The sequence below is a fragment of the Lutjanus erythropterus genome, chromosome 21 (assembly GCF_056507025.1).
Source record: "Lutjanus erythropterus isolate fLutEry1 chromosome 21, fLutEry1.hap2, whole genome shotgun sequence".
NCBI lineage: Eukaryota > Metazoa > Chordata > Actinopteri > Lutjaniformes > Lutjanidae > Lutjanus > Lutjanus erythropterus.
The window spans coordinates 29,562,376-29,697,451 of record NC_139337.1 but is presented as its reverse complement, the minus strand read 5'-3'; the positions used below and the strand labels follow the sequence as shown (position 1 = coordinate 29,697,451).

The following is a 135,076-nucleotide window of genomic DNA, read 5'->3' as shown; positions in this document are numbered from 1 at the left end:
CTAGCTTTTTTCCCTTGCTTCCAGTCTTTATGCTAAGCTAACCTAAGCTAATCGTATCCTGGCTTTAGCTCTGTATATCAGACTGGTATCAATGCTGCATGAATGCTGCATTCACATGGATTCAAGCAGAGGAGAGACGGCAAACCAGAGCAGGACGGTAAAATTAGGTGACGCCTGCAGAGAATATCTGAAACGGTGCAGGACGTTGCTGTTCAAAGTTATAATATTTTAACTTTTACTGTCCTCCATGACAAAATTTACAAAAGCATGTTGCGTAGCTTCCTCGCAGAAGGAGAGAACTATTACTATTTATTTGAATAATTACATAAGGTACAGACAAAATAACTTTATTGATTATTATTGATAAGATATACATCACCATAGAAACATGTTATATGCGTTTCATTTTGCCACCCTGCCACCTCCGTCTGACTGTTTTTCTTGATGGTGTTGTCCATCCGCTAACTTCCTGAATTCATGTGAATGCAGCATAAACTCTCAAAAAGAAAAGCAGTAGGCTTAAATACAAACTATTTCTTTAAACAAACATAATGGAAATTGGACGATAAAAGCAGTACTTTGCTTTCTAGTTTATCTTCTTTGTTTCTCTTTGGTGGTGCATCCATCTTTATGTTTTTCCACAGATGCTTAGCGTGTTACATTTCATCGACTAGTTTAACCGCCCGTCAACTTTTCACCCTGACCTGCAGATCACCACGGTCCCTCTGAAGACGAACTCTCCAGCTTTGGCCAGGCCCTCGCCGGCAGCCCACACACTATCGACTCCCTTCATCTTAATTCCTTCCTTAATTTAGAAAACTGGTGGATACGGGCTCGGCGGTGCGATGGTGTGTGTGTTTATGTGTGTGAGTAATGGGTCAGTAACGGGTCAGGAGTGGGCGGGCGCTGCAGGGCTCCAAGTTAATGACGACCGTATCGATTTATCTGCTTTTGAATATCTCTCACATCCGCAGAGATGGATGTTTCTCTTTCTTTTCACTTTTATATGTTGAGGCAAGCAATTTGTCTGTTTACTGTATCGTTAAAGCAATGGAGTGTACAGTACACACAAACAGGGTGAACTCTTTTTGTACAGCAGCCTCGTCATGTACAGAATGATTGTAATTTCCTCGTTTTTTTCTGATAACTTTATTTTTTGTTGACATGTTTTATTTGCTTTAAGGGTCTGATATGAGATTAGGGAGTTCTGCGTGTTTGCTTGAAAAGAAATTGTTGAGTACACTTTATTATTATTATTATTATTATTATTATGACACACCAGTGACACAACATAAGCAAAGAAAGTTTTGGTATTTAGTATATAAAGATTTATATACTGCACCAAAATGTCATATATAAATGCATATATATCCACTTGTTCACTTAAGAAGAGTTGCTAAACTTATTTAATACATATAAACTTAGTAAATCCAGTCACTAAAGGTTTAAAAAAAGTGAATTTTTCCAAGTGAATTGCAAGAATTTTTCCGTAACAGTCTGATTTTACCGCCTTAAATCAAAGTCTCAGATTTCCTCTCTACTCAAAAGTAAATTTATTAAAAAATAAGCAGAAATTGTCATCGATTTTGTTCAAGCTTTTTGTTTATTTATATTTGATTTGATGTCTTACATCAGCTTGATTTCACCAAAGGAAAGTCAAAGATTTTTTTCCCTCTTTACAGAAAAGTAGATTTGGCCATTTAAATCAGACTTAAAGGGATAGTTCAAGTTTTTTAAGTGGGGTTGTTTGAGCTACCTGCCCCAGTTTGGAGAAGCAGCAGGAGTTCTGGTGTAGGAAGCAAAGCAATATACAGCCTGCGTAACGTGTTTCAGCCACTAAAAAAAAATCAATGCCAGTTTAATTGTACGCTACATTCCAGATATTATCACCGTTTTACTTTGCTGTCGGACTGTCTTTTTAGCTGTTGAAAATATCCAAAGATCGTTCTCTTCAAAGCCATCAGACTCCCTTTGCAAAAACACAAATTTTACCTTTTAGAACATGGGAGTTGCTGGTCTACCGCTGCCTCCATTGGTTAGTTTGTTTGTGTTATTGTGTGACTTTTGTGTTTTAAAAGTAAAGTTTGGATTCACTGAAGTCAGACAATAGCGAACAAACTAACAGATTGAGGCAGCGGTAGTCCAGCGACTCCTGTGTTCTGCAAGATAGAATTACTGATTTTGTCAGTGGAGTTTGGTTGGTTTGGAGAGAGCGACATTTGCCTCAAATAACTGAGGTTTCCTGTCAGAAAATGATGTCTGATGGCAAATTAAAGTGGATTTTAAATATAGCGTGCACTTTAACTAATAATGTTTTTGTTTGTTAGGTGGAGCCATTTTGCTACAGACCCCTCCCACAGTAATACATTGTTTAGCTTCCTACACTCGTACCTCATATAACCCCACTTCAAAAAAGCCGAACTGTCTCTTTAAATAGTTTAAATCAAAACAATCATTTTGCAGCTTGAGGGCTTTCTGCACATAAATATTCTATTGTGAAAGCATTCTAGGTACAATAGGGCTACTATTTGTTTTGCAGATGCAGTGAAAGACGTAGTTGGGTTCAGCTGAACTGGTCCATGTGGGACGCGCTGCTGGTTGCTATGAGACTCCACTGAAAGCCCATTTGAAGTGCGGCGCTCCTTCGCTGGAAGGTGAAATATTTTTAGCTCAGAGTCGAGCTCGGCGCTCTGCAGGCTCTAAAAAAGCTTGTTAATTTCACAGCACTTAAGGTTGAAGTGGTTTTCTGCCACCAACCAGGAGATGAAGAAAATCACAGTTAGAATAAAAAGTGCATGAATAAATTTTTTGGGGAAATCTTGATGAAGGCTTAAGACATTACTGCAAATTTATAATAGGGCATACTTTCTAAATTTTATTTGTAGTATGTGCCTGATTAGAAAGTAGTACCAAGAAATCTTTGATGTTATTATAAGAGGTATTATCTGTCACTGTTTTTCAGTGTTTCCATTGGGGGAAGTAAATAAAAGAGTAGAAGAAGAATAAGGAAAAATAAAAGTACTTTGAGTTTCCTGCTGCACACAGTTTTAACCGTTCATCATGCAATAGTGATCTCACAAACACGACACATCGTTAGAGACACTGCAGGTAGTTTTATTTTCTGTATCTACTGGGGCTTTGTGGGATTATGGGACTTTCTCGTTCCTGTGAAAAAAACCCCCGAGACAGATTTCATTGGAACTGAACTCTATTCACTGTGGTTTCTAAGGATTTCAGTCAGACTAACAGGGTTAGAAAGAGGGTAAAAAGAGTTGTTGCTTTTGAATTAAATTTATTTCAAAATCTGGACAGATTAAACCAGCACTGTCTGCACAGCTAGGTGCCAGCAAGTGTGAAAGAAAGTGCAAAGATTAATTATAAATTTGGGTGACCTTTAATACTCCGTCTGTGCAGCCGTTCTGGGGGTTCTCAGCTTGTGAAGTTGATCACTGTAGCACAGAACATGATCACTTCTGTTGAGCAAATATTAGCTCATTAGTTTCATAAATAGTGAACATTCAAAAATTGATGCTGCTGAATCCAAAATTGGTACCGAATCACTTGAACATCAAACATATCGTGTGCAGAACTTCCCATGTTGCAACAACAAGCTTACGTGTTGCATTTAAAGGCAGCACAACGCGACAATCTTCGATATTTCTTATGTTCTTTTATGGTTCTTTAGCTCACAGTCATTTTACATTTGACCTGATGACTGGATGTGGTTGCTAGGCGATTTCTTGCAGCAATATATATCATTGACACTAATCTTGCTGCCCCTGTTAGAAGTGTTTTATCTGGTGACTCCTGTTGCTTTTATCAGCTGCGAATTTAAAGAACGAGTAAGACGCGCTGTTCTGTCACTACACCCCGCTACGCAAACACTGAGGCCTTGCAGCTTCAGCGGCTAACGTTAACTTTGGAGGGAAAAACTCACTTGGGCGACCTCTGGGTATGTAGTCTCTCTAATTACGTGTCTTCACTGTTAGATACTTAAACGGTTTTACAACATTTTTGGAATTATTGATTGTGTATCGTACAGTTGTTAAAGTTATGGTATGAATATGATAATTATTGTACATCTGGTAACACTGACACACTGTTTTTTGGCTGTTATTGGCTGTTGGCCTGGTTTTGAGCTGCCATTGGGCTGGTTTTGTCACACAGATCTGGCAACCCTGGCGCTGCGCCGTGTCTGCACAGAGTAGATCGAATGGACAGGAAGTCACAGAAACACCAGAGAGAATCCACTAAGTTTTCAAAATAAAAGACCCAGTGCAGTCTCTTGATCATAAAAACAAACATGTCCATGGTAGAACACCAAACGGAGGAGAAATCTGACTTACACAACCAGCTTCCACTGAGATGACCTCCAAGTCACTGGGTCATTGTCATGGCAAACAAACCATCTGTTATGAACCTTATTTAACCTTAAACAGTAAAAGAAAAACGTAGCTTCTTTGTTTCAAAGCTTTTGGAGGAATTAAATAGGAAAGTTGGAGTTAACTGTAGCTGAAATAACTGGTTAAATGTGAGATTTCTTGCAGTAAACAGGAACTCAAAGCAGCATTAACAGCCCTAACATGCTCCTGGTGATTATCCACACACCAGGTTCACTCCTGTCATGATTAATGAACCTCTCGTTAGTCCTTTCCCTCTTGCCAATCCATCATGAATGCGATGTAACAGAGGGGGGAGGGTGGAGAAACAAATGCACCTCATTTGTTCTTTTTTTTTTGTTTTTTTTTTCACCCTTACAGTGTCCATACAGTGCTGCTGATATATGAGATTATTGATCTGAAGGCGGTAAAATCCCATCATTATTTCGAAGCAAACACTGTAAAATGCTGTCATGCAGAAAACCAAGGATATATACACAAGGTTATATAGATTACACACCAGCCGTTTGGGTTATTGCTTTTCATATTTTTCCCAGTTAAATTAAAGATTCTCTAGTAAACAATCACTAAGGATAAGACAGAATATTCTTTAACAGAAAGGTCTGTTTCTGTTCATTTGCCTGTGAATCTCCTTCAGATCCTCTGTAATATTGTTTTTTTTTTTTTTAATGAAAAACGTAAACCGTTTTTTACAGAAACCTAAAAGAGTGTCGACTAGAGAAGCGTAGAACGGAGGCTTGTCATTTCTGTGCCTGTGTGTTTGTAAAATGCCGTGAAGTTCCTGTTGTAGTTTCCTGTTTGTGTCAGGTCGACGGCGGCTGGCGACACAAGCAGCAGCAGCTGTTTTTTTTTGGTGAACTATTAAAGCAAACGCTCTGAATCTGAACAATTCCAGCTATCTTTATTTTGTATTAAATGTTCTGTTTTCACTGACCTTTTTTTTCAGCTTTAACATAAACGTCCACTTGTAGAGAAACACTCTGTGACATTTAACTGCTGGGAAAAACACAGATAACCTCCTCTTAAATGTTCCTTTCTCTATTGACTCCGCTAAGAGATAAAAAAGCTCATTTCTTGTAGCCTTATTTATTGAGGGCTCAATATTTCTTGGTTGAGTGAACTTGGCTCTCTTTGTTTACCCTCAGGAACCTCTTTTCTCCTCAAATATTTATTGATATAGTGTGAGGGAGGTAATTAACGCTCCCCGGGGAGCAATTGCAGCCGACTCTGCTGCAGCAAAACACCTCTATTCCTCACAGGCAGCCCGCTAATGATGGCCGCACTCATCACGGTCTGCACAGCCATGACCAGCCGTCTCCATTCGCTCCTAATGATGGCCGCTTCTTTACTTTAATAACCACAGAATAGTTTCTTTTCTTCAAGTGCATCAATTATCCTTGGAAAAGTGTGCACTCGCTGATAGAATTTTCAGGTTTCATTGTGAATCTGAAATTATTATTTTCCAGCATTTGCAAAAAAAAAAAAGGTTTGAAGCCATTCTGCTAATTACTTGATTTCATGCTGTTCTGCATTTGAACAAAAAGATGAATACTGAACCACCTATTATCTGTTTTAGGGCTCAAACTTACAGTCTTTTGAGAGTCTCCCTAAATGCCACAATTATTGACAAAACAGTCTCACCACAAGAGCAGTTTAGAGCCTGTTCTGGAGATTTTCACTGACTTTGCCCAGTTGTTGTGGAGGAATACACTCTCAAATGTCTATTTTTCAAGGATCTGTGTCCATGATGGCATGAAAGCTGGGATTGTAATGTCGTTCTTGACCTTTAAAAGTCATTAGTGGCACAACTGAAAGCCCCAAAACAGCAACTAAATGACTCTTAAGTTGATTTAGGATGTGGATGAAGACAAAATATTACATTCAAGCAACATTTAAGCTCTAATACTGAAGATATGAATGAAATCAAACCCTATTTTTGATACCATTTACTCAATAAACTGCATTTTTATGCAACAGCCAATTGATGTGTTGAAAGCATTGATATATATAAAGGTGGACAACATGACAGCTCTCTGAAATTTAAGCCAAGCATTTCAACTGCCCCCCTGGTGGCTGGTTGCAGTATAGGTCATAAGCTCTGCTCCCTCAGTGTTAACAGATAGGACTTGGGCCAAACTAAAGCATCAAAGTAAATGTTTCTCTAACCTAGTTTCTGTCATTTAAGGTAGCTCTTGCCATGCTGATGTTTGTTCAAGCGTTTATTTTTCTGATAAGTTTGGTTTTAATTAGTTATTTCAGCTATAAATAAAATAAATCCTGATTGACAGCTGAGCTCAGCTTGCAACTGAGTGTGCCGGTTGTGTGGGGGCGACCTCGATATACTGCAGCTCCAACCCTGATCACTGCTGTGCAGACTCTGGCTCATTCTTTATTTACAGTTTATGGTTGACCAAAGCGTGAGGGATTCACAGGAGAAAACTGCATGCATGTAACCCAGCACTATAATTATTTAACAGTCTGACCACTTCAAAGACCACCAGGAACATGATTGTTAAGTCACATAAATTGAGTGACCTTCTAGATACTAGAAAAACAGAGTGCAAAAATTATTGCTGTGTGAAATGGGTAACTGCACAAAAACTGGGTTGCACAACAACATGAAAAAAATATATAAAGAAACAGGATTATTGCACAGTAAACATACGTATTGCACAGTTGTTCTTTTCAGTTGTGTGCAGAAAAGCACATATTCTGTTGCAGGAATAGCTCAGCAAGGTAAGAGGATATGGGACCTGAAGATCTGAGGCTATCTGTCTGAAAGAAAAGATCAAATCCTCACTTTCCACTTTAAAAAAAAATGTCCATGTTTTGATGTTCGTGGTGTGAGTAACAAACAGAGCAATCATCAGCCTGAGAAACAGCTCAACAGTTGAGCAGCTAGCATTTTAGTAGTTGTTAGTGTGAAGAAGATCAACAATGAACAGCTGCTTTTTGCCCAGAAAAGTGGCTCTGGAAGATAAGCTGATGCTTACAAGTCTTAGGTGAGAGGATCAAGTCCTGGCTTCCCCAGCTGACTAACCTGTCTTAAGTTTTCTCCTCAGTAAATCTTCTGGAATACCTTGCTGAGATAATCTGCTTTTCATGTACTGTACCTCAGCAATGTGAACAATAAATACAGCAACTAGACACTGACATCCAGACATGCCTGGACATCCAAGCTGCAAGGATCAAATCCAGGCCATCTTCTAAAGATAGTTTTCCTTCTCGTCTCCTCAAAAATGTAAAGAAAGGCAACAACAAAACAAGACATAACTGTCCCTACTGATAGCTCAGTAAGTAAGCAGACTGTGCAGGTGGTTCTTAACAATCTGAGGTACCCATGAGAGGGGACATGGCCCCCTCGCAACAGTCAGGTATTGAACCCAACAATGCAAGACCACACTTCTACCAGTTGTGGACATTCCCTCTATGCCATGAAGTCCTTCACATGAGGAAATTCTCTGTCAGCGGTCTTAAGCCTTCACTTTGGCCGTTGAACTTCAAAATTCACTGAGGCTCATGAGGATCGAACACATCCTCCAAGTCCTGAGCTGTCCTCTTACAGCCTGAGCTGTTGGATCAGACAGTTGAGCTCTGCTTCTTAGAGGATTTCAGTTTTTCCTTTGGACACCAGCCTTCAAAAGCCATTGAGCTCCTCCCTTAACTCCAGACACTGGCCACAGGTAGGTACCGAACTAGATGCTGCACTGTCACGCTTCTTGCAACCACGGACAATCCCTCTACGTCACCAAGTCCTCCTCACTTTGGGATCTTCTCTCTGAGTGTTTTTAAGCCTTCACTTTGGGAGTCGGCCTTCAGAATTCACCAAGGCTCATAAGGATCAAACACGCAACATCAGAATCTCTAACCTTGAAGCAGTGCTCTTACAACCTGAGCTTTTGGATCAGTTCATTGAAGTCTGTTTCTCAAAAGTTTTTACCTTTTTGTTTTGATTGTGTTGATTCTCAGACGGATCGAACATGCAAACTCCAAGCAGTCCTCTGACAACTTCGCCCACTGAGGTGGACAGTTGAACCCCTGTTTCTAAGAGGTTTCACCTTTTTATTTGGACACTGGCTTTCACAAGGCTCCACTTCCACGGAGATCAGATTGTTGAAGTCTGTTTCCACACAAACCCCACTCAGTTGAGCAACTGGATCAGAGAGTTGGATTTTTACTTTTTCCTTTGGACACCGACCTTAAAACTTCAGTGAGCCTCAGAGGGATCAAACACACAACCTCCAACTTCATAGTCCGGTTCTCAGAGGTTTTCACTTTGTTTGGACACCAGCCTTCAAAATTCATTGATCCTCAGACGGACACACAATCGCCAACCTATTCATTTCAAAACTTGAACCACTGGGACAGAAGTACTGGCTCTGACTTTCTTCTGGACACTGCAAGTTGACAAGTTTTACAATAAAAAGAAAGCAAGTAGAGAGAAGTCTTGTAAATTAGACACGTTTTCTGAGGTATTATTATTTCACAAGTACACCTTCCATTTTCCTTTGGCAGCTTTGAATCACTATTTAACATTATCTGTTGAATGACATTCACACGTTATTAAATTCACTGTCAGTCAAACATTTTATTTTCCTTGAAAACTGTCAGTTAGCGGTTATGTTTCTGTTGCTGCAGTCGTCTCTGGATGGATTACTGCAGGAGATCGGTAACTTGATTTCCCTCCAGGAATAATGTACCTGTGAGAGACACGGTAATTCAGTGACACGCCACATAAACTCTTCCCACACAAGAAAAACAAAAACAGGCAAAACTCTCCTCACATTTACATATTGTTTTCATTCCATTCAGCCGAGAAAACAACATGTGATAGATCTGAAGAATCACACAAACTCTCCAGCAGCCTGTTTGTGAGGAAAAGTTTCAGCTTTGATTTGAGTTTCTTTTTGATAAAACACAAACCCCAACTCTTTATCTACCTGCAGCAGATACCTACAATCTGAGGAATAAAGGTTCTATCAAGAAGCATAACAGGTTATTTGGCTTTTCCACTTGAGAGAACCTTTTTTAATTCCTGATAGAACCTTTTATAAAGGTTGCACGTGGAATCATTTCAAAAAGTTCTACTTAGAAATCAACAAAGAGGATTATATCAAGAGCCATGTGCATTTCAACCACAACCCCCTATCCCCTAACCCCCTAGGTTTTATCTAGAACCTACCCAAGGGGATCTGCCAAGAACCATTTCAGATTCCAAGGATTTTATCTAGAACCCATTCAAGGAGCTCTACTTGGAACCTTTTAATATTCCAAAGCTTTTATCTAGAATGCACCCAGGGGGGTCTACCGAGAACCTTTTTACTGGTCTACTTAGAATCCTTTTACATTATGGTACAAAGAACCCTTGACCCTTCTGCCATAAAGGGTTCTTTGAATGAAAAGGGTTCTTAATGGAACCCGTACCCTTACAAAGTACCCTTGATGAACCCTGTCTTCAAAAAAGCATTCTTCAGAAGCAAATGGTTCTGGTAGAACCTCAGCACTTCCTTTTGAAACCCGTATTTCTAAAAGTGTTGGCTCTCGGCTGTTTGGCTGATCATTTGCATGTTTATTTAAATCATAACTGCCTGCCTCCTCAGTGGAACCCAGAATGAAACGGCAGGTTTGTCACAGGAACGTTCTCCTTGTATCACTATAGAATTACGTACGCGTTCTCCAGGGTGTATCACGGATTGTTGGCATAAGCTTTGGAGACCGTCATCTGTTTAATCCTGGCAGCAGATGAGACTTCTTTTCCTCACGGTGGGAAAAAAAAAAAAGTTATGGTTCCTATTTGTAGGAGGCAGTGTTGGGTGACAGTGTGCAACGGAGTGAGTAAAAGCAATATCAATTTTTCAGAGAACACTCCTACAGTATGTCAGACAGCTGAAAAGTTAAATATTTGAAAGGATTAGAGGACAAAGTTTTACAAAGATGGAGGTGTACAGTATGTTGTAAGAGGAGACAGCGACTCACTGGAGTTACAGTCGTCTACCAACAGGAGCAAAGTGTTCTTAAGGAGAAATCGCTCGTGTGTAAAATAGACTGCAGATATTACAGAATTATTTAACCCTTTAACACTTCACACATGACCTGCTGCAGAGAGGGAGGAAGTGTTCACATCCTTTATTTAAGTAACTCTCATCCAGAAGATGTTAGAGTTTGGGCCTTGTCTCTCCCTTTCCTTGTGTTTCATGTTTCCCCTCCCCCCAGTGTGTCATGTTTGTCTCTGTCTGTGTTGCTGGGCGTGGACTCTTGGTTCCCTCCTTCCTGCTCATCCATCTGATCCTCTGCAGCTGCTCTCCTGCTCACCTGCACCCAATCTCCTAATCAAGACACTGCAGCATATAACCCGGCTCAGACTGCCAGACTCTGTTCAGTCTCCTTGTGGTACAGACATCTAGGCTCTTGCCTGCTAAAGGTTTTGTTAGTGTGTTTGGGGTTTTTTCTGGACCTCTGTAACACCTTTTTCCTGTGCTTCAGATTGTCCATGCCAGCTCTGCCTGAACCAGCCTTGTCTTTGTCGTCTGCCTCCAGCTCCTTTGCCTGCCCTGCTCAGCCCTCTGCAGCCTGAACCCTGTTTGTCTCAGCCAAGCCTTCAGACAACCTTCAAAAAGGAACACATAATAAACTGTCTAAACCTCTCTCTGTCTGTAGGCTGTGCTCGTTTTTTTGGGTCCAATATTGAATGGTTACAACAGGAGAAAGCTGCTGCTGACCGTTGTCAAACCAAAAGTCAACGCGAGTCAGCACTTATTAATATAAATTATTGTCAAGTCATTTCTTATCTAAGAACAACACTTTTACTTAGTTATATGACAGAACAACAAAAGAGAAATGTTTAAGAAATATGCATTTGCACATTTAATTACAAATACTCAAATTACTGTAGTTGAGTAGCTTTTTTGGGTACTTCTACTTTTATGAGTCTGTACTTTTTACTTGTGATGAAGTAAACATTACACTGTGCAATCTGACAGGATCTGCCATCCTGTCAAAAATTAGATTTCAAAAGTTGTTAAAACCACAGATATGACGACTTTATTTTTGTAACTGCGGTCTTGCTATCTACCTAGCATGTTGCCATGTTGGAGCACCATCATTGCCTACATAATATGGTTGGTTGCTTGCTTGATGAACGTGAATCTCTGCTTGTTTTTATATTAATTACTGTACATCATCGACCTCACTGCAGGCGCCACATGAGAACCGATTCAGTGAGAAAATGTTCTTGAACACTTTACGTGTCCGTATGCGTCTGAGCTCTCGTCGATCAAACAAACTGAAATATGACGGCTTGAGAAAAAACGAGCCCCTCCCTCAGCAGGCAAATTCAGGACACAGATGAGGAGGAAAATCAACTCTGCCACTGCAGCGATGGTTCCTTTAAAGTGCAGGTTGTGGGTAATGACAGGTTAATTAGTGCATGTGGCTGCACTTGCATACATGTGACCCTCGTTCTCAGGTTCTCAGGGTAACCGAAGGCACTCATTTGCATTTTGACAGCATCCACCATGCAGGAGAACATTACCAATCAATCCCCCGCTCATGAAATTCAGAAGCTAATCTTTTTCTTGGGGCCAACGCTGATTGAGGGCTCGACTGAGAGTCCTTAATGGAACACTTAAGATTTGTGAACCTGAAGAACCAGACGAATCCTCACAACATTAAGAGGAGACTGAATTTAAAGAACAATTTAAAGAAGTCTTCAGACCTCAAGGTAACTTTATCCTGCTGATCTTAACTCCTACACTCTGAGAAATAAAAGTTCTAACTAGAACCACAAATCATTCTTCGTTGTCCCCATTCAAGAACAGTTTTTACTCAACATAAAGGATTGTATCTAGAACCACTTGTCAGAGGTTTCACACAAAAATCCCCTGAGACATTCTACATTGTCTAATTGTTCCACCAAGAACACTCTCTGGGGGTTCTATCAAGAACCTTTCTACCTTCTAAGCGTGATAACAAGAATCCAATACAGGGGTTCTACATGAATCTGTTTTATATTCCAAAGGTTAACTCTATAACTCATCCAGAACACTTAATTTTAATAAATTTGAGGAACTCCTACTTTTCCCATAAAGCAGCTCAGAACCATCTTTAATTAGATCCTAAACTTCCTAAACACTCACTTCTTTCAAACCCCGACACCTCCAGTTTGTAACACAAGCTCTCTGTTAAAAAATTCAGAAACGTCTCGAGTCTGATCTGAAATAACCCTGATTACAACGTCAGCGTTACTTTCTCTGACTTGACAGTGTTGCTTCAGAGCCAAAAGAGACACCATACCACTGTAGCACTCGATGTGAAATTTAAACTGATCGGATTTGTTTGAATGTATTCAAGCTAATAACCTCGTGGTGAAAACCAAAATTGAAAGAAGGAAAATGCTTCCATACCAGAGAAATATTCTCCTCGCCAGGTTAATCTAAAGTATTCATGATGTTTTGATGCACTGAACTAAAACTGGGTTACTCAGTGATGAGCTCTAAAACAGGATCTGTGTGCAGTTAGTTTAAATCTGCATGAATAGATGAAGGTGCTGTCATGCATCTCAGATACTCTGTGTACGCATGAGTCAAAGCTCCCTGATATGATCTATCTGCTTTACTTCCCGGTCAGGAAATGACGATGGTCACGTCGTTCCTGCTTCTTAATTTCCTCTTTCAGCACGTCTGGCACGCTCCAATCAGCTGCAGACCTTTTGCTCAGACATATTCTCACTGTGGCCTTTGCTATGAACGGGGCAGATGGCCAAACAGATCCTGAACTGCTTCCAATTTTTTTTGAGAGAGAGACAGACTCTGGACATCTGGTGTGAAAAACAAATGCGAAAAGTTGAGGTAGTCTCCTGCAAATTTCTTGGACCCAGTAATGGTCTTTTAGAATTTAATGATTTCTGGAAACAGACATTTATTGCTGAGTTTTTCAAATTTCAAATATCAAATGGTTTCATTTAGTCCCATTATATTTGAGAGAAGGCAAACATCTCTACAGCTTATATCTCCAAAACTCTGCAGCTCACACCAAAAACATCTAGATGGATAAACAGCACTACAGGCCTAGGGAAATCTATGCAACTGTCCCTTTAATTTCATCTCTTATATAGGACACACATGACTCAGGTGTTTGTGGCCGTTTCTCACTAATTGCACAGTAGATTTCACAAGTGTGCATGAAAAGTTCGAGAGGTAACCAAGAGCTCATGGGGGGACAGTAAAAGAAGAAAAATAGGGCTTGTAATTTGAATGGATATACCGGCTCCCTTGTGTTCGTCTCATTTTCTTCACAGAGGATGCCCACGAGGTAACGATGAGGTATAAACAACAGATGGTACGCTTTATCAACGGCGAGCACTCCGCTCCTCCGTTCAGCCCTCGTGCTATTCTTTGAACTTGAGTATTGTTTGCTTTGAGTGGTGCCCGAACCGACTTCCTTCCTCCCCAAGCTGCAGGACCTGCAGCATGTACACGCAGTCATTTCCCATCACCCTCCCTCCTGCTCTGCTCCTGGAAATCCCTCTCTGACGCTGACAATACCCCGATTCCCTCGTGCAATTACACTTCAAGGACTTAATCAGACCGGTTGACACTCGCTGCTTCTTTTTTTTTTTTTTTTTTTGGCCCCAGGATTCTCTTGGTTTTTACCTCTCCGATTGACTCCGCCGCTCTGACTTAATTACTGATTTAATAGACATGGTTTTTCGTTTCCCCTCCTCGTCCGTCTCTGCGTGCCCATCAGTGTCTTCTTATCTTCCAGGAGGGGTGTCGAGGATCAGAGGGATACCCGTTAAGAGAAGGCTTAATTAGGAGTTTAGACAGCCGAGAGCGTTGCTTGTGTAAGAAGTGGCCCTTTTTGTTGGAGAGCTCTGTCAATCTTGGCGGGGATTGTCGGCGTGATGGGGATGGAGATGGAGATGGGGAGGGAAAGGACAAGACGGATGTCGGTTGTGGGTTTTTCTGCAGGCTTCTGTTTAACCCGTCACTTTAGCTTTATCACTGACGGGCCTTCTTATGTAACATTTAACATCAGAGTTTTACCACAAGACCTTCTCCGTTTTCAAAGCACAGCAAGGCAGAAAATTATTCAACAATCTTAATAATTGATTAATCCTTTTGAAGGACTTTATCAAATAAAAATGCAAAATATTTGTAGGTTTCTCCATTGTGAGGATTTTGAGCTTTTCTCTAAAGGAATCATCATCAAAGGCTAAATCCTTTAAGATCTTTAAACACAGACACAAGCAAACGAAAGTGCGCAGAGTTTTCAGATAAACAATGAATAAATTAAAAAAAAAAAAATATTCAACAGATCAATTGATAAACACTAACACTAGGAAGTCATCAACGTCTTACTCCCTTTCCACCAACATGTGACGGGTCCTGTTTCAGCTTGCGTACCTAATTTTGAACCGTTCTGAGCATTTCAACCAAAAGTAAAATTGTTTTGGAACCCTGAAAGTTGGTCCCCTGCTGGAAAAGCAAGCTGGTTTTTGCTAGATAGCAACAAGCCAGAGCTACTTGTTGACTCAGAGATCAGTCTCGAAACGCTTTCCTAATGGAGACTGAGGACAATCTAAAACTAGATAAGAACAAGTTTAAAAGAAAAACTCTATCACTGAACCAATCCAAAGTCTTGGTGACATCAAGTGAAACTCATGTCAGTCCGTCCAGTAGTTGAAATATTTCAGTCTGGATCAAACTGATGGACTGACTGATGAAGGAATCAGCACTGCTATCCACAGAGCCACACAGCTAGCTTAGTGTAAAACAAGTTAAATTGTGCATTAATGTGTGAACAAACCCACACACTCACTTCTTGGAGTCGTTCCACGAGGCTCTTTTGATCCGCAAACCCCGGAGGAGCTGAGTGGCTTGTTTCAGTCTGACCTTTGTGGTTTGGAGAGCAAACCATCAATTGGCGTCAGTCTTTGTGATGGAGCGCTCATCCTTCATGGCTTCAATACCGCGTCTCTGCAGATGACAACAAGCGTAGTAAACAAACAGTAAGCAGTTTGGAGAGAGCGGACTCCAGGACCAGGACCAAGCAGTCATTATTCCCACCCTGACACTTTTCCTCACAAAGTGGTTTGGCAGATTCATCCAGAGAGGTTTATTTATAGATCGTGTTTGACAATCCTGTCAAAGGAGACAAATAGATTAAAAGTAGGGTGATGAAAAGTAGAGACAGAGGACTAGAAAATTGAAACTTGCTTGAAATACATAATCCATCACAGTGAACTCTTTGTTACCCTCATTTTTAAATCAATATCTTATGCAACCATCAGCAAGGATCCTTTCATAAACCTCTTAGTGCCAAAACTGAGCTGCCAAAAAAACGGTCATATTCCCTAATTTTATTAGATTTTTAGCAAATGAAACACAGTGGACAAACTATAAATAAACATGGACCTTGAAGGACAAGGTGAATTTAATCTTTGACTACATTTAAAAGGTTACTGTTTGACATTTGACTCTGAAATGTCAGATGTCAGACTGTCCTTGAACAAACCAACAAAGACTTTACAATAGAGTTCCTGCAACTGATTTTCATAGAATACTGAAAAGAAATATAGAAACTGAAATATAGAAGGGAGCAAATCAATCCAAACACTAGCCTAAATAGAAAACTATTGTATTTTTCCCAAGTTGGACAGTTTTCTTTGTTTTTAACCACACTTGTAGCATGGCTACACTGTAGAACCAAATGTTCGCATTAAATATTGTAATAAGTGTTGGAAACTTAATTTTTTTTAAGTTTAAACTTTACCAAACATGAAATAATTGTTTTTATTCTTAAAATTAATCATTTCTGTCCTGTAAAGAAAAGTTAAGGAAACTCATAATGTTGAGATTTTCGAGTTTTGAATCAAATTCAAACTCAAAACTCTGAGAAAGTTTTGAAACTCTGAATCACAGAGGTCCTTCAGCATACAGGCATGAACGTGCACGAAAAATTTAGGCAGATCGATCCAGCAGAATCTGAGATTAGCTGCGGACAAGCTGAAGGTCCAATGATCACTCACGCACACATGGAAGAGATTATACACCTGGTGGTGATAATTAAGATGGTAAACATTGTAAAGACTATACCTGCTAAGCATCAGCATGTTAACATGGTCACTGTGGTTAGCATTTAGCTAAAAGCACTGTGGTGCCAACTCCATTCTCATGCCTCAAGTTGCCAATCTGAATGTAAACAATGAGCAGCACAGCAGGAAACATGGCCGTCACCTGAGATCATGGAGTTGTAGTTAATGAGCTGTAAAAAAAGATTAAAGCCACCAAAATGAGCCTTGAAGTAATGACAGGTAACTATTTTCACTTCACTTAACCTTCTCTGACAGTCTGTTTTTTTTGTCTGAATCTTGATTTTGACTACGCAGCTGCTGTCCAAGCTGGACTGCTCACTTCCTGTCTGTTGTGTCTCGTCCTCAGCCCATCAAACGGCAGGTAACCTCCCCTGACACAAGACGTCCCAGCCAGCCTTTCATTCCTGGCAGTCCACTCAGAATGGCAGACTCTTTCCCCCACTGCGCCTGTAATCGCTCAAATCGCTGCTCCTCGCTCTGACCTGAACGGCCCTCAGACGAGACCACTTGTCCTCTGCGGTCTCTTCATCCAGACGTCCCACTGGGCTTCAGACGCTTTTCTCCATTTTTCAGTCTGTGTTGATTATCTGTTGATGTGGAGAGAAAAAAATCATCTGGCAAATATCGTCCCTGACAACCGCCATGGATTTTTTTCATCTCAGTTTTCCTGCATTATTTATAAGCTCAAAGAGGTGCCACACTCTTACAAATAAAAGGGTTATACCTAGAACCATCTGGTTTCACCTAGAGCCCCCTATGAGAGGTTCTACAGAGAACCCTTCTATTGTGTAATGGTTCTACCCAGAACCCTCTCTGGTGGTTCTATCCAGAACCATTCCAGGGTGCTAACAAGACTAATCCTGATGGTTCTGCAGGAAACATTTTATATATTCCAAGGTTTTTACCTAGAAGACACTTTGGGGGTTCTATGGAGAACCCTTTTATTTCTTAGGGTTTTATCCAGAACCCACCCTAGTGGTTCTACTGGAAACCTTTTTATATTCCAGGGCTGTTATCTAGAGCCTACTGTGGGGGTTCTACAGAGAACCCCTTTTACATTCAAAGAGTTTTATAGACAAAAACACTCAAGGGGTTCTACTGAACGTTTTCTACGGAAAACCGTTTTTTCCCTAAGGGTTTCTGGGTAGAACCTTTTGGAACTTTTGTAGCCCTTATTTCTCAGAGTGCACATCAGACTTGTTCCTCGTCTGTTCTGAATTCAGGAAAAGCTCTCAGAATCAGTGAAGACAACATTGATCCTCTCAGGTCCCAGGAGAACGTTTAAATGTATTTTTCTCGCAGTGAAACACTTCATCCTCAATTAGATTGTTTCTTAATTAGATTTGTGGCGCAGATTATTCGCCGTCAGTGGTGACAGGGCTGTAAAACGAGCTGATGGCGCGCGGCAGGATCGATGCTGCCGGGAGACGACCTTTGCTGTAGGTGGTAGAAACGAACATTTGCATATTTTTACATCAGGAATGTGGTTCTGGATTTAGTTTGCTCTTCCTCTCCTCCGCCCACGCGCTCTTAACAGCCTCGCGTGTTTTGATAGTTCAAAGAGGCATAAACTGAAATTAATTCCACCGGTGCCAGCCGAGGAGAGCGGAGCGCTTGCTCTCTCCATTTCACTGACATTTTTGCCATTTGGCGTTATATTTCCTCGACTGTCCCATCGCCAGTTTAATTTATTTACCCACTTATTGATTCAGATAGTTCCCAGCGATGCATGGCCCTGTGCAAATTATTGGACTATACTGGAGTATTGACTGTGGAAACCTTTATTGTGCCATCATCACACAGGCCCGCGGGCCAATTTCTGCAAGCAGTGCATTTTTTATGCTCACAATCATAAAGGCAGACAAGCAAAATTATGCACACACACACACACACACACACACACACACACACACACACACACACACACACACACACACACACACAGAGAGAGAAGGCAAACACACACACACCTGCACTTGCTCAGCGTGAGAAAGGCCGCTTTTCTTCGCCGCTCCTGCTCCGCCTTGTCTAATCCATCAGTTGCGGAGAAAGCGCCAGGCCAGCCGTTTTCACTAAATCCCGCCATCGAAGTCATCAACCTGTCCCCACCTCAGGACCCTGAGAAGATTTTAACACCACACACACACTCTTGTCACCTGTGAGGACATTGTTTTGACTTGTTCCCAAGCTTAAAGGGTCAGTTTACTCAAATCACACAAAAAATTAACTTCCTCCTAACGCTGTCTATACTGTAGATCCTTAGCTTGGAGCCGTGTTCATGTGCACATGCACACTGTCTGAACTGTGTGTGTGTAGTATGACAGTGTGCAAACAGCATGTCAGGACCTTAGGAGATTTGGATTATACCAGACAAGCAGTATGGAGGCTTTTTACTTTTTTTTCAAGTTGTTTTGGACAAAAACTGGTCACCATTCACTTACATTGTTTGAGAGATTCTGCAACACTGTTTTCCTGTGAAACTCCAGCAGAGTTTAGCAGACTAACAAAATATAAGCGACCCTCAATCGGCATGAGGGAGAGTAGAAAATGCCTGAATTTAAATTTTTGGATGAACTATCCCTTTTAACAGCTCACAGTGGGCAAGATGCAACTTGCACCGTCGCCAAGTCAACCATCCACACTCACCCCATGGGCTAAAGCCAGTTCACCAAACTTTAAGGTCTTTGGGCTGTTGGATGAAACCATGCAAACATGGAGAACATCCAGACACAGTGTTGTGAAAGGAGGCCAAGCAGCAACCTCGGGTGTAGAAAAATGAAGCCCAAGCAAAGTGCCAAAACCTGTAGTTCCATGAATGGCCACCTGAGGTTGTCTGACAGACTAAAAACGGTTGATTGTTGAATCTCATCTGAGATAGGTTTTTGTTTTCTCCGTCCTGAGCCCGAGTTTATGAGGCAAACATGAGTGAACACAGACCGACGGACATCAGCTGTGCGTAATAAAGCAGATAGCTGAAAGTACAAACAGCAACAGAGGAGACAAACTACTTTTCAAAACATAAAGATTCAGTTAGAAGCTAAAGGTACTGAGAGACACAACACAACTGACACAACATGACCGTGGTCTGACACTGTCCCAGCATGAAAGAGATGTTGAGATCACTTCAATTTTTGGCCAAATCAAAGTAAAATGAATGTAACTGATTGAAGACTTTCTGTGATAAATAGAATAGACTAATCAGTTTTCTAATCAGTGTTCTGAGCTGCAACATGAGCAATGTAAAATGGACTTTAAATAGGTTTATTTGGTGATATTACAAATGTACAGCTCATCAGCTTTTCATTTTTAACGTCTTCCCTCAGTTTATAATCTGCATCGCTCATAAAGAACTTCGTTAGGAAACGAATTGACTAAGGGCCCGTACTTTTTACAGCCGATTTAATCTGAAACTCTAAATATAACCTGCTCCTGACCAGGTGATGAGTTCAGCATCATGGTAACCATGGTGATTTAACCAAGTTAAAAGACGTGACACTGAAAACCTTGACATTAGACTCAACATACCTCGCTAACACATTAATCTCGCTCTGTAGTACAGCCCTCTGATCATGTTCAAATCAGGTTCTGGAAATAATTTCCTGGTTCACCTGCTCATCTCAGTTTTCTGTGCAGAATCGAGTTCTGTTATGAACATCAAAACATGATAAAGACATGAACAGATGTGTCTGAACTCAACAGTTTGTCATTTGTCACCAACTGCAGCAGCAATTTTCAGGGATAAGACATTTTAGTTTTCCATTTATCCATCAAAGACTACTTTTAATGGGATTTGATGGATTTCAGAATTAATTTCTTCTGCTTTTTGAGCTCCCAGGATTAAACATGAGGAGGTACACGCATGCATGTTAATGAAAATAGTCACTACACTGCAGCAAGTATCACAAATATCCAATGTCCAGTTTATAGATTAAATATAAGTGTTTTAAAAAACTCTCAGTAAAAGGGTTAGGTTTATTTTAAAGTGTTACGAGTTAAGTGTGTGAAGTGCCTCTGTTTCTGTTTGTCTGTCTTCGCTCTCAGAGGACAAACGTGAGCAATAGTTTCCACTGGAATGCAGGAAACGTGCATTTATGAGTTTCCTCCTTTAAGAGACAAATCGGAACACGAACACTGATTCAAGACCGACAAAACAAGCCTGTAATTATCCTTTGATTAGATGAACAGGAGAGAACTGTAGATAAAGCTAATAGCCTGCATGCATGCCTTTAAAGATAAGAGAAAATCACCTAAAAAAAACTGACAGATAGCTTTACTTGTTGCTAAAGTAACTTGGCTAACCGTTAACTGTTGTTAGCCATGACCCAGAGGTGCCAAACCCAGCGAGAAAACCACCTCAGCACTGTCGTCTATTCCATCATTGGCTGCTGTAAACGTCAAATAATGTCTGCAACAAGTCAATGACTGGCTGCCTGTTTTTACAGGAAACTGGTAACCAGTAAACACTCAGCCAACTGTTTCATGGGAACTTTAATGCTAACATGCTAGCAAGATTGTAAGTCAGGTAATCTCCTTCCAAGTTCTGGTTTCTACCAAGTCCTGAGGAAAATATCTGTCTCGTTCAGCTGCTAAATGTTCCACTTTGTTCTCGAGCCACTCATTTCCTCTTCAGTCAGCTTGTATGAGCTTCTGTGCTGCTTTCAGTTTCTGTTGAAACTCGACCACAAGGTCTGTGTGAGGATCAGAAAACCAAAACAACAAGCTGAAAATAGAAAAAAGAAAAGCAAAAACACCAAAGCCATGAGTGTTCTCAACCAGGCACAACACTGTGTGTGTGTGTGTGTGTGTGTGTGTGTGTGTGTGTGTGTGTGTGTGTGTGTGTGTGTGTGTGTGTGTGTGTGTGTGTCATCATGGTAAATGTGGTTGTGGAGACACCCACTGTAACAGGAATTACCACAGCGGTTTTCACTACTTTGCCAAGTCATCCATCTCTCTATCAGCTAAGGAGTTCATGGCATGAAAAACGATGAAGACCTCTTCTCTAGAACTTCTACAACTATACAAACTATACTACATACTACACTAGAACCACAAGTTCTTCCAAAACAAGCAGACAGTACCAGGTAACAACACGGCAGAATGCACAACTGACAGTCTGGTGTCTTTCCCCAGCAAATGAGAGACTAAATAATAAATACCAAATATAAAACTACTTTTCATACCTTAGGAAAAAGGAACAATTTCTTTTTGAGAACTTAAAAAAGAAGCTTTCTGTTATATGTGCATAATTTACAGTCCCAACTCCCCCACCCCCACGATGTTGCCCACCCTTAGGATAAACTGTTGTTTTTACTTTTCCTTATTAAATACAGTGCTGTTATTAATTATTAATGTACCAATAATGGCACGACAATGGGGCAAGAAATAATTTCTTATATTTTATACATACAATTCAGTTCATTTGCATTAAAATTAAGTTACTTTGGGAAGTCTGTGATGATTTGTGATTTTCTTATTTATTTTATCTCCTAATGAGCTAATTATGCTAATTATGCAAATTGCTCAACATGAAACTCGTAGCAGCCAAGTTAAATTTAATCCTCTAGGCTCTCTGTTGTCAAACTGTGGTACATGTACCACTGGTGGCAGGCTAGCAAATAAATTCATTTTAAAAAGCATATAATACAATCAAAATTTCAAATGAAAACATAAAATATTAGATAATTTAAATGTAATTTAAAATACCTTTTAATTTCAGCCTACTATGCACGTGCATACATGCATTAATTTGTAATGTAGGTCAGTGTTCCCCAACCCTGGTCCTCAGGGCCCACTGTCCTGCATGTTTTAGATGTTTCCCTGCTCCAACACACCTGATTCACATGATCAGCTCGTCATCAAGCCTCTGCAGAAGCCTGACAACAACCTGATCATTTGAATCAGGTGTGTTGGAGCAGGGAAACATTTAAACATACAGGACAGTGGGCCCCTGATAATCTAGGCGTATAGATGACATTCCTATTGTAAAAGTTTATAGGAAACAGCATTACTGGGTCATAGAAATTTTCAGTAGACTAATTTGGGCCACTTCAGTCAAAAATGTCTGGACAAGCCCCTACACCCTGCAGCCTGTTCTTACAGGAAACACATAAATATACGGAAGCAAACAGCGCTCTGCTTTCCGTTTCATGTTGACATGAACTCTGTAAAACTACAGGAAACCTTCAAAACTCAAATTTTATATATGTAGGAGGGGTGAAGGGTGGACCTAGAGGTGCAGGTCAGTCATAAAATAAAATAAAATCACTGCATGAAAAGAAGATATATACATTTGTGTTTTCACGTCTTGACATTTAGTTTGAAACAGCACCTCAAGATCTCTGTAGAAGCTTATAAATCCATTCATAAGTCTTGGGGAATTCAGCTCGAGATCGTAGACTTATTTATGATTATTCAGTGTTTTTACATGTAAGCAGTGACTACATTTGACCCTGTTTGAGGCTCCACTTTCTACCTGTTCTGATGCCATCGATCTGTTTACGCCTCTCGGCCTTAATGAATGCACCGGGGAGGCTGCAGAGGCGGCATGACGGATTAAAGGAGGTCATACTCAACTCAAAACAAATGTATCTAATCCTGGGAATATGCATCACGCCGCTGTGTGTACGCTGTGACCTGACAGGATGCTTTCTCACAATGCACCGTGATTTCTGTCCACCCAAATCCGCCCTCACCCTGACATCAACCTGACACATCCCAAATAGAGACATGCCTCGGACCAGACTCTCAAGGTTATCCAACCGTGTAAACGGCTGCGCCGCCCTTGAGCAACATCCCTGAGACTCGTGAAGAAGGAAACAAGTTCAGTGTGTTACTATAACTCCGCCTGGGAAGGAAATTGCTTACAAATTGCTTAATGCTCCTTTAAATTGGAAGCATGATGACAAAACCTTGCAGAGGAGTACACAGCGGATCTTTTGTCCTCCCATTTGTCACCGGAGCTCGGTCAGAGAGGCCACGACACAACACGGCTGCTCTCTCCCTGCTTCGTGAGGTTGGAGGGACGAGGAGTCAGAGGTGAAGAGTGATGCTTCGCTCCACTTCTCTCTCTGGGAGAAAGCAGTCTCAGACGGTCAATACAAGGTTATGAGTCCACATGTAGGACTGTAGTTACAGCGTGAGAGCGAGAGAGCGGGCAAAAACTCTGCAGGAAAGTTACCAACAGAAACCAAACTGAAGACGTACGACTGGTGAAAAAGACTTTCTTAGGCGGGATTTATGAAGATATTTCTATGAAGATATAAATTGTCTTATTAGAGACAAGGATGCTATGGTTACAGTCTTCCAATTCTCAGCATGCATCACATGGTCCTAAAAGGAAAAATGTGTTTGCATCAGTGAATGCAAAACTTTTTATTTGATTGAGCTGGTAAAAATTGCGTTGGATAGCTCACCTGGGAGACTTTTGGAACCATTTTTCCAGTTTCTCCCAGTGAATAGTTATGATATTCCACACTTTATAATGATAATCCACACTTTCTTGAGGCTCTGACTGGACTATAACTAAAACAACAAACACTTTAAGATAAAAGAAATTACATTTACTTAGGTCTAATGAACTTATTGTTTAATATTATCAGCTTCTTACAAAATTAAAGTTAGTTATACTCCATAATGATAATTCCATAATGCTCTCAGACCTCCACCTAGCATAAATCCAAAATTCTGGAAATGTGATTAGACTTGATTCCTGATATTAATCAGGTTTAACTAGCTTTGACACAGTTATGCAGTTGCATTGTTATTGTACATGTGACATGATGTACATGTCATGAAACGCCCTGCCTTGTTTGCATTTCTTTAAACCAATCACCATCGTCTTGAACGGCGCCAAGACCAGGATGCAGCGACAGTGCTGCTGCAGAATAGTGTCGAGGGGGAAACTTGTTTTGGTGGAACATTTGCTCATCAGGAGGTTAGCTCTGGCATTAAAATGTCACTGGTAACAGCTGCTAGCTCGTTTTCAGTAGCGTCCCTGGCACTAATTTGGCGGTTTCAGCACGTAGGTTGCAGCTCAGAGGATTTTTTGTAATGGCAGCACTCAACTCGTCTGTCTGCACACCAACAGAGCTTCTCACCACGTCTAACTTGTCAGAACAGCCTTTCATTTTCAGAAAATATTGACTCTACACAACAAAATAAATTTCATGGCAGGTTTATGTGGTCTTTGCATGGAACAAGACAAGAACTACAGCTACATATTAAGCTATTAAGAACACTTAAAAGTACATAAATCATTTTTGAAAGATGTCAGTAGAAAAAGAGAGACAGTGAGGGACTTTCGGTGCATTTATGTGGTTAATAATAAGAAAAATGAGTTCCTGATGGGAAAAATTCATGCAAACACCTTTCCAAGTTGAAAGAACTCAAAGTTTTGACACATGATTTGCTGAGTTGACTTTTGTGCAAAAACATGTTGAACAAAAGCAAATGTTGGGTTGATGCTAAGAAACATTTTATTTATTCACATAATGTATGGCAACTTTTTGCTCATATTTATATATACTTTTAAGCGCTCATGAATGCACCAAAGTCAGAAGACCGACTTTTAAAACTTTGGACTGGGACCATCTGAAGAGCACTTGAATGCACCATTACTATGTGCAAGTTGTATAAGTGTTAGTGAAACACAATGGAAACGTTAATAACCTGCAAAAACATCCTTTGAGTTCCACTGTCACAGAACAGTTTAGATAATTTTCTAACCCTTGTGTGATTTTCACTGTATCAGACAGCGTTCAGTAGATTAACTACCAGGCAGGTAGGATCAGACGGAGGCAGCTGCTCTTCACTCACATGGCTGGATCTCCGTGAAGTGTGTCGATGAGTGATGCACGCTGGCAGCTCCTGTGATGCATCGAGCGCAGGCTGAGCTTTCTCAGAAGTAATCCTGGACTGATGATGACAGCCCTCTCTCTACATCCCTGTCTCTCACCGGCGATGCAGCCTCAGGCGTGCCCTTCGCCTCTCGCCCTTCAAAGCCCCCGGCCGTCCCTCCCTCTCCACCTCAGGATGTGGATGTCGGAGCTTGTCAGGACTGACCTCTGATGCTCCGTGTCGAGGGGGGGAAATGCCCTCTCGACTTCCTGCCTTCCAAGGCCTCGTGGAGATCTCCAGCTGTTTGTGCAACCTTCTCTCCGATATTCAGATCTGCTGTCAATAACGTTATGAAGAATCTAATTAAACACGATGAGATACATTAGCATAAAAATTAAATGAGCCTTCATTTATTCTGCAGATGTGTGAAACAGATGCTCGGCTTCCCGACGAGACTCAAATATTGATTTTTCCAAATGCCAAACACACGTAGGAATCTTGGAAAAATGTGTACACAGTCACACTCCAGATCCTGCTGAGCACTAATTGGACCGACAGCTTTAAAGAAATGTCAGCTGGACTTATGATTATTATTATTATTATGTGAATATTGAATTATGCTGCAACTTTAAGAGCCTCTGACCTCAAAACCTCCCACAAGGAAGCACCAAGCTCTGCACAGAGGGAGAGGGGAGTGACAACAACAACTTAACTGTCAAAACTTGACCTTCAACACAGTTTCGTCACACCCTTCAATGTCTCATACAGATGCAAAGGATACCATTTAGCATCTGCCAGACTCAGCCTACACAAAGACCTCATCCAGTGAAAATCACACTATGCTGTTAGATTGTTTACAACATGAGGGGAGGTGGACTTTAATGCATGCTTAAGGTTGTAAAATAGTTGCAGTTTGATCAGGTTTAGGCAAAGAAAGAATGAATTTAGAAAGAATGCATGTTTAAGGCACTTTGCAACTTTCTCTTTCAGCAGATTAATGTGAAAACAGCCTTCTAGTGTCAAACCCTGCACATTCATCATTCTGCACACTGATGGTCAAATATTAAAGTGAAGAAAAATAAACACATTTCAAGGGTACTGGGACTTAAAACAAACTTGTGCAATTTCTAAACCTGTGAAAATTTGTTGTCAACAGTGACTGGTTGATTACAGTAATGATTTACATCAGTGGTGCCCAACCCTGGTCCTCAGGGACCCCTGTCCTGCATGTTTTAGATGTTTCCCTGCTCCAACACACCTGATTCAAATGATCAGGCTGAGGCTTGATGCAGAGGCTTGATGATGAGCTGATAATTTGAATCAGGTGTGTTGGAGCAGGGAAACATCTAAAACATGCAGGACAGTGGGCCCTGAGGACCAGGGTTGGGCACCACTGATTTACATTGTGTATTAAGGTAAACCAAAATCAAATCTCTGTACAGCACTGAGCGCTGTGGAGAGAGCGAGACTTAAACACTAAAGGCTGCTGAAAGTCATGGATTTTACAGCAACAGAGACCAAAATGACAGAAAAACTGTTTCTCAGGTGCTGTGAATATTGCATGAATATTTTCAAATTCATGTGTTTCTACTGTTATGATTTTTATCATTTAATGCAAAAACATTTTAACATTTTAACTTGGTCCACTTTGCTATGATATCGTGATTCAGTGGACTCTCTCAAAAGTGCATTACACGTGTGTGCGTGCGGGAGCCTCCCCCATCATGATGTGCTTTTCCTGCAGCCTGTGTTTGCACAGCTGGAGCTACATGTGTGCGTGACCTGATGCACAGGGGCTGCATGTCTTCCGCCTGTCTTCAGCCACATGTCAGGTGGTTTTGGCCTCCGGGGACGGACAATCATGTACCACAGAGGGCTGAGAGTGTGCAGGATTTAATTTAAAGCAAGAATCCACCTGCTGATTTAAGTGATTAACACGCCTTCAAGTAGAAATCACCTTCAGTCACATCACCTGCTGAGGTGACTGGTTGGAGTAAAATGTTGGCTCATGGCCCACACAGGATATGATTGCTCTTCACAGGTGGTTTGATTGGTCTAAAGCAGATTAATTCACTTTTTTTTTTTTTTGCATGGACTTAAAAGGTTGAAAATTAGCTCTTACCTTTACTTATTAGGGTTAATTGTTAGCTTTGAGATATGCTACCAAGGCTGTAAGAAATTATTCAATGATGAGATGCAAGATGGTTACAAGTTAAAGACAAAAACATGTTTGTAAAATATGTTTATTTTTTCATGAAATGGAGTATAAAAATAGTGCAAAGATATGTTACAGTCCCTCCAGGATTTCACAGGAAGTGTTTGGGATTCTTGCACCCTTAAATCCCAATTTCACTGCAGCTTTTCTCAAAAACTGCAATGCATGTTGTGATGTTTTCAGGCTTTTCTGCAATGAAATTACAGGCACAAGTGAAAATTGCAAAAGACAGTTACGATTTCTTAATACGTAATTCATTAGAATCAAAGGCAGTTTGTTCCAGGGAGAACAAAACCACACTCAGTGTTCTCAGTAAACTCACCAAAAGTACAAAATCTGCTTTATTTGTAGACGAAGATGAAGAATAACAAAGACAAACCTTCTTCTCTTTTCAGTATTTCTGACAAAATAAAAAATGTGAATTCCAAAAACTAGTGAATAATAAAACAAAACATCGACATTGAGACAAAATGTATGATGTCACATTTGCAGAAAAGCTGCAGAGTTCGGACAACATTGCCAGACCGTGCAGAATTCACAGGGACTGGTTGAACTTGCGTGAATTGTTGCCATTGCAACTTCCTGGAGAGACTGATGTACACAGGGTGTCAAGTTCTTTTATTTTTAAAAAAGGTAGAAAAGGACTACTTTAAAAGACTAACTAAACTTCTGAACTACTTTCCTCAGCTAAAACATGACATTTTAATGTAAAGTATTTGAATTCAACATATTGTGTTACAAATATGCAAATAGTGACTGTCCTCTACTGGCTGAAACACAGCTATTACAATTGAATTTTGCTATTGGCTGATGTGGAGGCAGGAGACTGTATGGTGGCAGCTTCTGTCTCAAACTAGCTGCCCCTCCCTGCCCTTCTAATGGTTGTAAAAACAAAAACAAAACAAAATCTCAGCATTTCTCAAGCATGTGCAATTCAAACGATATGAGGGAAGTGTGAATAATCATTTTGTATATATAACAGCTGTTAAGTGCTGGAAAAGCTTGAAAAGTGCTTGAATTTGACTTTTGTGAAGGTGTATGAACCCTGAAATTGTGATTTTAGTCGACACGTGTAAATCTGATTTCTAAGGACCTCAGAGCAGACAAAGTCTTGGGGATCTCCTGGGATTTCTGGCGCCCCTCTAACGACCCAATGGGAACCAAAGCAAATGATATAGTTGGAAGGCTGTTGTGGATTTTGATTTCGAAACGACAGAATCCAGCACATCCTGTCATACAGACGTGTTTGTTTCACCTCTGCAGATGTACAGTATCTACCTGTGAGGTGTCACATCCTCTCATATATCGCCGTAGTCTGACAAAATGAAGGAGGCTGGTAAACAAACAGTCCTGCTGGGATTTACAGGATTGGCAGCTCAATAAGAACGCCATCACCACGACAACAACCAGTGCTGTAGCCTCGTCCCAGTCCAGCTCTGATTTGACAATCACTTCATCTGAACTCCTCCATCACTTTCCTTCAGCTCCCCTCGCCGCTTTTCTATTTGTGGAGAGTGACATCCATCGCGAGGGTCCCGGGTACCGAACACGCTGTGCGCCAGGTCCAATTTGTCAGATCCAGTTTGTGATATCGTGCTTCACTTTTATTTTTTTTTCCTCGTTTGGTGTTGGGGTTCCTCTCCTGGGACGCAGGAAACTACAGAACAAATTGGTCGCTGCGAGGAGGATGAAAAAGGAAGTCGCCAGGATTGGAAGAGCAGTGGGGGGATTCTTCTTTAAAATTAGCTTCCTGTTTCCAATCAACACCCCCGACCCTCCCACTGCCTCATATCACACACACTCTGAGAAACAAGGGTTCCTCCTGAAGGATTCTACCTGAGGAACCGTATTTTAAAGAAAGGGTTCGTCATGAAGAACCTTTTTCATTCAAAGAACCCATTATGGAAGAAAGAGTTCTTCAAGTATTGTTGAAATCCTTGAAGGGTCCTATATAGCATAATGTAAAAGGGTTCTCAGTAGAACCCCATCGGTGGGTTCTAGATAAAACCTTTGGAATACAAAAAGGTTCTTGATAGAATCCCCTGGATGGGCTCTAGACAAAACCCTTCAAATATAAAAAGGTTCTCATTAAAACCCAGACAGTGGGTTCTTGTTAGCCTCCTTACGAGATGGAACTGTTCTGGATAAAACCCCTAGAGAGGGTTCTGGGTGACCATCGCACCATAGAAGGGTTCTTTGTAGAACCTCTCACAGGGGGCTCTTGGTGAACCCTTTCACAGATGGTTCTATGTATAACCCTTTACATGTTGGGTTGTAGGTAGAATTCTCTGACAGGGTTCCAAGTGAAACCTTTATAAAAGGTTCTACCAAGTACCAAAAAGGGTTCTCTCACCTATGAGACATAGCTGAAGAAGCCTTCCTGGTTCTAGTAGTATTTCTCAGAGTGTATGCAGGTGTCTGTCAGTGTCTTTAATAATGAAGCAGGCAGGAGTGAAACAAATCGTTGAGGATCAAAAACGCTCTGAAGTGCAGAATGAAAACGTGTCGAATAAATTTAACTGGATACGAGACACAAAGCAGAACATGTTCTTGTGTTCCTCTGTCATGTCGCTGCCATCGTTACCTGGAGAGTACTTGTCATCGGCTCGGTGTCTCCTATACGTTTCCTGTGAGTGAAGACGCTTCAGCGCTGCACGTCTCTGTTCTGTTTCTCCTGCAGGTAGGAGGGATGAGTGAGGCTTTGATGCTGCTTTTAATTCCTGGCTCTTCTGTTCTCATGTGGCTCCAGGAAATAACTGTCACCAAAATGGAACCAATTGAAAGAGATCCATGAAAAAAGTGTCAGATTCACTTCCCACCACTTGTTATTGTAACAGTCTCAAGTATCAAGGCAAATCTGCTGGGTCTTTTTAGGAAATTGATGTTGTTACTTTTTGTTTGGAAGAAAAGAAGAATGTAATTGCTGCCAAAAAGCACATAATTGTCTGACCATCCATTATCTATAAGTGATTATCCTTTGGAGGGTTGTAGGGGGCTGGAACTGTTCCCAGGTTACACTGGGCAGGAGGTTGAACATCACAGAGTTCCCATAAGTCTCATTTTCTTCTAATTGACCCTTCTAAGTCCCGCCTCTTTTTGCTCCGTGGTTGAACAAGTTAGTTTGTACCCAGTGGAACCTCAGTCTAATTTCAAGAAACACACAGACCAACTACTAATGTTAGCTACATAGAGCAGCTGCTAACATAAGTTATATTGAACAACTGCTAATGTTGGCAGCACAGACCAACTGATAACATTAGCTGCATGTTAGCTAGCTAACCTGTCAGTACTAGACTGCTACTCCCGAAGAATATTTTAGGACTGCAGGTGACCAGGATAAGTTGGTCAACGCACGCTCAACAATTGCACCATATTTTGTATTGAGGTAATCCAAAAGTAATGGAAAGTAATCAAATAATATTACTTTAATATTGTGATACTTGGAGTTGTTGATTAAACTTTTTAACAGGTAAATAGTAATTGTATTGGAATACATTTTGAAGTAACATTTCTAGCCCTGCCTAAACCTTCAGTGATGGTTTCTTAGCACTTAAATTTAACTGGAAGAAACATCCAAAGAAAGAAAAAGAGAAAAGAAAAGAACAGATTATTGTTTTAAAGTAATTTATGCAGCAGCGTCTGCAGCTGAGTTACTGTAAACCTCTGTGAGACGCCGACGATGCACCGCTCTCTGTTCTCGCAAGCAAAGACCCTGACGGCAAAAAGCTCATGTTCTGCTGCAGCTTAACGAGATAAAGCGGAAATAACCCATCGCTGCACTCATGAGCCAGGCTGAGACAAAGACGGAGAAAAGAGAGGAAAAAAAAAACGAAGGATGAAAGACACGGAGGGGCGTTCGTTGGACTGACGGAGAAAGGATGGAGAGAACGAAAAAAGAGGTAGGGAGACAGAGATAAGAGGAGGATCAGAGTGAGGAAGCCCGGCAGCGATTTGGGTCTGTATATATGTTTCGCTCTCTGACTCCACATGTCAAATGGGTTGGACCTGCTCCGCTCTCCCAGGGCCCCGGAGTTCGCCTTTTCTTTCCGCCCCTCAATTTCCAGCAGAGCAGAGTGTGTTTTTCCACTTCGCATTAGGGGATGATTCACTGGGTCTGCTGCGGTTTACCCTCAGCAGGATTAGAGCTGGAAGGCTTCTTATTATCTTCCACCGTTTGAGCTCCTTCGTCTGTTAGAAAGAGCAGTGGAGCTTAAGACAAATTACCCCCTCAGTGCCTCTCGGATGGCACCGCTCCGGCCTGGAAATGGCCCTGGGAGAGGCTGGCAACGGGGGCAAAAACGGGAAGGAGGAGTGCGAGTGCGGGGGGGGGGGGGGGGGGAGGGGTTGTTAGGATTTAATTTAGGCAGCCGGATGGGGCAAAGTGGAAGGAAGGGCACTGAGGAGGAAAGAGACTGGAGGACAAGAGCTCTGTACGCTGACAAATGCTCTTGACAAGAGATTTATGGCGAGGAGTGATGGGAATAAGGTCACAGCGAGCGCAGATCCTCCTCGTCTTTGAGCAGGAGGAGACTGAAGGAGCGCTTCAAGAGTTTAGACGATCACAGTCGCAGAATAATAAGACCGACTCACAGAGATAGAAGTCAGAGCGTGAAGTTTCTTCTCCACAAAGACTCAAAAGAAAATTAACCAACAATGTAGCTTTTGCCTTTATGTTATTCTGAACTAAAAGTTTGTGTTCTGAGGAAATAAAACTCTGAGAAAACTTTGAATAGTTTCTTATTTTTAGTGTCAAAATCCTGGTGAAGGTCAGACACATGAGTGTAGATGACATAAGATTTACACTTTTAGATTTAACAGTTCCAAAATGGTTCTTCCTGAAGGGCTCAGGTTCTACCCAGAACCATTTGATTCTGACAAGCCCTTTTTTTTTAGAAAAGGATTTGTTAAGGGTTCTTTGTAAGACTAACGTGGCATTTAGAACCTTTTCATCCAAAGAACCCTTTATGGAAGTAAAAGTTCCTCAAGAATTCTGAAAATCCTTTAAGGACTCTTTTGTTAAGGGTGCTTTGTATCATAATATAGAAGGGTTCTTTGTATATACTGCCCCTATGGCAGTGTTTCCCAACCCTGGTCCTCAGAGCTCACTGTCCTGCATGTTTTAGATGTTTCTCTGCTCCAACACACCTGATTCAAATGATCAGGTTGTTGTCAGGCTTCTGCAGAGGCTCGATGACGAGCTGATCATTTTATTCAGTTTTTCATTCAGTATTTATTTTCAGTTGATTACACACTAATGAAAACATCCTCATTAATATTGTATTCTATTTCTGCTGTATTCTGCCAATAAATCCCTGTAAATCCTACACACTGGACTTTTAAAGCTGTAGAAAGACATTTTTTGTCCACTAGGGGGCAGAAAGTCCACACACCTGGCAACAGAGCTGCTGCTCACCTTTCAGACAATCATACCACGATTTCTGTGGTGCAACAATCCCGTTGGCTGATGTTTGAAGGTTATATAGAGTGATTTTTTTCTGAAATACAGACAATGAAACGGTGATGTGATGCAATATGTAGAAACATAAGGATCTGTAAAGCCTTTGTGGACGGCTGAACGTTAAAACAAAGGGAGATAAATTAAAGAAAAATCCCCCGAGTAATTGAAGCGTTCCGCTCAGCATGCAGAGGATAAGAATGCATCTATGTGAAAATTCAAATCCTGGGAATATTATGGGCTCAGCTTCTGTGCAATTTCACCGTTGAATGCCACCCAGCAGGTTAAAAAAAAAGAGCCACAGATTCCAGAGTGGAAAATATTGTTTGGAGTAGATTATCACTCTGATTCACTTTGGCGTTTTCTTTTTCTTTTGACTTTTCTGTCCGTCTTTGGAATCACTTTGATTGACACAAGCAATTAAGAGGAGACTGTGTGTTTATAATTGATTGATTCCCATTGGCAAACGCTCCGTTTGCTCATGTAAATGTTACGGTGAGAGCAGTCGGACGGAACGGTTTAGCGAGGTGCCGGCGAGGCTCCGGGCTCAGGTACAGCGGGCGGCGTGGGGCGCCGAGCTTTTAATCAACGCTGAGCATTATCACTGCAAAACAAAAGAAGTCGAGCAAATTAAGCACTTTGAGGGAAACTGTGATGGAAAGTGAATCATCTGCAATAACACTTTGGAGGACAATTCAGAACATGATTGCAAATTTAAATAGCTACTTAATCTTTTTGAAGGACTTATATTTTTGTCATGCTTCACAGGATTGTGTAATGCTCTTCAGTTTATAATTCAGAAACACTCTGGAAATGTTGCCTCCAAGATGTTCAGAAACAGAGCTGGGAAAAGTACACACATCCTTTAAAGAAAGACTGAAAGTAGAAGCACTGATTCAGTTTTACTCTAGCAGAAGTGAAAAAGGCTCTGAAATGTACTCAAAGTGTAAAAGTAAAACGTCGCGCTCTTCTTTTCTCCAGAGTCAAGTCTCCCTTTCTGTTTGTTTCATCTTGTTACATCTTTTACACTCTTTTTGTCTTCTTGCATTTGATTACATTGTTTTCGACTTCTTACATGTTTTTTGTCTTGGTACACTGTTTTTGTTTTCTCAAGTATTTTATGTTGTTTTTGTCTTGTTAAATCTTTTTAGTTTTGTTTGTTTAGTCTTGTTATTTCTTTGTCCTGTTACATTTTTTTTGCCTTGTAACGTCTTTTTTTTGTCTTTATATTGTTTTTGTTTTCTTATATCATTTGCTTCTTCTTACATCTCATTATGTCATTTTCGTCTCGTTGGATCTGTGTTGCCTGTTTTGAAAAATGTAAGGAGCAGAAAGTACAGATATTTGTGTTAAAATGTAGGGAGTCAAAGTAAAAAGTTATGAGAAATAAATATTCAGGTAAAGTACAGATACCTGAAAAAGTACAGTGTCTAAATACTTAGTTACTTCCCATCTCAGTTACTTTCATTGAACAATTTTTTTCAACTTGAAGGTGATTTAAACACAGAAGAGAACCAACATTATTTTTACCTTTTTATTACCAAGAATACAAAAAATATCTACATTCACATACCACTTACTGTAGCATGACTGACCACATAGATTTCAAGTAAACTTCACTCAATCAAATTATCAAAATGTACCTTCACGTTCCTCGCAGTTTGTAAAATCCTTTTTTATCTTTTGGTGTTTGTGTTTTGCTGTTTTTTTTTTTCCATCCAAAACGTCTTTTTTTGTCCTTTTTACATTTGGCACTTAATGCAGATTATCAATGTCTCTGAAGTCCACAGGATTGGAGGATTAAGCCACATTTGTGTGGTGGCAGAAAAGCGACACAGTGTCTCTGACAGGACAGATCAAGCGTCATGGCCGTTGGACTCTGGGTGGCACGGTTGGTGGATCCGAAATTGAAAGGCGACTCGGTCGTGTGCTCGTCCAGGTGCGGGGATGATGTGCAGAAGTTTCCGCTGTGCCGCACATCTTGAGTTACGTTTGACCGTCTGCTGGGACACGTCCAGTTCCATCAGAAGATTTTCAAAAATGGCTTCTCTCAAATCTACGACAGTGCGTTAGGGCCATTATAGTTTAAAACAAAAAAGAGAAAAGATCACGGAGCTGAGGAACTCAGAATTTCCACGATTTAAGTTCTTAATTTATGAGAAAAAAACTTGGATACCGTTTGAGATTAATTAATTAATTAATTAATTAAGTTTTTGTCTTGTAAATTTATGACTTTTTAACATTTTTCTTGCATATTCACATCTTTAAGTTTTTTTTCTTGCAAATTTGTAAGTTTGTAATCAAAGAGAATATTCTAGTTTTTTCTTGTAAATTTGTCTTTAATCTCAGTGTTTTTTTTTCTTGTAAATCTACGACTTTAATCTAAAACAGTAACAAATTTACAACTTTAACCTCAAAGAATGTCCAAGTTTTTTCACACAAATTTACAACTTTAATCTCTTCTTGCAAATGTATGACTTTATATACTTTTAATTTATAATCTCAGAGAATATTTAAGTTTTTTTTTTACTTGTACAATTTCAATCTCTGAGTTTGTCGATTTTTTCTCATAATATTCCCCCCTCCTGCAGCTCTATGATTGCTTTTATTATTTTTTTTTAACCTTAAAATGGCCCTAATACACTGTCGTACAAATCCTCATGAATGTATAACTGCTTTATGTTTTTGGGAAAAAAAACAGTCACAATACAAATAGCTCAAAAATGATACAAAAACAATAATACAATAAACATATCAACCTGGAAAACCCACATGGGATTACACATCTCCATCTCCTGTGCTGGAGATACATGGAAAAACTCTTCATCACACGTCAGACTGAAAACAAGGGCAGTTACATCATGTATGTTACAACATATATGTGATCTTTTAAAGATTTTCCTCACAGAGCGGCAGTTTTAAGTACAGTGTTGTTTCGAAGTACCCAAATAAGTTAGCAAAAAATATAAATACAGCACGTGAAACAAAGAAATAAATTAAGACCTGCCACAGATGAAACAGAAAAGAACACATCTCGGGTTGCAGCAATGATTAACTCTGGGTTTTGCCTCCGTGTTGTGGCTTATCGGGTCGTATGAAAGCACAAACTCAGTGGATCAGCATTTCAGAGTTTGTCTCCCGTGTTGCAGTGAGTAAGGTAGTCCCTCTCGCTCGTTTTCATCTCTGGCATAAATCGCTCAACGCTTTGAACCAAACGGGCTCTGCCTGTGGCTGGGGCAGGCGGGGGAGTTAACATGTGCTTTGAAGCCGTTCCTTTGCGGACCCTGCGAGGCTGCCAATCCAGCCCGTCTCTGAAGCCCGTCTCTGGGGGAGATTTAAAACCGGCTCACACTGCCGCTGCGGGCGTCTCGTGCCTTCGAGGCCGTGGAGAATCGAGGCTTCGGCAGGAATTCAAGTGCTAACAGTCATGGATGTGAGCGTGAGCACATCCCGGCTTTATTGTGTCTTCCTTGTGCACACTTTTTTGTCTCTTTGTGTCCATTCTCTGATCTTTTTGTCTCTCTTTTTCTGCTTTTTGTCGGTGTGATTTATCTCAGATTAAAAAGGCAAACGTTTCTACCACATCGGAGGACTGTTTGTCTCCAGCACGCCGTACATCTCGGCGAGTTTTTTAAAGCGAGGCCCCCAGTCGTTGAGATAGTCGTACTCGTGGTCCGTATTGGACGTCCCCGACTGGAGCGAGCTGAGCGACTCGGCGACCGAGCCTTCCCCCTCGTAGGCATAGGTCTGCAGGGAGTCGTACGGAGGGGCGCAGGGGTCCACGTCAGCCTCCAGGAGCTTCGCCAGCACGTATCCGTGAACGTTGCTGTCCCCGCCGCCACCCATGACGCACGCCTGAGGGACGTAACGCGACAAGCTCTCGATCTCCGGCAGCATGTCCTGTCTCATCTTGCCCAGGTGGTGGTGCGCCTCGCGTGGGTTCCACATGGCGGCGATGTCGAAGGCCTCTGTGTCCTCCTCGCCGCCGCCTTCGTCGTCATAGCGCACGATGTTCTCGTGGACGTTCTCCTCCTCGTCACACAGGTAGGGCTTCTTACGGTGGGTGCGCAGGGAAAGCATGAGCAGAATCATCACTGGTCGAAAGGAGAGAGAAGAAAAAGATATTTTACTGTTTTAATTTAGTGCTTTTAATAGCAAAGAAGCAGAATTCTTATCTCTGAAACTCTGATCAATATTTTCTGACATTTTATGGACCAATCAACCAATCAATCAGAGGAAAAGTTATTGCCAGTTGAAAAATAGGTCTAAACATGTGTACATCATGTACATCTGTGCACTCCAACTGTTTTCTATAAATTAATTATAAATTAATGCATTTTAAAAGACATTTTTAACGATGGTTGATTGATTAACATCCCAAATAAACATAATGTTTTGATAAATAATCATCAGTAATGTGAAGTGAGTAAAGAAAACAACAGGAAAAGAAAACACTGATATCAATATCAAAAAGTTATTTTTTTTCCTCACTTTGGACTTTAGTTACAAGCCAAACGTGAAGCCACATGAACTCAAAAAGGAGAATTTCTTGCAGGAAAACCTTTCCTGGTCAGACTGCATTTCAAACTTTTGCAGCAGAATGTAAAAGTAGTGACCGAGGGCGAGCCTCGGGGCAGCAGTAGTCCTTGATTAAAATCACTGCAGCACTTTATTTACATGCTGACCTTTATTTCTGCTGGTGAGAGTGCTGCTTCCTGTTAAGTAAACCTCCCTCTAGTGTAAAATAATCAACCTTGAAGAAGAATATAAACATAAAATGAGCCAAAGCAATGAATCTGAATCTTATCAGGTTGTTATTTAAACCATTTTATCACCTCAGAAGTCTTAAACTCAACAGAAATTCTCGGTTTGACACACGACATACCACAGGAGCATTAAGAAGCAGCCAGCTGAAGCATCTCTCACTGTGAAATCACCGCTGCAGGATTAAATATGGGTTTCTTTTTGCATCTCGGCCAAAAGTCTAGCGTTCATTAGCACCAGCTGCCCTGTAGCATCACACTTTCTGTTCCCCCGGAGGCTGATATGGACCCACTTTATCTCTCTCTGCAGACCTGTAGCTGTGAGCACGAGGGCTCAGCTGGTTGACTCACTCTGCTCCGCCGAGACGAGAAGCAGCAGTAAATTCTGTTGAAACGTCTTCCGGTGTGAGCTCATTGTTTTCAACAGATGTGATAATTCTGATTTTAAAGGAGGAGTTTCAGAAAAATTCAGATATGACTCTTACTGGACAGAATGTTTAAATTAAATAAATAAAGTACAAATATTTGCCAGCATTAACCACAATGTTGCATAATATTTTTGTACAATATTCTTTGATGTAGTGAAGTTGAAGTATTCATTTGCATAAAATGGAAATAATTAAGTGCAGTGCCACAAGTTTGTATTTAAGTGCAGTACTCGAGTAAATGTACTTGATTACATTCCACCACCTGTTTCAAAAGTGGCTAAGAACTTAATGTGATAAATCTGTCACTGTCATCACCAGCAGTGGAAATAGTACTGAAAATCTGTACTCAAGTACAAGTACTGTTACATTGCTTCAATTTTACTCAGTTACTAGTAAAAGTAGTGGTGTTAGAAATAAAGGAGAAAGTACTGGTCTCAGAAACTACTGTAAACAGCAAATTTTGCACATTTTCCCTGACCAGTGGTTGAAAACACCAACAATTATTATTCAGTTAATCAACTGATTAATCATTAATACTTTGTAAGATACAAAGCACATTTTTTCCCCTGATTTTCATTTTTTTCTTTTTTTTTTTGTTTTCTCATTTTATGTCTAAGTTTGATTGTCCTTACTCAACAAATGAATGAACTTTTAGGTGACATAGTTTCAGATTAAATATCTTTATAGGGCCAAAGCCCTCTGGTGTCTCTCACAGCTGCAGGTCATAACTCACCCAGCAGGACGAAGATGCAGGCCAGGATGGCGATGAGCGCTCCTCTGCTCAGGCTGGCGGGCAGGCTGTACGCCTCGGCGTTGCACGACATGACGTTGCCCTCCTGGTCGCAGCTGCACACGCGGATGGTCAGTGTGCTGGTGCTGGTCTGGACCGGCTGCTCGCCGTCTGACACGAAGATGGGCAAGTAGAAGATGGTCTGGTCCTGCTGTGACCAGCCTCCGCGACGCGTCAGGATCCACGCTGTGTTGTCTGGGAGGAGACAAAGAGGTCACGGAAAAGACGAGTTAGTGACTCAAACATCTGACTTTTACAGACAACAGAGGTTGGGGTGGAAAAAAAACCTGTGAAATGTTCTGATTATTTTACATTTTCTTCATTTATTTATGTGTTCACTCATATTTTCTGATGGTCCACAGAAAATTTAAGACAGAATATATTTCTAGGGTTCAATAATCATAATATTTTACTTTATTTTATTTGACTAAGAATAATATTTTGTCTAAATAGCAAGATGAGCCTTTGAAACCCACAGTGTGCAATTATGGCCAACAATACCAAGTATATGACTGAGTTTTACTGATTAATAGACAGAAATTAAACTAGATTTCCCATACCGGGAGTTGAACCCGGGCCGCCTGGGTGAAAACCAGGAATCCTAACCGCTAGACCATATGGGACTTGTACACCTTCAAGATGGTCCACATGAATCAGAATACTTCTAATAGCTAAATCTTGACCTTTGCCTACAGACTCTGCATTAGTATATAGGTATCTGTTCATAGAGATTATAAGGGACACACAATATTACCTTTATAAATGCTGAAAAGCAGTGCTATAATCATACAAGATGGATTTTCTTAAGGTTAACTAAAGTACACATGATCTTTATAGTGCAGCTGGAGGACAGTCCAGATGTTTTCTCTACCTTGATTGTCTCTCAGGGTGAAGTTGGGGTTGTTGGCGGCCTCTGGAGCCAAGCTGTAGTAGAAGTGTTGTCCACCGAGGGGCTCGTCTGGATCCACCGCCGTCACTGTCTGGATCAGCTGGATGTCACATCAACAGACACAGAGTTAGATCACAGAGGAAGAGAGCTTTGGTTGGTACACAGTCAAACATAATCAATATAAGCTACTTATTTGTAGCCTGTGGAGAAAGTTCCCAGACTCCATTGAAAAATCAAACAATTTTGTGAGTTTTTGAGTTAAAAGAAACTATATAAACTTTGTTAAACACTGTCCATGACAAATTCTTAATCATTAGGGTTTTCTTGTAAATTCGGCAAATATTGTACACTCAGGTATTCTTTCTATGTGTATTTTGAAGATATTTTGTATGTAAAATCTTTATCTCCAAAGTAACTACAGTGAAAAGTAAAAATATAGGTATTTTTCTCTGGAGTTTGGTGGAGTAGACGCTTAAAGCAGCAGAAAATGCACCTCAAACTTTGTATTTCAGTTTTGAGTTTATGTGCTGAGTTTTCTTCCAAACACTTGTGATTCTTGATGCTGTGATGTTTCACGTTATAATGTCATATGTTTGGTTTCTCCGTACCTGCCCCGCTTTGGCGTTTTCACACACATAGGCCTCCAAGTAGTGCGTCAGCGAGGGCGGATTATCGTTCACGTCCGTGATCTTCACGGCCACCGACACGCTGGCGATCTGCGTGGGGTTATCTGCAGGGACACACACAGACACACAAGAACAGCTGGTCAGGAGCTGTAAGACACGTTGATGGACTCAGATAAATGACTCTGCGAGGATCCTGCTGAGCTCACTTTGCGCCTCTCTTAATCTTCCCCTCATTTACGGCGAGCCCGCGGCACATTAGAGCTCCTCACGCTCAGATTACAATTCTATTATTCTCCATTACCAATCGCCAATTTGCATATCTTAACCAGCTGTGTAATAGGCAATAGAAACGCAATTAGTGGGCAGTAACTACTTTCTCAGGTTTCATCACATGATCGATCAATCAATGGTGTGACTTTGGCTCTGGAGGTCGACGCTCCATGTGGCCTCGTGTTCCTCTGCATGAGTGTGTGTGTTTGAGGGTCGGGATGAAGTATTTAAATATCGGTGCTGTAACTTTGCTGACGTTTCACCCTCGTGAAGTAAAATCAGTGGTGTGAAAATCTATTCGAGATGAAGTGCAGCACGAAGCAGATCAATTAAAACCTGAATATTGATTGAGCTGCTTTAAACAAATGAGAGTTTTGTGAAAAAGAAAACATCTGGACAGGTGTAGATAATAAAATTAATGATGGCTGAATTACATTTAGCTGCTTCAGTCATGAATTGAAAAGAACAGAGCCATTGTTAATGTGATTTTCCTGCAGTGAAAACAGCTCATCAGCTCCTTTTTAAATGCAGGACTAAGAGAAGTTTGTAATTATGAGATCTTTTCTTCCAATAATTATGTCTAATTATGATATAAGGTCTTCACTTTGTGTGTGTGTTAAAAAATAAAATGATTTTTCTTGTAAAATAATGACTGTGTCATATATTTTGAGTGTGGTTCCTTGACAAACAAAGTTTGTTTCCTTATGCATTTGTGACTTTAATCTCAGAAAATGTCAGAGTTTTTTTTTTCTTGCAAATTTATGATTTAATCATCTCAGAAAATATCAAATTTTTTTTCTTGCAAATTTACCATGTTAGTTTCAGAGAATTTTAATCTCACAGAATATCCAAGTTTTTTTCTTGCAAACTGACCACTTTAAACTCAAATAATATTTGCAATTTTCCTTGTAAATGTGTGACAGTAATATTCCTTTTTAAATTTATCACTTTAATCTTGGGAATTCTTTCCCAAGTTTTTCCTCTTGGTATTTCATATGACCCCCCTCTCCTGGCTCCAATATATTATTTTATTTTTTATTTACCTACATGTCCCTAATACTCATTGACATGTATACAAAAAAGAGTGTTAACGCCCTTTAATTAGAGGTGGGCGGCCCAACTCACTGAGCAAATTACACATAATTTTTCTCAGAAATTACATCTTTGTTCTCAAACCCTCAGATTTGATGTTTTCCTCCAACACACAGCGTGAAGTCAAAATATAAATTGGCATAAACGCCTTTCAAAGTGTGTCTGAAAAGTGAAAGTGGAAGAAAGTTACTTCATCAGATCAATCAGTTTTATTTTGTTCCAGGTAATTTTCCTCCTCCACGCTGTTTCTGTCACTTTTGTCTCTCTACCTGCGCCCTCCGTCCTCTTCGCCATCTCCGTCACATCTTTAATCAGCCACCATGCGAAAAACTTATTTAATTAGTCATTAATTCAATTACCATCTCCTCTTAGGTGTGACTACCTAACAAAGAGACAAACAGACAAACAAAGGATGAAGGTGACTTTCGGTGCCACCAGCTGTGTGCAGATCTGCAGGGCATCTCCTGCTCTACATTATGTAACTCTGCAGGAGTTGTTTTCCAAAATCACTGCCTCTGTGTTTGTGCAAATATATTCACCCATCTGTTGTTTCTGGGCCTTTTGTCTCCATGAATCTCCTTTTTATCAAGTCACTTTTGTCTGTAACTGGAGTCAGTATCATCGTGCTCGTGTATTTATTTGGTCCAAACTGCAAAAATAAGTAATTGAGGTTTAATTTAATCAAAAGGACTGCCCATTGTTCGGAAAGCCCATTATTCTGAAACCCCAATGTCCTAAAAAATGTCCCAGTGGGCCGAAAGCCCATTTGTTGGACAGTCTGTCACCCTCAAAAAACTAAAGCCCACTCCTCCAGAGTCCCAGTGATCTGAAAATACACACACTCCCTGGAATTTTTTGTCCTTAATATCTTCGTCTATTTTGACGTGCAAATGTCAGCTGACCTTTGGCACCGTGGAAACAATAGTCAGGTGATGTTTAATATTTTAAAACAATCCAAGCTTGATTAGCTTTAGGAAAAGATCGTGGTTTGGGTTAAATGAGTATGTTGGTATGGAATTTCGGAGCAACAGGCCTTTGAAGAAATGGGCGTTTTACTTTGGGACAATGAGCTGTCGCACGAACGGGATGAACTCTGCTACTGTATTTTAATGTTGGTCATAACAATGGCATTAGGAGAGCTCAATATTTTTGAGAAACATGGGACTAAACTGTCGGTGAGAAGAATCGTAGTCGACCACATTCTCGGCTCAGGATGAACGTATCGCAGGATCGTTGCAACGTGGACATTTTCTCGTGCAACATAGTCCCCAGTGCAGTTAGCTAGTTAGCTCAGTTAGCAGTCCTGTTAGACTGGGACGCAGCCTGTTTGACAACTGGGAATAAAGTACCAAGGGGAATTAACGTTACCGTGGTTGTGACCCGCCTTTGATGAAGACACAGCAGGTTCAGGTGGGAACAGGAGGCAGGAAGCGACTGAGGACGTTTGTAGCGACTTAATTTATAAATATATAATGTTATGCATCATGTTGATAAATTAGAGTGTTTGTTTTGTGAAACTGAAAGATATTTATTCCTTGTTTTGAACAATGACACAAAGTAACTAAATGTTCAGTCTCTTTGCTGGCTGTCATCCTGTCCCTCGTTTTGGTCTATTTGTAATTTCTAGAAACAGATTTAAATATTTACATTGCATTGGCATGAAATGAAGAAAAATGTATAGTGAGGAGATGTGTGCGCAACTGTGTGTGACGTACTCATCTCCATGGCGAGGACAGTGATGTTGTGCCAGCCGATCTCCTCTCGGTCCAGGAAACGCACCGTCATCAGCGACCCGGAAGTGATCTCAATGTAGAAGTACTTCTCGGGGTCGCTGGACCTCTCGATGGAGTACCTGGTGACAAAATGACACGTGGCACATCAGTGCTGAATAAAAACTGCACCTTTGTGTGTTTTTTTATGGGGGGCTCGTAATCCTGTCTGGGGGAGTCGGCACGCTCATGCACACAACACACACACACAGCATGTGCAGCGTGTGTGTGTGTGTGTGATAAGGCATCAGGCAGCAGGTTCTGAAGGCACAAACAGAAGAAGAGACTCCAGTTATGAAGCTTAATCACAGTATCTGCCTCCTCTGCCAAACTGATGCCGGGGACACGCAGACCTGCAGTGAGCCGCCGCCGCTGCCGCCGCCTCGGCTCATCTCCTGCCACCGCCGGCCGCTTTCCAAAACACTCCACTGAGAGCGACATGCAACACACACACACACACACACTCATACAGAAAGAGGAGAGGAGGAGAAGCAGGAGGGTGTGGAGCACATCCTCTTCCAGGCTGTGGAGCAGAAACCTGTTTATGTAACCAGGAGGTGTCCTGTGTTCACACATGGACTGAATTCAGCTGCAGCAGCATCACGCTGCTCCGTTTAGACGTCTGTCTGCATCAGAACAAATCACTTCCAACAGAAATGATCGATTGATCAGCCGATAATCAAACAGTGTTATTTACCGAGTAAAAATGCCAATCATGATCTGGCTTCTGAGAGGTGAAAATTCCTTGTTTTTTCACTTGAATATCCTTGGAAAATGTGATTTTCTTCACTGCTGTTTGGACAAAATTCACAAACCAACAGCTTTATATTCTGAGACTTCTCCTTCTAAAAATATATAGATTGTTTACTTGCTGTCTTCTTCATCCTCTCTGTGGTACGAAACAGGGACTCACTTATAAAAAAAAAGCAAAACAGCTCCATAGCAACAGGAAACAAGATGCTGAAATGTGACGATCTTTCAATAACACTTTCTTTGAAGGGGTGAAGACTGACATGACCACGAATGAGTCTTTAAGAATGTTTATGACTGTTGTAGAGCTGCAACTAATGATTATTTTTATTGTCTCAGAGCAGACAAAGCCTTGCGGACGCCCTGCGACCCCCAGGACCTGGACCTCAGGTTGGACAAAGAAACAAACAAAAGATGTAACTTTGGTCTTTTGGGAGCAAAAAAAAAGCACTTTTACGCACACACACACTGATGCACACGCTCTCGCTTATTTTATTTAGTTGATGTTGTTGCTTGACTTATATAGCATACTTTATGTTTGCTCTTTGACTCTATGGTTGCTTGTTTGCTCACTTTTGTGGATTACATGTGTACTTGCTTATGCATAATGAGATTCCTTTTATAAGCCAACCTGCAACCGCAGCCAATTTCATGGCTGCCAGCTGATGCGATTTACTGGACCAATTCCAAAACCTCTGCACCAATTAGTCATTTAGATCCCAGAATATGTAGAAGTAGAGCCCAGGTTTAAAACTACCAGAATTATCCTTTAATGATTCTTGAGATTCTCAAGAAATTGCGTTTTCTTGCAGCATGGTGATGTTGGAGTCACAGATATTCTCTGCATCTTTTGGGGAGAAAATCTTACACAAGAAACCTGAAAGTCTGAACCAGGTTTCACGTTTTTCTTACATTTTGTTACATTTGATGCGGTTAGTTTTGGTTTCATGTTGCAAACACATCCTGTCATCATCACCTATGTGAGCTGCGTCCCTCTGTACTTGCAGTTCATTTGGTTTTGATTCGTTGTTCAATTCAGTTCCTCTTTTTTTCATCCTCTTAGAAAATAGTGTGGGAAATTGTTTTAGTTTCAACCTTCTCTTCCTCTCCTCATGCGGATGTCATCCTTTTTCCAATTCTGATGATAGCCTGCCAGAACTTCCTGTAATCGGTCCTAAAATCTGAACAGCCCCCGAAAGAAAGTTTTTCACACTCTGCACGAACTGAACCTCGGCTCTTTTTCATCCAGACTAAGCCCACCTCTTTTTTGGCCAAGTTTCAGCTGCTCGGTCTGGAGGACGTTTCACACCCGTAACTTTGGTTTCGGATCAAACTGAAAAGTCCGAACCAATTGAGGAAGGTGTGAAAAAGCCTTTAAACAAGATTAAAAGCCTCATGAAACACTAAAACTCCTCTTTCATGTGTATTTTTTGGAATTAGAAAGGACCTTTTGATGAGATTTACATGCTGAACTGCCTTTAAATGACTAATTAGCATTTAAAAATAACCTTTAATCATTTCATAAAAGACTGGTATTGGCTACTGATACATTAGAGTCACTTTATCAGTGTGTGTGTGTGTGTGTGTGTGTGTGTGTGTGTGTGTGTTCGTGTCCGTAGGGTTGTTTGCAGTGTGTGTTTCGGGAGCAGTCGTGACTGGCACATCCACGCCTGGCAAGGATCTCCCTGAAGGATCTCTATTAATATCGCAGCTCCACAGTCATGAGGAGGGGCTACTGTGTGTGAGAGAGTGTGTGTCAAATAGCAGGTGATGTGTGTGTGTGTGTGTGTGTGTGTGTGTGTGTGTGTGTGTGAGTGTGTGTGGTCCACGTGCCTGCCTGCCTGCCTGCCTGTGTGGGTTCAGATGTATCTGCCAGTCATGCTGCTGTGGGTAGAGGACGCAGAGAAGTAAAATGGAGATGAGACAGACAGAGACTGAAGGTCACCTGCTGCTTGTTATCTGTCATCTCATGTTGTTGCTGCTGCTGCTTCAGTATCTTCGCTGTCACCCTCAGCTGATTCTGATTCCTCAGCTATCTGCTCACTCTCCTCCCGCTTCCAAAACCGGCTTTCTGAAAATCTCTCCGGCTGATTCACCGCCAGGATCCGGGAGCCGGCTCTGAGGATTCAGACTGGAGCTTTAGCTGCATCAGTGGCTCGCTGCTCTGATTCTCTTCAGGAATGACAGAGCTGTTGCTTAATTGTCATCAGAGGAGCTCCTCAGGCATCAGATGGTTTAGAGCCACGGCCCCCAACATGGAGGTCGAGACCATCAAAGAGTTGTGGTAGCACGCAATACAGGAAAGTTTTATGACATGTCAATTTAGGAGCCAATTACAGACAAACTAGCTGAATGGGAACATCTGTTTTTTGGCCTTTTATGAAATGTCTTTGAATTAAAACAAAACTAAGTGGCCACAGTCACGCTCACAGCTCTGAGAGGCTGCAGTTGGAAATCATTTGAGCTCTTCCTGAACAGTTTTCACAATCAGCAGATGGATTTATTAGTAGTTCGGCTTTTCAAATCAGGCTAAAGTCACATATCTGCTGCTCTCAAAAAACCCTCTGGTTGGTTCGTTTGCTTTCAGACCACAAACAAACTGCACAGTCTGGAGGGAGTTTTGTGGATCCATCCGGACAAGTTAAGGAGACCTCTACTGCAGAAACGTCTCAACATACACAAAGTAGCTAGCAAGCTAACATCGGTGTGCAGGGACATGTTTAAGTGTTGCTAGGCAACAGCCCAGTCCCAGTTAAGTTGCAGAAATATTTGAGCCAAATAAATGAATAAATAAAGACAGAAATCATAATCTCTTGTTGCTTATAACAGTTAATTAGGGCTGACAGAAAGTAAACAGGATGATGCTGCTGCTGCAGCTGCAGGACGAGGACAGAGCGCTCAGTGCTTCAGTTCTAGCGCTCGTGCGGAGCAGTTTGTCCTGCTGTGATAAGCTGCGTCCAGTTTGTGGAGCTAAAGAGAGTCAAACTGTTGAATCACACTTTAGATGATCATGGCGAGTCTTTCTCTCTGCAGCTTGTTCTCCATGTGAATCCACGCTCTGACCGGGCGCAACAGGTCAGAACGACGCATCAAAGCACAATATGGAAATCAATATATTTTTTGGTAATCGACATCGATTACGTCGACGAATCACCCCAGGTCGTGCTGTTGGACTGAATATCATCACAGCCGTGATGATATTCAGTCCAACAGAGCGACAAGCGCTGCTTAATTTTAAGCCTGATTCTGTGTGACGTTGCGTCTGAGAAACAGTTTCCTTCTGTTCTACACACAGCTTCATACTGAACCGGACTGATTTGACCATCCAGTTTTGTTGACTTGCTCAGATTTTGTTGATTTGGTCAACAATTCTGCACAGGTTGTTTTCTTATTGACCAGACTCTCTATGCTGTTCCTGTCTGACTCTGTGCAGCTTGATGCAGCCACTGTAAAAAATCAATGCTTCAGAGACATGTTGCAGTGTATCTGGTGGAATCACAAGTACATTAGATACTGATGTTCTGAAAATAATGAAAAATACAGGGAGAGGGCAGGTTCTCTGCAGATACAGCCACTGGCATGCATTTTTAGTGGGTCATAAGTGATGATTGACAGGGATTATGTAAGTCCATACATTGTGTTTTTTAAGGAAAATGTTTCATATTATGCCTTTAAGTAAATAATCTTTTCATCTAAGCAAAATGTTTACATTTCTCTAACAAATGAGTGCATTTCTTAACACATAAAACATTTGCATTGATGATTTTTTAAGTATTTTAAATCTGGCCACGGTTGCATCTTGTTCATTGCATTTGCTGCCACTATTCTTCACATCTTGGCGTGTTGTTGCCACCTGTGTCTGAGGGAATAGTGTGACAGTATTGGCAGGAATGTGTGCCTGTGCACATAAATAAAACAAGGACCCACTCACAGACAAGCAGCTCACGCGAGGAACCTTTCATCGTCCAACTTTAAAGTGTTTTTCCTTCCAAAACGTCCACAATAGTATGAAAAATGTAGTGCCAAGAGCACATGCCCTATTTCTTTTTTGCTAAAAACCCATAATGCAATGCTTCTAGAGAAATAAATTACAGCTGTGTGACACTTGACTTGTCAGGGAAGGAGAAAATGATGAAGATTCATGGGTGAAATCTCAGTTTCCTGCTCACTATTGACTGTTGTTTGTGGAGAGAATGAGTGAATGGGGAAGAAATTTCGGACACAGCACTTGAGATAAACTGCTGAGTGTCCATTCAGACAGAGCAGCAAACACACACACTCAACACACACTCAACACACACACAGACAAGCAGCCATCGTGTCATCTACACCCGTGCACTACTTTTAGCCCTAATCGAGGTTGTAGAGCGGACAGCTGGGACGGGGTGCAGCGTGTGCCATGTGAAACACTCATTCACTGCCGCAGTCATTGATTCCTTCAGATGATTAATAGCCTAATTAAAGGCTTTATGTCTAATTAGTTTATGAGAGGTGCAGTCTGGACAGCAAGCCCACCACACAACATCTGTTCTGCTCGAGCACAAAACATACTCTCCGGTAATTGAGAGCAGTGGAAGTCCTCTTCTCGCGTCTCGTCTCTGGGTGCTGGCTAATTGCTGGATGTAGAAACTTGTCAGGGTTGCTATTAACATTATTATGTTTATCCTCCTCATCCTCGCCTCCATCAGCATCAGCTGTCCCACCATGGAGCTCTTAAACACACACGTGGATAAATAGAACCTGTAGTCGCTGCCTGCAATGAGGAAGGCATGTTGTGCTGCTGCCCCCTGCTGGTGATCAGCTAACATTGCATCCACAGAGCCACAAAACATAAATTTGATCCCCACTGTCTGCCTCTTCCTCACTACTCTGAATTAAAGGGAGAGTTTGGAGAATTTAATGTGGGGTTTTATGATGATGTTCCTACAGAAGAGAAGCTAAGCAAAGCTGCAAAAGGTATTTTAATCACTTAAAAAAGGTTCAGCACAGAACAAAATTTATATAAGTTTAAATTTACACTATATTAAAATTATTTTCAGCACATTTCTTTAGTGTCAGGCAACCATTTTTTGCTGGGAAACCTCTGTTATATAAGCCGGCGTTCCCCAACCTTGGTCCTCAGGGACCTCTGTCCTGCATGTTTTAGATGTTTCCCTGCTCCAACACACCTGATTCACATGATCAGCTCGTCATCAAGCCTCTGCAGAAGCCTGACAACAACCTGATAATTTGAATCAGGTGTGTTGGAGCAGGGAAACATCTAAGCCAAATATAGCTCTCTCCAAACCAACCAAACTCCATAGGAAAAATGAGTAATTTTACTTAGCAGAACACAGGAGTTGCTGGTCTACTGCTGCCTCAGTCTGTCAGTTTTTTTGTGTTACTGTATCACTTTGGTGTTTTAAAATGTTAGTTTGGTTTCACCGAAGTCACACAATAACACACAGCGGTGGACCACCAACTCCTGTGTTCTGGAAGGGGAAAATTATTGATTTCTCCTATGGAGTTTGGTTGATTCGGAGAGCACAATATTTGGCTTATCTAAGAATGTTTTTCTGTTAGAAAAAGCTGTCTGAAGGCAAAGTAAAGTGGTGAAAATATTCTAAAATTAGTGTAAACTTAAAGTAATGTTTCTCCAAACTGCCGTCGACTGTTATAGTAATACACTGACTATCAATAAACACAACGCCATATCAAATAATCCAAACCATTCCTTTAATAAATTCAGCTAATGTCTTAATAGCTGTAACGGCCCACCCATGTGTCTTGTTTTGTTCACCCAGAGACTGGGTGGGTCGTCAGTGAGACTGGTTGCACCTGAGAGTTGGGAGGAGCCAGAGGGTATAAAAGAGCTGCTCTCCTTAGACTCTTCTTTAGACTCTCTCTGGCTGGGCTGCTGCTACCATTCCTCATGGCCGTCTTACCATATTAGTTTGGGTTTGAATCCTTATTTTCAGCTGTCATACATACACCCATTTCCACCCACACGTGCACTGCACTACTGATTACATCTCATCTCTTTCTCCACATTATTTATTTGGGTTTTTCAATAAAAAATCCAGATCATTGATCTTTTTGTGTGTGGACTCCCTCCTTTTGTTGCAACTTTGAGCCAAGCTGTAACATAGCACTTAATTTGATCGACTTGCATATGCTTTACTGGTATTACAGCCTTTCCCAGCATGTACTGGGGTCACTCTCACACACTGAAATTTCTTCAACCGAGCTGACTTTTCTGTGTTTTTATGTACGAATCATTTGTACTCGTTTAATTTAGATATTGACGAGACACATTCTGCAATTTTCCATTATCATAATGAAATGTAATGACAGCAGCTAAACAGCAGACAGTTTATTTTATTGTTCATTTCATTGTTTATTCATTTTTAATTGAATGAGTCGTCAAATCCATACTTCTTTTGATGAGGTTCATATTTACTTTGTTTGTCACCTTGGTTCAGTTTTCTGACAGCAGCTCGTGAACGCAACACCTTCAGGCTGCCAATTTTCACGGTCACCTTTACCAACTAATAATGTTTAATTGAAATAATTTACTTTTCTCATTTAAATAAACATAAACCTTTGAGTTTTATAAACCCTAAAAAAGCATTTCAAAAATTGTTGAGGAAACTAATTGAGGGTAAAGTGAAAAATGGGTAATAATTTAATATTTTAAATTGCAACCAGATAATGACAAATCAAGTTCACAGCTCACTATAAACTATTTTGACACAAGTTTTTTGGTGTTTTCTAAAATTAAAAAATTAAAGTTTAAAGTTATCAATATTATATCGTATCATGACATGAGACTAGATATCATGATTGATTTTGGTTATACCGTGATTTGTCATAAGTCTTTTGTTTTCCTGGTGTTAAAAGCTGCATTACAGTAAAGTGATGTAATTTTCTGAACTTACCAGACTGTTCTGTCTGTTCTATTATTTGACCACTTACTGATGTCTAAAAATCTCATTGGCTTAATATCTTGTGAATGCACCAATAGTCATCCCTACAATATCGTCATAATATTTGGTCAAAAATATTGTGACTTTTACTCATTTTATCATCTCAGCCGTCCCTCCACCTCCTAGAGTCAGTAAGACTTACATGACTTCTCCTTCCCCTGTGCTCTGTGAAGTAAAATCACTGTTTGCCAGTGGAGTTTGGTTGCTTTAGAGACAGCGATATTATGTAAAAGGGAACAATTTTTGAAATACTATTTACCAGAAACTCCAGTGTTCTGGGAGGTAACTGACTATGGATGAGTACCTCATACAACCACACTTCAAAAAGTCTGAACTATTCCTTTAACATGCAAAAACACTAGTTTGGCCTTGTGAAAAATAAAGAAAAAAACAGACTTTAAGTTGATGATAGAGACCTTTGAACACAACTGTATAATTCACATGATTTATAATTTAGATTAATTTGTCTTTGGTGTATTTGAGGTATTAAATTTCCTCTTCAGACCATAAACTGTAGGCTCAGTCAACTTTAAAATAACATGTGCATTAAATATGTTTGTAGTGAAGCCAGGACTCACAGCTGATTGGTTCTTTTGGAAAGCAACAGGACAGCAGGTTGAAGCTACAGTCCCCACGTGAAGCCGGGACAGTGTTGTTTTGTTGTTTTCCCTCACCTCACAGTGTTGTTGGCAGCGTCAGGATCCCTCGCCGACACGGTCTTCACCACCGTCCCAATCTCAGCGTCCTCTGGCAGCTCGATGTAGTACGCCGGCAAGTCAAACAGCGGGGGCTCGTCCACGTCCTCCACGCTCACGTGCACGATGGTGACGTCCTTGAAGGGCCCGCGGTGGCGTAAGGACGGGTCCACGTTGGTGTTGGCGCCCTCCACCTTCAGAGTGTAGCTGGGTTTGCTCTCAAAGTCCAGCGGCTGGAGGGTGAAAACACATAATGGCATTATAAAGATTAAACCTTTCAAAGTTACTGCAGCAGTTTTAAGTGCAAATTAATCTTTGCTGTCAGAAAAAAGAAAGAATCCCCTGCAGGACTGAATATATAGTGGGACAAAGTGATGAAGGATGCTTAGGAATGGCAGAAAGAAGAAATCAAGACAGATGTTACTTAAGAAAGTGAAACAGTTCACCCCAAAATTAAAAATACACCCTGAAAGGCTCCTTCATCACACAGGGACAAAGACACAAAACTCCCTTGAAAAATCTGGCAATTTAATTTTTCCTTGAGAAGGACAAACATGACATAACTTCTAAAGTTCTGTCTATGAATCACTCCTGAGTTTTACTCTTTTCTGGTTAATTCGGCACTAAAATCAATACTTTTAAAGGGAAAGTTCACCCAAAATCATAAACACATATTTTCCCTCTTGCCTGCAGTGCCATTTATCAATCTGCATGGTTTTAGTCAAGATGATTCCACTCATCTAAATCAATATTAATCAGAAAAAAGGGCTTTTACAGATTATTTTTTCATGCATTTATCTCACTTTGAAGCCGTTATGATGTATGCTTAGCTAATGTAATTTGTGGTTTATTATAAAAAAAAAAAATCACAAAGTTACAAAACTCCATTAAAAAAAATCAATAGTAATTTAATTTTTTCTTGACAGGAACAAAAATGACACGACTCTAAAAGTGCTGTCTGCAACCCAGTCATGATTTTAAGTGTTTTGGGGTAAATTCAGCACTAAAATCAATACTTTTAAAGGGACAGTTCACCCTAAAATCAAAAATAGTGTAGTCTAGATAGTTGCTGGTTCCAGATCCTTAAATATGAGGATTTGCTGCTTTTCTTTATCATTTATGACAGTAAATGAAGAGCCGTTCGAGTCTGGACTCTTTATTGGACAAAAAAGTAGTTTTTGTCATTTTATAGACAAAACTTGCTTATATCTGTCTGTGTTCTGCTTTTACTGTAACTAGCATGCCTTTAAACCATGATAATTGCTGATTTCTTAATTTTTATATTGATTTTAGATTGCCAACTTTACATCTGGCCAGGGAATATTAGCCTTAATATTAGCCTTTTGCCTAATACTGGCACATTTAGAGATTTTTTTTATTAACATGCACCGTCTCTGAGAAATAAATGAAATAAATAAACAAATAAATAATACAGAATCTTCAAATGCCTAAAGTAAGACTTGTTTTCTGATTCATATTAATTCTGATACTAGGAAAGATTAAGGTTAAAATCATCAATATCATCTATTTACTGTGACTTGTAACACAGATAATTATATATATATATATATATATATATATATATATATATATATATATATATATATATATCCTTTGTCAGTTTTCCTGTGTACCTTTTTCACCGTGATGATGCCAAACAGGTTGGTGGGGTCGGTGCTGATGTCAAACGTGTCCCTCCCATCTCCATCGATGATGCTGTACTTCATCTCAGCATTGACCCCGATGTCCCTGTCCTTCGCCCAGATCCGACCCACCACTGACCCCAGAGGAGCCGACTCGGGGACGCTCATCTGATACAACCCTGAGAGAGAAAATAAACAAGAGTGTGATCATCAGCCTGTCACACCTTCATTCATCCTCTAGAGGGAGCCAAACCTCTTCCATCACCTGTACGGCTGCTGTCTCCTCTCAAAATCACATCTCAGACAGCTTAAAATAAATGGCTCCATAAACGCCTCACAATTGGGTTATATACTGTCTCGCGGGCCGGCTTCAATTTCATCTACCGTTTAACCTCAAAGAAGAGGTGACAGCTGCCCAATTTGTGGCGCTCCCTGCAGTCCAAAGTGAAATGCCTGCACATTGTGCTTGACAGAGGGGAATCCCTGAAGCTCTTCACAACCGATCAAAGTTCTATCGAAGTGATGGCGCTAATTGGTGGGAGACTAGTGACAGAAATGGAAGAGGGCGGCGGCGGCGGGTGTTTTTCTTTGTCTTGGAGCGAAGCCACCCGTCGGCGGACAGCTAGACAACCCCTGACCTCAGGAAGACGGTAATGAGAGGAGCAGAAATGGGGATAATCAAAGAGACAGCATGGGGCGACCAGTGGCTGAGGGAGGAGGCCATGGGGGGTAAATGGCCGGGGACTGGTGGCCAGAAGTGGACAGAGGGAGGAGGGCAGAGGGGCTAACAGCCTGCATGCCTGAGAGACACGAGCTGCATAGCTGAAGAGCCGTCCATGCTAAACAGAAAACTGTCCTGTTGTTTGCGTCTTTGAATATAAGTGTTCACACATGTGGCGGACAGATGCTGCAGCCTCATGTTTTACCGCACGCGTGACACGCGACTGTGGCGCATGCAGCTGAAACACATGACCACAAGTCAGGGATCAACCCTGAAACAAAACAGCGAGTTCTTTTTGAAGTTCAAGTTAACTTCAGGGTCGTTTCAGGGCTTCGGCTTGATGTTTGTGGTGCGTTAAAGCCGCAAACGACTGCATGCAAGCACAAAGATTTAAAAATACAGGAGGCTCATGGTTCAGTAAAATATACAGCAGACGGTTCACTGTATACCCATAATAATTTAAAGGGAATACTGTAGAAGCAGGCAGAGATTTCTGGCACAACTTCACCTACTTCCAAGCTGCAGAGCAGGCGAAAAGGCCTCAAAAAGGTAAAACTTCAGCAACACTTGTAGACTGAGGAACAACTTTATTTTCAGACCAATCCATCGAATGGGATGACGCTGATGAAGACCTGCGCCAAAATTCGTTGTTCTGAAAATAAAGTTGTGTTACATGCTACAAGTGTTGCTGGAGTTTTACCAATTTTAAGGGAAAACTCATGATGCTTTTCTACAAAGTTGGAATAAAATCAAACTTGTAGGTTGTAGGTGCAAAATGCAGATAAAAGAATCTTTTATTTTTATCTGCATGACTCTAAACTGAATAATAAAATAATACATAGAGTATATGAGAATGTCCTCATGAAGATAAAACATTTGAACTTTTTCCAAATACTTCAGGTGGCTTTTTTGAACAATATACACTTGTCTAAATTCTAAAGTACTTGAGCTTGCAGACTGCAAACATGTTGTTTCACCCTCCCCTTCCAAACATCTAGGACTATCAAAAGAGACATTTTTGGCTGAAAAATTGGAGCTGCATCTATTCAATTCTCTATTTTCCTCTGAAACTTTTTTAGATTTGCCACCCATAGCTAACCGAGAGAGTCTTAAGACAGAATTTAGAGAAAAAAAGACGTTGAGCTGCCGCATGTGACAGCAAAACACAAATGGTCATTTCTTGAGTCAGTGTTGGTTTGTCCATTCTGGGCTACTGTAGAAATATGGCCGTACAACATGGCAGCTAACAAAAACACAACGATTCTTGTTTTCAGGTGATTATAGACTGATGAAAACATACTTAAAGAGTATTTCACTTGATCGCTGCCATATTTTACCAATACATACCCATAACCTTTACACACTGGACCTTTAATTGCATCCTCCAACATTTAACTTCAGCATTTGTTAACCAGAACTGTCAATTAACAGCAAAAAATTCAGTGGTTTCAGTTTCTCAAACCAGACCATTCGCTGATTTCCTCTGTTTTTTATTGCTGTCAACTGAACATTTTTGGATTTTGCACTGTTGGTTGGACAAAACAAGACATCTGAAGACGTCACTTTGGACTCTTCCACTATTTCCTCACATTTTCTGGACTTCTGGAGGAGAAGCCAAATCACACTCCTTCAGCACTACAACTTTAAGTGCTCATCTTTAAAATCTAAAGAACAAAGAGGGACAATCTGCATCTGCAAGTGGGCTATTATTATAAGAGCAGGCATAATAACACATCTTTTCAACTACAGACTTGATGGTCTCTGCAATTAGGTGGAAAAAAATATGGGCGAATGTATCAGCAATTGGCCAAAATGGCTTGTAAAGTACCAGTAATAATCTAATATTGTGTATTCCTGCTGCAGATTAATTAATACCAAAAACAATCTTTAGTTGCAGCCCTCATGCACACCTAATTTAGTCACACCTGATCAAATTTAATTCATATTGAAAACAATTTTTTAGCTCCATGATGCATTTGGTCAAACTTTTGTGTTGATCTATATCATGCCACAATATATTCTTTCAGCACTGGATTCACCCTCACCCTCACCCTTCCTCCACTGTTGAGAAAAACTGCTCCAAACTTTTAAAAGTTAGTTTCTTTTCCAGCTGTAAGAGCGTCAGGAGGGATTATAGAAAGGTGATGTGGGTTCAGGTGGAGCAGAGAAGAGGGTGAATCAAGAAATAAACTAAAACATGAGAATAATAAAGACAGAAATGATGTCCGTGTCTTACTCTGGTCAAACATGGGCGGGTTGTCGTTGATGTCAGTGAGCGTGATGTTGACTGTGGTGGTACCGGCGAGGCCCCCCAGCTGGCCGCCCATGTCCTTGGCCTGGATGACCACGGTGTAGTTCTCCCTGGTCTCCCGGTCCATGTCTGCCAGGGACACACGGACCACGCCTGAGGACAGACATCAAGACAGACAGAGAGGGCAGAGAGAGACCCACGAGGTGAATTAAAGGTCAGCGGCAGAGAACTGGTGACACAGATTGGGGTCATGTGTCCAAGCGATGGTTTCCTGGAATGTCAACGCTCTCGACGGAGCGGACAAGAGGCTGCATGAGTGATTTATAATTAAACCTGTCATTCATTTAAAGCCTCTGGTTCAAAGACAACTTCATTATTGTGCTGCAACAGAGAAAAACATTGACTCACTGTATTCCAGACACTCGACCTTCTCCCACAATTTCTATAAATAAACTCTGCCTCGTCATGGATAATATATATGTATTATATGTCTGTGTCATTCTTGTTCGTGTCTCCTTCAACTCTGTCCAGTGTCTACTTTTCAAAGCAACATGTTTTCAATTTGCAGCTATGAACTCCAGTAGAATGCAATAGATATCATCCTCCAGTGCCTACCTTGGTATTTTTGCTTACTGTGATGTCATTTCCTGGAGTTTCTTCAAATGCTTTAATCTCTAAAATCTGTACGACCTTAACTATACAGTAATGTAAGTGAATAAACTGTAATAATTCGTAAAAGTATTGAAATCATGTCATAAATAGAAAAAAAAATACAAAATATTTTGATTTTTTGAAGGGATACACACATTCTTCATCCAGCATGCAACATTTTGCGCCTCTCGACTCGTCCCTTTAGTGTAAGTTCACGCTTAACTAAGCTTCAACTTGTGCACAAGAGAAGCTGGGAATCAAACCTTAAATCTTACAGCTAATATTCAACCTGCTGTACAACCTGAGCTATAGACGTACCACAACATACCATGCCATAACGTACTGTACTGTAACATACCATAACAATGCAAACCGTGATGTAATGTAAAGTAATGTAATGTAGCATAACATACTGTGCCATACTATAATGTAACATACTGTACTGTAATGTACCATAACATAATGTGATGTACTGTACCATAATGTACCACACCTTACCATTATGCAAAGTACCGTACTATAATGTACTGTACAGCACCATAACGTACTGTACTGTAACGTAGTGCAACATACCATAACGTCCCCAGTTTCCTTTTTAAAGGATAAGGGGTTTAAGGTTACCTGGTAAAAATAGCAGAATTTATTGATATGTAATTGGGTTTTACATGTGTGTGACAGAGAGGTAAGAAAAAAATGACCGTGACAGGAGTCTAGTGCAAAGAAAAATCAGTATTTTATGTGGTATATATTTCGATCTAAAGTAAAAGTAAATCCAAACTTTGACAATAAACTGAAGGACAGCAGCTTCTAAAGGGCCTAATATATCTATTGGACTGGACAGTTAGCTTGAGGCACACTGTAACTGTAAAATAAACTGTTCACTCTGTAACAAACTTAAGCTTGACACTAAACCTTCAAGGATGTCTGTTCTCAGTGTCTTCTCCCTGTTGTCTGGATGCTATCTGTACACTATTATCAGCAGTACATTACTGTATTACCAGAGACAGTTTTGCCAGATGCAGCAGAATCAGACCGAGGTCAAGTGTTGTTTTGTGCTGAAGTGTAGGAAAAGGAGTGCATGTAACCGCGCAGAGGGTTTGAGCTATATGTGTTAAAGTTTTACACCGTGTTCCCACCAATAAAAGCCTCAGTGCTGAGCTTATAGCCCAGTCAGGCGGGCTGATTGATAGCTGTAGAGCCACTTGTGTTTTGGTGATGGATGAACCTACAGCAGCAGCAGTCTGAGTGGCTGCTGATGGGCAGCGCAGCCTGAGAGGTTTGGCAACAGATTTCTGTGCTGACAAACAAGGAAATGAGGCAGCTGTGGTAAACAATGCCCACTGACTCTCTGCTTTTAGGAGACTAATGGATTTTTGGAAGTGGTGGCTTGAGTTATGAATGATGCTGCAGCGTCGCAGTTAGATATTAAAGCTCAAGGAGTTTCAGCTCCTTATTTACTATTTTTTTTGTATGTGGACACCTATTCATTTTACTTATGTTTTTAAATATGTGGACACTTTTCCACCTTGCTTAATTTTTTCGTAAACACTTTATAAATCATTAATAAGATGTTATAAAACAGATAAAAGGGTAATTGTGACCTGTTGCTTGCCAACATTTTGGGATATAAAATTAGCATATTTAATTACTAGATTTATACATACGTATTTTCTCATGTGCACTCTCCTTTTACAGAATATGAAAATTGCATCTTTCCTAAACAGTTAACATTTTGCGATGATGATTGTTTGTTACAGTAATTTATTCAGTTTATTTGTATGTAGAATACGTTGATAGGATGAGGGATAATCTGCTGCTATAACAGCCTCCACTCTGCTGGTTTCAGGGATTTGCTCCCATTCAGCCACATGTGCATCACTGAGGTCCAACACTGATGTTGTTGCTGTAGCATCAACATTTTCATTTCACTGAACTAAGGGGCCAAGCACAAAGCAGCCAGAATTATTTTGTATTCCCCTGAATATGTAAAAACTTCAGCTCTTAAATTGTCTGTTAAAGGAACAGTTCAACACAGAATCAATACCACTGTTATGTATTGCATTAAGTATGGCGCATGAGACAAGAAGTAATTAGCTTAGCTTAGCATTAAGACTGAAAGCAGGTGCTTTCCAAGTAGCTTGGCTTTTTTTCTGTAATTAAAAAAAACCCATTTATTTTCATGTGCAGATAAAACACGAAGATGCGCCATGTGACTTTGTGAGCTTTACAGCTTTAGTTGTTTTTAACTTTCCGCCTCCTTCAAGTCCTTATGCTAAGCTAAGCTAACTGCCACCTGATTCCAGTTCAGTGCTCAATGCAGAGACATGAGAGTAATATATCAATCTTCTTGTCTAATTCTTGGCAACACAGAAAATAAACTTAATGATATGTTGATATGATGTGCTGCAGCGATGACATACTTTTGTATGTCAGTTGGAAGTTAGCATCGCTCTGGTCACCTTGACAAAAGCCTCTCAGATTTTTCAATTGGCTTTTGGGTTATTGCAGAAAATAAACCTTAATTCAGGGAAGTAATCAAAAACCCATCCAAAAAACCAATTGATGAGGGAACCTAGCTGCAAAATGCCAACTTTTAGATTTTAGGACTCATTCCTGCAGCACCCTATTGCACCTTTTGCTAAATTATTGTAAATGTTTGCAGTAATTAAACTAAAACATGCAAACCCATTGTCATGGTTCCAGGGTTAAACCTGTGAGCTTTCTCTTTTGAGACAGCTCCTCAAAACCACTTCATCAAGAGCAGCTGCCCACTTTATTCTGGCCTCATTTCTCAACAGAGAAATCACACTTTGAGGTTAGCACATCTTTTTTGTTGAGTGCAAGGAGTTTGAGATACTGCAAGTTGTAACAAAAGAGCGCCGTGTTTCAGTCAAGTGTTCGGTAGTCTCATAGCAACAACAGGAGCCATGCTGAGCTTCCCACATTCAGAGCTGGTTGGTATACACAGGGGCTTAAAGTGTGGACTGCTAAAATCAGACTGTGGTGCAATTATGGCGTGGTACAGTGTTAGAAACAAGGTGGGGAATTAACAGTAGCTGTCAGCAAAGTGTTAGTAAATCCTGACTGTCAGTGGTAGTTTGTCGATTTTAGCAGGTCATCTAACATCATTCATACTTATGAAACATTCATTTGGAGCTCATAAAATAGTTAAAGCGGCTGGTGAAGTTTGAAATCCATCAGACTCTATATGAAATGGAGAAAAATGCTGGTTTCCCTGGTTACAGAGGGAGTTTTTCAGCATTTGTAAGGTCGTACCACTCTTGGCGTCCACTGAGAAGTAAGGCTGGCCCTCCAGGATGCTGTAGACCACACGGGCGCTGTTGCCATACGTCGGGTCGTCTGCGTCTGTGGCGGTCAGCTGGATCACAGATGTTCCTGGATAAACACAGAGGAAAAGGTGAGGAGGACCCAAAGTACTCTTGTATTAATGTAAAATTATATAGAGGAAATCTGTTTACTGCTATATACTGGATAATTGGTAAGGGTCATACCAGCATGTTCCAATATTGTAAATAATTACATTAATAGTAATAATAAAATATCATAACCTATTTAGGTTATTATTTAGGTTATATGAAAATGCATTTTAATCATACTTTTCTGATACATTTATGTGAATATTAAATATGTTTCATAGGTCTAATTTTTATTTATTTATTTTTTTTAACAAGAACAAGCTCAAAATAAGTATATAGTAATAATATAGTTATGTTTACAATGATATGTTGAGGGGTACAACTGTCTGGTTTTCCCAGAAAGAGAGGGCATCCCTAAATGAAACAAATAAATAATTTTGGTTTGAGTTTTTTCATCTGTGTCTGGAATTAACTATGCTTATTTACTGCACAGTAAGGCTTATGAATACTGAATGAAGCAGATGGAGACGAGCCTGTAAGAACAAACGACAACGTTGACTCTGCAGAGCCGTTATGCACTTTTCACCACGGCACAAATTCGCAGAAGCAGCTCTCTTAAAATCAAACACCTCAAATATGCACAGACAACAGTTTAGTTTCTGTCTCCGTCCATCTGTCTGCCTTCAACTCCTCCCTTGCTCACCTATTTTGGACATTTCGGGGACAGACGCCTGGTAGGGACCGTCCAGAAACCTCGGCTCGTTGTCGTTGATGTCCTGGATCTTCACGATGAACTCGGACTCGGGCTCCAGAGGCCTGTCTGTCAGGCGGTTGCGGGCCTGGGCGCGGAGGACATACTGGGCCTTCACCTCCCGGTCCAGCCTCTGGATGGCGTGGATGTCCCCCGTGCTGTCGTCGATGGTGAAGGTGGTGCCCGCGCCCTCGCCGGTCAGGATGTACTTAATGGAGCCGTCGCCTTTATCCATGTCTGAGTGGAGCTGTGGAGACGATCACAGCGGTGTTCATAAGAGAGTCAAAAAAGGTTTGGTAACACTTCATCTGAAGTGGTGCGCACAAGACTGACATAACACTGACATAACTAGGACATGACGCCAGTCCTGAATATGAATGAACCTTTATGAATATTTATGCCTGTTGTCACTGAGTGCCTTTTGGTCCCTTATGTAAATTTTAAGACAAAGCTGACATGGTTTGAGAAGTCTTTGTTACAACAACTTGACATTAACCAAGACAACAATGTCTCTGGTATGACAATTTGACTTAACCAAGACAAAAATGTCGCAAGATAACATCTTTGTTATGATGACTTGACATTAACCTAGACAGCATAACCTGTCAATGTGTTTATTACAACAACTTGACATTGTTATCTTTGTTATGACAGCTTAACATTAACTCAGTCAAAAATGTCTTTGTTATGACAACTTGACATTCCATAGCTATATGCCTTAACATTATTTTATACTGTCATATGTGGTTGATATAGCTGTTATGGCTGTTATGAGACCATTATAAATGTGTCATAAATATTGTCCTTTATCTCACCTACAGTGGTACATTTTTAATGTGTCATAAAGATGTCATTAAGCTTGTTACACTGTCAAATAATTTTAAAACAATGTCATCAGTGATTTCTTTGACTTCAACTGAAGTGATACCATTTGAATTTGTTATGAGGCCAGTTTGACAATGAAGCACAACACTACTTCAGGGTCATGACAGTGTGGTTAAGACTGTGTCATGTCGGTCTTATGCACACCCCTTCAAATAGTGTCACCAAAGGTTTTATTCCATGATGCATGGAAAGAAAGAGAAAATCCACTTGTTTAGTTATTTTGGAGACACCTCAGGGGTATTGGAAACATATGCAAGACAAAACTACTTCAACACAGTATAATAATGGTCACAAGTTCAAAGTGAACAACAAGAGACATATGGTGCAGTGACACGATTTTGAGGACATTTAATTAGGTCACATACCCCAATTTTAGAACAATGCAGCCGCACAGTGATCATAAAAATACAGAGAAGACAACCAAAGGACTTTTTGGGGTCAAACAGTGGAAAGTTCCTGATCTGAGTCCAACTGAAAATCTGTCATGAGGCTGGTTGTGCTTCAGGCCTAGAAAAGCTTAATTGTCAGTTAACAGAAAATGAATCCACAATCCTTGTAGCTGAATAATGATTTAAAGGTCCAGTTTGTAAGTTTTACAAGGATTTATTGGCAGAATATTGCTGAAAAGGAATATAATAGGGCTGTAGCCATATATTGCAATTAAAAAAAAAAGCTCAGTACTGTACTTCTGGGGGGTTTCTAAATCTCAACAAAAATCTATTGCAGGATGCCACCTTAAAAGTTTGAGTTTTCTCAACTTTTGCATGGACCTACAACAGTTATAAGTGATAAATAATTTATTTGCCAAAGTCACAGCGAGCCACTGGAGAGGGGCTAAAGAAGCGCAGGTTGCAGACCTCCAGCCTCGTGTTAAAACAGCAAACACCAAAATCACAATAAATCATGTTTCATTGCAATACAGATCAAATTGGCACCCCAGCTTTATGACAGTATAGAATCTGGAGATAAGTGTATCGTCCCAGCCCTAATTTTTTATCATTACATCTGTAACACTAAGCAATCTTTGGTTATAGCGTCCTCACTGCAAAAACCAGCCGTACGTCTCTACATCCACATGTGTGGCGTGTGGTTGTATGTGTACCTTAATAATGTAGTTGTAAGTAGACATCTAATCACAGCTTACAGCCCGATTGTTGCCACAGGCCCTGCAGTGCAATCAGGAGCCTTTTGTGGCCTGTAAGTGCAGATGCCAGCCTGTTGATGTGCAATCACTCCTTACTTTGTACTTAAGAGGGTTTCTGCGTATGATGAGTACCTCCATCACACTGCCAGAGTGGAATTAAATGCCCCTATTGACGTCTGTCTCCTATACAATCAACACACAGCGAGGGCTGACAATCACCCCGCCGACCTCGAACACACGCTCCTTTCAAGGTATCCGCTCTGGCCTTTGGTCGTCTGGGGCCACTAAGTGAAACGGCCGCGCCGAGGTTGTCGAACCGCTAAAAGTTTACAGCTACAGCACTCATTGTTGTTATTCTGGTGATATTTCAGCAGCAATCTTCACAATACCTATCAGTCACCGAGCCGCAGACAATACAGCTTTTCCTATCTCTTCGGACAACGCGCCCACCTGCGCTCGCTCCGTGCAGCCCGGCTCGGCCCAGAATATATTTTTTAATCAACATCCCATTGTGGGCCTCAGCCCCGTGTCTCGTGGTGATATATCTCAGGCCTCCCCTCCGCCTTATCCGCCTTCTCCTTGCACTGATCCTTCCTTTCCTCCCAAGCCTGTGAAAAGAGGGAGTTTGACACTCAGGCTATCAATTACCTGCTCGGTGTCAGCGCCGGCCCAAAGCCCAAACCTTCCGACATCCCTGCGGCTCGGGATACCGCAAGAATACTAAGCTGAGGGGGGAGAAAGCCCTCAGGGAGGAGGCTTCAGTACATGTTTCTCCTGCTTTGTCATATTCTACAATGCCTCTCCGCCTTGAGTGGCTCTCTGGGAAGAGGCCTGACCTGTCAGAATCACTTATTTCATTCAGCTTGGAAAAATTAGGGTGGGCGGCTTGAAAAGAATCGGTGAAGAATTGCTTAATGGAAAAGAGGAAGAGGTAAGATGGAAGTGAATACGCTGCACCGACTGTAAGTAATATTTCATCCAACATAAGTAGATACAGCAATTTTTTTCTACAGCTCTGGTGGCACTCTCTCAGGACTTGTTACTCCACTTCTATCTGGTCGGAGCGCGTGACTCTTTGGAATCCAGCGTTTGCCTCGGTATTCCCGAGCGGTGGCCGGGAAATTATTCCAGAACACTAATTAGGCACGTTTGCATCATTTCCGAAGGGAAATTTTCAGAGGATGAGCGGTTAGTAATGCAGCGCTTTAAAAGACGGCAAATTCAAGCAAAGGTTTGGAATCAGCGTTTTGAGATCAGGGCAGAATATTTTTAGGAATCTGGAAAACTTATTTTTGACTACTGAGAGATCTCACGTCCAGGTTCTGAACAGAATGTTCTGCAGGCATCACGCTTCATTCACTTCAGCCGCATTTCAATTCGTTATCGGGTGAGACAAAGACAGGGCTGGATATTTTCTTAATTCGAAATTTGCATGCATTTACAATGTTTGAACCAGGACTGTGAAATGGGCTCATTAGTGCTGTTGTTAGGGTCATTGCTAATTCAAGCGGCACTACAGTAAAAAGTGTGTGCTGGGTGCTACAAAATAGTAATCTAACGATATTATATGTACTTGACATCTAAGTATTATATAATATAATTTAATAAAATATAGGGCTGCACAGTTAATCAAAATCAGGACTTAACTGTAACTCTCGTTTCATTATAATATCAATACTTTGGATATTGACAATCATTTTTAGTCATTCCTGACAGTCTCAAGTCTTTAGCTGCTGATCCAAATCTTACATTATAGTTTCACTGAGTTTTAGTACAAGCTTCTTTTCTGCCCTGAATGTCCAAGGATCTTAATAACGCTGAGTAAAATACTTATTTGTTTTGTGCTTAAAAGTATAAATAATAATAATAACAAAGATTTTGATTATTAATTATCTGTTGATTGTCAGTTGGCAAATCCAATCCAATCAAGGTAAAACACACTTGGAAAGTGACACACGCAAGCAGCTAATGCTAGATTGGTCTAAGAGTTGATGGAGTCAGTGGAGGGACTGCTGAAACTAAATTAACTACATGTTCAGTCTCCTTGTTGATTCATCTGACATATTCAGGCCCATTACCACTTTTTAGCAGTGTGTGTGCTTGTAAATGTTATGTTTTTAAAGACTCATTTTTATTACAATTTGCTAATTACCCCAACATATTCAGTATATTTAAAGTTCCCCATCACTCAAAAATGTGTTTTTTCTTATGTTGATGTTCATGTATATTTTTTTTCTGAGTATCAAATGTATCTCCGGCAAGTTTTATTTGGTACATAAGAAATTCAAAAATCTCCAGATTGGACTTACTATGCTAACAAGCTAACAAGCTAACAAACAGCAACTAGGAGTAGTTGTGCTTCCAGCAGAGATGTTCTATGTTGGAAAATCATCTTAAATAAAATATTAATCATAGCAGAAAGGGAACTTTGAAGGGGAACTTTAAATAATTAGGCTAAATGAATATCATAAATGAATATCATAAATGAATAGTCAACTTGGAAAATCTTTGATTGGGGGCAGAGTGCAGACGTTACTTTGCATTTTTCAATCCAAAAGCAAAGCCATGTAATCCTCACTTTTGTTTTAAATGCATTTCTTTCCATAACAAAACCATCTGTATGGTGTACAGACACTGAAGACTGATTTATGTTTACCAGACAACAGTTTACTTTTCACTCAGACTTTGTTATTTTTTCATTTCATTTACACAGATTTTATTTTTCAAGTGTGTCTTTTCTTGCACTGACATCTTCTGGCTCAAACACTGTAAACACGACTCTGAAAGCTTCACCAAAACCCACTTTTTTGGTGCTGTAATGGCAATTTTCATTGCAGTTTGGAGGATTGTTGTGTCTCTGTGCTGATGATGACTGGCCTTACAACTATTGATCAAATGTTCAATTCACTTTAGCGACTGAGCGATCAAAGTGCTCCTTTGTGAGCATCCCTCGCCTGCTCTTTTCAGAGCATGTCGGTTGTGTTGTGGACGTGCTGTCCACTTCTGTGGAAACGGGGCAGACTGAGTGAAGCCTCGGTTCGAGTCAATTAACTCAATCACTGCTGTCTGGCTCCGGTTCAAAGTGGACAGAAGAGAGGCTGTCTTAGTATGGACGCGGTGCATCCAGGGATTAAATTGGGATTTTTTTTTCAGGCAGTTGTTGAGGTTTGCCTCTGCCCACCCGTGATTTTCTCTTTTGCATTCATGGACTCAGCTCTGGCAGAACAGCAGATGACCTCCCGGCTGCTGACGACCCACTATAGATCTCTCAGTTTGTTCCATTTGAAAGTTGGGGTTGAAATCTCGATGCAACACCCACACAGAGGCTCCTGTCACATCAGGTTCCTCAGTGTAGGTGGTGCTAACAGCTATCAACAAGCAGAAAGGTCACGCAGGAGAACTGCTCCTCTACAGGTCAGAACCCTGTTCACTTTGTATCTCCTCAGGTTCTACCTTCATGTGAGTCTGCAGCTTCATACACCACAGATACAGATGCTAACTAGAACCAGGAAGGGTCCATCGGTCCACTTGAATCCCTTTCAGAGAGATCTACCTAGAACCCCACAAAGAGTTCTACCCTCTACCATCTGTGAAAGGTTCTACAGAAAGCCCTTTTATGGTGCTTACAAGAACATATCCAGGAGGTTCTACAAAAACTTTTTTATATTGCACAGGTTTTATCTGACCTTACCTGAGCTGACCATGGGCGTTCTACAAGAACCTTTTTATATTCCAAGGGATTTATCTAGAATCCAGTCAGGGGGTTCTACTGAGAACCCTTTTATATTATGGTTCAAAGAACCCTTGACAAAAGAGTTCTTCAAGGATTTCAACAATCTCTGAAGAACTCTTTTTTCTTTGGATGAAGGGGGTTCTTAATACAACTTAAGAACCCTTGGCAAAAGGGTTATTTAAGGGCAAATTGCTCTGTGTAGAACCTCAGCCCTTCAGGAAGAACCCTCATTTCTCAGAGTGTCGAGTCAACACTGACCTTTCCAATATAAAGTGGTTCCAGTCCGGTGTACTCCTCCAGGACAAAGAATTGGTTCCACACCCAGCCTCTCTTCACTCTCTGGAGCAGCGCTGAGCTGCCGGCGTGTTCCTCCTCCACAGGTTTACCCACAAGGCCGTGAGGCAGAAGGGTCAAGATGCCGAGGGCCATGGGGAGCAAGGTGCCGGCAACCGCCGGAAGATGCAATTGGTCTCCCATTGTTAAGCACAGAGTCGTATTTGGAAAGACTTTTCCTCTTTCTTCACCAGTTCCCAGGTTCTTTCTGGCTACTGTAAGAAAAGAAAAAAAGAAGACGAATGAGTCTCAGATTTATGTCCTTTTGGACACCATCATCCCTTTGTTGTGTACTGAGCCTGTTGCACTGTTGGAGACCTGAAGATGACAGTCTTTTCTCTGGTTTCCAGATTAGCCTTCTACTACAGAGTTTTTGTTGGGTGATAATGAGCTGTGTGTGCCTTATCACAGCTGAATGAGGGGGGTTCTCCTCATACCACCGTGGAGGTTACATGGAGGAGGAGAAGACGGGGACAAAAGGTACAAAACAACATTCATGTCATGCTGCCACTCACCATTAACTCACCACCAGAGAGTTAAAATATAAATAGACGAAAAAGAACAAAAGACTGCATGTCAAAGGTGCACATAACTGTAACATCCCCAGTGAGGCGATTAGCTTAGCTTGAAATATGTGGTGACACACGGGGATTATGTGCTGTGGATATTTCTTGGTGCACAACAGCGGGGGACGGTGGCTTCTTGGACCTCAGCGTATCCAGGAAACCACACAACAACACGGGAGGCTGCATGAAAGTGCTGGATGGATGGATATCTACTGTACTGTTTGTCATGAAATGTATTTTATTCATTAGCCGAACATCAAATGTTTGCTAAATGTTGTGCAGCTTATTTGCAGTCAAAGTCAGGTGATCAAGGTCATTTTACAACTATTGTTTTTGTCTTGTTATGTTTTTTATGTCTTATCTAAATTCTGTCTTGTGGCGTCCGTTTTGTCTTTGTCTTTGTCTTTGTCTTCGTCTTTTTTCTTTGTTATTGTCTCATCCATTTAAATTGAACTCAGTAAACTTACATTCAAATGAAGAGAGTAAAAGTAAAAAGTCATGCAGAAAAATAAATACTCAAATAAAGTATAGATACTTGAAAACTCGACTTAAGTACGGTAACAAAGTATTTGTACTTAGTTACTTCCAATCTCTGGCTGTCACTGGTACTCTCATCTTGGATATGTTGTTTTGGAGTCACTGGTAATCGATTTATTCAGTTGTTTACGTACGAGGACTTGTTGGACATGAGACATTTTCCTTCCGTTGTGTTACCTCGCCCTGATCTCTTAAATATATCCACACAAATCCACTTTTTTTGGAGCTGGCAGGGAAAAAAAAACAGAAATGACTGTGCACTTTGATACCAGCAGCTTCGGCTCCTTTGCCTCCAGCTCAGGACAATCAGGCATTTCACATATAGCACACAAAAAAACCCCACAAGTGCAACCACACTCTTTTCCCTTCCTTCCTCCTCTTCCTGTCACAAGGAGAGGTGAGCTCCTTCACACCTCCTGTAAAAGGCCCGGGGGTGTGATGTTCTGAGACTGTAGTGTTTCTGTTAACACCCCTGCTCTTCTTTACTCACACCACGTTCTACAAGTTCCCGTCAGCACTGCACACCGCTCATTACAAGTGTGTTTTTTTTTGGTCCATATCTCAGGTTTGGAAGGCCCCTATGGTATTGCCTGGATGTTGGATTTCATGCCTCTAAATACTATCTCCCCCTGCATTGCTCTTTTTGATACCAACATCATAGGAATCTTTAAGATCAGCGAGGTCAATTCCTCCGAATTTCTTGCAGGAGATGCTTTTTAAGGTTGCTCATCGATTTGAGCTAATCAATACCTTTTCACATGCAGCGCATGGCACCTACGCTGCCTCTTTCCATCTGCATCTTATTTTTATGTATTAGCATCTGCCCGCTTTTCCTTTTTTTTTAACGAGCTCAGGGGGGCAAAAATAGGCGGATTTATGGTCAAAAGGCAAAGAAAAAGCAGAGTGAGAGGGGGAGAAAGGAAAAGAAAAGCAAAGGGGCTGTTAGCAGGGGGAGATGGAAAGTTCGGGGCTGACAAAAATAAAAAAACAGCGGAAGAAAGAGAGACTGTTTGACTCATGGATTGACTCCATTATGTTTTGTAAGAGAGAGTGCATTGTGCTGCTGGAGACTCTCTGAATCGCCAAACTCAGTTAATCATTGTTGAAGAGGCACAAAAGGCAGGGAAGGGTGGGGGGCGTGGCTGCATTGTCAGCGGGAGGCTGGCCAGAGTGTGTGTGCGTGCGTGCATGTGTGTGTGTGTGTGTGTGAGACAAACCCCTGCGAGAGCCGCTTGGCAGGATGGCTGACACTTGACCTCGCTGCTCCCCTCTTTTCTGTCTATTCAAGCCGCCTGGTTGCCATTATGAAGTAAAATTAGCTCCCTGTTCTGCGCTCACAAACCCCCTGGCCTCCCCTCTCAGCTCCTCCTCCTCAAAGGTCACAGCCTGCGCCCGAGCATTTTGCTCCATTTTGTCGTCCCTAATGAGGTGACATGCTACGCAATTGTGCTGGCAAAACATTTCACACATCTTTCTTCTGCTAATCTTATGGCATTTCGCTTGTTTAAAGAGAAAGCAGCTGGTGTTTGCCACACAAGCTGTGAGAGGATGGGAAGACGAAAGGGATGAAGGGATGAGGAGCGAGGTGGAGGGTGGAGGAGCAATCATATGAAAAAGCTTTGCCTTAATACTCAAGGCGAAGAGGTATTTTCCCACCAGGCTGAAACATTCTCCCCTGCCTTTGTGTTCAGAAGATAATAAGTCAATTTAGAGTTGTTAGTGTGTAACACCATCAGAGAAAATTAACTCAAAATGGCGAGACATCTACCCGATTTTTAATGTTTGTTTTGAAAAGCAAAGAAACCCCTGAAAGGAAAAGGTGTTTGCTGAGAGGGAGGATGAAATTGAGTGACAGTGGAAGAGACGGTGATTGTCAGGGGGAGCAGCTGGTGTGACAAAATGATGGGCCATATTGTTGTATCATCTTACTCCAAGTCCACCTGCTGCTCCATTAACTGCAATCTGACAACAGCAGACTATATCAGACTGCTCCTGCACGAGCGGGCGAGGTGGCTGTTTTTCTTCCAATGGAGGAAAAAGAACAGGAAGCACCTGCTCCAGTACGACCGACTGACCACCACTGGGCTGAGGCAGCGTGCACGATATCGCTGACTTGACTTGTTCAGATTAATGAGTCGCTAAAGCCCAAATTCACAAGAAAAAACATGCTTCATCCCTGTATAATAATCCTGCAGGGGAAAATTCATGTCAATCCCGCCTCAAGTTGGAACATCTGTGAAAATTTTGGTACATTGGTTTTGAAAAGACTGACAACACTAAATATTCCAAATATTTAATAAACAGAATAAAATGCAGCAAAAACTGTCAAGCAAACTGTAATCTAGTGCTGAAACAACTGGTCAAATAGAGGGGCACTCGGAGAGCACGGAGCGATCTTGCAAGTTTCACAAAAATAATGAAAAATAATTTGAGTATCCTTCCCCTGATTTGGATCAGCTGCTCACATTTAATGGGTTCTTAATGGCTTGGTAGAAGGGTGTAGCATGGGCCAATTTAAAGGAACAACCCATTAAATCGGTTCTATTTAATGGGTTCTTCATTTAAATTGGCTCATGCTACACCCTTCTGCCAAGTTTCATGAAAATGAGGCCAGCGGTTTTACCATAATCCTGCTAAAAAGCAGACAAACCGTGCAGAAAACATCACCCACACCAAGGTAATTAATCAAAACCTGAACTTTGTTTGAATTTTGATCAAATAATTTTCAAGCAAAAATGTCTAACATGACCTAGATTCAGCTTCTCAAGTGTTACGAATTGCAGCTTTTCTTTGGTTTATGTGATAGTAAACTTTTAATTTCATAGACGAAATGATTTATTGATCAACCGTGAAAAATGATGTTGTCAAAAACCTCACCCAGACATCTTGGACCACCAAACTCACATTCATGTGCAAGTGAGGTTACCAGGGGCCGTCTCAGTGTGTGGTACATTAGTATGGGTTCACCCTGTTTAAGTGCTATGTGGAGCATTATTAAGTGTTAATTTCACAGTGGCCATGTCTGTGCTCCACTCACCTCAGTTCTAAAAAGAGGCCTCCCAGACTGTGGAAAAGGTCCTTAAACACTGGGTGGACCCATGAAAAAGGGTTCCACCCACCCCGGCAGGGCAAAACGTCACGGCCAATTTGTTAACCACAATTGATTTTGCACGGTGGAAAGTGACGCCGCCGCGGAGGCTCTGCATATCTCCGACCCCGGCGAGCTGGGGCTGCCGCATCGATGGACTTTGACTCTCTTTTTAAGATGCAGAAGCTCCGGCATGAGAAAGTGTCTTTCAATAAGCCGAGCACAATAAGCCGAGCGGCTGCTGTTGCAAAATGTAGAAGGGTTTTTCTTAAATACAGAATCTAATTTCACTTCCCGGGCCGAGTGCTGAGCGTGACAAGCCACATTTCCTCAACGAAGCGTCCTTTTTTAATTTCTGAATGCTAATGTTTATTTACTTATTTACACGTAATTAAATTCAGACTCTGCTGCTACTCTAACTTTTAATAAGCACCCGCAGTGTGGCCTCTGGTATGCTTTGCATGTATGTTTGTGTGTATAAAGATGGAATAAAGTGACCAGGTCTTCTGCTTTCTAAAGCAAAGGGTCTGTAGCGTCACCGCCTGCAGCAAGGACCCAGTTTCCTCAGCCGGCTCACAGGGAGCGATGGCAGCCTTCAAAGGCAGAGCCGGGCTCAGGGAGGTGTGTATTCTGGCCAAACTCTCTCAAGATCACACAGTTGTTTGTGTGTGAGTATGAATATGAGTTCTCTGTGGATGCGCAGCATGCCCATGTGTGTGTGTGTGCTACCCTCTATTCGTCCTCATTCCTCTAACCCCGTCCCCCCTCAGGACAGAGATGCTGGCATGGGGCAGGCTTTGAACCTGCCTCTGCCATGCTCTCTAATTGTGGGGAGCTCCCCGGGCCTTCGGTCTGCGCAGCTGTGTGCGCCGCCACCGCTGTGCCGTGACGAGCGTCTCCCTCCCTGCGGCTCATTTACTGTAAGGTGTTTTTAATTACTCGTCCCTCCCTCCACTCTATCTGCCTTTGTGTGCTGGGTGAGCTTCAGAAGTTTGCTCAACCCGCTACTACGCCTGAACACTAATTTTATCCCTCCTGTATTTCTTCTACATCTGTGTTATGTCTCTGCAGGGTTTCTTCACATTTCAACAAGTTAGATTTATGACTTTCTCAGACCATTTTAGATGCAATTTATCTCATGTCAATTCTTGCACAAAGAGTACTAAAGGTTTCAGCGATGTGAGAATCAGGGAGCATGGTTTGAATCAGCTCACATATCTTCATGTCTTCATTGCACAGGAGTTAATGATGTTAATGCAAAGTGCGTTCAAGTCAATAGTAAGACAGTTAATGCTACGTTACAAAAATAACATTAACTACATAATCCATTTCCAATCAAAGGCACTTAAAGGAATAAAAGTCTGATTCCTTTAAGGGTAACTGTATTTTTCAGCCTGGATCCTGTTTTACCATGTTTTTGTGTCTAAGTGACTAATGTGGAAAACAGTTTTTGAAACTTGTTGCCACTGCAGCTGGCAGAAGCAAAACTGAGCTGCAATGTAATCCTTAAGGGCAACTGTGCACAGCCAAAGTAATGTCAACATTACGGAAAGGATCCCTACAGAGATTGACTTTTGTTATTTTTTTAAAGTAAGATGTTTTCAAAAAGTATTTTGGTGGGGGTGCTTTCTGGACTGAAATTGCAACTACATTTGTTTGAGGTGCTCTTAGGATAAAGGATACATGTTACAGTGTATGCTGTGTTCTCATAAATCACAAAAAAACTCTCTTTAAAAAGAGTTTGGCATCAAACCTACATTGGAGTTTGTTTGTTTTAAGGTCCAGCATGACCATGCCATGAGAGTTAAGGCATTATAATTGTTTTAAAGGGAGCACCTTGGAGTTTTTTATAAGATATGTTTTGTTTAACTGAAATCAGCTGTTTCATTGACTTCTTTTGTAAAACTTACATCATCATCTTCATTAACCCTGAACAGATTCAGAATAAAAATAACCAAAATGGTCTTTATTCATCTCTCCACTATTACAACAATCTCCAACTTTGGTTTGGTTGAAATAATGTGAAAATATCAGGATATATCGGAGGTCAGACATCAAAGAGTTAAAAGTTTATTTCAACCAAACCAGAGTTGGTGATTGTTGGAACAGTTGAAAGAAGAACCAAGGCAATTTTGGTGAGTTTTGCAATGTTGATTTGCAAAGGGAGTCTGGTTAGTTTGGCCAAAGTGAACAGTTAAACAAAAAGGATTTTACTATTAACAAAATGGATGCTTTCCCATAACATTGTCAGACACTTAGAATAACAATCAGAGCCTGTTAGTGGCAAAAAACAAACACTTTTGTTTGTCGTACCTTGATGGTATGCAGTTGCCCCAAAGGATTATATTGTAGCTGGTAGTTCTGCTTATGATGGCTGCAGTACTGTCCCCCAATACTGGACCAATTTAAAAAAATTTTGTCCACATTATTGAGTCCAGGGGTCTGTGGGGCCATTTCTACCCTTCAGTTGAATACTATTTAAATAAAACCACAGTTCTACTTTAAAAATGTATTGTATGTATAGATTTCTAGAGGATTCCTGTTGTGATTTGCTGATATTCTCTGTTCACAAAAGAAAATTGTTTGTTAAACAATATTTCTCTATCAACAAATGCAGCAGCACAGCAGATTAGCAAGTTATTAAGTGACATTTATGATCAGTTATGTGACAAAACTAGAGTTTTCATTGCATACTCTGTGGCATTTGACAAAAACACTGACAGAACTGACAACACAGCTCTGCATTTTCAATAGAGGTATTAATAAGAATTTCAGTTTCAATGTATTTAAACTTAAAGAAAAAAATTGATTTTGAGACCCCCAAGTTAGACACAAAAACATGGGAAAATAGGCTCCAGGCTGAAAAATACCGAAGTTGCCCTTTAATCCTTTCTCTTGTTACTCTCTCCCTCTCCTCCCCTTCCCTGCCTGATGCACATTTAGTTCATTCATCGCTCGGTGGAGGCCATAAAAGGAGCCTTGTCATTTATGGAGAAATTAAATCACACAAACTGGCATTCATCCCAGGCACTGGTGCATGGAAATGATGTCACCATGCATAAGCATCATCTGGAAAAGTTTGCAATCAGTGTCACTCCGCCGCAAATTAAACAGCGGTGTCTTGGGGACGGATCCTTTCAAATTAATATCGAACTCATAATCTCTTTTGAATTTTGGTGGGTGGTTTTTTTGTGTGTGTGTGTCTCCCAGGAGCAGGAGAATTGGATGTACGGCGTTCCACCCACCACATGGCGGCAGCTGTGTCAGACGACTTCCTCTCCTGGAATGTCATTTAAGATATCTCAACCGCAAGCGCCCTCACAGACACCTGAAACGTGTCGTTAATATGGACGCCCGCGCACGCCGCTCATCTTTCAGAGGATCCTTCACCGCCTCTTGCTGACACTGATAATGGCGAGAAAAGTCTCTCTGCCCCGGCGAGAGCGCACATGCCAATCTGGCGTCTTATTTGTCGTCCTGAGCTTACAAGACAGGCGATAGCTTAATGGGTTTCGTAGGAAAAAAATGAATCTGTCCTCATCTCGAGAAACTAGAACCTTGGCTCAGGCTTGGGGAACAGGGCCTGAATGCCAAACAGAGGTCCATAAAAAAAAAAAAAAGCAGATAGGCATTCCTCTCCTTGAGCATGACTTGTTTGAAGTAGCGACAGTGCAGACGTGCTGAGAATTGGAGCCACGCTTTGAGCCGGAGAGCTCGTGTTCACAAAAGTTTTTTAATGTGCCACCAAACCCCCCTCCCGGCTCAGGCTCCCCAAATAATCACCGTGACCTACTTTTGACAGCCAGACATGCGATATATTTGTTTCCGTAAACATTGTTCCTCAATTAACACCACAAAAAAACAGACTTATTGATTCAGCGCACTAATGAAATATTGCCTCCACCTTGTGTCTTTTTCATCCCGGCACCCTCCATCTGCACTCGGCGCTCAGTTAAATCCCCAGTCACCCTTAAATCATCCTCAACGTTCCCTGTTTACAGCTTGAAAGTATTATTGGCGTTTCTCATTGGTGTTTCAAAACATGACCGGTGAAAGTCAGGGATCATTTTTATTTTAGCATAAAAAAAAAAATCCACGCCTTACCTTTTTGCTTTTCAACTTTATTCCTCTCTCTCGGTCCTTCTTCTGTGAAAAATGCTCGTTTTTCTTCTGCTCTTATCTCTTTGTTCTTCTTTTCCCTGCACGCTCGCTAAATTTTCCCTTGTAAAACTTGTGAAAAGCTGCTGCCTGCAGTGCATCAGTTTCCCTAAAGTCACCTTGAGTCCACGCTCTCTCACTCTCGCTGTCCTCTTTGTAAAAAGTTTCCCCCCCCTTCTCTCCCATCTATATATATAAATATATATATATATCTCTTCCCCTGCTGCCTGTGCTCTGTCTGCCTCTCACAGCTGTCTGCACACTCTCATCCCTGGTGTTGACTATCTGGGGACCCAATCAGACTAAAGGACCAATTGTCCCCTCTCTTTACAATCAGTGGGACGGCCTCCTCTGGCTCCAGTGTAATCCCAGCCATCTACAACCCCGGGCATGGGAAGGAGCGGTGGACAGAGAAGAGGTGGAGAAAGAAGAAGGAGAAGGAGGAGACGAGGACGGGGGGGAGAGAGAAAGAGTCGTAGGGGGGTAGATTGACAGCAGGATAAGGAGGGGAATAACAGCGAGTGGGAGGTGGAAATCAAAGAGGTGGCCAGGATGGAAGTAGAGCTGGGTATCATTCAAAAAATTTCAAAACCTTGACTTCGATACTGGTTCCTGAACGGTACTTTTTTTTTAACCAAGACCAATTTTATAAAATAGATTTTAACAAAAACCAAATACAGTACAAGTGCTCACTTCAAACGTACTTCTTACTCTGCACACCCCAACTGGACCAAAATGAAGAAATTGACAGTGTTGGACAACATAAAAAATATAAACAGAAGGAACAACAACAACAAAAAGAAGTCTATCTAATCCAAAGAAGAAGAAGAAGGAGGAGAAGGGAATGACTGTGTGGATGGTGTTTGTGGGAAATAGTGGCTGCGCTAAAGAGCAGCTAGCTCGAGTCAAGACAACTTTTATACCAACTTTTATTTACTGTCTCATGTCGAACTGTAAGCAACACCATGTTAGCGATCAGAAACACTCTCCACCTCAGCTTCACGTGAAGCTGCGCAAACAAGAAAAAAGTCAAAGCTCATGATTTACGTACATTTACTTAGATGTACTAAAAAGTTAGCTAACTAGCTAGCTCACGATTGATGTAGGCTAGCAGTAGCAAAGGCCAGTCGCTAACATTAGCCACACAGACCAACAGCTAAAATTAGCTACACAGACCAACCTCTGATGTTAGCTACACAGAAATGCAGCTAGCTAGCTAACCTGTCAATGCTACTCCTAATACTACTACTGAAAATTATTTTGGGCCAGCAGGTGGCGATTCTGGTGACTAGGATGTCTGTGTGAATAAGTTTGTTACTTCACTTTCGTTTGCGCGTGAAGTACATGGAAATGCACATAAGTATCACTGTTAATTTAAATGTTCCTTTGCACTTATCAACGCAAACAAAAAAACAACAACGATAAACATAAAACATAATATTAAACAAAACATTTACACCATTTGAGGTCATCAAAAAGTAAAAAAGTTACATTACATTAATATTGACACTTGGATTAGGTCACTGACTACTTTTTAACAGGTAACTGTATTGAAATACATTTTTAAAGTGACCCTTCCAACTCTGCACCTTCGGTATTGAAATATGGCACAGAATGACAAGGCATTTTTCAATACTCCATAGGAAGGAGGCATTTCAGTCGGCGCCATAAAAGTATTGAAGTTCTGTACCCGGCTCAACACGTTAAGGTATGGAGGAATGAGAAGAGAGCGACATGAGGTGGCAGATAGCGAGCAGTGGAGGGGAATGCTCCTGCACGCACCACAAAAGCAACCCATTTCATCTCAGGGTATTTGCAAGTGAATAAAGTGACCAGCATGGTGGGGAAAAACTCGGGAGTGTGTGACGGCCGGGAGTGTGTGTGTGTTAGTGTGTGCAGATTGCTGGGAGTGCAGGGTCCTTGGATCACTGACCAGCGAAGTAGAAAACGCAAAGGATGAGGGGGGAGAAGAAAAAAAAAATCACCTTCCCTCTCACTCGGGCGAACCTGCCCTAATGCATTTTAATGAGCCAGTGTTGTACACGGCTGGATCTGTAGAGGGATTTATAGGCATAAAAGATGAAGCTTTAAACTGCATTATATTCCGCTGCTTGCCCAGTCAGAGTCAAAGCAATTAGTTTTCCAAATTGGCAAAAAGATCCTGAAAAATTAGGTGCACGCCAATACACACAAAAAGCGCAGCGGAAGATTAGTCATGGTCACGGAGATCTGATCCCTGTTTAGCACCGAGCGAGAAAATAGCAGTGTTTCATTTAAGCAATCATGGAATTAATGCAGCAAAAAGAGGTTTTTCAGAGTTGAGTCTCTTGCATATTTCTCGTCAGGAGAAGGAGGACTGCGGAAGTGAAATCATATTGGAGATGTACTCAACCATATTTAAACAGAAATGAGAATATATTACACAGAAACAAGGAGCGTTCTAGGCGGCTGCTCGGGTTCTTATTTTGTTTTTGTTTTTTCATTTTATAGTCTGAACTGTTTGCATATTATATTTATAGTCAAAGTAAAGCTTCATATGTAAGCTGGCAAAGTTTCTGCACAGTCTTAGAAATAAAGGTTCTAACTAGAATCATGAAGGGGGTTCTTTGGCTTGTCCCCATAGGATTACATTTTGTTTTAGATTTTTTGAAGAAGTAAAAGTTTCACTTGAAACCCTTTCACAGTTCTACCTACAGCCCAGAACCCTCTATGAAGGATTCTAAAGGAGAACCCTTCCACCAGAAGCTTCTCTGGAGGTTCTACCCAGAATCTTTCCACCTCCTAAGTGTGCTAACAAGAACCCATGCTGGGGGTTCTACAAAGTACCTTTTTTTTCATCTTAAACCCAATTGGAAGTTCTACCAAGAACTCTTTCATATTCAATGAGTTTCATTCAGAACCCACTCAGGGATTTCTATCGAGAACCCTTTTATATTCCAGGGGTTTCATTTAGGACCCATTCATGGGTTCTACCCTTTTATATTCAAAGGTTGTTATCCAGAACCCATCCAGTTGTTCTACAGAGAACCCTTTTATATTCCTGGGGTTTCATCCAAAATGCATCCAAGGGTTCTACATAGAACCCATTTATATTCCTGGGGTTTCATCTAGAACCCACTTAGGGTTTTTATTTAAAAAAGCTTTTAAATTCCTAGGTTTTCATCTGCAATCCACTCAGGGCTTCTACCAAGAACCCTTTTATATTCAAAGGGCATCATCCAGAACCCCTTCAAGGGAATCTACTGAGAACCCTTTAATAATTCAGGGGTTTCATCTAAAACCCCTTCATGGGTTCTACTGAGCACCCTACTATATTTCACTTTTATCTAAAGTCCACTCAGGTCTACAAAGAACTCTTTTATATTCAACAGGTTTCATCTAGAACCCAATCAGGGGTTCTCCTGAGAGTCTTTTTTGCTTGGGTTCTACTAAGAGTAGGACCCACTCAGGCTGTTCTTTGGATGAAACCAGCTCCTTCCTTAGTCTTACGAAAAATCCTTGTTGAACCCTTTCTTTTAAAAAAAGGGTTCTACAGAGGCAAATGTTCTTAGTAGAACCTCAGGCCTTCAGGAAGAACCCCTTCTGGAACCCTTACCTCTAAGAGTGCAGTATTCATAGCCCATTGGGATAACTTTGCTCTTTTTTTTCCACTCGACAGCCCTTTGACTCTCCTTAATCTTCCTGACAGAGTAATTTGGTGTGTTGTACAGCTCTAAAAATACAGATGAAGGCTGTTGTCACCCACCGAGCCAGATGGTCTAAAAGGTTGTACTTCTCCACCGGTTCAATATGTTTTTTCTTTCTCCCACTCTGTCCCTTTCAATATGTCTTCTTTCTCATTTGGCAGGTCATTCTTCTTCACCACTGGCCTCCCCTCCCTTCCCCCGCTGCCCTCCCCATCGTCTTTGTCTCTTTGAAGACCTGACTGGTTAGCGCCCCAGCCAATCTGTCAGCGAATGCTTGACTGGACCCCCAGTTTAAAAAAAAAAAAAAAGGCAGGGGCTGCCTCTTTGTCGGGGTGGGCCGTGGAGAGGGTGGCATTCAGGCCCATTGAACAACACCTTCAATCACTGCGGCAGAGCAGGGGATAATAATTGGCAGAACAAATTGAAGCTATAAGGCTTATGGAAGGGCCTCTGTCTGTTTTTAAAGTCTGTTACGGGTGGCAGACGTCTGGAAAACAAGTCCCACCGGGTCCCTTGACAAAGGCCCAGATCCGCCGTAGAAATAGATTGGATACAGTGGTGTTCTGCATGTTGCTGGACTTTGGTTTAGTGATAATATGCAGGATGTTATGGGGACACGGTACTTTCACGCATCGGATCAAGTACGCCTTCTCTTAAGGTTGAGGGTTGTAGGCTTGTAAAGACCCTGACGTGTCCCGTCACCTCAGAGTACCTTACAGACTGCTCAGGTCTTTCATTATGGAAGCAGATTTCATGGTTGTTAGAGTTACATACCCTCTCTGGACAAGTATCCTCTCAATTACCATTTCTTACCACTCCATTAATCAGTCTTACATTATCATCTTGTTAGCCGTTTTTCCCCGCTAAGCAGTCATTTGTGACTCAAGTGTCCGTCTGCTCTGATATCATTTTCAGTCGGCATGTGGGCAGGCACAACACAGTCTCACAGATTTTAACCTGCAACATTCATGCACATGGACAAAAACTGTCCAATTTTTTTTGTGACACTCAGCACAAACTTTCAAACTAATCTCTTTATCCGCCGTTGTTGTCAATCCACAGTCAAGGTAGCAATAATAAAAATGCAACATCCAACTGACCCTTCGCTAAGAACCGCCGTCCTTAGTTACTGTTGCTACACCTGTCAAACTTTCCATCCTCACACTATGGTGATAACGGTGGCAGATTTAACATCGCTTGCAAATGTTAGCCACCCACCTGCTATATTCTATAAGTCAACTAATCGATTAATTGTTTGAGCTCTAGCATATAACACAAAAGTTAGAAAGTTTCCATGTTAGCATAGCCCTAACAGAAGGCGAAGATCTACATGATGGACGGATGAATCTGGTTAATCTCGGCTGTGTTGTGTGTCTATTTTTGGCTAAAAGCTTCAATTTTTCTGCTACAAAAGTATGCAGTATATTTTTTTATTTCTGAAATAAAATTTCCAAAATGAACCAGTTCGAAACAGGTAACCACTCTTGCTTCATTTCTTTGATGGGTCAAAGTATGTTCAAGTCGATTTTGTGTCATCACTATTCATATATTACAAATGTATTTATGATTAAATTGTTTATTTAGTTTTATAGTGCATGTAACTGACTAAAGTACAAAGTTTTCTTCCAAATTTGCTCCCCTAGTTAAAACATATGGGGCCCATGGTCCTGCCACCACCCTAAATCTTAATTATTTATGTGTAGCGAGTGAAAATGAATGTAGAAACAAGAAAGGAAGACATGTCTCCAAATGAAAAATAACGTCCCATTCCAGAGCATTTTAAGTCGAGCAATTGCAGCATTCAAGGCAGTTTTTTTTTTTTTTTTTTGAGAGGTGAAGCCCCTCTTCTTGTAGACGACAATGGGACTTTAAATATTTTGTAAAAAGGTATGATATGTTATGTTTTGGACTGCCCTGCATCATGAAGTTTATCCTTTATCATTCACAGGAGTTTACACTGCTTCATGCTAACCTTCTACTTTGTATATTTAACTTTTTTTCACTTTTGACATCTGTAGAAGGTCCACCAGACTGAGTTCTTTTCCTCGATTGATGAGCTCAGGATAAACAGCAGGGACTCGTCTGCAGACAGACACCGGAGAGTCTCTGAGCTGCTTACATTCACTCTCTGTGTCCACTACTTTAAAATATAAGGCGCCTATAGTCCTACCTCCACCCTTAATCAGCTATTTCCATATTTTTTGAGAGAAAGAGACATTTAACTTTAGAGGTTAGATATTATGTTATATTTTATTCTTTGCCCACTCTGACTAAAGCTAAGGGGGTCTCCAGTTGGCTGAGGTAGTGAAGTGCTCCACCTGTTTTCATGTTTGATCAATCTGGCAATAATTTTCCCACTAAATTGATGAGTTGTTTGGTCCAGAACATATTGATCAGTGTTTCCCAAAGTCCAAGATGACGTCCCCAAATGTCTTATTTTGTCCACAACTCAAAGATATTCAGTTTACTGTCAGAGAAGAGTAAAGAAACCAGAAAATATTCACATTTAAGAAGCTGAATAGTAGAATATTAGTATTTATTTTTGGGTGTAATGTCATTTTATACTGTGCAATAATTCATGTGAGTGAATGTTTGATTTTAAAGTTCAATGTGCAATATTAAATACTTCAGATGGGTTTATTCTAATGCCTTGATTCTCAAACTGTGGTACGTGTACCACTGGTGGTGCACAAGCTCCCTCTAGTGGTCAGAAATATCATTTTTAAATGAAAATTAATTTAAAAAATGTAATACTATCAAAATACTACAAAATTTCAAATGAAAATATGAGACCACTGAAATGTAATTTAAAATAACATCTGTGTTGGTACATGGAGAGCCCAGTATTTTCCTGAGGCACTACACGGCATAAAAAGTTTGAGAAACACCGTTCTATCATGTTACTCTCTTCCATCCATGGTTCTTTTCAGCCACAGTATCTTTTTATTTAATTATCACAAGCAAGTCAAACTTTTCCTCCCTTCTAAAAACATGCTCCCAGATCTATGACTAACACTACATTACAGATGGCCCACTCTGTCTGAATCAGCCTGACCAAACTTGACAAAAAAACACTGACTTCAGGACCAGAACAGCCTCAGATTGGATCAGTTGTGCCACAAGATGGGGGACATTTTAGAGCAAAATCCTCGACTGAATAAACACCCAAGATTGAAAGTTAAATAAGGTTTTAATAGCGCTGTGCATCCAATAGCCAATTAAAAATAATGACAACAGTTAGGTGCACCGGACTTGATGAAAAACATAAATACCCTTCTTGCCGTCTGCCCTTCTTTACACTCACTTATCATGCAAGAGCCTTCAGACGGAATAACCTAAACAAAATTCAGCCCGTCTCAGTCAGCGTATCACTTTGCCGCCACCACCACCACTAGGGGAAAGCATGAAAGAGGGTTAGGTTTCAGAAGAACGAGATGACAGAGCGCCAGAGAGAGGGAGCAAAGCCTCCATGTCATCTAAGATAAGAGGAGTAGCTCTCTTCCCTTCTGCCCGAGATTAGAAATGGCATGGAGCAGAAACAAACCCGAGTACAAAGAGCTCTTCTGTGTCTTTGGGGTGTGCAGTCAAGCCTTTTCATGTCTGATTTTGGCTACAGGTCGAAACAAAAGGAAAATTAGCCGGGGAAGTCGTCGCGTCTTTGTTGAGGGGAGATGCACACGTGAGCGGAGGATTTGTATACACAAGCAAGGTTCACAACTGAAGCAGTAACCTTTACAGTAATTGGTGGAGAAGATAAAAATAAGACGTTTGGCCTTAATTGTGAGACATCAGAATTGGCACGAGGGTCGAGAGAGTGAACCGTGACATTAACTGCCTGCCTGGCATCATCTGGCATCTCGCTTTGCGTGCTCTTGTCTCAGACAAGCTGTGTCTTTCAAGATCCCATTTTCCTGGTGACCTTTTCACCGCCTTTCCCCCCACTCGTGTCTGAGCCACGCCACCTCGGCTGGGTATTGACTTTCACTCCGCCGTGTTAAACTTTGCCATCCGCGCACGCGGCTCGTTGCCTGAGCCTCCGCTGTGACATGCGGCGGCATTCTGTTTGGGATAAAAGGCTCCCCGGGCTGTTTGATGCGGTATTCCAGCGGGGATAGGCAGGGACTTGGCCTTGATGAGCTGACAGGAGCTGAGGAGACGTGGGGCCTCGGAGCAGCAGGACCACAAACCTCCGGAACAGTGTGCCTTGCTCTGATATTTACCCCTCCCTGTTCTGTCATTCCTTATAACCCCGACTCTGTGCTCTGTCCCCGTGACCCTGTCTGCTGAATCTTAAATGAAAGACTAAAGTAACTTTTGAAGTATAAATTAAGGGCGGCCACATGTGTTGTGACTGATGCAAGCAACAAACACAAACGCAGAACATGACAAGTATGAATTATGAATGGATTCATATGTATTCTGTCTGCAATGTTATTCCTGCTTAATTATTTACGTGCAGCAAACGAAAATGAATGTAGAAAAAAGAAAAGGAAACATGTTTCTCCAAATGAAAAATAACATCCCACTCCAGAGCATTTTAGCTCAAACCGTGGCATCATTCAGGGCAGTTTTCTGTAGATATAAAAGATGCTTTTACTAAACTAATGGGCACAATAGAGAGGTGAAGTCCCTCCTCTTCAGGTGGACCATGACGGGACCTTATTCCAGAAAAAATATGTGTGGTGGTTAAAGAGACATAAACTTTGTCTGCAGTGCACTGAATTATATTACTGTACTGTGATGAAGACAGTAAAAGGATAGTCCTTCCACATTACATCTTTATCCACTCACCCTCATGCCAACTGAAGGTTGGGTACAGTTTTTTAGTCCACAAAACACTGCTGGAGTTTGACAGGAAAACAGAATTCTGTTTAGTCTTTGGTCATTTTTCGTCTTATTACACCTGTTTTGTGTGACTTGCATTGATGAATATTGGTCTTGACGTAGGGAAGGCAGTGAATAATTACCCTTAAATGCATTAAAACTAAAATAATGAGCCTACAAATGTAAGGAGTAGAAAGTAGTTAAAAGTAAAAACTCGTCAGAACAAAGAAATTGTCACATCCTGAAGGTTATGTTTTCCTTGTTTTCTGTTTTTGTCAGTTTTTCCTGTTTTATTTTGGTACTCACCCTTGTCTCTCGTTTCAGGCACTTCACTTCCTGCCCCTGTGTGTTTCCCTCCTGTGTGATTGCCTGCCCCACCCTGATTGGTTTCACCTGTCCCTCATTACCCCTCCTCCCTTGTGTATTTAGTCCTTGTGCCACCCCTTGTCTGTGTGAGTTCATCTCTTTGTTTGAGAGGGTGTTCCAACTCAACAGTTTTTCTAGAGATATCCTACTTTTGGACCTGTTCCTGCTTTTTGTTCCTGTTTTGCCTGCTCTTGTTTTTCATTAAAAACCCAGTGTTTGAGTCCAGCATCTGAGTCCTCTTTTTGTCCTGGTGTGATAGAAATACTCAAGTACAGAAACCAGAAAACTACTCAGCACAGTAAGAGAGTATTGTTAGAGGTCACTGAGGGGTTTTGAACAAACCTAATGATAAAATGACAAACCTATGGCAAACTGTGAAAAATTACTGTCAACCCTAACTAGCTAACACTATAATTCGATAGTGTTACATGATACAAAGGAAAGACGTAAAATAATTCTGAAATATCAACTGAACACACAATGTACGCTAACGTTAACGTTAACCATCTTTCTGTCTATCCACTAACATCAGAAATGTTCTGGTTCAGTCAGTAATGTTGTGTGATGTTTCGCTCACTTAAATCCAACACAAAAGTTACAACCAACTTAGCGGTGTGTGTTTTGTGTTGCAGTAGTCTGTCACATTGGATGCACACTGCTGGTGTAAGCCCTGCCATTGGCCGCAGTACCACAGCATCCGCTATCTGCATTTTCAAAGTTCCTGGGAAACAAGAACAACCTCCGAGCTGCAGCCTACATGCTGATAATGGCAGATTAGCACCTAGGATGCTAATGGTACAAACATAAACAAGCTAACAGCTGTTACTTTTTCTTTTGCAGTGATGTAGTCATTTTGATACCAGAGTTTGTCTCCAGATGCACAAGTGGTCCACCAAAACAAAACACCCCTCAACATTAATTTGCAGCAGGACCTTCACTACATCCTGGGTTTAGTGCCACCGAAAATGTTTGTGATTGGTTTAAAGAAATGCAAACAAGGCCGGAATGTTTACTCGTGGAACTAGAGCTTTCTCCAGCGCCGAGATCTGGCTATGTGAGACTGGTGTTGCAGTAACGTTAGCTAGGAAATATGGCCCGAATGATTGAAATATGGCCCGATCTTTCTCTAGATTTTCATTATCCATTGTTTTTTTCAGTTGCTGTTCAATGAGGAAGTGATGAAATGGTAATGATTTGTCAGATTTCCAATCATTATACTTGGTGCTATTTATTAATACACCTAAACTAAACTAATGAGCACAATATTTTGGGTTCAAAAGGGTTCATGTCCCTGTAACAAGTGCACGCGTCTCACATCAGCAGGTCAGTCTGAGTCCAAGTCTTTATCTACCCTCACTTCCCAGAGTCAATAGAATAACAATTAGGGGGGAGTGTGTGCGCTCCATTACACGTTTGGTATGCGCGAGGTGCATGCACAGGCAGCCACGTCTAACCAGAAACAAACACACACCGGATAAATGTCTCCTTTGTTGGTTCCTGTGTGTTTGTAGCTCCACACTGATCCAGTGATCAGAGGAAGACGTAGTTCAGCGGGGGTTTAAACAACGCCGTCCGCCACTCTCCTTCCACCCTGAAACAAAACCTGGCTTATCACAGTGGAAAAAACTGTGGTTCTTTTCAAAGTGACGTGCATGAAAAAGTTTCCATTTTCTTCTTCTCCAGCTACGTAAACATGATAAATCTAAACATAGTAAGGGGGACAGGAGTTACAGCAGGAGGAGAGGATGCTGTTTTTCCATTATAATCATCTCCTGAGAACTCGTGCTGCACTGCACAGTAGATGAAGCTGTTGCCCAATCTTGGCTGACTACTCGTTAACTACTGGTGCATGAAAAAATCAATTAGGGCAGTTATGAAGTCCCTCCACCTGGAGTCTTACTCCCATGGTCTGTAACAGCGTGCTCGGTCGAACTGTGCGGGGGGAAAACACTTTTTTTTCTCTTCTCTGTCACCTGGCAACTAAAAGCTTCAAAGGAGCCGTTCATCTCAGAAGGTCTTAGATCCACAAAACCTTTGCTTTGCCACTGGCTTTATTCTTACAAACACGCCATCTGGGGGTCAAAGAAACTTGGACTGTAGACGCTGAACCCTTTTACCAAAGAACATGACTTTACCCTCTGTGCACTTACAAGCGATTATGTTGAAGACTCCCGTGTTGGTGACTTTAGAAGGTGCTGCAGGATAAAAGGTGCATGTGTTCATTTTATGTTTGTGTGGCGGGGGGCTTTGTGAGCAGCAGTCAGCCTTTGTGCATCCTCATGTGAGCGTACGGCAAGAGACAGACGAGCGCACTGAACATCTCGTATGAATGGAAGAAAGAATTGTTGAAATGTGTTATGGAGCTGAAGACTCAAATACAACATGAAGTAAATTTGACCCCAAAAGATACCAACTTAGTTTGCATATGTTAAATGCCGGAGGGTGCACTTTTGGTCTTAAAATTGTCCTTGCAGAAAACCTTGTGTAAAATCATCTAATTTGCTATTTTACAATCCTATGCATGTTATTCTTCAGTTTGACTTAATGAAATATAAAGATCTGCATGTAAAAAATTGCTTTATTTTTCCGTTAAAGGGATTATTACAATTTCTTCTAAAACTTTAAGTGAGACTAAGAGTCTACAGCCATTCTAGCAGCTCTGTGAGGCTGTACTTTGGCACCGGGGGCCTCTGAGCTAAAGCAAAGATGCTCTATAACAAGAGAGTGCTATAAAATGGTATACACTTCCAGTCTCCTAACTGGGCACGGTTGGAAGTGTTCGTTATCGGCGCCGCAATATGAAACCAAATGCTTAAATGCTTGCTTTCAGCATGTCAATTGATTATTTTAGCACCTTGTGTCTACCAGAGAGGAAAAGTTAAACTGACAAACTCAATATTTCCACTAAATCATATTGTCTCTTTTCGGCTCCTTGCTTTTCTGTGAGAAATGACCCCACTGAATTGATGAGAGGTGAAATACTTTAATATAAATAACTATCTTGCTTCTTAAATTTCTAAAGTTTGCCTCGTCAGATTAGAAGCTGTAATCTAGTCATAATGTTACTGAGTGTCAGGATCCTACAGTTCATCCTGCTGATGCCTCACGTCTGTCTCCACTTTTGTCTCCTTAAAGACTAATTTCTTCGGTCTGGATTCTTTAACTTGTAGTGCATCCCAGCACATAGCAGCTTTTCAACATTTTTCTGTTGTTTGCTAGCAGATGGAAAGTGTCAGTGGAGAGCCACAGACTGTCTCCCCCTCTGATGTGAGCAAAGCTTAAATGCACTGTCTTTATGAGTGAAAGCAGATACAGTACATTAGATACAGTACAAATTTAATGTTTGCACCTTAATCGGCTCATTTTATCTGCTAGCTTAATATGCTTTATATTATTAACATCTTTGAAAGAGATATCTATGTTGCCAAGTTTCAGGGGAGTGTACTGCTGAGACAGAGACAGAACTCAAACAAACTTAATGTTCTCCTGATTTATCTGTCTGAAAAATGGCATTAGTGTCAGAATGTTCTCAAGATATTTAGCTTGTGAAAAATGGCTCTAATATTTACTTTGGTGACTGTAGGGTGAAAGAATCTGTTATAATCTGTGCTGACGTTCACTTCTCCCATTGGTTTGAATCATTACCATATTAGGATGGACGCTGCAGCTTCACTTCCTCCCGCTGTGCAAAAATGATGAAAAAAATATCCCAGATACGTGCACTGCCATCTTGCGCTGGTGATGTCTTTTGGAGCCAGAGTCTGCGCAGTAGTGATCAGGGCTGGAGCTGCATCAGTCCTAATGTGAAACCTCCTTTTTATGCCATCAAATAACCAATAGGCATTATAACTGACGTTTCCAATCTGCAAGCTCACCACTAGATGCAACTAAAACCTGCACACTGGTCCTTTAAGAGATCACTGAAGTTTAACAATTCATCCTTACGGGATCATCAAAGTATGTACCGACTTTCACATGAGTCCATTCAAGAGTTGTTGAGACATTTCACTTCAAACCACATACGTCTACTTCATGGTGGTGCTGAAGAAAAGTCAGGGTGTGAAAAGTTGAGATTCAAATTCCGTCCAAACCCGATCCGAACCCAACCTTCATTAGCGTATTTCAGCCCTGTGAAATAAACAACCGAACCAAACCCATTGCACCTCATCGGGTCCTGGCACAGATCTTAAGTCATAGTCATAGGATCATCTACCGTCTGGGGCCTTGAATATCTGTAACAAAGTTAAAAGCAATTGATGCAATAGTTTCTAAGATATTTCAGTCTGGATCAAAATAATGAATTTGCTTTCCAAGACCTGTGTGACAAAAAAAAAAAACCTCCTTGTCCCTAAATCTGGGCTTTACAAAGTACAAGGATACACATTTTTTATTCTTCAGTTTAATTTTAGATGGATAGATCTGCTTTTTTTGTGTGTAAGAGATTCTATTAATCCAATTTTGCACCCAAACGTTTGGAATGGAGAAATTGCATTTTTTGCAGCTAAGAAGGAGTTTTAAAAGCATTTTCCATCTACCATTTGTTTTTTTTATCCCAACTCATCACAAGTGCAGTGAACTGCAAACTCTTTATCTTGTACTTTATTAAATCATGAGCTGATTTTATTGTTACACTGTGAGTGGAGAGACACATCAAGAGAAAAAAAGGCAGAAGAGCAGGATGAAACAATGCTTTAAGTGGCTGCTTGATTCAGAGTAAAATCTGGCACCTGTTTTTCTAGCTGATTTAATAATGTTCCCATTAACGCTACGCTGGGGTTGCAACCCAGGGGTTGGTGACAGGCTGATCTGAAATCATCTCTCTCTGACTGCTTTAATGACTCCACCGCTGTGCTCAGCCCCACGGTGAAGCAGCATTCTGGGCCGCTGAATCCGGAGGCGTCTGAGAAACGTCGCCATCAGTTATTTCTAAAAGAGAGTCATTTGCGTGCTGGATAGACAGCCACCGAGAGAAAAGGGGAATTTTAATACCTCATTTACGGAGCTGACAAAAACTATCCCAAGAATGTGGAAACATTTGGTATTGACGAGAGTAGAAGAAAGCAGGCCAGCGCTCCTAAAGTCAGAATTAATTGCTGTCACCGCTGCCGCCGCTGTGAATGAGTTTTTGAAGATGTGACACTTTTGGGACTGATCTGGGCATTATCTGCAGGAAAATTAAATCAGGATTCATTCCCGATGCACAAAATGGGATAATGTGACACCTCCGCATTCACTGAATTGACGTCTGAAAATTTAGCAGAGACGCTGTAGCCAGGAAGTCAGAGTGACATGAAATATTAGGAGCAGAATATCAGTTAGTGTCAGAGCATTTCAGAGTTCAAAGCTGGAAAAATAAAAGAACCAGTGTAACTTCTGCAAACCAGAAAAGAACCTGCAGAAAGACAAATTAAGCAACTGTGGCGCACCGATGAAAGAAACACCACAGACTGCAGATTAAAGCTCAGAATTTGGCGTAAATAACATGAAAGCATGGATCCATCCTGCCTTGCATAAACGGTTCAGGCTGCTGGTGGTGCTGTAATGGTGTGGGGGATATTTTCTTGGCACACTTTGGGCCCCTTAGTACCAACTGAGCATCGTTTAAACACCACAGCCTACCTGAATATTGCTGCTGACCAGGTCCATCCTTTTATGACCACAGTGTACCCGTCCTCTGATGGCTACCTCCAGCAGGATAACGCACCATGCCACAAAGCTCAAATCATCTCAAACTGGTGTCATGGATGTGCAGCCGACAAATCTGCAGCAACTGCGTGATGCTATCGTGTCAACATGGACAAAAATCTCAGAGGAATGTTTCCAGCAACTTGTTGAAGCTGTGCCACGAAGAATTAAGGCAGTTCTGAAGGCGACAGGGGGTCCAACCCGGTACTGGCAAGGTGTACCTTATGAAATTACTTAAAATGTCATTTTGTGAGACCAGGCTGGACTGACAGAGCAAAGTACATGCTATCTAATGAGAGCTATGTGCAGGAGGATGCATTAACCAGAGTGCAGTGAGCCAAAATTTTAGAAGCAGCTGAATGTTTGTGGTGTTAACGTCAGTTGATAATCAATCGGACAAATCCCAGTTTCCCACGTTACCATATTTTCCATGTTCAAACCTTCGAATGTAACTCAGTGAAGGTAAGAGAAGATGGAATTACTATTACAGTCGTGTGCCCGGCTGCCAGCTGGAAAAAAGTGCAAGTTTTCCACACCAAAAATCATATTTTTGTGAGTTACCTAAACACATTCTGAAACACTGCAAGTCTTCAGCTCTGCCCGCTGAGGTTCAGCTTAATCAATGAGATTATTTCCGCCTCCAGAGCAGCTCCGTCTCTGAGAAATGTTTTGTATCAGAAAGTCAAATCTGCTCACAGGTTCAATTCCCTCTACAGCCAGCATACGTCCATCAACAGCCACATGCGCTGTCAGAGTGTCCTTGAGCGAGACTCCAAATCCCAACCTGCTCAGTCATGCAATATGAATCACTGCAAGCTTTGAAGGATTTCATTATCTCCATCGGTGATATTATGAGGCTTAAAACAAAAGAACAACACCGAAGCCGGAGCGCCGGTTCCCCTCTCGAAGGGGCGAAGGAGTTTTTAGCCGAGTGGATGTGAGGACAGCTGAACCTCAGCTTGTAGCCTTTCACAGAGCACGGCAGACTAAGCTTTGTGCCATAATGCAAGGCGACGCGCCGGCGGAGATGAGAGGAGAAACAATTGACAGAGCTTTTGTTACATCTTTAATTACAGGCCTTGTGTTTGTCTTGTTCGAATGAGGGGCCGTGGGGAGAGGCAGCTCTCTGACTCTGATCTGAGCTTGTTTCTGTGAAATAAATGGCCTGACTTCCCATCTTCCCCAGGATCAGAGGTGGCAGAAGTGCACAGATTCTTTAGTCAAGTAGAAATACAGATACGTGTGTTTAGAAAAGACTCTGGGCAAAGTAGAAGTACTGATTAAATTTATTTACTCAAGTAAAAGTGATAAAGTACACATTCTGAAATGTATTCAGAAGATAAAAGTCGTCCTCTGAAGGACATTTCTACTGACCGTTTCCGCCCAGCGATAACTGAACCTCACCTTTTCTCTGCGATCAAGTCTTCGTCTCTGGCAGTTTTGTCTCGCTACATCTTCTACATTGTCTTTGTCTTATTACATGGTTACATTATTTTTATCTTTTACGTCTTTGTTGTCTTTTTCATCTTATGTCTTTTCATCTCATGTTGTTTTCATCTTATTGGGTCTTTTATGTCTTTTTTGTCGGTACATCGTGTATGTCATTTTTGTCTCGTCACAGCGCTGAACGGGAATTAAATTTTTGTTTTAAATCTTGTTTTTTTTTATCTCATTATGTCTTTTACATCATTTTGTCCTTTATGTCTTTATGTCCTTTTCATCATGTTACATTTTTATGTTGTTTTCATATTGTTACATTTTTTCTGTTATTTTTTTTACTTTTTTTACGTCTTTTATGTCCTTTTTGTCTTGTTACTTATTTCTTGTTTTTTCGTCTAATGTCTACACCTTTTATATCATTTTGGTCTTTTTTGTCGTGTCTTTCACATCACTCTCAACTTATGTAATTTTCATTTTCTTTGTTTTCAGTCTTTTATGCCGTTTTTGTCTTTTATATTTTTTTAAGCTTGTTACATCATTTTTGTTTTCTTATGTCTTTTATATTGTTTCCGTCTTGTTCTGTCTTTTACGGCAATTTGTCTTTTATGTCATTTCCATCTCAGTGTCTGTCATATGTGATATACACTGATAAATATACCAAGGAATCGTCTTTTTTACGTGTTATTGTCTCGTCAATTTATGTTGAAATCAGCCTTGCTGTTGGGAAAGCAACAGCCTGTTTTGAAAAGTAGTAGGAAGTACAGATATTTGTATTAAAAGTAAAAGTTGTCAGAAAAATAAATACTTGGGTAGAGTTTAAAGTATCTGAACTTGACCTAAGTACAGAAAACAAAGTATCTGCACTAAGTGACTTTCCCACCTCTGCCCTGGATTTCTCCTCTGACAGAATGCATGGACGGAGAGTGGGTGTTGAATTTTAGAGTGAGTGTATATTCTGTACCTTATGTTGTGTACACCTGCTCCAGTGCATTTTGCAAGAAACAAACCGGCCATCCTTCACATGCAGAGATTGAGGATGTCTTCGAAGGCAGAGTCCACGAGGCGTGAAGTGTACCTGGGAAGCGAGTAGGGAAAAGGCGCTCCGCTCGCTGCCCGCTGCTTAAACATAACCCACCCACCTCCCCTCCTCCCCGCTCTTCCTCTCTGCAGCGAGCACAGCAATGCCTGGCAGGTACAGGTATGGGCTGTGCACTGCTGCCGCCAGTGAGATCAACGGCTGTGTCAAAGGAGATGATCCACAGCTAATATGCAGCTGTCTGACCCTATTACCTTTAGTGGCAGGGCCAGGCTGCTGCATCCCAGGAGAGCTCCTCCAGTTCTTCAGAAGAAATTTAGTCAGGCTTTAAAGCGCTCTGCATCTCTGCAGACGCATGCTGCACTCTGCATGTGTTTGTACGAACATGTGGACTTGACAGCGAGAAACCGAGGGCGTGAATTTGATCTGTGAGTTGAGTCAGGTTATGTTAATGAGCTAATGTGTCAGAACCGTCAACATCAATAAAGAGACTAAGCTTTTTTAGTCAAAGGGGGTGAATGCTGTGTTCATTAGCTTGCAACTGATTAAAACAAAATTTCACTACTACTTGGCATGGATAGGGTGAATGGTGGAGAAGGTGCAGGTGAACTGTAATTAAAGTCAAGATGATTTGGATAAAACTGTTGCCCACATGATTTTCTCAAACAAATCATGGTATGAAGGTAGATTTTAGATCGACATTTCTAGTACCACCCTAATACAATGGGGTGGAATTTGGTTGTGCTTGCAGAATTTAAAAATCCAGAAAGCATTTCTGAATTAACCTGTTAGACAGGCAAAAATATGCTGCTGCCCATGATTAAAACCATACACAGCAGAGTCCTGCATGTGTCCAGCTTTGCAAACGCACCCCAAAGCTGAGATCCAGAGCCGACCCGTTACCCGCAATTATCTCGAAGACAAATCTGCGCCCACCCGGCTAACCCGCCCGTTAATATAAGCTACCCAACCCGACTTGCACCCATGATTTAACAGACATATACAGTCACTCACTTGCTTTCTCAACCAGCGCAGCACCTGGTCCTGCAGCTGTCGGTGTGTTTCCATGGTAACGATACACCTCGCCAGCGGTTATCAAAAATCGAATACTTTTTGAAACTTTTTACAAGCAGCAAAATCAACCTTATTCTCACAGTGCTCGCAGCTGTGAATATTTATAAATGTAGAAGTCAGATTCTATGGAGTCTTATAAATAAATGATCCTAGTTCTAACTTGATTTATGACCTTAGTAAACAGTTTACTGTTGAGATTCTGGGCTTAATCCAAACCAAGTTTTCAAATACATCATGATGGTTAGTTTGTAAATTATGGTCCCAATTAGAGTGACACAGATGATAAAATAGGGTATTCTTTAGGGCGGGGCTGCTGTGTGATTTATTACAGCCATACATTACGTAGCCAACGCTCCAAACCAATTAATGGAAATGCATTTCTTTTGCAACATTTCAAAAGGTTCACTTTAAATTTTCTTGACAATTAGACAGAAACACGGCTAATAAGACTGAACCCTATACGGTTGTGGGTCATAAAACAAAAACACTACAACAACACGAAAACACTGTAGATTTGAAAGGAATTGCAGGGTCAGTGGCCATCAAATTCTCAATAAAATTAGCGCCCTGCTGCTGTTGCCTGCTTTTTATGGATGCTAATCCAGTCTTGCCAAAAACAAATGTTCTGGTCACTCTGGATAATCCACAGAAAAAAGCTGTCAGCAGTTTGAACTGCATCACATCTGCAGTAAAAAGTAGCTCCTGACCATTTTTCAGTGCCGTGAGAGCAACAAATGAAACTCAACTCGGCTCCATTGTATTGGTGGTGACAGAAATCTCAGAGCTGAATATCTAAAAACCTTGGCAAACAAAAACAATTGTTATTATGCCATTATTGTTCACCAGGCACATCGGGGTCTGATTGCTATGTTTGTTAGCTTTGTTAGCTCAGAGTTGCTAAAACAAATTGTTCAAACAAGGCCTCAAGAAACAGAGGTGTTATTATTAAGAAAAAAACATTTGCACAAATATTCTTTTCTGTTGCCACAGCAATCCGTCTCTGTCTGTCTTTTTAGCCGTTGGGTCATTGTCTCCCCTGCTCATCTGGCGACTGCTAGATCTCGTTACGTCGCCTTTTCACTGAGCCGCATTGAAAATTGGCTCCATACAAAGCAGCATTGTCAGAAGTCCTACCCTCGGTCCTTGTCAAACTCTCATCCTGCCTGATGGAACACAAGGTGTCTGTGTTGAGATCTTGTTACGTGAGTTATGATCTGTTCATAACAGCCGGCGCTCTGATGTGCTTCTCAGGTAGATTTTCTGCTGGTGGTGACAGATAAGTGGGTTTTTGCCTTTAAGCAGAAGTAACAAGATATTGATCCCTGAGTCAGAGAGATACTCGTGTGTAAAGTTAGATTAGGGCGGTTGTAATGGATTACTTCTAATTTACTGCCCTTGGGTACATTTTAAGAGTTATATTCCTTTTTACAGTACGTCAGAAAGTGTAGGTCTTATACTACACCTCTAATGTTATCAGTTACTTGCACATGGTCGACGTCAAACCCATTTCTGCTGCAGTTTGACAGACATCTACAGTTATCTACGCCACCCCGATAGCTGCTCACGCTTCATGTGTGTAACTGTACCCTGAAGCATATTTTAAGGTTTCAAGTCTACTTCCTTTCACATACTGTGTGTCTCACTACATGACTCTGTGGTAGAGCCGTGAGCGCTGTCAAAAGGTTTCTGAAAACCGAGCTAATGCTCGTCTTTCTCTGCAGATGTTCATGTAGCTTTTAAAGGTTTGCTGTTTTCCTATATGGGTTTGATGATACAGTGAAATATCATTGGATTAATGTTATTTTCCTTGATCAATATGTATCAGAGTCAGTGTTGGGCAGTAATGTGTTATTCACTGGTTACTGTAATATTACTGTGTTACTCATGTTCTTCTTTTTTTTTTTTTTTCACTTGCCTGGTCTACTTGCCCAAAATCAGCTTTTACTTGTCAAATTATGTTTTATTTATTAGCAGTGATCAAAAGACAACAAAGTCTGGGGCTGCAACATCTATAAAATGTCAGAAAACACTGAAAAATGTTCATCCCAGTTTCTCAAAGTCCAAGGTGATTAAATGTCTTGATTTGCCAGTCTGAAACTTGGAACAGAAACTTAAATTTAGCAGCAAGTTTTGTAAATTAATAAATGCTGTGGCTTCTCAACACCAAGAAAAGTCTTGTCGGTTGTTTCCCAACAGCTGGAAATGTGACAGTGTTCGCCCCAAAACAAGAAGAGCAGGAAAGGCTAATGCTAACGTGAGCATTGTACCTTTATGACGTTGCCTCTGGTGTGATGGTATCTCCCTCAGGAACGTTGTAATCCAGCCTTGAACTGCAGCGTCTTTTTCGGAGACTCTGTAAAATAAATCAGTAATTACAAATCCAACATTGAATGTATGCTGTGATAATCACTAACAATCACTGCACACTGCATTGTACAAACCCTTCAAAATAAAATTTGCAGGGGTGATGTTAAGGAGCTCATCCCTGCGGTTATCCATGAGGTTAGCATCCATATTCCTACCTTTTAAATGAGGTAGAGCAGTGTGAGCTTTTCAAGTGATTTCTTTATTGTGTCTTATGTTGATGCCTAAGTGTTTTCTTTAACAAGTTACTAAAGATTAGAGAGACTGCATCCAGCTGTGTTTCCATGTGTGAAATAATGCAGGGTTCAATGCTGATGTTTTTTTTCCACTTGCCAAGTCGGGCAAGTTGTTCAGAAATCTAGTCGCCTAAAGTAAATTTTTACTGGTCCTTTTACAATTACTTTATTTATTAGCGGTCATGATGATAATCTGGGGCTGCACTGTTTATAAAATGTCAAAAATATTCCATGTAAAATGCTCATAAATTGAAAATAATCTCCATAATCAACAATCTCCAAAAACAACATTTTCTGCAATTTGCATGGATCTTTGAAGAACTCTCTCGTCAAAAAAATTGGAATAAGAACATTTCTCTGTGTGGTTCTCTAGATAAAATCTGGGTAATTAAAAATTCATTTTTATATGTAGGACATTCAGGCAGCAAAACTAAAAACTGTAGTTATAAACTTGACAGGACAGAAGAAAATCTCCAAAGTCTCTTTGGATTTGAAGGTCTGGCAATGAGAACACGTCTCTAGTGACAAACTTTACACAGAGAAAAGTCAGTAAAGTGAAGGTCAGACATTTTATTTGGACATAAACATAAGAAAACCACATTATGAGTGGAAACTCAGAGCTGTAAACAATAATATTAATGAATAACACTGATAATAGCCTGAATTCATAGTGGCAAAAAAAGCACATCTTTTTCAACTCACTGATTATTCAGCTGAGTCTGTAATGAGAAAGATGTTGACAAGATTTTAGAGAGAATTAATTGGCATGATGGCAAACAGCAATCTGAGAGTCTTGAGCCATTAATATCCCATAAAGTTATCTGTGAAGAATCAGTGAGTGTGTTGACGTGCAGGTAAAAAATTGTCAATAGTAAACCGGCTTCACACAGCAGCTAATTACTGGACAGATGTCGCAGAACTACTGTTGTGCCCAGAGGGCTGCCGGTCTGAGTCCAGCTGGTAAATACTCCATCAGAAGCTAAAGATAAACAACACCAACTGAAGTCCCCTTGAGAAAGGCACTTCATCCCCAGCCTGTTGCTGCTCAGTAGTCAGCAGGAGAGGACTGTGTTTGCAGCAGCCAGCTCCCGGGCATAAATGTAACTGTGTAGACTGAAAAAAGGCCAACAATGCTCTGATAACCTTCCCAAAAAATAGGACAGGAGGAAAAAAAAGGCTCAAGGACTTGTTTGATGAAATAGAAGATGCTCTTGGTTCAGAGAATGATTTTGTAAACACAACTTTAAAAGAATGCATGTGCACAATATCAAAATAAGCTGATTTTATTACATTACTTGTTTAAAGGGGTAGGTTAGATTGTTTCATGTGGGGTTGCATGAAGAACCTATCGATAGTTAGCTACAGCAGATGCTAACTGCTGATCATTTTTAGACAAGAAACCCTAAAACCCTAACCCTAACCCTCCAAACAACATGGGAGCTGCTGGTCCTATTAGGCCTCGATCTGCTAGTTTGTTTGTGTTATTGTCAGGGGCGGGTCCAGACTTCCTGCACCCGGGTGGCCCAAATGGGGCAATGGTTTCTGCAGGGGTGGAGGGCATGAATTATGGCGTGCATGTACGTGCAAACACGTCAGAATAGCATTAATTTACCAATAATCAGATCTACTTTAATAACAAACAATAAAGCATCTGTCAGTTTTTTTTACATTCCAGTGTTTACAATTTTCATTAAAATGAAAAACAGTCAGCGAGGCACCAGAAAATTAAAAAAGTTTCCATACTTTAGTCTTCAAAAAATCCTAATTATACCTTGATTGTTCCTGTTTCTTTTGGCTCTGAGACTAAATTCATCCTCTGCTTTCCACCTTGAAAATTTGTTTTATTTTTAAGATTTGTAGTTTTCATTTATCATTTATTATTTATTTACACATTTGCTGTATATTGTTTTTTTGTGTATATGCTTCTTGTTTTTGTGAGCAGTATTATAAAAACTAACGTCTAATTATTCAACCCTGTGTTGTTAAATGATCCAAAAATTACACTTTTAAAAACATATGGTTCAAACAAAGGTCCTGCTTCTCAAGGAACAGAAAGCCAATCATTCTTGACGATACTGAGACGGCCAATCAGATTTCAACAGTGGCCCCCTGGCTGTTGTGTAACTTTGGTGAATCCAAATTCTCACAATACTGCAAACAAACTAACAGAGAGAGGCAGCAGAAGACCAGAAAATCCTGTTTTCTGCAGGATAAACTTCAGTTTTTGCCTGTAGAGTTTGTTAATTTGTTAGTTTGGAGAGAAGGCTGTCTGACAACAAAGTAAAACATTTAAAATACTCTAAATAAAGTGTGAACTTTTGTTGCTGGTCCCGTCCACAGCAGCAGACTTCACCAAACTGGGAGCATCTACTGTAGCCTCCCTTCAAATAACCCGCACTACCCCTTTAAAATGTATTCTGCACCTTATTAGCAAACAGTCTTGTCATAAATTGAGAAAAATACAGTCAAAATGAGGATAATAATATAAAGAGAACAAAGATAGAACTAATGCAGCAGAGCACCAGGGGGCCAGAGCATTGTTATAAGCAGATCCACAGTGTCCTACACAGCAAAAAAAACGTATTGGACAAATGAAAACAGGCGACAACAATAACAGCCGGTTTTGAATTTTAGCTAAAGGTGATTGGATATTTTCTAATTCGTTGGCTTTAGTATAATCTAATGCGGGCTCTGAGAGTAATAAGCAATTACCGTGTGTTTATCCCCACAACTCAGAGAGAACTAATCTGCACTCAACAGCCAGGGCCAAAAATAATGAAATTAATTACGAGCATTAAGGCTATGCAACTGCCAGAGAAAGGTAGAAATGTAATTATCCACATTGAGACAGAAACCTCCCGTCATTTCCCTTCACTCTTTCTCTCATTGTGTGTCTGTCTAACTATTATGCTCCCTTTCTTTTCTTGCTCTTTATTTCTTCCTTGATGGGCAACATCACCCACTGGTGCACACACACAAAAAAAGGAGTAGGAACTGTATTTCAGCTTTGGAACACATCCATCTCATAATTTTAATGGTCGCTACCACGAATTATTTGGTCATTTTTGTGTTGTGACCTGCCTCAAGTCCATTTATTACAGTTTATAAACTCTCATAACAGGCAAAACAGCTTTGGAAAGAAATAAAACTATGATTGTATTCATTATGATCCAACCCCAGTGGCTGATATTTCTGACCTGGTTTTTAGGAAAACACGATTATAAGACTCAATTGAAAGTAAATGACTTGTTTATAATGGGATTAGAATGTGCTGTCCTGCATGCGGGCTATGCTACATTGCACCATGATGCGGTAATCTGTCATAAGGCGGAGACTAAAGCCATTGAGAATCAGTTTACATATTATTTTAGTTGCACAAACTTCTGCAGCACACAAACTTTTCAGGTCAAAAACAATCTATGTCAAGTGAGTTTAGAATGATATATGAGTTTGCTGATATTAAGTTTTAATCTTTAGTGACACAAAATCAATCTGCCTGAAATCCAATTAAATTGTTATTGTCTTTACACATTTTCCTTTTCATCTAATTGCTCAGTAATGTTTTGTTTGCTATTCAGTTCTTATATCAAAGCAATGTGCTATTGAGCCAACAGAGAGAGACATCAGGACTTAAGAGCAACAAACCATAACTATATTAGATTCTTATCTCAGGAGCTGCTCTCTCCTGACATGAGTTCTGGTGGAAAACACTGAATACATTTGCTTAAAGTCGATTTCATGGTTCTTGGCCACTAGACGGCAAAACAAGACAGTAGCAGTGCTCGCTAAAAAGCTACCTGTTTAAAAGTTCAGTGGACACAGCGCATCAAATCATCCCCTTAGGACTGCGGTTGTGTCTACCTGATAAACTTCTGATAAAAGTGCAGAATTATTCCTCCTTTTAGCTCTGGTTTGGTCTCTACTAGCTTCTAGGAAAACTATCTGGCTCTGTAGCTGATAGATGCTTCACCCTCACTACCTAACGTTAGCCGCTAACTTCACTTTCTACTGTTACCAAAAAGTTGCTGTTCATACAGTCAGACTCAGATTTACATTTTCATCTTTCTTCACCAGTTAGTTAGTAGCTTTAGCACTCATTATGTCCTGTCCAGGTAGAGCCTTTTTCAAAGTTTCTTTTAATTAAAACCGTTTCATACTGCCTCTGGAAAAGGGATTTATCAAAGCAATGTGTGTGAAATTGAACACTTGTGAGTAAAGCCCCTGAAAAATAAAAAAAAACGCTAAAAGAGGCTAAAGCTAGCATGCAGAGCTACACCGTTGACGTGATAATTCCCGGTGGGTTTGTCAGCTGCCAGCAAACTTTTTTTATTGGGGCATTAATAATGCCAATTTACGAGTTTCATGCACGTGCACTCAAATATGCACGGTTACAGTTATTTGAAGTTAAGAGGGTTTATTGAATCTGACATGACATGTTCGTATGAGCCCTTTGTTCGCAAAGTTATTTAAGAGGCCCATTGTTAGTAAAGTATTCTATTATCACATTAATATTGATTGGTAAATAAACCAAAGATACTGACATAACACAGCTGAAATTGGCAGCTGCATAACAGAAACTAAAGAAAACCATGTGTTCAGAGTCTTTTAAGAAAGAATAACTTAAATGAGTGCCTTTTTCTATGAGCCGCTGACTCGTATTGATTTTCTGTCGGTTTTTTGCCTTGTTAACAGGAGTCTGTTGTTTTCCTCTGTGGTTCTGTTTACCGCGTCATCAGTAGTGGCAACTATCCACTGTGGTCGGGTTAACACCGGCGAGGACAAACCTTCTCCTGTGTTACCAACTCTGTCCCTCGAGCACGGGGGCCCGGTTGTCATGGGAGACAGGATGTAGCGGCCTTGTATTACAGCGGGCAGCAATTGTGCTGAAACATGACTCTGCCTTCAACAGCTATTGTTCTCATTCCTCACACCTTGCTCTAGTGGGAGCAGAGCGCCTCGGGGAAGTGGATCCTACTTTCACCGGTGCACCAGTTCTCAGGGATATAACGCCGCCTGTATGGCCTGAAATGAACACCTACTCCCCGACTTGGATTCGCTTGCGCACTTTACCTGCTCACTTACTCACAAAAAAAGATACACACACCTCTCTGATCTCTCCACATCTACCCCCAGGCCATCGTGATCTTCACACACAACTAATTTTCCCGGCGCATATTTCACACCAGTCTGACAAGAAATCTGATGCTAACTCGTTTTCAGAGGCTGCACCCCCCCCCCCCCCCCCCCTCCTCCCTCCCAGCATGTTTCTCCAGCTCTCTCTCTCTCTCACTTTTTTTTTTTGAGGGGATGTGGAGCGTGGTGTGGTGGAGTAATCGCGGCCTACTTGACCCTGACGGACGAAGGCTGGGCTGGCTGGGGTGTTAATGGTCTCTCAGACAGTGTGAGGTCACCGAGCAGCGCTAATGGCGCTTGCTCTCTCGCTGGTTTACTTTGCATCACGGGTGCACACACACACACACACACACACACACACACACACACACACAAAGAACAGTATACACATGCTCACTCAACAGTCTTTTATCTCTCACCCAGCAGTCATTTTATCATTTTCCAGGTCTTACAGTTAATGACTGAAGGTAGAAGAGTGAAGAGGGTCTCAACATGCTGTGTTTGAATACATAACTCGATTTCTGACGGTGCGCCAGAGGTGGAAAAGTACACACATTCTTTGCTTAAGTAGAAATACAGCTAAAAAAAAGACTGATTCGACTTCTTTGCCCAACTAGAAGCGAACAAGTGCAGGTTCTGAAATGTATAAAAGTAAACAGTCGTCCTCTGAAGGACGTTTCTACTGAATATTTATGTGCAAAGCTAACTGCACCTCATCTTTACTCAGCAGTTAAGTTTCCCACTCTGTCTGTTTTGTCTTGTTACGTCTTTTACTGTTCTGACAATATCGTCTTGGTTGGTCTTTTATGTCTTGTTACGTATTTTACTTTGGTTTTATTTTGGTTCATTGCATCTTGTTATGTCTTCTAAGTCTTGTTACATCTTTAACGTTGTTTTCGTCTCATGTATTTTATGTTTTTTTTTAAGACTTCTACATCTTGTTATATCTTTTGTTCTCTTTTACATCTTTTTTTTCTTTTTGCATCTTTTTGTCCTGTTATGTCTTTTAAGTCTTGTTACACACCCAGACTTTATCGTTTTGGTCTGTCTTTCATGTCTTGTTGGGTCTTTTACTTTGTGTAGTTGCATCTTCTTTGGCTTGGTAAATCTTTCACAGCATTTTTTTTGTCCTGTTATGTGTAGTATGTTTTTAACAACTTGTTATGTCTTTTATCTTGTTATGGTTTTTACGTTACTTTGCTTTATTACTTCTTGTTCCGTCTTCTTCGTCTTGTTACGTCTTTTATGTCTTATTACGTCTTTTTTTGTCTTGTCACTTCTTTAATGTCCTATTACGTCTTTTACGATGTTTTTGTCTTTAAAGCATTTTCTTGTTGTTATGTCTACTTGTCTTGTTACATCTTTCACTTACTTTTCTTGTTTTCATTTTGTTACACGTTTTGTTTTTTCATATTAGACGTTTGTTTGTCTTCTTGTATCTATTATGTCTCGTTACAACTTTTCCATCGGTTATATCTGTTTTGTCTTGTTATCTCTTATGTTTTTTTCACCTTTTAAGATTTTGTCAGCTTGTTGCATCTTGTTGCATCTTTTCGTCTTGTGTCTTTTATGTCTTCTTACATCCTTTATGTCCCATTATGTCTTTTTACATCATTTTTGTATTGTAATGTCTGTTGTGCGTGATATGCACTGGTGGATACACCAAGGAATCATCTGTTCTATGTATTATTGTTCTGTCCATTTAGTTTGAAATCAGTCTTGGTTTTAGGAAGGTGGTGTGCAGTGATGCAAAAATAAAAATAATCAGTAAGTCCCCTCTTGAAAATTTAAGGAGTAAAGCACAGTAAATAAAACAAAGTATTTATACTTAGTTACTTCCCACCTCTGCTGTGTGCTCAGGTGATGCTGTGTGTGTGTGTTTGATGGCAGGGTCTGTATTAACATGTGAAACAGCACAGAACACAGATACAAGCTTGTTATTGAAGACTGGATAAATAGACAGAAAGGGGAGGCTCGTATGAAAGAAGCTGTGAATGCAGTCTCCCATTAACTTGCTTGTGTGAATGCATCACGAGGAAAAGCTCACTGCTGTGTTTTTTTCACTTTCCTCTCAGAGGACAGGGAGAAGGGGGGAGAGAGTGAGAGTGAGTGGGTGATTGAATTAATTATGTTTTATCACCTTTTAGCTGATTGAAGTCTACCTTACTCCCTTTAGACAGCTTGTGTTTGTGTCTTCGCCGGCGCCAAATGGATCGGGCCTGTCACCCAGTGCAGGCGCTGCCATCTCCGTTGTCAGAGACTTGGACTTTCAGATCTGAGCGCTGAGGCTGTTGTCAGTTGGTGTCTCAGCTGCTTTTGTGTTGTTTTTTTTTTCTTTGTGTGTGTGTGTGTGTCTTCTATTCTTTCCTTCTTTCTTTTCTCAGTAATTCATCTCCATCAAAAAAAATGAGCCCTGGGCCCTGTTGTTCATTACTCACACAATGATTTGTGGGAACAATTTCAGGTTTTCTAAAGCCCCGTATGTCTGTCAAGAAAGGTGAGCTGCATCTGGTGTTGTTTACAGAATCAGGCTCCTGTCACCTAACCAAAAAAAAAAACTTTTTTTAAAAGGACTTTTGACTAGAGCTGCAACCACTGATTATTTTCATCATTAATTAACCTATGAATTATTTTTTTAATTTATCAACCAATCACTTATTCTATAAACTATGAACTTTTCCTTTGGAGAGCCGAAACTGACACTTAATGGTGGGCCCCGAGCCAGAAGCAAACACCTGTTTATTATTTTGTATTTTTAAGATGCAAAAAGTTCTTTTAATGGACTGACTTTCTGCTTAAATTTGCAGCGTTGGCCCACAGGCCCTACTCTGGGTGGTGAAAAATGTCAGAAAAAAGTGACTATACAAGTTCTGAAAGCCCAAAATGACATTTAAAAAATGCATGTTTTGTCCAACCAACAGTGCTAAACCTAAATGTTTTAAATTTATAATGATATAAAACTCAGACTCTTAAGATGCAACAGCAAATAGGTCTTGAAAGGCTTAAATTTAGCGGAAAACTATGCAGGATTTTCCCAAAACACTTTGCACAAACTCATACAAAAGTATTCCCTGTCAACCATCACTCACAACCCGTCATAAGTGTGTGCAGGTGGTTGTATCTGCAGAGACTCTGCTCTCCACCCATACCTTCAAATTTTCTTATTATTTTGCTGTACTTGGGACGCTTTACCGACCCAAAACGTCAGTGTTTGACGTCCTGGGAAAGAGACTCAACAAATCAACAGTCTTTCTGCTGCATTTACAAACAACAACTGACTTCTTCTACTACCTTTAACTTGTTGAAACCTGCAGAAACTCTGACTAGTCACAAAGACAAAGACGAGAGAATTGAGAAACAATAAAGTGTTAACAATATGGATAAATACTACTAAAATAAAGATAATCTTTGCAATAATATTCCACTGAGCACGACTCTTAATCATGCTGACTTTGGTTCCACTTCAGTTCATTGTTCCACATCCATCAACATGACGAACATCCGTCAGCCTCCCTCTGCATGTGTTCTCTGCAGCACTGTGATAAACACATGTCGAGACGCGGAGACTTCTGCGCGTCAATAGGATCGATCGGCTGATGGATCACGCCTGGGGATGAATTACACACCGCTCACAATTGCCGACAATTAGCTAAACAGGCAGAGGATTGATCAATGAACAGCTAACCGGAGTGACGGGAAGGATCCCGAGTCCAGAGAGAGTCAAGAAAACCTGATGTGTGTCTGTGAAGATTGGAGGATGGAAAAAAAGAAGAGGAGTCACATGGATGTATTGGGTGCAGTGGAGGGTGATGGGGAAGCAGGAAGCCACCCTCGTAGCTGACATATCCTTAACTCAGGATGACACATCCCAGGTCCCAAACAACAGAATTCCTCTGTGCGCTACTCAGCTGCTCTGCATGCTAATGTTTGACATATAGGTTCCTGGAAGATATTGTTTACAAAAAGCTGCTGGGAGCTGTTTTTTTTCCCCGCAGGCTGCAGGATTCAAGCTCGGGTTATTTCTGTTTTTGCATACAGCTCGTACGATTTGCCTGTTTCATGCGTCTCACTGCACTTAAGCAAATGTTCAGTAATTACCTGCACTCCTACAGAAGGTGCATAGATTTGTTCTCATCCTGAACTACAAAAAGCACTGATACCAAGCAGGTTATGAGTGTTCAGTGTAAAAAAAAAAAAAAAAAAAAAAAAGTGACTGAATTAAATGTACTCTCACGTCAGTATGAATAAATTCGCTCAATTGACACTTTTGCCTCCAAAAATAATGTTGGTATTCTGCTAATTTGCAACAGCCTGTTTTGAAAGAAATGTAATGCCACCTGGAATATGAGTTTTATTTTTAACAACATAATAACCATTAAAATTCATGTTAGGAAGGGATCTCTGATGATGCAGCAAGAGAGGAGTCATGCAAAGACAGATTCAAACTTTAGTCTTGTATTTTTAATTAATATGCTCAACCAAAGTATAATGCTGCACTTGTTTTTGCTCCCATTTTTCATGAGTTGAAGTAAAAAACAATCTAAGATTTTTTTTGTGCACACAAAAGGTTCAGTTCTCTCAAATCTTCTTCACAAATCTGTGAAAGTCCATGTTTGTGAGCACTTATTTCTTGCCAAGATAATCCATTCACCTGACATGTGGGTCATAAAGAGATGCTGATTAAAGGGACGGTTAATTGCAGAATCAAAAATACAAATTTTTCCTTTTACCTGTAGTGCTATTTATCCATGTGGATTTTTTTTTGGTGTGAATTGCAGAGTTTTTGGAGATATCAGCCTTACAGAGGTCTGCCTTGTCTTGATTATAATCAGAATAAAGGGCATGCACGTTGTGGTGCTCAAAGCATCAAAAAATAAAAACCAGCATGTCTTTCCAAAAATCATGACCCAAGATAATCCACAGACCTCGTTGTGAGCGGTTTCCTGTTAGAACTATTTTCTTTCTACTAGAAAGAAAGTAAATACATAAAGATGCTCACAACAAGGTCATTGTGATTTCTGCACTAGGCACTAAACTATGGGTTTTTCACATATGGCTACAGATACTCAGCTTCTGATTTGCTTACCCTGATATTCTTACCTTAATCCTAACCAATCACTCCTCATGCCTAAACCTAACAAACCCAACCAACAAGTACTAGCCAATCAGAGACAGCACTGACCAATACTTATGCATGTATCAACTTGCATAAATATTTCATCTTCATCATATTTGATTGGTTGGCAGGCTGCGACAGAGTTTCTCCTCGCTCTCTTCAGCCTGTCACTCCTTTCTGTCATTGCTGTCATCAAAACTTTACAAGATAAAAAGGATGCAGCAGCCAAACAAACATCTCTCCTCACCTCCACCTCTCCCAGCTGCTTCCCATCGTCTCTCTTAATTACATTGCCACACCCCTTTAAAACTAACAACATCTGTGTGTGCAGGTGAGCTCACCTCCTGCCTGACAGCCATGCAGGACAGTCAACAGGGAGACAGCATGCCGTGACAAAATGAACAGTTATTATAATCAGAAAACAACAGACATTTTGAGCAAAACATTTTAGCAAAACTACAACTAAACATTCATTCTGCATCTGATTTTAGGTTGTCTTGGATCTTTTACAACTCATGAAAAATTTGAGCAAGAACAAAAACATTTATATTGTTGTGTAGTGTAAATTAAAGGGCTGTGTAGGCAGTGAAAATGTGCAAGAGTGTTTCAGTCCATGTTGGATTTTTCTCAGTGCAAAATGAAGCATGCACAATGAGTCGCCCCATTTAAACGTTGCTCTACAGGTGCACCTTGTCAGTGATCTGGGGCTTGATTAAAGACACGTGAAGCCAATTACCAGCAGGTCAAGTCATCACAAACACATCAGAACAATAGAGAAAGCTGAAAACTTTTGTTTGGGTTCACTTTTGCTTAAAACAACCATGGCTGGCTAGTTTGACTCTGTATGTACTGTCATCTTAGAAACCATCTGATAAGCTCTAAATTGCCCCATTGAGGACTGAGCTTTATCTCCACTGGTGCATAAGATTGCATGTTGAGTATGTTCACTGGTTGTCGACTATTTTGATAATTGTTTCAATCATTCTTTAAGCAAAAATGTCAAACATTTGCTGCTTGCGGCTTGTTAAATGTGAGGATTTGCTGCTTTTCTTTGTCATTTATGACAGTAAATGAGTTTTGGTCTGTTGGTTTGGCTCTAGGAAGCTGTGATGAACATTTTTCACTTTCTTTTTACATTTTATAGACTAAACGATTAATTGAAAATTATCATTAGTTGCAATCCTATTAACCCATCCCTATTATTTGGCATCATAATTTAAGTTTATGCACTTGCGGGGTCCAGACAGTGAGCAAAATTCAAAGCACATACAGTGTGGACCTGTGAGTAATGTTTTACTAAGAAATGAAACTTAAAAGAAATTGGACGTGTCCCTTGTTTTTTTTGGCAAAATGTTCATACTGAGTGTATCTGCAAAATGTTGGCAGAGAATGTACCCAGTGTCCACTCATAGCAACTAAATCAAGATAAATCAGATTGTTTGTGCTTCTGGAGAGGGAATGATGGATACTGAAAACAAGTCAAAAGTTGGCGACACAAGACCGGAAACCACAATTATTCCTTAACCCCTGTGTTTTTTGTTGGCTACACCTAACCACACATGAATCCTGTTCTCATGTGTCAAAGTCCTGTGCTTTTGTATGCCCTCTGAATGGCTGCCATCCATCGTGACCCAACCAGAACACAGCACTTCGTGGAGTGGAAAAAGCACGCTGCCAGTGAACATAATCCACCCAGTATAGCCATAATCTTTTAGGAAACAGGGTTTTCCCACATTGCAATGGACACAGGAGACAGAGGAGCTACTCATAGCTGCAAAAAAATCAAAAATCAAATTGTGGATGCTGCTGAAACAAGTGGAAGATCTCGTAAATATTTCAAACCTTAAAATCACCACATTCTCCTCTTCCTCTTTTTTGGATTTTTTTTCCAGACAAATAAATACCACTATTGTAAGAGCTCCATTATTGTTTAGCTTCATTGTTTACAGCTGTAGCAACACAGACGGTGTCTGAGTCTGTAGCTGCCATTATGGAAAAAACACTGTTTGGACACAGTTTGATTCAAATTTAGATGATGCACTGAAGTATGTGACATTTTTCCTCAAACCCACTTCAACCCAGTGAAAAAAAGCACCAAAACAGACGTCTCTCCTATGAAACAACCAAAAACTCTTCAAACTCCCATAGAAAATAGTTTGCTCAAGTAGAATATCATCACTTATGATAAGAATCTGAACGATAAAACGTATTTTAAGGGCCTTTAATGGACATAACTGTTAATATTCCTCCTGGTTGTACTGAACTTTTCACACAGAACTTTTCGTGCACATGACAAGAGCTGGTAACTGCCGTGTAAAAGTCATCCTCCCCCTGAGGATGTTCTTCACTCGGATTATTTGGTGCTGCCCACCTCGCCGTATCAGCGTGGCACTCATAATCACACTAAAGTGAAGCCTCCCAGGTATTATTATGACAATGACATTTGCCAATAGAAGGGCAGGCAATCACAATAGATGTTTCCATTGCAGTAAAAATGATTTATAGTGGCTCTCATGGAAATGATGATCCAGAGGGGGCATGTTAGTGAAGGAGGATAATAGTACCCCTGTGCATGCCGCTCCTTTGCACCCAGCGTGGAGCGCGGTGCGACGCAGCCTTGACTGCCTCACAAACTCCGCTCCCCTCGGATGACTGAGCCTCCTGGCCTTCACAAAGTCTATTCTCCCTCAGATAAACGCTGCTATAAATAAAAAGAGTACAAAGCCAGTCACCTCTCTGTTTAAAGAGACGTGCCACCTTCCCACACACAGGATCGTTTGTTTGATCTAATCTCCCTAGTTTGGTCTGGGGCCGCTGGTCTGCTGTTGGGCCGGCCTGCCTGACTGATTGTTGGAGCCTGCTGCTGTTGCAGTGTTTGCTGGGAGACGGAGCCCAGGCGGTGGGTGGTATTTGCCATTTGAGGATTTTCAGCGCTGTAGACCAGATGGCCGTCAACCCCGTGTTGATCTTGGACCGCGATCTTGCCAAAACCGCTTCCCCCAATGGTGGAATAAGAAGAATCGAGATGTTAAACACGCTCCCCGCCCCGAGCTCCTGGCTCCACCAAACCACAGAGGGATTATGTTTGTATCTGGCCGGGCAGCAGGAGTCGGTATAGGCTGTAATAGAGCCCAAAGGGATGGGGAGGACAAGGGGGGGCTGGCACAGAGACGAACAAAATGACACAACCAGAGGCCCAAGAGTGTCGTCCACTTTCTTCTTTCTATTTCTAGTCCCTGACTAGTTCTCTCAGATTCTCTCACACCATTAAACCTTTCTCGTCTTAAATAGTCTGAATTTGGAAGGTCACAAGTTCAAAAATAAAGAAATATTGATCAAAATTTTAGCAGATAATTCACTTTTTTACTGATGGTTAAACGGGAGGCTCGACACCACACTTACATCTGTCCATTTAAAGGGACAGTGTGGATTTTTTTGAAGTGGAGTTGCATAAAGTGCTCTCCTCAGTCAGGGTATAGCCTGCAGTAGATGGCCGTTGGCATGCCCTCAGTTTGGAGAAGCTGAACAACAAAAAAATTTGGACAGGATCAGCATATAAGCAGACATCTTGCAGACTTGGGATCGGTCACTTTGCCATGGACAAGCTGCTCTGTTTACTTGTATTTTTCTACAAAAATGCAGAAAATCTATATTGCATTGAACCCTGTTGACTCCGATGTTTTATTTGGACAACTTTGTTTGAATTTTCTAAGTGACTTTTGACCTCTTGCCAACTTGTCCCTCATCAGTCCCTCCAGGATTTAAAGGGCTTTTTGGGGGATTGACGCTGCTTTTCTAAAAAATTGCAGTGCATATTTTTTTAGCTTTGGTTTTTTTGCAAAGAAATTGCAACTTGATCCAGGGAGAATGAAACTGCACTCTGTGTTCAGTCTAACCTTACCAAAAAGGCTCAAGATTACAAAAACTCTAACAAAATATGATTTAAATGTAAATGAACAAGTTCAGTTGGGGGGTATTTCACAAAGACAACATTTTCTGGGGCTTTTTTGTACCTTTAATTATATAGTATGGCGGAGGAATGACATGTAACACTGCAGAGGCCTCGCAGCCTCCTTACATGTGGCTAACGCTGTTCCAACTGAGCTACCACGCCACCTGATGATACGTCAAATTTGTGGAAAAGTTGCGTTGACTGGACATAATTGCAAGGCTGTGCAGAATTCACAGGGATTGGCTGAATTTGCGTTAATCGCGGCATTGCAGCTTCCTGCGGGGACTGCCTAATATCCATTAAGTAAAAGCTTTGGAAACTTTATAAAAATAAGTTTTCCAGCCCTCATGAGCAGCTGAATCATTGAAAAAGTTGTTAAACTAACAATCTGTAACTAAGCACCTCAGAATAATGAAAGTGAAGTATTGTAACAGTAGAGCTGCAGTATCATCAGCCTCTTCAGCTTCTCCACCGCTGCTGTCCGACCATGATTACATCTCCTCCCCGTCCACCTCCCTCTCCACTCACCCATATAATAACTGCATTGTTGAAGAGAAACTTCCCTCAGTGTTTCACTGAGCTCTGAATTAGACATGAGCACGCTGCTTTGCTCTCAGGTCGCGATCCTTCACCCCAACCCCAGAGCCGGTCTCCCAGCCAGCTCCAAGTACTCCTCATCCCTCATTACGTGTGATTCCACCTGCCATCTGCTGCTGGCGACAGGACCCGTATGCAGCCGACTCTAATGCTGACCTGCAACACCTCTCACCAGGTATTTCCCATCCCTGAGAGGCCTGTTGTGCCCCTCTGATGCTGCTTCTAATCTACCTGGTAATTTGAGGCTTACTCCGCCGCAGAGGATCTGAATCTTCCATCTCCTGCCTCCCGTCATGTCTCATGTTAGCCTCTGTCAGGAGAGGAGGGGGGCGGCTCAGAGAATATTGGGTCTCAATCCCCTCTCAGCACGTCTGAAGTCGAGCACGACTGAGGGGAGAGCAGATGGATAAAAGGAAGCTCAGGACCAGAACGCCGCGAGAAGTTCTCCGACCCTCTGTACTGTGTTTTACAACCAGACGTGACTCATATGTGATTTAAGACGGACAGTACTCGACTGACGAGGCCATCTGTATCATCCTTTAATAATGATAATAATGTATAAAAATAGAAACCAAACCAAATCAAATCGATGTATGATTAATAATGGTATAAAGAAATAAAAATAATTGCAATCAATATAATTGTCATATATATATATATAATATGAACAAATATGATAATAGATAAAAAATAATCTTAATAGAATTAAATACAATAAAATTTATAATTAAAATTAATCTAAAACTAAATGAAAAAAAAGCTAATTACAGTGCTCCTGTATTTAAATAATCCAATAAAAAAAATAAAAAATAAAATAAATAATAACGTGAAACAAATATGCTAAATAATAATATATAATGTTAAATTAAATGAAAGAATAGTACAAATATGTTATTGAAATATAAAAACATCCTTGAAAAAATGAATTTAATATTGCATTGCATTTTGAAATAAATTATTATATACATTTTTAAAAAAATCAAATTAATCAAATAAATAAGAAACTATAAAAGAATAAAATAAATAGAGGACAACAACAGGACTGTGGACTTTTGATCAATATCTGTGTGGACAGTTCCACTGGAAACCCTCCGTCTCCCCTCCTCGTCCCTCACAGTGGAGTCGTCTCAGATCTCCTCCACTTCTCTCCACCTCTGCTGGTGTGAGGCTCAGGATTTGAGTGAAATTAACATAATTTAGAGTGAGCGCTCCCCAGCCTGCAACCTCACCCACCAACCTCACCGATATTTAGCTTCCCCCTGCTCTCGAACTCGCTCCGATGCGACGTGCGCACGCCCGCACACAAAAACCTGACGTTTGTGAGGCTTGTTTTTCCTGTTGTTGTTCTCCACGGAGGGAGGAGATGAAGAGGAGGCAGAGCAGATGTCAGGATTGATAGCTAGCTTATCTAAACATCATTGATTTTCACACGTTCTTACTGGGGCCAGCACGGGTTGGTTTTCTCCTCCGATGCCAAAGCATTTTACAGAATAGCCGGGAAACATGTCAGAGTGGATAAAACTGATAAGAAGACACAAAAAGCTGTCCACCCACATCTTGCCCGCTCCCTTTTTTGAAATCCTCTAACAAGAGAAGGGTACCTTTACCTTTGACACGGGACTCATCAGTACATTTGTGAAAAAGAAAAAGGAGAAAAGACGTGGACACGGAACAGAGGAGAAAAAATAATTGGCCACGCTGTCGGCGTCCTGCGTCGACTCCACTCCTGGTTCTGTTAGTGTTTGACCCATCTGCTCATTTATGAAGCTCTATCAGGTGCATGTTCACCTACTGGAGCATAAAAGCCCTCAGAGGCGGCGTGTTAGACAGACAGAACAGAGAGAGGAGGAAAAGATACACGTTTTCTTTACTCAGGTAAAAGTAAAAAAAGGGCCTGGTAAAAGCAGAGGTACTGATTTAACTTCTTTACTCAAGTAAAAGTGAAAAAGTACAGGCTCTGACATGTACTCTGAGTATAAAAGTAATAAAAAAGTTGTCCTCTGAAGGACCAGCTGTTTCTGCACAAACCTAACCTGACCTCACCTTTTCTCCACAGCTGAGTCTCCTTCTCTTTGTTTTATCTTGTTACATCTTTTATATAATTTTTGACTTGCTACATCTTTTACATTGTTTTTGACTTGTTACATCTTGTTACGTTGTTTTCATGTTACCTCATGTTACATAGTTTTTGTCTTGTTACATCATTTTCATCTTGTTATGTCTTTTATGTTGCCTTCACCTTGTTATGTTCGTCTTTTTACATCTTGTTACTTCTTGTTACATCATTTTTGTTGTTATGTATTGTTACATTGTTTTTTGTTTTGTTACATCATTTTCATCATATTATGTCTTGTTACGTCTGGTATCATTTTCATAGTTTTCATCTTGTTACATTTTGTTACATTGTTTTTGTCTTGTTACACTGTTTTTATCTGGTTACATCTTTTATGTTATTTGTGTCTTGTTACGTCATTTTCGTCTTGTTACCTATTGTTATGTTACATCATTTCTGTTTTGCTAAGTCATTTCATCATATTGTGTCGTTACATCTTGTAAATAATTTTCATCTGGTTTTGTCTTTTGCATCATTTTCATTTTGTTGCATCTTTTATAGCGTCTTCTTCTTATGTCTTTTTTTTTTTTTTTTTACATAATTTTTGCTTTGTTACATCTTTTACGTTCTGTCTTGTTATGTATTGTTACCTAATTTTTGTTTTGTTACCCCATTTTCATAACATTATCTCTTGTTATGGTGTTTATGTCATGTTACATCTTGGACGACGGTTTTTGTTCGGCACGTCTTACATGTCATTTTCATTTGGTTATGTCTTGTTACATTGTTTCATCTTATTACATCTCTTATGGCGTCTTCATCTTGTTGCGTCGTTTTCATCTTTCTTCTTATGTCTTTTCTGTTTTCATCTTTTATATCATTTTCCTTTTGTTATGTTGTTTTCTTGTCGTTACACTGTTTTTGTCTTAAATCATTTTCATCTTGTTATGTCTTATGTCATTTTTGTCTTGTTACTTATTTTACAATGTTTTCGTCTTGTTACTTGGTTACACTAAGGAATAGTCTTTTCTATGTCTCACTGTCTCGTCCATTTAGGTTGATATCAGTCTTGATGTTCCCCTCAAATGCATTAAAACTAATAGTACTTATGTCCAGTAACAAACTATTTGTACTTAGTTACTTCCCACCTCTGCAGAATAGAAAAAGGTGCCAAGAAGAAACTTATGAGTAGGATAACAGGAGGAGACGAACAAGAGAGCTGCAGAAAAAAATATTTCCAGCAGACAGGTTTTCAGACTTCTCCTAAAATGGGTGAAATATTCAGTCAGGAAGATGAGATGATATCTGTTTTCTTGTTTGGGGGGAATCAAACAATGCAATCTTGATGCCACAGCGAAGATAATGTCACTCATTTCAAAAGAACAACTGTCGCTGTGTTTTAAAAATGGTCTCAAACCACTGACAGATTGCTTTTACGCATTTTTTCAGGCGATACAGTTGTCTGATTTCACAAAATGACCCTCAAATTAAGCAACAGGTACTCTGCCAGGTGCTGAGATTTGTGTCTCCCCGACAGACTAACCATACTCTCAGGTGTTCAGCAGTGGAGGCAGGCGCAATGTGCCGCAGCAGATGTCACCATGTTTTATGTGCAAGCCAAAAAACAAATAAGAACAATGCCGCCTTAGTCGTCTCCAGTATTACAGGTAGTTAATCTAAGTCTGTTGCATCTCTGCACTAACATTACTCTGTGAAAGCTGATGAAATTTCTTGGGTCACTGAAAGAGGGGTAAAAAATATATATGATGCTTATTGTTTTCTGTTTTTTTAAATAGAGATTTACTGAAAAATGGCGTGACACCGAGTGAGAGGACCCACAGGGACAAGAATTAACTGTAGAAAAGATAAGATACATGAAAACTTTTAAACTGAAGCAAAAAATTCATGCTCTACTTCCTTCATGTACAAGTGAGAGAAGAAAAGAAGACAGACTGGAGTTCCCGGTGAGATTTGAAGGTCACTACATTTGATTTTGGGGGATAATACACAGGGACTGCATAAACAGTCCACCAGACAAATTCGTGGCAGTAACAGTGTGCAGGGAGGAGGATACGGTGACTAGAAGCCTCAACAAAGCATCCATAATCTTTCCATACCTGACAAATTAAGCCACTTTAAATATAAAGTCTATCTAAAAAATCAATATCATCTCAAGTACACTATATTTGGAATATTTTCACCACTTTAGTTTGCTTTGAGGCACATTTTTCTAACAGGAAACTGCTGTGCAAGCCAGATATTGCTCTCTAAACCAACCAAACTCCATTAGTAAAATCTGTAATTTTACCTTGCAGAACACAGGAGTTGCTTGTCTACTGTTGCCTTGATCACTTAGTTTGTTTGTTACAGTGCAGCTTTGGTGAGTCTGAACTATGCTTTTAAAGCACCAAAGTCACATAATAAGACCAACATACTGACCTAATGAGGCAGCAGTGGAGCCGCAACTCCTGTTTTCTGCAAGGTAAAAATGATTGATTTCTCTTATGGAGTTTGGTTGGTTTGAAAGGCTGGCATTCCTGCTGAGATCTCAGGGTCAGTGAAGTAGTTTGAGGCTAATTAACAGGGACTGCAGAGTCAGTCCACCAGTCAAACTTGTGCAAATAACACTGGGAGAAAAACTTTGTCTGAACTCATCACCTGCATGGAGGAGGGTATCGTGAATGGAAGCCTTAACAAAGCATCCAACAGTCAATGATTTTTCCTTAAAGGCCGTCCCTACATGGTTAAGATATTTCCATTAGTGACTAATTATGTTGTCCTTCTAATATGAGTGCTGGATTCTAACATGATTCTGTTATTTAGTTTGGAGGACTAGTTTGTTGTATTTTCAGGCACTTTTTAAACACTGGTAAATTCCCAAATTTGTTTTTCATAAATAAAAGCCAGACATAATGAGGCATAAGATCCCCTCAAAGAAGGCTCTTCATACTCAGATGGGTGTTTTTATGAACTGAGGAGTTCTGTGGACTCGTGCCCCAGAGCACAAAGCCATCATCTGATTTGGCTCTGTTTGGATGAAAAGTCTAATGGACTCCCCGTGTGTCTCCGGCTCCTCACCGCAAACCCAATAACTCTTCCCTCTGGAGGTCTGGCTGCAGCTCTCCCCGCTCACCCGTCAGGATATTTATCATTCCTCTGCACAGAGGACGCATTCAGCAGCCGTTAAGACGAGCGCTCGTAGCGAAATGTCAAGGATTGTCACCGCCGCCTGTTGTGTTTACTTCCTCCTCCCTTCCTTCTGTTTCAGACCGTTCGTCCGTGTTGCCTCCAGGCGAGTGGGCTCCTCTCGCATGCCCCCTGCGACACATCCCATCTTTAAAGTGCAGCTTTGACGGCACATTTGTTCAACATGACAATGAGGGTTGCCCACCCCCCGGCAGCAAAAAGACGCCTGCACACAGATCACGCTGTGCAGGCGCACCAGTGTTTGTACACATTTGTTTGTGTTTGTGCCCGCGTATATGAATTTATGATTATACAGCTTTAGGTTTCCCCTTGCTGGGCTGCTGTTTATCCTGCTCATTCAAGGGTTTTATACAGAAACATGTGAATGAGGAGGAGAATGCCATTTTATCTGACTTGCTTCAAGGTTTGGAACATGATATCTATGAATGAGACGAGAAAAATCCATATACTGTAATGCACAGGATATAAAATCAATGACCGCCTGCTAATGTGAGAGCCTCACTCTTGTGTGGTATTTTTTATGTTGCTTTCCTGAGACAGACCATATAGTGAGACCTTTTAACATTTAATCAGCAGGGCTGCCTGGTAAAGATGTAGTTTTCTATAGTGGAAATGATACTTCAGCGGGCCTGTCAAGCTTTGTATTCGAGTCTGGATGGTGCCGTCTTTTTTGTAGTCTTTCAAAAACATAAAAACAGAAGAGCAAACATGAAGAAAGCATTAAGCTTTGTCTTTATCTGCCCTAACGTCAGCTGCAGTTATTAGCATGTTTGGCTAACTAGCTTAGTACCTGCAGTAACCCAATGTTACCTGCAGCCAAACCTTTGTTTGAAACATTTACCAAACTCTTGGCTTATCCTCATCAAGGGTTGACTTAGGATGTGGGCTGGTGCAGAATCAGTCTGCAGAGTTAGCTTAGCTCTTATCCTGATTCTCTTTCTGGAGCGATCACAGTCCACCGCACTCATATAAAACACTTCTTTTTCCTGCTTTAACAAGTGTATTTTTGTCGACTAGTCATCTGGAGACGTACTTCACAGGTGACTCAAGGCGTTCAAGCATTAGCGTTAGCCAGCTACATTTATGAAATCTGCTAGCAAGAGTCATTTTAGCCAACAAAATCCCATTTCTGCCAATTTAAACATGAAATCTGCCACTGTTATCACTGTAATCTGTGCAGTGCGAGAATGGAAAGCTTTACAGGCATAGCAAAAGTAACAAAGAAGGGTGGAGCTTAACAAAGGGTCAGTTACATTATGGATATGCTGACTTTGACTTCTAACTAGTCAGAGAGCAATTGTTGATATCCACAATTGCTTTCAGTGCCACTGATTAAATGTTAAATGTCTTGCCATACGAACCATACAGCCCTGGGCTGACATGTTTTCCAGTATTTACTGCTTGTTATGGAGTAAAACCAAGATTCACCAACATTTCTCCTCCCTAAATGTGCCCAGGGCTCCATCCATTAGTGGTTATCACCCCAATCACACCAGAAAAGGGAGGCAATCTCCTGAGCAGCACGGAGGGTGGGTGGAGGGGGTGGGGGGGTGGTTGGTTTGGCGGGGACGCGTTCCCCCCTCGCAGGGTTAAGAGAGGCAAGACATGCTCCACAGAGAAAATCACTCAGCCTCATTGTGCAGACTAAATCAGAAACCACCGCCGCCCCATCCATCTCTCTCAGCTGGCACTATATGTGGTGATACTCCGGAGTGTGATTGCGTGCATGCCTGCGTGCGCGTTTGTGTTGTTTTGTGTTGTGTGGAAGTGGAGAGAAAGAAAGAAAAAAAGAAAGAAAGGAGGGGAGGGGGTGATGAAGAGTCTTAAAAGCCTCAAGCTTTTCTTCCTGTCTCCTGAAATCCACAGCTCCCATGAATCACCATCGCTGCTGTTTTTAGCCCGATTACTTTTCTTTCAGTGCTCCACAGCTTATTAAATTCATGCAGTTTATGCTGGTGGTCAGTGAGAAAAATAACAAATTAACAATCAGCATCTTGTTTGGTTCAATTTGACAATATTTGCTGGTGGATAAAGCTCATATTAACGTCAGAGTCATGAAAATGGGATTACTTCTCACTCGCACCAATCACGCCTTTCTCAATAATTCTGTTTGCAGACTCACAAGGATCTGGCACTGTTTCTATTCTGGCAGATCAATGATATTTCTTATAAAATATGCTTCTTGCAGGAAAGTGAATATTTAGCTTGTTGGTCAGTTTCATCATCTTTTCCTGATTCCATCTTAAACTGAATTCAAAAATATTGCTCCCCTTTTTAAAATATTTTTTACTACCCAAAATTTAAAAATGAGCCTCCCATGAAATCACATTGTAAGCACTGCTTGCAGCAGTTCAGCTGAGGTTACACTCGAAGTACATAACATCAGACATTTAATTAACAAAGCTGTTGATGTGGGTCGGCATTCAACCCACCAGTTTTCATGATCATATTCTGATCTGATAACCACAAACACCAAATTCTCAATCTTCTCTCCTACATGCATGTTTGTTTGGAACAGTTGAGCTTCAGTAATATGCATAAACATGATATATGCAATGTAATACTTAAAACAATATGGAGACTAACAGGTTGCTGATGTGGTCTTGAATAGAAACTCCTCAGTTGTGTTGGCATTTCATGTTTTTACATCTTTTCTTATGGTTTTCCTTTCAATGTCCTCTGGCTGGTTAGCTTCAACTCTCATAATTTTCAGTTTCCTGGTGGACAGATATTTTACTTGGGACTAAAGAAGCTCAACACTTTCTGCTGCTGACTGTATCATTTATTAGGGGCCAACAGAGGCCCAGCAGCCTCCCGGTTAACACAGCCTGTCCGGGGCCGTCAGGGAACACAGTACTGAGGTGATTTACAGAAATTAACTGCTGATAACGGTACTGCTGTTAGCTGAGTCAGCTAGCTGTGCCAACCATGCCAACTGGCCACTGGCACTACAGTTAGCAGCAGTTAGCGGTTAAGCAACAAGTATAGCTGTCTGTCCATGAGGAAACTCCATGGTACTGTATTCCCTTTCGGCCTCGGATGCTGCGTTTGGTCCCTGTACGTCCCTGTTCACTCAAGAGGCTGACTCAGCCCCAGGGGGTAGTAGAAAATCACTTCAGCATTATCATCATTAATTTCTATTGGATGCTACAAGCATGTAATATAACTATACTTCCTAATGGCTGTGAGCAAAAACCATGCAAATAGTAATAGCCAAGAACCTTAAGGTTGATCGAGTACCAAAACCCAGCCCTACTCAGTATGTTAATCCCTATTGGTATTGAATGCTTTCTTCACCAGGAGGTTGACTCAGCCCCAAGGGAGAATAGCCAGTTGTCAAACCCAGCAAGAAAACCACCTTGGAACTGTATTCCCTGTTGTCAAACTGGCCTGGTGAGGCAAAACCTGAGCTGGGGTGCAGCTGGACCTAGAGGTCATGAGATGGTGAACATATAAAAACATCATTGCTATCTAACATCTGCATGTCAGTGTTGTTACTGTGTCACCATGCTGACGTTAGCATTTAGCTTAAAGTACTGCTATACTTAAGTACAGCCCACAGAGCCGTTAGCGTGACTGTAGACACTTTGTCTCTGTTAAAAAATGCTTTTATTATTAAAAATTAAACATGCTTAGTGCATGTACTGTTTGTAGTTCTGCCTGGAAAACACTTAAAGAATGCTTCAAGTTATCCATGTGGTTCTGCATTAAAAACTTTTAGCTGTATTGGCATGTTAAGCATGTTGATGACATTCAAACTCAGTATTTTGAGTGCTGTTACTTTCACAGGCTCTAGTTGGACGCAATGGGTGAAACCCGCTGCCTTTTCAGTTTCCTCCATCCTTTCAGCCACCTTGCCACCGGCAGTTAATTTCCCTTAATCTGCAGGCAGGTCAGGGCAGAGCAGGGCAACAAAGTTACTGGATAAAGATACGGCTGATTGCTCACTGGACCCTCATTTCCTTTTAGTGGTGGTGGAGAGGAGTCAATTATAAACTTAAATAGCCAAACTTTAAAAAGTTACCACCACTTACGTTGATTGCATGAGCTTTCCATTGTTTTTAGAAGAGTTTCCTGGGGTATTATAATTGCCTCTGTAATATGCAGAGCCTTTTATCCCGCTCATAAAAGCCAGTCACATTAATCAAGTTGTATTGGTGTTGGTGAGCTATATGAGATGATTGGGACAATAAGTGGTGCGTGTCTTTGAGAGATGCGAGACTCAGAACGTGTCATCCAAACCAAGTTCCCAACCATTAAATGTTATGACACTCTAACTCCATTAAAAACCTGGATATTACTCATATCTGAGCCTCGGAGGAAGAAGAAAAGACGTGCCAAACTGTTTTGTGAAGTTCATTCCTTGGTGTCAATCTCACATCTCCGGTAATTGTCAAGCAGGTCATACGTGGAGAAAAGGAGAAGGGAGGAAAAAATAGCTTCCTCAAAAACATGGCAGGTTTAATTTGTTAGCGTGGACGAAAATTGGCCAGTGAAGAAAACAAACGACGGTTACATGGGCCGATGGTACCAATTCGTCAGAAACACTGTCTGCACACTCATTTAGAGTGGTGATCTGTGAAATGATTTTATTTAACTTTGGCGCCATCTTTGGTGGTATGTTGCTATGACTGTTGTGTTTCTGCAGCATTACTTTCAAAAGGTGTTGAGGACACTTAGGTATCTCTTCTCTTGAATTTCCAGTTGATGTTTAGTTTCTGTAGATAGCCAGTCCTCGCTTTTACACTGACAATTCCAAACTGTTGTTGCTACTAACAAAAGGACGGCTTTACACGGTGAAACATTCATCCAACTAGTTGCAGGTTGCAAATTGCGTGACACATACAACATTACAGTTGCATGAATCACTTCAAAAATAGTCTTATGCAACACAATTTAACAGTTAATTGCTGTAAAATTAGCAAGCTAGTTGGCGAGGAACGGAATCGGGTTTAGCAGCCTCCCAGTGACTACAACCTGACCAGGTCCAAACACAGACCACAAGGGAATACAGTACTGAGGTGATTTGTGGCATTTAACTTCTGCTACCTGTGGTGCTGTTAGCTGCATAAGCTAGCTGCTTACAACAGGAAACTCAATAAATCACCGTCAGGCTGATTATGCTGTTCTTCAATTTATTCCAAACTGCTGTTGCCTTTACCAAAAGTGTAAAGCTGGTGAAACTTTAATGCAACTAGTTGCAGGTTGCAAACATAATTTCGATGCAACTTGACGGTCAGATGAATCAGTTCAAAAATAATACTAAGCCTCATGCAACACAATTAACAGTAAATTTAACTAAAAATAGCTGGCTATTTTTTTATGAACAATTGTTTCTCAGGAGATTATCAATTGGTAATCAATTTGTAATTACATTTGCATCTTTGTATCTTTTTAGTAAAAATGTTTACTTTGTTTTATATTGCATCATTTTCTCGCTGGATAATATCAATTTAGAAGTTTTTTTTTTTCTCCTGGCATTGGCTGCCTATTTTATTTCATAATGGCTATCCTGAAGAATAGGAGGAGAGGTATCGGTGCATTAATGCTTATTGATCTGCTGGAAGAATAAACACGACCTACTGGCTACTTAAAAGAGAGACCAATGGATCATTTCACACTATTCAGAGAGTTAGATCCAATGAGCCTCCGGTGAGTGCATTCACCCTTTAATTCAAGGAAAACAAATTCATAAAAAGCTCTTTGTTGCTACCCTCTGACATCAGTATTAAATTGCAGCTTGATGATTTTATTTTATGTAAAAACCCTAATTCCCATCAACTTTTTATTAAAGCATAGATATAAGTATAGCACTAATATTAGCCACCTGCTAACTGCAATGTGAACAAACGCTGCCTCGCTCATTTTTTCTTTGCTGACAGCGCTGCCAACATGACATGAAGTCTTAGAGGATAATTTCCTTCTGAAAACATCCAAACAACCATCCTCTGTTTTATTATTTTGTTCATTTTGGTGATATGCTGTTGTCAAGTTGAAATCAATCTGACACATTATCAGCATTTTGATTGGCTGCTGCACGACACTAGTCTCCACAAAGCTGTGTTTTGCTGCTGTTGCTGCTGAGTTTAAATCATCTTTCGAGTGTGCTGCAGAGGGTTTTTCAGCCAACGAAAGTTTCACTGAGAAAAATCAGCCTAAAATATCAACACCAGTAAATCAGCAACCAAATTTCAACTACCAACATCTCACCTCTTTTGTTTTGTTTGGATTAGACATTTTACACAGAAATAATTTCCAAACTGTCCTCTGACACACTTCTTACCCCAATCAGAGAAGGAGTATTTCATATATCTCTGATTCAATCGACTCTGTCAGCTCAGTTTTCTCTCGTCAAACCAGAGAAACATGGGAACAGAATCTGGGTCTCAGCATAGACGATGACCAATGGGGCAACATCCTTGACCTAGTTTAGAATTGTTCTCTTTGTTGGGCTGTTTCAATGTACCACATAGGGTTCTGGGAAAATAGGAGCTTGAGAACATAGGAACCTGGGGACATAGGGGCCTTGGAGAAATAGGACATCAAGAACTTAAGACCCTGGGAAAGCACATTGAGAACCAAGGAACATAGGATCTTGGGAATGTAGGGCACATATGGGAACAGGGGCACACAGAGCCTTGGGAACACAGGAACATGTGAATATAGGGGCTTAGGAGAAATAGAACCTTGGGAACTTAGGACCCTGGCAGTGCCCAGTGGGAATCAGAGAACATAGGACCCTATGAACACGGGATCTGAGGAATATAAGAGCTTGGGAACATAGGACTCTGGGAACATAAGGCCCCATGGACTAGGGGCCTAGGGAAGTTAAGTTATGGGAACTTAGGAACAGAGGATACCCCAGAAACATATGAACTTGGAAACATAGAGGTACTAGGAACATAGGACCCTATGAACATCGTTAGAAAGGGTGAATCAGACCTAAAATCTGCTCAGTTGTCCTCTAATGTTGGGTCAGCTGAAGGCTTTGCCTGCAAAGTAATTATGATCCTCTTGCCACACCCCTGTAAATGCTTAATACGCCTGCTGAGCTTTGCCAGATGACAACAAGTAAAACTAAATGTGTCCTTCTGGCTGTTAGAAGCGCTTTCTTCCTTTATCTGGTCTGATATCTTCCTCATCTCACTGTCTCTCATCTTGCATGCATCCTCTTCCTCTGTGTTCTCATTGTTGTGATGCACAAACAGGAGCCGAGGCAAACTAAATAAGGAAAACTTCAATCAGGATAATATTTCAGAGTCATTTACATTACTGTATATGTAATATGAGTCACGACCTGTTGATAAGATCAGTAAATGTGATGTGAAACAGTAATGTGATTACCTGTTTTCTAATGCACTACCTGTAACTGGAAAATGCTGTATCATTTCAGCTTCTCACTCTGTGTTTTTCTCTGTAGGTGTATCACAACTGTGACACCCAGTCGAGTGTATAAGCTTCTCCCTCACTGCCTCTCCGTCAGTCGGTGGCTCAGTGAGCGGTGTTTATGCGGGTTTCACCAGATGTTGATTCAACCGTTGAACAGATGACAGACTTAGCCAGCAGCTGAGGAGACAAATCCACAGTCCAACACTCAGCAGTCTTCCACCTCGCCTTTTCTCTGCCTGCTTTGTTTACATACGTCTGTCTTTGTCTCGCTTCTCCTTCCTTACTCCCACCATATCAATGCTCTGACATGCTTTTTTCCCCCTTGTTTCAGCCTGGCACAGTTGCATGGATTGTCTACAAACACACACTCCCTCTCCCTTTTGTGTCTGAGTAGTAATCATGATTTTCTTACAAGGCAGAACACAGCACTGTAAAGTTGCAAATTATGATTTCAAAACCATGGTAAACAAAAAAAAAGTGCACTATACGGGGCTGTGTAATTGTAGCGAGCGGGGAATAAACTGTGCCGTTTCCTCAAGAGAAGTCATTTACTTCAGTTGCTCTAATAAACATTCAGCCATAAAAAACAAATCCATCCACCAACGCCGAATGTGTAGAGCTGTCGGTGTTGAAATGACAGATTAGAGTGTCCACTAAGCAAATAAAACACGACTCTGAAGGTTTGAACTGCTTTTACAAATAAATAGGCGTCCTCTCCTGATTATGTGCGCTTCAAATTCCCATTACAAAACAAACAAAAAAGGGGAAATTATTATTATTATTATTTTTGCAGGGGTTTTTTTTGGTCTGTTTTGCCCACCAGAGAATGAACAGAGAGGGATTCAGTGTTTTGGTGAAGTGTGGCTCAGAATCCTAAACCAGCTGGATCTCTGCCTGCAGCTATTTCCCTGATTATATCTCATCTTTGAAATAATATGTTGTCACCTGCATAAACGTCCATCTTAAAACTCTTAAACCCTCTTGTTTGGTGGTGTATTTCTTGTAGTTGACTGAAACCAAATTTGGGAATGTTATACAAGCAGCCACACTGCACAAGTTAGTAACACACTGTACTGAATGCATGCAACACGAGCGAGCGTGAGCGACAAAATGCATTGTTCTCTATGAGAATGTCCTAAAGACCATTGCAGCGCGATGCAATGAGCCGTTTTGAGCTGAACTTGTGTTGCACGCCCTGCTTCTATTCATAACTGTCGCTTGCATTGGAAGTGCTGCAAATCGGCTAATGCATAGAAGTTACCTACACGATACCATGAAGAAAAATCTAGATAAAGTTGTTAGGTGGCTGGAGGGAGATCACCAGAGAACTGCTGGTCAAGGTATTGACCCTCACTGACACCAAGCTGCTCGCTGCTGGCAATGTTCTATCTCATTTCCAGTAGGAACACTGGATTCAATAACCACCAATCTTGGTTGATATCTTCAGACAAAAATCAACTTCAACACCAGTGACTTCACTTTTGACTTGACAATACGTGATACTCTACCCCAAGCTTTTAAAACTGACTGTTATTTTAAAAATGCGAATCCACAATTTTTTTGATTTCCTAATTTCCTAAAGCAGCTAACATTAACACAATTTATTCTCAGCAAGTCAACACTCAATTTCCCAGATCCACTTTGTTTTTATCAACCTGACAGCATCCAGTCAAGTTGCAGGAGAGAAGCATGAGGAGTTAACTTTACATTGCATTATGAAAATAATTATTAGTTGCAGCCCTATGCCCGCCTCTGTCATTCACCTGTAGATGGCAGGACAAATTGTAAATTAACAGTTAAATTAATTTTAACTGACTCACTGGATTTTGTGGCAAATCTACCATTGCTTGTAGCTCAGTTAGTCTAGTTGTATAAACACATACAAAAGAAAGGAGGTCATGAAAAAAAGAGATCAACTGTCATGAAATACAAAATAAAAATAAGATGTTGAGTATTTTTTTCCAGAGAGGCAATCATTTTTTCATGGATATGTATTGCTTATTGTCATGTTGGTTCTTGTTGACAGAGAAGGTGGCTGGCAGAAAATTAACCTGTCAGCAGAGGACAGTGTCAGAATAATGATGTAAAACGTTGTCATCACAGGACCTTTGACATTTCCAGTGAAAGAAAAGGAGGAAAACACATCACGGTTATCACGGTCCTGTAGTTTATAAAAAGAAACTATTGTTCACATCAATCACCAGGAACAACAGCAGCAGATGCAGCATTCACACACAGGACATGCAAGTATTTTAGTTCATGTACATGTCCATCCTGATGATGTGAACCACAAAATATCCCAGCCACAGAGCTGTCTGAAAGCAAGACAACATTTTCAGCCTCCTGCAGCATCATACAGAGAAAAATCCATTGTAAGACAGAGAGCAATTTCTCAAACAACAGCGGGTTCAGCAGACCATAATGCTGCACAGCTACAGGACACAGCCGCACTACATGTCTCCCATTTTTTCTTGACTGTTGCTCACATGTAACCCACAGCTGCATACAGCATGTTGTCTGGCGCTTTTCAAAAACATGTTCTGGGAAATGTCAGAAATGACAAACTGAAGCTGACATACACAAACCAGGAAGAGAAGAAGGGAGTTTATCTCTAAAATGAAGGACTAAATGTCACACCTGGACTGCTCTGAACTTCTCAAGAAAGAAAAATGTGCAAGTTCCTTGAAATAATCATCAGATACAAGTCCTTGTAGTCCTAAATTAACAAACAATTGCCATTCCCGTCACATGTTAAGTGTGTAAAACAAGTTAATTTCTCTCTTGCTCACTATGCTCATTCGCCTTGAAATAAATCAAGAGAGGGAACTGAGGCGCATTCATTATGGATGCATTCCTATTCTTGCATGTGCTCAGTGATGCCTCTCCTCTCCTTGTTCTTAATTCGTGTCGGGCTCTTCAAATATTTAAAGGTAGGACTTAAGAATTGAAGTGACTGCAAACATGGATCCCAGGGCCCACTTGACAAGGCTTGGTAGGTTGTTGTACAAGACAGGCACTTACTCAAACATATGGACACATGAGCTCGGCTCTGAAGTTAAAAAAAAGTGAGCCAAACCATTGTGCTTGTGTCCCCAAATGACTCCCCTACCTGGCATTGAGTTATTCATACAATTATAATAATTATATATATATTTTTTTTTTGTTTTGTTTTTTTTTGGGGGGGGGGGGTTGATGAGACATGAAGCAGGAACGACTCATTTGGTAATTTGCAGGTCAAAAAACATCAAGAGGTCTAAGTTAAAACAGGGCTACTATGGCAGCATAAAAGTTTCACATCTTCTTTCACATCATCTTCACATCTTTTTGACATATTTTAACGTATTACTTGATACACAATTATTTCATTTGAACAAATCTTTACGTTATAACATACTTTGTCTTGATATAACTAGGGAACAGGGGAAAAAATAAATTTAGACAAGTGAGTGTAGCTAATGCTGCTCTCCTTGCAGGTTAACGTCCACATGCCTGTACTGAATGTGGGAAGTTATTGCTCCAAATGAGTGATTAGAAGCCAGTGTTACTGGATGCAGCAGTTAACCACAATGTACTTTGGTAAAACCTAATATTTCTGATGTTGGCTAGCAAGGATAGCAATGTTTAACCGACTATGTGAATTAACTGCACATGCCTATAGCCTTAGTACCAACAAAATTTCCAAAAAAGCTTGAATAAACTGACTTTATACCATCCACCCAGCAACTAACTTCAGACGGACACAGTTAGAGACTAGCTGGTGAACGTGGCGGAGCATTTAGCAGCTAAAGAGACAGATATTTCCCTCAGGAGTTGATGGAAACTAAACCAGCTAAAAGTAGCCAAAAGAAGTTTATCGAATATTATCTTTAAATTCATCACGTGGATGAAAACATAACATCATGAAACCTTCTGAGGAACTCAGTGCGTTCCCACTTCAGGGTTCTAAATTACGTTTCAGGAAAAGTATTTACCCCTCAAACAGTTCCTGCATGGGAAGGTTGTGTTCTCTAAAAGTACAAGAACTTAGGGGGCATTGAAAGACTGAACATTTCTGATTGATTAAGTACTTGCAGCTTTTCATTTCAGCCACCAGTTTTAAACCAGCTAGCCAGAAACCAGTTTGTCTTTTGTTCATTTAGCTTTGACACATCAACATGGAGTTACAGAAGAAAGCAGGAGATGGATGGAAACAAATAATGATGCCTGTCTGTCAATTTATTTGGTGTGTTTTTGCATGGCTGCACACAAAATTTACGAGTGAAAACAGCAGTGGACTATTTTTGCTTAATTTTCGAAGGTTTTTAGACTGTGGTGGAAATGCAGACAACAATGTGCTGAGGGAACTTTTTAGTTCCTTGAAACGTGGTTCCTGGGACTAAACGTTCTGGGTGCTTTGGGTGGAAACGCTGCTTTTTAATGCCAGTCCACATGTAACCTGAGCATCCAGACACCCTTTAACCTGTGTATTATCAGCATCATGCTTACTGCGAAATGGTAAGAAGTTCTGCTAGAGTTTGATTTCATGGCCACTGCGAAGACACTTAAATTTCCTCAGGAGACACGCAAGACCCTGAATACGGTAGGAAGAGGAACTGATCCTCCCATCTAACCGGGAATTCCTGCAGACAGCCGATGCTGAACTCTGGCTGCGGTTATTTCCTCTCTTCACTCCTCCTCTACATCTTCCATTCTGTCTCATCTGCTGCTGTACACTCCTGAGCTGAAAAAAAGAGGACACAGGTAATGTGATTTCAAAGGGAAGGGAGGGAGGACGGGTGCTGAAGTGTGTTTTCAGGGGGGTTATGACTGCAGTTGAGGGGTAGATCTCTTTTGAACCGAGGCAGAGCGAGATCAAACAGCTCATCTGTGTTTGTGTGCGTAGAGTGTGTGTGTGTGTGTGTGTGTGTGTGTACTTTGGGGGGTGGGGGGGGTTTGGTAGGTGCCCCGCCCCACCACTCCCACCCATCACTGCAACAAGGCGTCAGTGATGTCAGCCCCATCAAACAGCGTGCGTGAACACAGGGGACTCTGGCTTAGCGTGAGCAAATAAACAGGTTCTGACTGGAGCTCTTTCAACAACATGCGTCATTCAGCTGCAAGAAAATATAACTTATTTCATCGTGACTCATATTTTGAAGCTACTTCTCCTTAAAATTGGGTGAAAAATCTGGTGATTCTATGGAAAGTAATGCCACAAATTTATCTTGGGCAGAAAATTTTATATTTTATGCCATGCATTAATGTTTTAACCGAGATAATGTAGTTTTTGTCCTCAATCAGACTTTCAGAAGTTACACTGATAGAGTTACTATGACTAAATTACTTTTCCATAACACTTTAAATGCCGTCACATTGATGAAGAAGCTTCAGCATGAACTTAAAATTAAATAAACAGCAAGATATTATATTCACAATCTGGTTCATCTTTTTTAAAGCACTCTGTCAGTTTTCATCAAGTCAGTGAAATCGACTTTAATAAAAACTGTGAATGAGGATTTCTCTCATGGTAGCCGTGTTTTCAGTTAACTTTTACCATCAGATTTTGGCACTGAAAAGAAAAGAAAAAGCTTCAGAAAACCACATTAATCATTAGACCATCAGTCATGCAAAACTTTAAACTTTCAGCCAACACTATATTCAACTTTTCAGCCTCATTAACTGATTTTTTTGGTTACTTAAGGGCAGTGCAACAATCTGTACGGCAGTTACAGCCCAACGTAACTGTTTACATAGCAGCAAAATAAAGTGAACTGACTTTTTTTGTTCTTTTTTTGACCTAAAGTGGTTCCTCCAGTGAAGCAGAAATATATCAAAAGAAATATCACAGAAAACAAGATGATGGAAGCACATCGTGTCCTGGGAGCAATATTTGCATTTCTACTGTTCTTCCTAATTCAGCAGAAATCTCAGCAGCACTTACTTCTCCTGCAATATTTAAACAGTAGAAGTGTGCAAGGAGGCCTTCGCAGCTCATCGTGTCACCTTATGTTACTCCCATGTAATGTATGTAATGTACAGTCACAAAGTCTTGTTTCACCCCTGTTTTAGTTCTTTTTTGGTCTCCACCAACCCTTGAGGGACTTATTTGTCTGCATAAGAAGCTAGAAGCTCCACCATGTTCACCACCAATAGCACCATGTTGCTATTTTTGTCTTTCTTGTCATTGAGTGCCATGCAGGTGATGTATCGTGGAGTTCCAGACCTTTTTAGCAGAGAAACCGACGCCTTCTGCAGCCAAAAACAAAGCTCTGAAAGCAGTGTGAACCAAAACAGTGAACTTAAAGCTGCTGTAAACCTCCTGAGAGCTCAGGTGAACTGCAGAATCTGATGATAATTATCTCTGGGCTCACCACAAGATCACATCACTCATTTGGTCCATTATTTATATAAAAATATTGATTTTAACCACTTTATAAGGCCCAAAAGCCATTACTGTAACATCTGGACAATGTTAGAGAATTTATGTCTGCAGGAGGTTGTGATCTGATCAGGTATTATTTAATAGCGGTGCAGCAGATTTTGGCAGGAGCAGATGAGTCCAAACCAGGGAAACTCAACCTGCTTTTCCTCAGGGCCACTTTTGTAAAATAACAGGAGGCGAGGGGCCATTTAATAAACAAACAAACAATTTATAAGACAAAATGAAAAAGATTAAAAGGGTAATGAATCTTTCTTTGAATTTCTTTGTTTTCACTTATTAATTTCTCTAATTAGCTAAATTAAGTTGTTACAAGGATTGACATTAAGCCTCTGTGAATGACAGATAAATCAGATATTTTATTACATTTAACAGCCGCAAGTGTGTTTTAGTTGTAAATGTTTAGTTTGAGTGTTTTTTAACATTTAGAGCCCTACCGATGCTGGAGTTTTTGGGCTGATGCCAATATTAGACAGTAACAAAAAAACAAAAAACTTTGACTAGTACTTTTGATAATTATAAAGATCTGAAAATGAATTTAATTAATGAATTAACATAACTTGAATAAAGAAAAGGATCAAATGCTTTATATAAAAAAACGATACTGGGCCAATAATATCGGCTGATCGATATATCTGTCTGGCTCTAATAACATTAAACATTGCTTTTATCATGCAGTCACTCAAATGTTGGATTAATATCCTTTAAACCATAAACTGCTCCTTCCAGGAACAAGTCAAACAGCAGATTTAAGCTCTTTAAAGGGCTATTATAACCATTAAAAAATATAGTTCTAAAATAGTTTAAACTCAAGTTGATGGATGAGTCCACACCACAACTATAAATCTGCAGTCCGGACTCCTCCATCCACTTAAATTAGACCAACTTTAGAACTATATTTCTTAGTTATAGTTTCTTAGTTATAGTTACAGGCTCTTTAGTGCATGTTGGCTGATATTCAACTTCCAAAGTAACAGCCAAGGAACATTATTGAAGATTTAGTGATGAAAAAACAAACAAAAAAGTCCCAGTGTGAATCAATTTATTGTCACTGTGAATTAGAAAATGATCGGAGGTCCACCCAGCCCAGTATCAGGGCCAGATTGGGCCACAGGCCAAAAGATGAGTATCACTGGTCTAAACTATTTCATTTCTAGTAACTGTGAGGCAAAAAAGTGAAGCCAAAGATTTATTTTTTCACCTCAAACAACTAACAATTCTTGCCTGTCTCAGCAAACAGTGGGGAGGAAACAGATGTGAGACTTTTCTTATGACTTTTTTCTTCTTTGTCTACATGACTCTCGCTCTATTGATCGGATGCTTCAGGATATGGAGGGGGGAAAAAAATGATGTTTGAGGAAAGCTCGGATAAAAGCCTTCCAGCCAATCAGAGAGCAAACTGTATCTTACAATGCAATATGTCTTCAAAACTTGAGTCGCATCTCCTCGAAGGCGGGGAGGTGGGGTGGGGGTGAGGAGGGGGGAGAAAACTCACTAAACTTCCATCAGATGACTGTCATGGCGTGACGCTCTCACTTCCCTCACAGCTGCAGATGATGCGGGTGATAACTGCAGTATAGGGCCCCTGTGAAATGAGTACGGTATGCAGGTATATGTGTGTTTGTGTGTATAAGCAGAGCCAGCGCTCGGCACTTCATCTCCTGCTTCTCTTTCATCCCCGGCATCTGTGGCAGGCTGCCACGGGCCCATATCATTTAACACACTACACCTGTTGGGATGAATTTGATACCTGAAGATAATGGATTGGAGTTCAAGGAGGAGAACGCGGACAGGAAACTTTTTCCAGAGGTCGTATTTCATGAGCAATCTGTGCTGATGCAAACACACCCGCCCTCACTGACCCGCACACATGTATTGACACGTTACGGACAAAGAAATACACACAAGTAATAATAGTACTCTAGTAGCAGGTTTCACATCAAGCCTGGACATGAAAAGGAGGAGAAACTGGCTGCAGTTACAGCATGAGCACACAGATGTATCTGAGAAAATACATATTACACCTTTTCTTCTAATTTAATGGAAAGTTCGGCCATGGGCCAAGGCACCACTGATTGCTTTTTTTGTGAAGGGCAGCACAAAGAGGCCATTTTTAACGAACTCTACATTTTCACTCATCACTGCTGACCTCTTCTTTTTTATCCTGAATTTCTTGGATCAATGCAAAAGTAGCCACACAGGCTGTGCACATTTCCACAAAACAGATCCAACACCAAAACCTTTTTGCTACTTCTGCAACAAACACAAGTGAAACTTTGACCAAATTTGATGAATAAAAACTGGATTTCCCAACATACAGTAACAATTCTTTTGCAAATTACATTTAAAAAATTCATATTCCCTGAATGCACAAAAAAAAGAGAAAATTTTCGCACATAAAAACTTTCAGCAAACCTGGAAAAAGCTGCTAAAGGTGGCCACATTGTGCTCATAAGTTCATCATCTAAGCTTTTTTGCAATTTTTTAAAATAAAAATCTTAAATTTAGCCAGACAGGACTATGGTATTAATATAAAATCATAACCATCGTCAGCCAGTCTGAAAAATTGTCTATATTTATTGATGATTAAACTACACCAAGACCTACTAGTTCCTCATAACAAAAACCTCACTTGGGATCTGAGTCATGCTAGTTCCAAATTATGTTCCATTTAATAAGTTTGGGAAATATCGAGTTGGATCGCTGCCGGTCTCGGCTCTATGTGCCAATATTTCATCAAGTGGGACGGCTTGTTGTTCTGATGGCCCATTATTACAAAATCACAATAGTTTGAATAGTCTCACTGGACTGAAAGCCTGTTTGTTCAACAGCCCGTTATCCCAGAAACAAATATCCATGCTTCAAAAGCCTATTGCTGCAAACTTACGTACGTTAATGGCATACTTATTTAACCAAAACCATGATCTTTCCCTAAACCGAATGTTGGACAAATGGACTTTCAGTCAAATAGAACATTCTGGGGACTGGGGATTTTGGAATAATGGGCTGTTGGGAAAATGACAAAAATCCCCTGCAAGGTGATGTTGTTGCTCCGTAGGCCCATTGCTCCAAAAGTACACTCCCTGCAGTTGGGTTAGGGTTGGGTCAGGGTAAAAACCAATGACTCAGACAAAAAAAATTACTTGAAATGTTGTTTGGTGTTAGGCCAGAAAGATAGCCTATTAAGGGCAAAAACCCCACCAGTGAATGTGCTTTTTCAGAGCAATGGACCTGCGGAGACATGGTCAGTTCCTTGCAGGTGACTGCCCATCATTCCAACGGTCCAGCATTCCAAAACCCCAATGGTCAAAAACATGTTCCACAGTTTCAAAAACTCATTTGTCCAACAGCCAATTATCCCGAAAACAAAGACCCAATCCTCCAAAGGCCTGTTGTACCAAACATACACCCTCTGATTGTCCCTGCAGTTTTTTGCCCTCAATATCTTTGTGTATTTTGTCTTGCAAATGTCAGGTGACCTTTGTAGTCATAGTAAACATTAGCACATGGTTAACGTGAATTGGTCACAGTTTTGCTGGTTTTAGACCCGGAAAATGTTTGGTTAAGTTTAAGAAAATATCATGGTTTCCTTTAAAATATGCATGATAGATATGTTAGTTATGTTCTGTACATACGTTTGGAGCAATGGGTGTTTGTTTTCAAGATAACAAGCTATCGGATAAATGGGCTTTTGGTACAATAGGATATTCATCAGACGATTGGGGGTTTTGGAATAATGTGCACTTGGAACACTGGCATGGCACCTCAGAAACTGTCAGATTTTATTTGGATGTTTTTCAGATCTCATCACCTGGTGCATAAGTTGCACATAGGAAAAAAATGATGTAAGATGTGAAGTTCAAGAAAAATTGAATTATTGCTTTTCGACTTTACACTGCTTGTCAGTTTTTTTTGCCAAATATCAAATTATTTGAAATCCGATGTAGAAAAAGATACTAGTACCAGTTCTGTGGGGTTGTTAGAGGAAGTTATTTGTCGAAATGTGGGAGTTTTTAAAAAGTGGAAGTATCAGGTGGTCGATAAACAGGCCTTGTATTTTTTGGTAGTCACATTTGCTGCTCTGCACTGGAGTTGTAGAAAGAATCCACATATCACTATCACTGCTGGAGCATGGCTGCTGGTTAATTGATGATATGGCACATCATGCTACTGCCAATGGTGGTGTTGCCTTTCTTGTTTGGGTTTCTTTGGATCTACCTCATATTTAATCGGGTCTGGTTATCCTCAGGTCTCTGTTGGACTGGATCTGATTGTCCTTGGATTTCTGTCAGATTGGGTCTCAGTTTTAATTTATAGTAAATATGGTGGGTCTGGCTCGATTTACAACAGGTCTGTATTGAATCATGAAGTGTGGGATTGACAGAGGATGCCCTCACTGAGTGATTTCTATTAAAAGGCTAGTTAATATTAAAGTGGGTTTATATGAGGTACTATTGTCAGTATATTTCCTATAGTAGGAGGCAGCTGGCATGGCCCCAGTTTGGAGAAGCAGAGTAACAGCACAAGCTAAGCAATGCTGTGGACAAGGTCGGCAGTGAAAGGTATTTTAGCCGTCTAAAAAATCTGTGTCAGTTTAAGTGTACACTATATTTAGAATATTTCATT

General features: G+C 40.8%; 1 protein-coding gene and 1 non-coding gene across 2 annotated transcripts; both read right to left on the bottom strand.

Moving 5' to 3' along the window:
• Positions 1 to 35,602: 35,602 nt before the first annotated feature.
• LOC146307799 (cadherin-20-like) lies at positions 35,603 to 76,162 on the bottom strand. Its single transcript, XM_084746951.1, has 12 exons — positions 75,821 to 76,162; positions 67,451 to 67,740; positions 61,383 to 61,677; positions 60,579 to 60,698; positions 56,637 to 56,804; positions 53,671 to 53,858; positions 52,016 to 52,269; positions 43,573 to 43,709; positions 40,478 to 40,599; positions 39,852 to 39,969; positions 38,924 to 39,175; positions 35,603 to 37,093 (listed from the first exon to the last, which is right to left on the bottom strand). Exons 2-12 carry the CDS (start codon positions 67,667 to 67,669, stop codon positions 36,576 to 36,578), a joined length of 2,391 nt encoding a protein of 796 aa, XP_084603077.1. The 5' UTR covers positions 67,670 to 67,740; positions 75,821 to 76,162; the 3' UTR covers positions 35,603 to 36,575.
• trnae-uuc (transfer RNA glutamic acid (anticodon UUC)) lies at positions 39,532 to 39,603 on the bottom strand. The gene has a single exon. It is a non-coding gene; the product is annotated as a tRNA-Glu (tRNA).
• Positions 76,163 to 135,076: the final 58,914 nt, after the last annotated feature.

Coding starts and splice junctions, on each gene's coding strand:
- LOC146307799 (XM_084746951.1), bottom strand. CDS start 67,669: ATGGGAGACCAATTGCATCTTCCGGCGGTTGCCGGCACCTTGCTCCCC. Junction 56,805..60,578: donor CTCAGTGGACGCCAAGAGTG/GTACGACCTTAC, acceptor GTCTGTCCTCAG/GCGTGGTCCGTGTGTCCCTG. Junction 39,970..40,477: donor AAAACGCCAAAGCGGGGCAG/GTACGGAGAAAC, acceptor TGTGACATCCAG/CTGATCCAGACAGTGACGGC.